Source organism: Cyprinus carpio, chromosome B3 (assembly GCF_018340385.1).
Source record: "Cyprinus carpio isolate SPL01 chromosome B3, ASM1834038v1, whole genome shotgun sequence".
Classification (NCBI taxonomy): domain Eukaryota; kingdom Metazoa; phylum Chordata; class Actinopteri; order Cypriniformes; family Cyprinidae; genus Cyprinus; species Cyprinus carpio.
In genome coordinates this window covers 14,254,195-14,398,373 of record NC_056599.1, presented here as the reverse complement: position 1 = coordinate 14,398,373, position 144,179 = coordinate 14,254,195, and the positions used below count along the sequence as shown (strand labels likewise).

The window sequence follows — 144,179 nt, the reverse complement described above, 5'->3', positions numbered from 1 at the left end:
TGGAATTTCTTTTGTATAGTTAAAAACAGTTGAAACATTCTTCAAAACATCCTTTGTGTTCCACAGAGGGGGATAAAAAATCATAAGATGTTTTGAAATGCCATGAGGGTGAGTAAAGGATGACAGAATTTTCATTTTTGGGTGAACCTTGCCTTTAACTTTACATCTTTCCACACAGAGTTATTGCACAAGAGTCATATAGATTATTTAATGGTACTTTTATAGTGTTTTTTTTTTTTTTTTTTTTTTTTTTTTATTTGTTTTTTTGTACTTTTTTATTTTGTTTTTTTTTATTTTTTTTTATATACTATTATAGTCTGTATAAATATTTCTAAATATAGCTTTTATTTTAATTTTAGTTTAGGGTTTGGTCATTTTTATGTGCTTTTCCCTTTTTAATTGTTATTTATATTTTATATGTAGCTTAAATTTATTTTATTTCAGTTTTGGTTTTAGCAATAGAAAAACTTCTCCTTTTTTTATTTATTTCTGTAAACAAATAAGATTTGTTAATAGTTCTAGTAAAAATAAATAAATACATAAATAAACGGAACTGGTCTTTCCATGGAAAACAGCAGCTTTAAGATTATTCAGAATGTCTCCTTTTGTATTACATGGAAAAAAATAAGAGGATTTTAGTTTCCAATGACATAAGGGTGAATAAACAATGACAGGTTTTCATTTTCATTTTTTCCTTCGTGTAAACACAGAAGGGCACAGTTAGCCAAAACAGAGAACGAGGTCCTCACACACTAAACAGAATCCGTTCTAGCAATCAGAAGTCAGAAATGTGGGCTGTTTTGAGGTACCCCGGGAATTATGAAACAAGATGAACTGTATATATGAACTGTTTACATATACATATGCTCTCTTATAGAAGCTCTGTTCTGCTCGTTGTCTCGTAAAAGACAGAACGAGAGGGAATAATAAGGGAAAACATCTGCAGGTGTCTCTGAGCTGTGGTTCGCTTGTCCTGACATGCACGTTGTTCTCGTTTAAGGAGGAGCTGTATCATTATCCTGAGAGACAGCGGCAGGCCAGCAGTGTGCCTGTATCGAAACAAGTACGGTCACAAACAGCTCTTAATCATGTGTTGTGAAACCAGTGTTAAACCACCTCTAGTCTCTCCTGTCTAACGGGTTTCTTAATCACACTTGAATATGACAGAGGAACAGAATATCACATTTCATGTGAAAAACTAGATTATTACATTAAGAAATACCAGTTGTTGCCAAAATATTAGTGTGTTTTGAGTGTTGTATCTGACCCAAGTCAAAAGAGCCAAAGTCTCTGATATTCTGGATGCTACATACTGTATTGCTACTTCACGCAAGTCTGAGCAATTTGTTATGCCCATTTTACCAACCACCAGGTGAAAAATTGTAAACTGATTAGAAATGAAAATGCACCTCCTCATAAAACCACAAAACAAGATTTTTTTAGTCATTATTGTTTGTTTCATAGATCGGTTGTTATTTTCACGCCTTGCTGAGGGTAAGAGGTTTGTTTAAATCTATAATTACACACAATTATCTTAGCAAGCTGCCTTTTCTTCAAAGGGCTGTATGTTAAAATATTACAGTTCTTCTTATTATAATCATGTTACAAATTCCATTTGATTTCTCAAACGATTAATCGTGATTAATCGCATCCAAAATAAAAGTTTGTAATATATGTGTGTGTACTGTGTATATTTATTATTTATATATAATCGTACACACATACATGTTTACATTTAAAAAAATATTTGCATGTTTTATATTTATATATAATTTATTTTATATATAATATTTTATTGGAGTGTCTATTTACAGTAAGTGCAAATAGCCTGCCTTGTTAGGAGAGGCTATTTACACTAACTCTGTCCACTAAAATGTGATTAGGGTAGTGAACACTACAAAAGACGACTGTCAGACATCAGCTTCAGTGGGGTAGACTAGAGGGTAAAGCTTTCAAACCTCATATTACATCGGTATGGCATTCATTTCCAATAAAAAAGTAAAGGAAATAATCGAAAAGTTGAAAATAAAGTATCAAGTAGGGTTAGGGTATAGGTGTAGGGTGGGATTTATTGTGCCAATAATGTGGCATCCATTTAATAATTTGAATTAAAATTACAATTTCAACTTAATACATTATTTTTGCATACTGTTTTAGAATGTAGGCCTACTACAATGTTGAGGTGCAGATAATTGCCACTATTTGCAAAAAGTAGTATAAATAGCAGAATATCCTTCTAATTTAAAATAGTGTAAATAGAATCCATTGCTATTTGCACTTAGTGTAAATAGCCGCTGCCATTATATATTTATATATATATATATATATATATATATATTTAATTTATTAAATCGGACTCCCAATCGAAGGGTTGTAAGTTCGAGTCTCGGGCCGGCAGGAATTGTGGGTGGGGGGAGTGCATGTACAGTTCTCTCTCCACCTTCAATACCCTGACTTAGGTGCCCTTGAGCAAGGCATCGAACCCCCAACTGCTCCCCGGGGCGCCGCAGCATAAAATGGCTGCCCACTGCTCCGGGTGTGTGTTGTTCACAGTGGGTGTGTGTGTTCACTGCTCTGTTGTGGTGTGCACTTCGGATGGGTTAAATGCAGAGCACGAATTCTGAGTATGGGTCACCATACTTGGCTGAATGTCACGTCACTTTCACTTTGTTTTTTTGTTTTTTTAATATATGCATGGATATGTGTGCATATATATATAATATATTATATAAGATATATATATATACAATACACATATTATGTTAATATCCTATGCCTATTTAATAATTGCACAGTGCGCGACACGTCCATCTTTCGTAAACTCTTCTTTAATTAATTGCGATTAATCGCGCATTATGTCATGCGTATTATCGCATTAACTCGGCACTATATTGCACAAAACTAATAATGCATTCAAAAGTAGTGTATTGTGCACTTTTTTTTTTTCATTTCAAAGTAGGCCTACTGCTTTATGAACAAAAGTGTAATAACATTTGGTATGCAAACACTTTAAACAAATAAGGTGCTTTTTACAGCAGTGTTCCTTTTACATAGTAGCAGTGAAAATATTTATATTATATTATATTTAAAATAAATATAGCGAGGGCGCTTCTCTGCTGCGTATTCGACTTTCCAACTTAAAGTCGAATACGAGCTCGTTGCATTCTTTTCTGTTAAAAATAACAGTGGACAGTGGTTTGTGAATGTTGATGCTTAGCCTAAATAATTTGATCCAGAGCATTCCCTCCTGTGACCCATGATTTGTCTGTATGTGTATTCAGAGCCAGTGAGCAACGCTTTTAACTTGACCAGCCCTAATATATATATATATATATATTATATTATATATATATAATATATATATGTATACTCACCTAAAGGATTATTAGGAACACCTGTTCAATTTTCTCATTAATGCAATTTATCTAATCAACCAATCACATGGCAGTTGCTTCAATGCATTTAGGGGTTGTGGTCCCCTGGTCAAGACAAACTCTCCTGAACTCCAAACTGAATGTCAGAATGGGAGACAAGAAAGGTGATTTAAGCAATTTTGAGCGTGTGGCATGGTTGTTGGTGCCAGTCTGAGTATTTCACAATCTGCTCAGTTACTGGGATTTTCACACGGGAACCATTTCTAGGGTTTACAAAGAATGGTGTGAAAAGGGGAAAAACATCCAGTATGCGGCAGTCCTGTGGCACGAAAATGCCTTGTTGATGCTAGAGGTCCGAGGGAGAATGGGCCGACTGATTCAAGCTGATAGAAGAGCAACTTTGACTGAAATAACCATTCGTTACAACCGAGGGAATGCAGCAAAGCATTTGTGTGAGCCACAACATCCACAACCTTGAGGCGGATGGGCTACAACAGCAGAAAGACCCCACCGGGTACCACTCATCTCCACACAAATAGGATAAAAAAAACGGCTACAATTTGCACGAAGCTCACCAAAATTGGACAGTTGAAGATTGGAAAAATGTTGCCTGGGCTGATGAGTCTCGATTTCTGTTGAGACATTCAGATGGTAGAGTCAGAATTTGGCGTAAACAGAAAGAGAACATGGATCCATCATGCCTTGTTACCACTGTGCAGGCAGGTGGTGGTGGGGGTGTAATGGGTGTGGGGGATGTTTTCTCCTTGGCACCACTTATGGCTCCTTAGTGCCAATTGGGGCATCGTTTAAATGCCACGGCCTACCTGAGCATTGTTTCTGACCATGTCCATCCCTTTATGACCACCATGTACCCATCCTCTGATGGCTACTTCCAGCAGGATAATGCACCATGTCACAAAGCTTGAATCATTTCAAATTGGTTTCTTGAACATTACAATGAGTTCACTGTACTAAAATGGCCCCCACAGGTCACCAGATCTCAACCCAATATAGAGATTCGTTGGGATGCTGGTGGAACGGGAGCTTCGTGCCCTGGATGTGCATCCCACAAATCTACCTAAAACTGCAAGATGCTATCCTATCAATATGGGCCAACATTTCTAAAGAATGCTTTCAGCACCTTGTTGAATCAATGCCACGTAGAATTAAGGCAGTTCTAAAGGTGAAAGGGGGTCAAACACAGTTTTAGTATGGTGTTCCTAATCCTTTAGGTGAGTGTGTATATTATCTATATATCCTATATATATATATATATATATATATTTATATATCTATATATATATATATCTATATATTAGGGCTGGTTAAAAATGAAAAATGTGTTAAACTAGCAGTAAATTAGTAAAGTGTTTACAAGCATGTATTAAGCAAATACTAGTAGTCTCTGATTTTTGGACCCCACAGTATGTTTGCCCTGCATAAATAAATAAATAAAATTCTATTTCTATTCTATTCTACACAAACAAGCCTACTTGAAACCAACGATTTCGTGATTAATATGCCATAACTTTTCACATTTTCTCAATGAACAAATAAGACAATTTAATCAGCCAGATTGCGGTGTCTGGAGCTCTTTTGCGCATGCGTCCTGTGCCGGTCAGCTGGCGGTGACGCGCAGAGGAATCCGAGCGGAGCCGCTCATTGAACTCTTGAGGAGCGCTCCTCCAGTGGAGTAAAGCGCTGCTGCTGTCTGCGCATGCGCGCTCTTCAAAGCTCAGCGAGCGGCTCGGCTCGGATTCCTCAGCTCTTCACCGCCGTCTTCACTCGAGGAGAGCGCTACAGCTCAGAGCTCAGCATGGAGTGAGCGAGCCAACGCGCGTCTCGGACTTTCGCCATTAGTTGCGCTTCTTGAGTAAATTACAGGCTAGAAAGTGAAACGATACTGAAGAAAAACACCATGTAGTGAAGAAAATACGGACGCTGGACTGTTTTATTCCATACCTGCAAAGCAGAGCTGTATAGTATCGCGCTGGGGGAGAAATAGACAGCGGTGGGACAAACATGCTCTCGCCGTTCTTGGCGTATTTGCTGTCGGTTGTGCTTCTGTGTCGGACCGCACGCTCCCAGTACTCAAGCGACCAGTGCAGCTGGAGGGGCAGGTGAGACACGCTCCAAACATCCAGATTATCCAAGTATTACTCGTTTATTAATGGAACTTAAATGTACCTTAGTGAATTGTATTTAGAGATTTAATTCTGGTTTAATTCTGGATGTTGTAAGTTAAAACATAAACGTTTTGATACTAAAATAAGTATGATAATAACAATAAACAATATTTTATATTATTAGTAGGCTACTGTTTATGAGTTGTGTAGTAGTAGTATTTAGTATTAGTGTAAGGCCCAGTTTTTTTATTTATTTATTTTTTGGTTGCCTGTTAGGAGTGCTTGTAGCACCTGTCTCCATTAATTAACACAAAATTTTATTATTATAATCTTTTATTTATTTATTATTCTCTTGGTGTTAATAGTATGTGTGTATGCACTTCTTTTCTTACTCAGATATATTGTCTTAATTACTGCTGGCATAACCTGAAAGCAGAAACAATCTGAGCAGTGATTTCATTTCTGCTCACTGGTTGGACCAAACCCATATTAATCCCTCATGTGTAACATAAAATCACTCTATTGTTTGTTTAAAGGCGTTTTAACTTTACCTGAGTTAATAAGCTATTACACATAAGTTTGCACTGCATTCTTCTAGAAGCTTTTAGTTTCTATAATAATAATAATGTGTCAAGATGGCTTTTAAATTCTTCAAGCTCAGTGTGCAGCTAGAGGTGAAAGACGTTTTGAACTTATCTGGGTTGGTGATAAATTTTTCACTAATGAGGAGATTAGTTCACGCTACAGATTTCCCCACCACATAACTTCATCTCATAACAACATTTGTTAATATTCCTCAACAATAGCTCCCTTCCTTACTTCCTTCAAAAAAAAAAAAAAAAAAATCATTCAACATTACATATTAAGGCTTTCTGTGTGGTCTTTTCACAATACTACGGCTAAATGCACTGTACTCTGACTGTGCAGCCATAATCTGGTGTTGATTTGCCAGGCCCGAGTTCAGCCTCTCATTACGGCAGAGCTGAATTTCAAATGCTCTTAATTAAAGAGGAGCCCTTATAAATGTGGACACGGCAGCTTGTGAGTCTGCTCCGCACATGTGTCACCCCAGTCCTCACCTCTCATTTTGGGTGGGTTTTTTATGTGGTGTTTTGGAGGGGGTATATTTTTATCTGTTTTTGGAACTGCTGGAGGCTTCAGAAGCAGATGGCTCATTTTCTGCCCAACTGAGGCACAGAACCGCAGATGATGTCTAAAAGTAGCGGAGAGAGTCATTTGTGCGGCCGGTGGACAGGGGCAGGACTGCTGCCCGGACATGCAGCTCCTCGTCTTTTTGAGGAGTTGAAAGCGACGGGAGGTTTGCTGCGTGACCTGCATTTGTACTTGCATGCTCCGGGTTCGGCTACTGTCTCTGCACTTGTCTGCAGTGAGGCCTGTGTGTCCAAGGAACCATTGACTTGTGTTTCAAAAATCCTACCCACGGCAGGATGCCAGTGCTGGATCTTGCCAAAACGTTGGAAAGGAGAGAAGAAAAATGAGAGACGGTTAATGTGTATGTGTGTGCGCATGCTTGCACGTGACGGGTCATGCAGCAAGCCTCGCGCGTGGGTCTTAACACCTTGTGTGAAAAGACATTAACTTCATTCTTCCTGCTCTGAGAAAAGCTTTTCTTTCATATGAGCTTCAGCTTTGGACTCGACTCTGGCACAGACTGTTCAGAACAATCACCCTAATGTTTGAAGTTTCCTTTGCTGTGTTGCACGTAAAAGGCCACTAAACTAAAGCTGATTGAAGGTCCAAGCATCATTATTTGGGGGATTACCCCGTCATTTGCTTCAAAACAGTTTGGTTTTGCTTTGTTTAATCTTAAGGCTTGTAAGTGGTTATTTGTGAAAGTTAACCAGCTATAACTGGATGTCAGAATTTGGTGAGCAATACATCACCGTGTTTGATGTTTGACGACCGCCTACTATTTGCCTTCTAGTGTTTTAAGGCATCATACGATTGCTTCCAGACAGTAGCCAGCAAAATTATGCTGCCTTTTGAAATGGTTTGTTTTGGCCGAGTTCACGGATAAGCCAATCCCAGAATGATTGCGCTTAGTGAACAAAACTCCTCCAGGATGGAAGACGGAAGTCAAGAGAAACATTATAACTATATTTCATCCAGTCCTGAAGTCTGTAGAAAAAAAGACACTAATCTGATTAAAAATAGACCGTTTAACCAGTGTTAGATTGATATAATGGCCCATATTTTCAACCATTTTTTGAGATAATCTTCTGCTCTAGGGGTTGAACAATATATACATATCTCTCATATGTTTGGCCAGTAAGTGTCATAATTGGGACTTTTATTGACAGTGTTGAGAACTCAATGTTATATTTGTTATAAATCAAAGTTTGATGTTGAATCAAACTCAGGTTGCTGGAGGCGTAGTTGTGCTACATGTCAATGCACAAACCACAAGGCCATCAGTGCCAACTTTTTTCATGGTTTTAAAGTTGTGATGAAACATATTTGGCCCTAGATCATCTTCTGTATTCTGATGTATATCAGAGTGTAACGAATTAGAGAAAAAGAAAAGGCTAATGTAGGGCAGGGACTTGTTACTATCCGTCGGTTGATGATTAGATGTTGAGATGTGGGATTCACAAAAAGATAAGTTGTATAGTGTTTTTATTAAGTAGTGGTTGGTGGTTTTTTTTTGATTGCTGGCTTGTTTTTAGAGATACAATTTTCTTTTCTTTTGAACACACAGAAGAACTTGCTATTTTAAGTATAAATCTTTATTTTACAGATTTTCCAAGTTGATTCATTTCAAGATTGTTTATTTCAAGTTATTTTAGTAAATATTATATAAAGTAAATATCACAAGCATAGCATAATTCTTTACACATTTCATGCTGTATACAAAGTATTTTTCATTAAGTTTAATTAATGTAGTTTACCTGTTTAGCTAATGTAGTAAACTAATGTTAACAAATAAAATCGTATTGTAAAATGTTATAAAATTGTGTTTTGTCATGTATATTGCCCATCATCTAGAAAAAAAAAAAAAAAAAAAAAAAACAACGCTGCCTATGTAGAGTTGTTTCAGTTTATTTTCAGTTTTTTTACTTAAGAGGTTCAGTTTCAGTAGAATTCTGCCATATAAAGTAGGGTTGGTTCTGGAAACCGAGCTTAAATCATCTTTCTCCTTTCTTGTAGTGGGCTGACCCATGAGGGACACACTCGGGATGTGGAACAGGTGTATCTCCGCTGCGCCCAGGGGTTTCTGGAGTGGCTTTACCCCACAGGGGCCATCATCGTCAACCTGCGGCCAAACACGCTGTCCCCAGCGGCGTCTCTTCTCTCCGTCTGCATCAAGCCCTCTAAAGAGTCCAGCGGGACACACATCTACCTGGACCGGCTGGGCAAACTGCGATTGCTCCTCAGTGAGGAAGATCAGGCCGAGGGGAGAGTGCACTGTTTCAGCATCCAGGATGGGGCGCTCTTCATCGAGGCAGTGCCTCAAAGGGACATCAGCCGAAAAATCACAGCCTTCCAGTACGAGCTGGTCAACCACAGACCAGCAGCAGATCCACAGTCATTATCTGGTATGAGGTTCTCTTGATCTTTAAAGACTTGCTTGACAAGCACAGTTTTCTTTCATGTGATGTATTTCCTGAAATGGAAATGTGCATGTTGTTTGCCAAATTTAAGGAGTAGAGTAGAATTTGGTAATATGTAAAACAGAAAACAGGTTCAAAGCTTTCAGACATAGACTAAAAATCCAAATATTATTATTATAAATCCAAGTATTTTTTTTTCTTTTTATGTTTTTGAAAGAAGCTCACCAAGGTTGTGGGCATTTATTTGATCAAATATACAGTAAAACAGTAATACTGTGAAATTATTACAATTTTCTGTTTTTTAATGTCATTACTCCAGTCTTCAGTGTCTCATGATCCTTCAGAAATCATTTTAATATGCTGATTTACTGCTCAAGAAACATTTCTTATCATCATTTTTGAAAACCATGATACATTTTTTGATGAGAAACATTTGTTTGAAATAGAAATCTTTAATAACATAAAAAATGTCCTTACTGTCACTTTAATCAATTGAATCTTGCTGAATAAAAGTATTAATTTCTTTTAAAAAAAAAACTTATAAAAATAAAAATAATATTTTTTTTCGTTTTTAGGTGTACCCTCCCTTTCTATTGAATTCCAACAATAATTGCTTCTTTCAGCAAAAAGCTTTATTAAATTTCTATGACTCCAGGGTTTTTGGGTACACGGTTATTAATGCATGCAATACCGAGGGTTTGTTTATTTTAAAAAGTATGCGATCTGAAGCCAATGTTTTCATGCCCAGCAACAGATGATATCTTTACCTCAGGAAACGTCCTCCCCTCTGTGATGCTGAGATGGTGGATCTGTGCTAAGTGTTTGTTATCAGATGGTGTTGATGAGCGATACTGTTTTTTTCCTTGTTTTAAGTTGCGATTGATATTTTTTGGGTTTTTTGGGGTATGTGTGCGTATGTGACATCACAAGTGCCCCGTTGCAATTTACACCGGCAAAACGTGAAACATCCAGCCTCCTTTCAGAAATTACATTTCAAGCAGTGCACCTGCCAAAACCGGAGAGCTGAATGGCCTGAAGCAGTGTAGATACATCATATAACAAGTCAGTTTTCCTCTCCAAAAAAACTAAATTATTGTTCAGTGTGTTTCCCCCCTCAGGGGGGTATGAATTCATAACTGCCATGTAAAACTGGCTCTGATAAACAGCTGTATTTTGCAGGCATGGATACAGTATAAAGCAGAGAAACTTTAAACAGTTTCTGTGTTTTTAGGACTGTGTGGCATTAACCCGTGGTTTGATGTGTCACGTGATGTCAATGTCCCTCAGAGAGCTTGTGTGTTGGTCGTTTGTGATTTCAGCGATCTGAGCGGGCAGATCTGTAAGGTGACCTGTTTTCCTTTTTCCGAGCTTTTGGCTTTTTTCGCATTCACCTCATGAATGTTGACCTGCTGTGCTGGAATTGAGTTGCTTTCCATCACTGTGGAATGTGTTTTATTCCAGCTGTTGGGAGGACAAATTATCTCCATCTTTTTTCCCTACTCCCTTCCTCTTCCTCTTTTCCCCTGTCTCTCTGGCTTCTCCTCCCTCACTTTTTCCTTCATTACTTTTCGTTCCGCCTCTCTGAAGTGGTTGGGATGCAGGCAAAGTGGCATATGAATCTTTTCTCCATTAGCATGGAATGCAGAGGGACCAGATGTAGCAGGGACACTATCTTCCCCCTATTGCCCAGCCAGTGTGTGAAGTGGTTGCGATCCCAGCAGCGATGCATTAATTCGGGGCAGCGAGGGCTGCTGACTCAGATGTCAGCCCATTCCTGCGGTTCTGTTTTAACTTTTGCATGTGATCTGCCACAAAGCTTTTAAGCGCAGCTTTAGCGTTCAGGATGTGGCAGCAGTTAACGCCAGGCCTAGCGTTCTGAACGATCACCCGCCTTGAAGCTTTGGCGTTTGCCAGCTGTTGCGAAGCTGATTCCTGGATGACCTTTGGCCCCGTTGGTGGTGCGATGTTTCTTGTGTTGCAACACGGCCGACCTCTGGTCCGCTCTCCTCCACCCACAGTTTCCTCAACAGACAAGACCTTCTGTGCTCATATGTGAAGGGTCAGGTTCAGCAGATCGGGTTTTGATACAGATCAGTTATTTTGCCCACTTTCCATGGTAACGCCCAATCTACAGTGATGCTAGTAAATCTAGATTGCTATTATTTAAACAGTCTATCAGCCTACACTGTAAACAGCCAAGCAGTGCATACATTTATAATGGGAGTGATTTAGTTTTGTTATGGTTAATAACATGACTTATATTTATTGTTTTAAAATAAAGTAATACATGTTCAGCAAGGACACCTTAAATTGTTCAAAAGTGACATTAATGAACTTTATACTCTTTCAAACATTCTTTTCATCAAAGAAAAAAAGGTGGATTCATAAAAAAGGAAAAATTGGTGAACACTTTATTCACAGTGTCCTTATTACACATCTTTAATGTATTTACTATAGTAAAAACAGCAACACTTAAGTATAAGGACCAATTCTCATTGTTACCTAGTTAACATTATTAGCATATTGGCTGTTTATTAGTACTTATAAAGCACATATTCTACATATTTTACATCCCTAATCATACCCAATACCTAAACTTAACAACTACCTTACTAACTATTAATAAGCAGCAAATTAGGAGTTTGAGGCAAAAGTCTTCTTAATGGGGAGAATTGTACCTTAAAATAAAGTGTGACCCTAATAACAGTAAATGATGCATATTATGCATTATATATTATATGGTACATAATAGTATTTACACACTGTTGCCTCTTTACGTCCTGTACACACATAATACTTTGTATTTGTGTAATTACACTGTAATAACCACATCTTAAACTAAAGTATGAAAATGTATTACTGTTTCTGAAAAAAGCAGTACAACTGTTTGCAAAATTGATACTAATAAGAACTGCTTTGTGCGCAGCAAATCAGCATATTAGATTGATTTCTGAAAGATCGTGTGACACTGAAGACTGGAGCAATGAGGCTGAAAATTTTGCTTTACATCACAGGAATAAATTACATTTACATATATTATAATAGAGAACACTTCTTTTAAATTGTCACCATTTTTCACAATATTACTGTGTTTATTTTTATTTTTTCCTGGATTTGTCTACACTGTCAGGCACCATACAACACTCACTTTACAACAATGTTGTTGTATTTTAAACGTATGAACCAGAATATCATTTGACAATTGCATCACAATGCACTAAAAACCAAAATACTTTAGCAACCACATTGCAGTTTGTTGTTCCCACCCATAACAGTCTTAATGCGAGTTTTGGACTGCCAGCCAACACTCACATTTCTGTAGTTGTTACAGTTTTGGAAAACTTTTTAAAGCTCCTCAATCCACTTGCACTAATAGACAGCAAAATTTTTGCCTGTCACACACACCTGCCCTGAACCACAGACCACTACCCATAAACCCATAAAATACCCATAAACCCCTCCACCCAGCCACCTGAAACAACCAGTTGCTCGCTCCACCCTGCACGCCTGAGAGGGTTGAGACCCTCCAAACAAATCTACTGGATTGTGGGGGCTGTAATGACCCCAGAGCCACAAAACTGTGGCCTGATTTATTTGTATATAGAAATGTGCTGATCAAAGCCGACACGGTGCTGCCAGTGTTTAGGTTACACTGATTGCTTTACAGCAGTCACAGGACTCTGCGGCCACCTAAAAGCAAAGGAGTGTTTGTCTCTTGTCATGTGTCGCTATGGGACTCACTCTAGGTTGTTGGCACAGGTGAAACGTTCGTTTTTTTGTTTTGGACCCAGAGCTACTAGTCGTTGGAGTCTCTGCTCCTTGTTGGAGTTCTTCTCAGCTGGATCTCATTTGCGTTGGGGTGTGAGGAGGACGCGGTGTGTGTTTGTCAGTGTTTTTCTAGAGGGGGAAGGGTCGAGATGTTTCCCTCCTCTCCACCAATTTATTTTTTTGTGAGGAGCCTTTTCTCGCAGGCCACCCCGCATTTCTGTTTGGTTAGAAGCCGACAAACCGTGACGACAAGGCTGGCTTCTTCACGCTCAATAAATAACCATCTGCAGCAGAAATTAATTATGTCTTTGAAAGTCCACGTGGTGGGTGTAGATAGATCAGTGTGCTGTTTTTTGTTAGAAAGATTTCTAAAAACAACATGCTACATAATGCACGTTAATGTTCTTACTGTTGCTTTACCATCAACCGATGGCTGTTTGGTCTGATTTTGTTGTTCTGTATCTCTCCACAGCACCCTGCCAACCCTGTACAGATGCGGAGACCCTGCTGGCCGTTTGCACCAGTGACTTTGGTAAGACAAGTCACATCTTTAAATGTTTCACTCAAAGTGAATTAGGAATTGAATTTCAGTTATAATTTGGAACCAGTCAGAAAGCATCCTTCCCATCAGGCAACTGTTTGGGTTACATGAATACTTTGATAGGATCAAATATGATTCTTCAAAGAATCAAATAAGGTCCTAGTGAATAAACTGGAATTCCTGCAGGATTTGGTTCTTAAGAATACTACAGACCGATAAATGGACCACAGTCACACCAGACAGTTAATAGGCCAATATTTGGGCCTGTTAGCTCCATACTTTACTGGCAGCCTTTTTTATGGATTTAATCCCATTTTTATCATTTAGTATTTTAAGAATAAACATTCACACAGAACAGATATTTGTGTTTACAAATGTGAGATATAGGGCAGTGGAATAATAACTAAAAAAATGCTTGGTCTAGAGATGTTCAAATTAATCTTACTTAATACTTAATACAATCTTACTTACACTTTTCCTAAAATGGATGATCAAAGCTCCAAAAAAATGACTTAAATTAACAAAATGTTTATGAGTCAAGGCTCTTCAAAATCCATCTCAAATCAAACTATTTTAGATTAGACTAGGCTTTCTCAAGCCAACATCAAAGTTAACTTACAAACTTTACTCATTTTGTTAATACAATTTGATCATTGCTAATAAGAAATTATTAATATAAATATATCCGCATCATATCAGCACTCCAGTATTAGTAGTAGCATATCACTGAAAAGAGTTATTTTAGAAATTGTAATATTGATCTAAACTCTACCTCTACTGTCCTACTTAAAACTCTGATTACTTTCTTATAGGTGCGTAGTCCTATTGGTTACATGTTATTAAAGATATACTTTGTGTTTTATGTTGGAATCAAAAATGAGTCGTAATAAGAAATGGTCACACTTTAGTTTGGGGATCAATTCTCACTATTAACTAACTGTTAACTACAACTTCTGTCTCAATAAACTCCTAATTTGCTGCTCATTAATAGTAAGGTAGTTGTTAAGTTTGGGTGTGGGATAGGATTAAGGAATCTAAAATATGGTTATGCAGAATAAGTACTATATAAGTACTAATAACCAGCCAATATGCTAGTAACATTGCTCATAAGCAACAGGCTAACTGTGAGAATTGGTCTTTAAAATAAAGTGCTTCCTAAGAAATTATGTCAAGAGCAAATTACCATTAAGATTGTTGGCCCATTGTGGTATACATTAAAATGGGAATCCCACATACATTCTTTGAGGATTGTTTGACCAGGCATAATGCAGACAGTATGGAGAGAGAAAACAACTTTGTTTTTCTTACACTCTTACATTACATTTTATTTTTTCTCTCTACAGTGGCGCGGGGCAGTATTCTTGGTGTGGCGGAGGAGGAGGACCAGACCTTTGTCACCGTGTCCCTAAGTCGCCTTTACAGACAGAAGACACAAGTGTTTGTGTCAGGGGGCGGCCGGGCTAAAAGCTGGACAGGCTTTGTGAAGATGCCCAGGCAGTGTGGGGTTAAACCAGGGGAGGGTGAGTTCCTCTTCACTGGGACTGTGCGATTCGGAGAGGCCTGGCTCAGCTGCGCTCCACGGTACAAGGACTTCCTTAGGGTGTATCAGGACGCACAGCAGCAAGGGACCAACCCATGTCATTTGGACACAGACTGAATTCTTTCCAGGAAACCACACGGTCCGCCCCGTCGCGAGGAACTGTGACCTGCGAACAGCTGTCTGTCTCTGTTTGTGTCTGCAGAGAGAGATTGGATTTAAATAGACTGCAATACTGATGCAGAAACCTGCTGTCCCAGCATTGCCTGAGACATGACTCGTGTTCTTAAAACATCCCGCAAAGACAACCGAAGTTGGACTTGAATTAACTAAGCCAATGCCGATTTCTCCCATTATGTCTTAAGACTGATATTCCAGAATTTTTTTTTTTTTTTTTTTTTTTTGCGGTTACAATGTAGCAGATCTAGCTGATGAATGTGTAAAAATGTGAAAAGAACATTCTAAAATGGAAGTCCCAAATGCTTTGTAAAAAGCTTGATGTACAGTTTTGCAGTTGTTTCTATGACAGAAATATATTGATGAAAAAGCCTGCTTTTTAATTTTTATTTTTTAAGAAAATTTGAAGTGCAATTCCTGCCTGTGTTTTGTCTTCAGGCTGTTCAGTTGCAAATGTGTCTTTCTGAGGATTAAATCTATTTTTTTTTTCTCTTTGGAATCAAATCATGTGCCTGTTTTTTATGTAAATTAGGTCATGGTGTAGTCCACTTCCATCTATTGTAATATACTTAATTTATGAGCTATTACTTCTATATAGTCACTGTTTACTGGGGTTTAAACACACAAGAGCTCATCCCCAAGTATGAATGATATTCTGATCTCTAGATATGGCTTGAGTCATTATTCAGTGTAACTGTGTGAGGTGTTATCATCCACCAGGTGAAAACTGTAAGGCAGATTACCTAGAAAAGTAATATCACACCTCTCCTCTACAAACCATACACTTTTAGGGTAGCATTCATGTCCATAACACAAGCAGTGCTGAATACGGTATATGCTTAAAGGGAGAGTTCACAAAAAAAGAAAAGAAAACAGCAACAACATCCCGTTAAAGTGTTACAGATCGAAAACTTGGTTAATAACTGGTTTATAATGTTTAGTTATATTTTGTTCCAATAATTTTCTATGAAACCAAAGAGTTTTCCACTGTGCACTTTCAGAGTCCAAAAACATTTTACTAATCACTGGTTTGTTCAAATCCCTGAGCAATAGTAATAGTGATGCTTGATGATTTGAGGTATTCGTTTCAAGTACAGTTGGTCATAAACTTATACAGTTTGCAGAATCTACAAAATGTTACAATAAGAAGAAAAATAAGAAGAATCATTTGTTTTTCATTTAGTACTACCCTGCAAAATCATTTTAAATTTTACATAACAGATGTTTATACATAATCCACAAGACAAAATAATAGCTGGATTTATGACAATTACTGTACTTCATTCAAAAATGTATACACTCCCCTTCAAAAGTATTGGGACAGTGAGGCCAATTCCTTAATTTTTGGTGTAGACTAAAAATATTTGGTGTTTGACATCAATAGATGAGTATGAGACAAGAGATCAACATTTCAGCTTTTATTTCCAGGTATTCACATCTGGATCTGATTAGAAGATAGCCCCTTTTGTTTGAACCCACCTGTTGGTCATGTGACCAAAAGTATTGGAACAGATTGACTTAAACTAGATTAAAGTGAATAAGACTTAATTTCTAGTTGCAAATCCTTTGCTTGCAATAACTGCATCAAACTTGTGACCCATTGACATCACCAAACTTTTGCATTCTTCTTTTGTGATGCTTTTCCAGGCGTTTACCGCAGCCTCTTTCAGTTTTGGGGGGTTACTCCTTACTTGGGGGGTCTCTTCTTTAGCAGGTTAAATGCATGCTCTATAGGGTTCAAGTCTGGAGACTGACTTGGGCAGCCTAAAACTTTCCACTTCTTGCAACTCCTTTGTTGCTTTGGCACCATGTTTTGGGTCATTAACTTGCTGCATGATGAAGGATCTCCCAATCAGTTTGATCGCATCTTTCTGTAAATTGGCAGACAAAATGTTTCTGTAGTTCATTTTGCTGCTGCCGTCATGTGTTACAGTACATCATCAATTAGGATTAATGAGCCCGTCCCAGAAAAAGCGATGCAAGCCTAAGCCATGACATAACCTCCATTTTGTTTCAGATGAGCTTGTACGTTTGGGATCATGAGCAGATCCTTTGTTTTCTCCAAACTTTAGCCTTTCCATCACTTTGGTGAAGGTTAGTCTTTGTCTCATCAGTCCATAAAACTTTGTCCAGAATTTTTGAGGCTTGTCTCCTATTCATGAGTGGTTTGCATCTTCTGGTGTAGCCTCTGTACTTTTGTTCATGAAGTCTTCTGAGAATAGTAGATTGCAATACCTTCACTCCTGCGCTCTGGTGGTTGTTGCTGCTGATGTCACTAACAGTTGTTTTGGGGTCTTTCTTTACAGCTGTCACAATGTTTCTGTCGTCAACTGCTGATGTATTCCTTGGTCTACCTGTTCGAGGTCTGTTACTTAGTACACCAGTGGTTTCTTTCTTCCTTGGGACATCCCAAATGGTTGTACTGGCTAGGGCCAATGTTTGTGCAATGGCTCTGATTGATTCTCCATCTTCTCTCAACTTCACAATTGCTTGTTTTTCACCCAATAGACAGCTCACTGGTTTACATGTTGGTTACATGTCTAGCTATAAATGCTCTGCACAGGCAAAATCCAAATCTGAAACTGAGCACAGACATTCTGTGCTATTTATTGTTTGAATAAACAATATAATAGGACACACCAGGGCAACAAAACACACTTGTCAGTCACATGTTCCAATACTTTTGCTCACATGAGCAATGGGTGGGTTCAAACAAAATGTGCTATCCTATAATTTGTGTTTATCAGATCCAGATGTGAATACCTGGAAATAAAAGCTGAAATGCTGATCTCTTGTCTCATATTCATCTTTTGATGTTAACCCCAAATGTTTTCAGTCAACAGCAAAAATAAAGGAATTTGCCTCACTGTTCCAATACTTTGGGAGGGGAGTGTACTTGGTTAATACATAATACTGTTGTTTTTGGATAGCTGTTCGTGTGTCTTTTGTTTGTTTTTTCCTGAGGAGTTAAAATTGCCCACTGTTCTTCAGAGAAATCCTTAAGGTCCTGCACATTCTTTGGTTTTCCAGCATCTTTTCCAACACCCATTTTCAACAATGACTATGTTTTTGAGATTTTTTTTTACAATGAGGACAACTGAGGGACTCATACACAACTATTGCAAAAGCAGCAAACATTCACTAATGCATGAAGTAAACATGGTGCATTAAGGGTGGGGGGTGAAAACTTTTGAACAGGATGATTCGGGAAACTCCTTTTTTTTTTTTTTTTTTTTTTTAGTACTGCCCTTCAGAAGCTACATAAGATATTTGCAAATGCCCAGAAGACAAAATAAGTACAATTTATACCAATAATCCTGCAAAATGGACCTATTTTGTTGTCATAGTTGGGTAAACTTTCATAGTGGTGAACGTAAACTACAACAAATACAATTTTTGTGTTCCTGTTTGCTCCAAAAAATCCACAAAAGTGTTGCTATGACTTTCCAAAACTCACATCAAGGTGTAATTAATGTTCAAAACATTTTTAAAAAAATGAAAATATGAAAAAATATGCTTTTATATATTTAATAATTATGTTAATAACCCTGCAAATGCATCGTCACAGTTGGTGAAAATGGTCCATTATGGGTAGTACTAAATATTATTTAATAATAATAATAAAAAAAAAACTGTTTTATAAAATTATTGACGTCAACTGTAAATTAACATTTTTGAGCATTTCATAAATACTCCCTTCTCTAACGAAACACCTCTGTCATTGTAGCGGCCTCATGTTTGTGATTAACTAACCAACCAACCTCCTCTTCTCCCATTATTATTAAATCAAGAACATGATGCATAACAAGCCTTATCCATTGAGCATTGTGTGCGGATTCACTTCCGTCTGGACTCCCTCCGAGAAATATCTGGCTTTCACGCTGGTGTTGGTGGTTGGTCTATTGGTCCAGCTCCATATGAAATGCATTACTTCTGGTTTTCCAGCCATACAGGATAGTTATCATTCACTGGAAGCAGACTGTAGTGGATTCCTCTCCACGGGTTGCTGCGGTGCCCAGGGAGGCGCTCAGTCAAGGTCAGAGTGAAAGGGCTCTTTGTGTGAGCCGGGCCGGTCTGAGAGAGCTAGACGGCTTCAATAGAGTCCTGTGATGCCATACAAAATGGAGGAGCGGGCGAAGTGGACTATGAATCTGAGCATTCCTGATGCTCATTGCTCACTTTCAGATCATCTATTTCAACATACAGAAATGAGAGTATGCCATTTCAAAGAAGTTGTTGCAAAAACTTTTGGTTCTCGTTGGAGTTTTGCTTTGCTCCATCTCGTTCTGCTTTACATTTGACAGAAACACACCCATAATGTCTCTCAGTGAGTGGCCACAAATAGACAATTGCTTTTGCAGGCTGATCTCTGCTCAATGGAGAGTCTGAATTCCAGTCCAACGGCAGCAGCTCTGGAATCGCTCACTGGGAAATGCAAACAGTGTTCCCATGACAACGCTGCAGCGCAGCAAACCCTCGCTCCGAGCTCCTAAGAGGTGAAAGGGAAAAGAAAGGAAAAAAAGCATGGTTGTCCATTTGCACCGGCGCTTTGAGTGTCTCGCTGGCGACGTTCTGTCCAAGTGCATCCCGACCGCATTGTGAAGTATGTTTGGGGTTTATGGATAAGATATTCTCTCTGGAACTAGACGCTGACCTTGATGCCACATTGCTACTGTTTAGTTGTTGATGTAGACTTATATATAAACTGAGGAAGTGAACCTATGCCCCAGTCACAATGATAAAGTTGCTGTGTCTTGCAGAACGACCTTCCCCAAAACCAAGCTTATCTGTTTACTTGGAAATTTGAGGCATTAAATTAGAAATGGTTCACCCAAAATGTACAAGATTACCATTATTAACAGGGAGGTGCTCAGTCAGGAACACTTCAATTATCCCGCATGATTCATATGGATTACTTTTATGGTGTATTTTTGAAGTGTGGACAGTGACAGAGGCATTTTGTCAGCGAAGGAAATATTCATGACATTTTTTTGGCATAAACTGACAACTTTAAGACCAAGCAGAAACCTTTGCCAACTGGTTGTACTGTACAACCAATGTTTTTTAGATTGTTGGTTCAAATATGTTTATGTTTTATTAATACATATCTGCAAGTCCATTTCACCACAACTTTAACACTTCAAAAAGTTCATAAAGACATCATAAAGTAGGGTTGTGCGAGACTAATTAGTCGACTAATTGATTAACGAAAATGCTGCTGCTAGTCGACATTGGAAGTTTGGACAACATTATGATTGAAACGATCTTCAAAAAGCTTTTGTTGACATTTTTCATGTTATCTCCGAATAATGCCTAATAAAATAGAGTTAATATGCGCAGCGCTGCTTTGTTTACAAGGATAACTACGATAACCACTGTACAAAAGCGCCAACCTCTTGTCCACCTATAGAGAGTGTATCTGCATTTTCATTCACCCGGTCTCTTACATATGTTGCTGTCAGTGTTGTACATTTTAAAAATATAATGGAAAATAAGAACAAATCAGATAAGGTATATGGAATTATTTGACTGTTTGATTCATAGTTTAAGTATTCCAAATGGATTGGATATACACACACAATGTTTTGACTGTCTTTTGAGTGTTTGTTATATTTAGACTAATCGACTATAATCCATATGAATTGAGTGGTTTAATCAAAGTGCTCTGAAAAAACAATATTGCTCCTCCATAAATTTGACTGTTACCAGGTGTATAAAAACTATTAGCCTATAACTGTTCCTTAATTTTTTCTTAGAGATATATTTTTTTAAGAGCTTTATTTTGCTTGACCACTTTGTAAAGAAAATACTTGGAGAATGCTATCTGTTTGCATTCCCATGCAAATCAATGAAACTTGACTTCAGTTGTCTGGTGCAGGAACCCTCAGAAATACCATTTCCACAAAATAAGATATTTTAAAGTCTTTTTTGACTTTAAACAATAGAAGACAACACTGGTCCCTAGTAAGGTAAAAGGTTGCAGACAATGCAAAATATGTCAATTTCAAGCTTTCAAAAGTCCTTTGAAAATGTTTCACTGGTAAAACACATATACAGCTATAATGTAGGCTAATGAAATGCTAACCAGCCAAACCTTGATCCCTTGGCATAAACTGACGATTTCAAGGCCAAGCAGAAGCCTTTGGTTTTCAACCAATGTTTTCCAGACTTTTGGTCTATTAATACATATTTGTTTTGCATCAGAACAGTCAACACCAAGGAAAGTAAGTAAATATAGCTTCCAAGCTCAACAAATCCGAAGAAAAAAAGTGACATATAGTTAATATTCATGAGCAAAGCTGTATATTTTGCCATGTCAAACTGCGTACGCCCCTGACTATAGCTATTGTTGCTCACCCAGTTCACTCTAAGGTTGAGGTTAGTGCTGACAACAGAGACAGTTTCCTGGCACCTAAATGCTATAATCACAATTAATGGTTCTGGTCCAAGTAATGTTAAAATGTACATCCAACCATACGCATTATGTGAATACGGGAAACTATTCATTGAGGACATCCTTGGGGTGGATCATATAAACATCGAGCGGTCAAGATATTTGCAGTTACAGCAAATAGCGTGGCAACTTGGCAGAAAGAGGGCCAGAGTAGGAGCCGGGGGTCCCGAGGGAGAGAAGATGGGCAAGCGAACAAAGCATGGGATTGGTGCTCTGTAGGCCAGTGACATCTCTCCAACAGGGGAAGTGGAGGAATGCTGGGAATGTGTTGACTTCACACATGCGCGCCCCCCGCAGAAGCCTGGCCCTGATGAGGGCGAATCAATAGGAGCTCTGTGGCGTCTGCACGTGGCGTTTCCTCCAGTACAAACACCACGCCTCAGCCCAGAGGACACCCACTAGCTAGACCTTCGCACACAGACAAGAACAACATACATATTGATTATGAATGCCAAAGTGAATGTCCTTACAGCACCTCAGAACATACAGTGAGTATTTTTTAGCACTGAACGCTGAGCAAGTGTTTTGTCCAGTGAGCATTTCTAAACTTATATATAGGAACTGAAAATTCACTTCATACAAAAAAAAGTGGGAAGGATCGACAGTATGTTATTTATAACTAGCATTGTTAGAATGTTAGAATAGCATACTACCCTACTGTTTGGGCTATTTTACAGCACATAGTGTGTATTCTGTACAGCCTGTGTAAAAATCTTTTCACTCATGGATTGGAATAGCCAGATGAAAAAGAAGTACACTTAATAAATGTACTAATAGTGTACTTCAAATCTTAAAATTATGTATAAAGAAAAAAAAAAAGCACTTATTTATTTAAATAAAAGGCAACTTAAGTAATGACACACTTTTAAAAAGCGCATTCTGGTGCAGTGTCAAAATAAAAGTTTTACTTAAAAGTAGGCATCTTAAATCATTATGTCTTCATATATTTTGTAATGCTTTAAATAGGTGTACTTATTTTTATCACAGCTAAAGCACATGTAAAGTATTTGATTATAATTTTAACTGTAGTGTGTTATTTGATATTATATAGCTTAAATGTACTAAATTGAAACCTTGTCATTAATTACAAATATACACATAATATACAAGTTTCTATAGATATTTTAGTCTACCATAAATGCTTGTTTGTATATTTGGCAGTATACTTTAATTACATTTCAAAGACAATAGAATAAATTATGTAATTACATATAAAGATATACTGAAGTTATCACTCTAAAGCTAATTGCATTTAACTTAAAATTAAAATTTTATTTAATTGCAATTATATGTATATTATTTCCACAGCACACATTTTTTTTAAAGTGTAAGTGTGAAATCATAAGTAGTGTTAGCCACATAATCTTATTCATGATTCATTCTTGATCCAATGCAAAAACATTTTTATACATTTTTATCATACAGTGCCGAACTGAACAATATGTCGTGAATTTTAATGTTTAGAATTTAAAAATGCATGATGCATCTGCTTTAGATGCTAGTTATAAAAAAATAGTAGGCAGTATTCAGTGTACACTGCTCAGTATGCAGTAAGCAGTACACTAGTTTTCCATTCAAAATGTAGAGCCTCATTCATGAAACACTAGGGGAACGAATTGTTTCAATGAATAAATGCAACAATTTACATCACAATGGATTTACAAACCATTTATATACAAATTTGTTCTGCTTGTGTGCTCCATGAATGAGGCCTACAGGCCTATTGTATACACTTTATATAAAAGAAATATTATCTACAAAAGCATTAGCCAACAAGAGGATGAACCTCCAGAAGAGGTTCTGGAAAATACATTAAAGCCTTTTATCTAATAAAAATGACAATGTGGTAAAAATACGTTTTCAAAATAGAAGGCTTGGATTAAAATGACAGTGCAATATGATAAAATGTTCCATAATAATCTGAGAGGAGAAACCTGAGAGCCCTCGCTGTAAATCACACAAGACTTAAGTCCTACAGGTTTGAGAGGGAAAACTAATTCTTGTCTCTGACATAACCTCTTTGTAAATTACCTTTTGCTGTTTATTCTGTGCATATTTTTTTTTTTTTTTTTTTTTTTTTTACAGAAATACTATTGTGTGATGTATGCATACAAACTAAATAGCTTGTGGCAATAAGATTAAATACAGAGTCTGAAATAGCAATTGACTGTGAAAGGCCAAAACCCAGCATGGAACTGAACACTGAGGTGGTTAGTGTTTTATGATCTCCAAGTGCATGAAAGTCTGAGGAATTATGTGAAGAAATTCCACTATGCCCAAACTCAACCGCCCTTCAAAAAGTCAAGTTCTCTTTCCACTGTGAAAAAGAACTGCACTTAATTGTATTAAGTATGCACTTATAGTGTACTTCAAATCTTGCATTAAAAAAATTTTACTTGAAGATGATATATTAATGAATTAAAGGACACTTAAGTGTACCACTTTCATGACTATTTCTTAGCATGCTTCAACACACTTAAGTGCACTTTGTATTAATGTGAAATTGCATCTTAAATAAATGTTTCAATATTATTTTTTCATGCTTTATAGAAGTACAATTAATATGTTCTGCTCACTAACATACTAAAGCAGATGTAAAGTACTTGATTATAGTTTTAACTGTACTGTGGTATTTGAAATGGCAACTTTATCATCACAAATGTGTAATTAATTACAAATACATTTAAATACAGGACACATATGTTTCAATACAAATGACATTAAAATATGGTTTAGTTTATCACAAATGCTTGTCAGTACATTCAGCAGTTCTCTTTAACCATATTTCAAGGAACAATAAAAGTAATCATGAAATTGCATAAAAAGGTGTACTTAAGATACTTTAAGTGGGTCAAAAAAAAAAAAACAGTTCAAGTTCAAGTAACTGCATTTAATGTAAATTCAAAATATAATGCATTTTCTTTAATTGTAGTTAACATGCACTTAAAAGTATAACATTAAGTTTGCACTTAAGTACATTCTTTTAAAGTGTATATTTCTTTACAAGTACTATATGCTAAGTATGCAGAAGTGTGCATCTTTTTCACAAGGGTTAAAAGGTGAAATAGTTTAATGTGTGCAGTTGTATTTCCTGTGTTGACATATTCCCTGTTGAAACAGGAAGTTTGGGCTTCACGTATTATGGGTTTGTTACTTTTAAAGAGAGCCGATAGCATTAATCTTAGCTTATAGCTATTTGTGAATGAAAGCACTGCATACATTTTTAAAATGAATTTAAATTCCAGCTACTTTCACAGTTGGGAAAGGGAATAGAAACTTTAACAAGGCTGAAGACACACTGGCAAACCACAACTTGCTACTTGGTACATGCCACTCGGAGGCAGGTGCTTTGAAGTTTAGCAATAAAGGATGTTTATTTTCTAGAAGATTTGCATTGTGTACGACAAGCATTTACAGAAATAATGCACATTCAACAGTAAATGTGTATATCTGCTTGCTTATTGTTTATTTTGTCATTGTTTAAAGGATTAGTTCACTTCCATTAAAAAAAAATAAAAAATCCTGATAATTCACATACACCCATGTGATCCAAGATGTTCATATCTTTCTTTCTTCAGTCAAAAATAAATGAAAGTTTTTGAGAAAAACATTACAGGATTTTCTGCATATAGTGGACTTCAATGGGGATCAACGGGTTGAAGGTTCAAATAGCAGTTTCAGTGCAGCTTCAAAGAGCTCTGCACAATCCCAGCCAAGGAATAAGGGTCTTATCTAGCAAAACAGTTGTTAATTTTTTAAAACATAAAAAAATATATATATAATTTTTAACCACAAATGCTCGTCTTGCACTAGCTCTGCAATGCACATCTATGGTTTCAAAAGTAACATGTGGTTAGTTCTTTGTCTGTGTACTTCAGTTCAAAAAATAGGGTAGGGTGATAAACTCCATCTCATTTTCTCCTCCAACTTCAAAATCGTCCTACGTCGTTGGTTTGCCTTTTTTTGTAAAGGCTATTTGACTTTCTTTGCACATTCACTTTGTAAACACTGGGTCAGTACTTCTGCCTACGTCACGCGTGACCTTTCCAGTGTGACTACATAGTGTCTGAAGTCGAGCTGGTGCAAGACAAGCATTTAGTATATAAGTTTTTATTGTTTTAAGACAATGACTGAATGTTGCGCAAGATAAGACCCTTATTCCTCGGCTGGGATCATGTGGAGCCCCTTGAAGCTGCATTGAAACTGCAGTTTGGACTTTCAACCCCGTTGGCTCCCATTAGAGGTCCACTATATGGAGAAAATGTTTTCCTCAAAAACCTAAATTTCTTGACATGAACATCTTGGATCACATGGGGGTGAGTATTATCAGGGAATTTTTATCTGGAAGTGAACTTATCCTTTAAGGCTACACTTTTCTCAGGCTAACGGCTGTGGGAAGTTGCTGGTCCCCACTGACTTCCATAGTATGGAGAAGAAGAAAAAAAAACACTATAGAAGTCAGTCTCTTTAAAAATGCTGAATGTTGAATGTTGAAACTTACAAAGCATAATAAATCACCCGTAGGCTTATCAGTTCACATCTGCCATTTGCTCCAGGAAGTCTGCCAGTGCTGTTTTTATTGGGCCTTTTCTGATCTGAACTCAAATGACAAATACGTTTATGAGTATGTGAAATCAAACTGATAATCATGTCACACTGGATTTACAACCTTCCTCTTCTGCCATTGATTTGCACCCAGTCTTGCTGTGTGTTGAGCGTCTGTCACCTCACATGAGTGAATGGAGTCATATACGTGGGATCTGTAAGCAAACACACAGGGTATAGGGCCCTTGAGAACGGCCTCTCAGCACCCCCAAAATAAGCTGTGTCTAGATGAGAGAAGAGGAAGATGTTGGACAAACACACTACCAAAGGCAATTCTGTTTACTCTTCACCCTCCCCCAGTAGCCATTTGCTAAAAGTTGGCAGTGCCATTTCAGTGGCCCCATGGCAACAGGAGAATATGTCACTGGGGTAAGTACTTTCTCATGATGTCATGAATTCATTATCTTGGCACAATGAAATACTGCATTGTCTGGTGCGCTGATAACTTCAAATGATGCTCCTTTATATCAAAATGAATTGTCAGTTAATGAAATTATATTGTTTACTGTAGGTAAACAGAAATCCCCACACACCCTTGCATGAACAATAGTAGTTTGTTAGAATGTTATATATTATATCAAAGTTAGAGAACATGTCTTATAGAGATATTGTCATATTACTCTCATATTGTGTCAACTGTGTTTAACACTCTGGACAATTGCCTTCTGTTTTATTCAGTTTCCCACTAATTTTGAACAGAATCAAATGCAAATGAAGCAACAAAAATGTGTTGTTTGTAAGTTTTGACTGTTAAGTTTAATCTGAAAGTAGTTTAGTACTAATTTAAAACGTTTTACCCATTAAGAAATGAATACTTGTGCATGCACATGAAGGAAGAGTGCTCTCCTTCATAACAGTTTTCTAAGAAAAGTGTTTAATTATATATGGTGCAGTCAACGTGTATTTCACGTGTATTTCAAGAGCGAAAATTACATAATCAATGAAATATTATCGTGTTTAAGCAGCAGAGACGAATCAGTACATGTGCGTCTCGAGAAGCTGAAAGCTCTGAATGCAGAAGACAATAACAAGCATAAACATTGGTACGGAATAGCAACGCAAAAGAACAGGTAAGTTAATTATTGTGTAGGCTACACCATTTTTTGAAACTCACTAGTATCATTGACGTCGATAGATGGCAGTACCATCGGTAGTTAAAGCAGATGAAGAACAGCGGTGCTAACGCTAACTACAGGATAAACTTTTAAGATGTCTTATTATTCAGGTAGCTAGTTATTAGCGACTAGCTAACTAGTTCAACCAACCCCAGCAAGGTTGGAGTCCATTGACTAGAAGTGGCTGTGTTCATGGAAAGTTACTGAATAGAGTGTTTTGGGCATTAGCTAACTAGGTAAATAGCTAACTTGAGGAGCAAAGCTAACTTGCACTTAGAAGATGGCAGTGAGCAAAAGTAAGTAATAATTTATGAGAATGAGATGGATAGCAAGAAATAGATTTTATTTGTATTCAATGCCCTATTATTAACAACAGATTACATAACAAAATAACAATGCCATTTTTGTCAATGAAGCCCATTAAACGAGGACAGTGACATTGTTAGCAACTGTCCCATTTTAGAATGTCTGATCACAATAATTAGGATAGCGTTTTTGTTGTTGTTGTTGTTGTTTGTTTGTTTGTTTTTTAGAATAAATGTTGATTTGATTTTCAACCAAAAAAGAAACAGAAAAGAAAAAAAGAAAAGAAGAGTATGCTGTTCAAGAAAAGCACTATTATTGGAATGACAATTTGGGTTTGGAACAGCATGAGGGTGAGTAAGTGATGCCACAGTTGTCATTTTGATTGAGCTATTCCTTTAATCGAGTGGTCTGGTGTCAGTTTAGACTTGAGATTCTCCCAGATCTTAAATCTGATGAGCGTACAGACATTAGCATTTGTAGAGAAACTATGTCTCCATTAATTCAGAAGTAGGCATCTCTTCCACACTTATCAGCGTTTGAGTCTGTCTGCAAAGCCGTTTGTTTGTTCAGAGTAAAGAGCGTCTGTGGTGTTACGCGGCTCTAACGGAGTCCCTGGCAACCAGAGCGGCCCACCCTGACCCGGACCACTTCATAGAGGCTGTGAGTGGACCTGAACTAACCCAGGATAAATTCAGTCATTAGAATAAGGGCAGACGGGGTCGTAGCAGTGTCACACAGACAACAGCCATTGTGAGGTGACAATGTTGGTTTGGGCTCAGCAGGAAACAGCAGGCGGACGGGTCGTGATGATGGATGGGTCTCTCCAGGGCACAATGGACGAGGAGACTGATAGATGGGAAATGCAGAAGGAGGGCCACACAGAGGTGGATGTGAGCTGTTTGCTCCGGGACAAAGTGAGACTGATGGAAAGGTGGGGGTTGACAGAGACATAGATGTCATTCCACAGATGTGTGTGTGAGATTGTCGTAGAACGGGTATCCTCGTTTTGAAAAGATACATATTATCTTTGGTGTAGATATTGTGGATTAAAGTAAAGCAAAAGAAGGCTGTGATTACAGTGATTTTACCATGGTTATTAAAGGGTATAGTTGACATGACACAAAGCAGAGAGATAAAATACATTAAATAATTTAATGTTTATTAGAAAAACTAAATAAATTAAAAAGGGGAGAGAACTTTTTATTTATAAAAAATATAAATTATTTTATTTAATTTACTTTTTTATTTTTTATATTTAAAAGTTATAGATAATCCATTTATTATTTAAAACACACTCTACTGTTCAAAAGTGTGGGCTTTCTTTGAGACATGTCTTTTGCTCATTAACAAATGAGTAATATTTTTTTCTTGTTCTAACAAGTCTGAAATGTGTAGCAAATCCTGCAGCTTTGTCTCAGCTACTAGAAACAGACAACAATAGTGTCATCTCATACAGGAAACCAATCTCTCAGTGTCTCATCTCTCTGCCAGGAAAGACAACAAATTACTACTGTTAGTCATGTAGGCTGCAAGCCAAGCGCAAACAGGTTCATTGGCCTCTATATGCAATCACTGGATCACCTGATGGAATTCAGGCCTGTTTTTTCCAGCACAACAAAAGAGCTCTGTTTGCAGTAACTCTCCGTTCCGATACAACTTATGTAAGAAATGAGGGGGAGATGAACAGTAAGAGGTAACAAAATAAAGCTTTTGAAAAAATATATTTCTGATATGTGTTTAAAAAACAAAAAACAACAAAAGGTGGCCTTTTTTTGGTCTGTTTTGAAAACAGAGACCCATATGAATAAAATGTATATTATATAAATAATAATAATAAGCAAATTATTTAATTCACTCATATTTTTTTAAATTTATGTGTTTTGTTTTATTTGTTTTTTATTTAAAGTTAATAATAACTTTAAAAAAGTATTAAACAAACAAACATTACCCTTTGAAAGTTTGGGGTCAGTTAAATTTTTAATGTGTTTGTCTCTAATGTTCACCAAGGCTGCATTTGTTTGAAAAATAAAATAAAATAAACTGTTTGTTTGTTTGTTTGTTTGTTTGTTTGTTTGTTTGTTTGTTTGTTTGTTTGCAATTTAAAACGTTTTCTATTTGAGTATTTTTTGTCATGAAGTCTCTTATGTTCTTCAAGGCAGCATTAAAATAAATAAATAAATAAATAAATAAATAAATACCTGTAATATTGTAAAATATATAGTTTTCTGTTGGATTGCATTTTTTTTAAATGTGATTTATTTCCTGTGATGCAAAGCTGAATTTTCATTTATCATTATCAGTGTTGAAAACAACATTTTTGTGGAATTCTTTCCATTCAGGATTCTTTGATGAATAGAAAGTTCTAAAGAACAGCATTTATTTTAAATAGAAATTTTTTGTACAAAAGTATAAATGCCTTATTCTGTCCCTTTTGATCGGTTTAATGCATGATCAGTATTAATTTACAAACCCAAACTTTTGAACAATGTATAATTGTTGTATGTGGATAATAATTAACATTGATCGAATTTGTGTTCAGTCTTAAAAATAAAGGATCCAAAATAGAGTCACAGCCATATGAAAGTATCATATGAAAGTTCAGTGGGACGAATCATTTCTGAGGCTTCAAAAAAACCCATTAGGACTTCAGTTTTCCCCTGAGACCTAGAACCAGTCTGAAATCACTATTTAAAGCAAAAAAGATCTGCAAGAAGCTATTTAGAAACCTTTTAAAAGTGTAGTTACAACCAAGTGCAAAGCTCAAACCAACGCCTCCAGACAGGACATGAGTAATATCTGCTAGAAAGTGTCAGGTCAGAGGTTTGTCACAAAACAGCAACTTATCAGAAGTATTGAGCCATGGATATGATTAGATCACTATCATTACACGATCTATGGTGGGTCTAGGTGTGATGACAGCTCTATGAACAGAGACAAGTGTGTGTGACAGCTGTAGAAGGAATGGATGAGCAGAGGGAAAGTACATATTACAACATGCGCGCACACACACACACACACACTGTCAGCGGTAGTTGCTGCACATATGCACAATCCAGACATTTATATTCTTCATGAGAGCAGCAGTAACATCTCATCTTCCCTTGACTCTAGATAATGAGCTCAGGCAATGAGAATGACTAAAGGAAGCAAACAATGATGATTTCTAGGTGTTTAAATACAGCAAGTGGAAGAGTAAACGCAATAAGCAGTATATTATCAGCACGGGGTAAACAAAAGTGATGGGGCTGTAAATCATTGAGATTGTGATGATTGTTACGTGTGAATCTCATGAGAAGATATTGCATTTTGAACACTTTTTCTAGGAAATAAAAGCCTTTGTAAATTGTTTTCACAAGACAAACTTAGTGTAATGTTTTAGGAAACTTAATTGCATGTTAATTGTTAATATTATTGTTTAAATGTATGAAAAGCTTGTTTTGACAATTTGGTCCCATAACAAACTTTTTAAATACTATATATATATATATATATATATATATATATATATATATATATATATATATATATATATATATATATATATATATATATATAGATATATAGTATTTAAAAAGTTTGTTATGGGACCAAAACAATCAAACAATAACCAAAAATGCACTATATATATATATATATATATATATATATATATATATATATATATATATATATATATATATATATATATATATATATATATAGTGCATTTTTGGTTATTGTTTGATCAGTAGAAGTGTAAATTGTGGTTACATATGAATTTCATTGAAATGTATTTAAGAATATATACTGAATGAATGAGATGATAGTAAATGAAAAGCAGCCTACAAGATGTGTTGAGACTCTAGGAAAGCTCACTCTTTAAGAGCATGTAGCCAGTGTTTCTGGCCCTCTGTTTTGAATGGTGTTCTCAGATAAAGAGTCATTTGTGAGTATATTTCTGGCCGTGTTGTTGAGGGTCATGCTGTGCCACACTGAACACAGCCTCAGATATACGAGCAGACGTTCCTCTCACTGACTGACCGAATGCCTGACTGCTCAAACAGTTGTTGCTGTTTGCTGCCGTGAGCTCAGATTGATTATGGGTGGACAGACGTGCCTCTTAAACTGGAAAATGTGCTGACAAAAAATTCCCTCAACCTCTGCTGTCTATAACGCGTATGGATGCTCAGGAATGTCAGATGCCATGAATACACCACTTACAAAGATAATGTGAGCAAGTGGAAATGTTCTATAAGTAAACTCCAGGAGGATCCACTTTTGGTCCCATACACACATGCACATGCACACACACACACACACACACACACACACACACACATATATATATATAATAGATGTATTATGTATTATGTTTCTGTTTCTTTTTGTTTAAAGTAACCTATTTTATTCAGCGAGAATTTTAACTTGATCAAAATTTTTTTTTTTTTTTTATCATAAACATTTTTCATTCCCAGAATGTTGCACAGTTTATTTATTATTATTATTATTATTATTATTATTATTATTATTATTATTATTTATTTATTTATTTATTTATTTATTTTTTGAAAACTCTACACAACGTTTTTCAAATTCCAATAGTTGCTTTTCAGTCGTTTTTTTTTTTTTTTTTAAGACGCTAATGTGCCCAAAACATAGGAATATGACAAAATAGGCCATGCATTTTTCAAGTAATAAAATCACTGTACCACATGACCTGTCGTAACTTATTAGTTTACTAAATAAGTTTTTTTTTTTTATATATCTCTCTCTCTCTCACACACACATTTTAATCACAGCTTTTTTAAACTCTTGCATTCATGCCTGTTAAGCCACAGGATATTGCAACATTTTCAGGTATTAACCCAGGATTACTTTACGGGTCACATCTGAGATGATGGGATCAAATTATAATTTAGAATTGGGTTCTTACAATGTACAAATTTTGGGTTTTGTGAGAGGCGTATTCAAGTTCACTTTGATGTTCAGTGATTCACATTTTATGATCAAAACATCCAAGGTTCCAGGTACTGTGACGTTGCAGTTTCAGTTCTCAGAAGCAATTTCTGTATTCACATCCAGCCAGTTTTATATAGATCCACTGCGCCCTCTAGTGGCCCTAGGGGTCAGACGGCTCCGTTTCTAGCTCTGGAAATGAAAAAAAAAAAAGAAATAATAAAAATGTATACCAAGGTGGATTTTTGAAGGGAGCCTTCAAATATTTATAATCTTCAGAAAAAAGTTTCACACATATACACACAGAGAGTACATATTTCACGCCACAAAAAGGACATGGAGTTTCTCAAATTTTCGAGCATGACAAATGAAGGTTTATCATGTGGCCTTGACTAAAGCTAAGCATCACATAAAAGACACTCACTGCGCAGCTCCCATTTCAGTTCATAATTTCTATACAGTGGTGACCATTAATCAAAGATGCCCAAACTATTTATCTGCATGAAAAGTTTCGCACAGCATTTTCACTGAAGTATGATTTGGATTACAGTCTTTAATTTAGACAACAGCCTTTATATAATACATTTTCCGCTAGTTAAGAAAAATTTACTTCATTGCTTTATTTAATATTTCTGAATATTTTCAGTGTTCCAGTAAACCAGTTCCCTAAAAAAAAAAATCGTGTCATCTCACAAATAAAAAAAAATGTCACTTTGCATTTTGATTCCAGTTAAACAAGTCAAGATATAAAAATCATGGCTGATATCGCTTCAGATTCACTGGAAACTCATTCGAACTGTAAATGGTCAAGTTGATTTTGGCAGATGTAGTAGGTAGTCCAGAAACTGCATGCATACTGAAAAAGCATGCACACATTATTATACATACTGTACTAGTCTATTGCAGATACAGTGTAACAAGGTAGTATGCTTTTCTCGACATAACCCAGGGCTTCATGCTGTGTTTTGGAGCAGATCAGCAAGTGATGCTGCAGAGCACACAGTGTGACTAGAGGAAAGACGTAGTACATTACTAATAAATGCCCATTTCAAAAGCACACTAGTTTAAAAGGCCATTGCCAAATAGAGTGGAGCCACCTATGCATTTTTTGTCCAGTAAGAATAAGTTTGTTAACTAAATGATAGTATGTAACAAATCTATACATCAATGTCATGTGGATTATTGTGATGTTTTTATCAGCTGTTTGGACTCATTCTGACGGCACCCATTCACTGCAGAGTATTATTTGTTGGAAAAAATCTTTAACACAACCTCTCATGGCTTGCTTAATAAATACTATTAGTAATTTTGCTTCAGTTTCAAAATACAGTGCAAAAATAATTAAAAAGTCATTATTTAAACAATTTATTTTTTATTTTTCGCCACAAATAAAACAGTAATGAGTCATTTCACGATAGGAATCACTTCTACAGCAGAAGCATTACTTTAGCAGATTATACAGAGCAACCTCAGCTCTGGGTGCTGCTGATAAATTACAGGTCTGCGATAGGCTTGTGGGGCCAGTATGGATGCTTTGCCTTGTCCAGCTTGGTCTCTGGGAAGGTGTTGTTGAGATCTTCTATGGTCATCTGATCGAAAGGAATCATGTTCCTGAACTTCTCAAGCTGCCAAGGACAAACAATCAGATGGGAAAAATGATTAAAACGCTTCAAAATGTTGAATTTGATCAAATCCAATCAATTTATTTATTAGAATTATGGCTGAGTATTATGTGCGTTTCTTCAGTTGTTGTCAGCAGACTATTCAATATTAATTGGGCCAGCAAGCAATCATAACTTAATATAAATACATGACATGGGTTCATGTTCTGGTCCATCTGCACAAACATGAAATGGGTTGGCGCTTACATGCACTTTAGACTAATTTACTAAAATAGACTGGAATAAACTGCTAAATGACTATCAACACGATACAGTGCCACTGCAGGTTGAACTTACCGCCTTCTCATACTCAGCAATACGAGCTTTAGATGCTTCCAAGTAAGCAGCTGCAGTTTTGCTCTGAAATACATAAAAAAAAAAACATTATAATTTTATTGCGAATGACCTTATTAAAAAAATTAAAAATAAATAGACCATATATGTGTATATAGGTTTAGGTTTAAGTTTATTTCGAGCAAAAAAAATAAAATAATAAAATAACTATATATATGAAATATAAATTAAAATATATATATTTTGTGTTCATTTAATCAATAACAGTGTAGAAAGCATGCGCTTATTACAAAAATAGGTAAAAGTGCTTGTTGGGTCAATATGATTCAGAGCAAATACATGAATACTGAAAATCTTTAGCTGAAGTTTGAGGAGAGACTCACAGCTTCCTGCTCCTGGGCATCAATCTTTGCTGTTTGAGTGTCCACTGGCTCAGGGACCGTCAATGCAGCGAACTGTAGATTGAGAAACATAGAAGCCTATAAGACACATAGCAGAGCAAAACAGAGAAACAGAGAAACCACTGGATCTCACCTTCTTCTCAAACTCATCCACCATGCCTGCTTTGGCCACAACACTCCTGTAGTGACTCCAATCGATGGTGGCTGGTTTCTCCGGCAAGGATGCAAGTCTGCAAGTGAAAACAGTTGAATGCAAATAATTGACCTGTTTGAAATGAAATTTTAGTTTCTGTAATTTGCTAAATCTTTATCTGAATCCAAAAACTTGTGATTGTGCAACTCAGCATTTATTCACACTACTAGTCAAAAGTTGGGAATATTTGACAGCTTTTATTATCATCACCAATGCTAGGTTTATTTAATCAAATATACAGTAAATCAGTAATATTGTGAAATATTATTACAGTTTAAAACAACTTTTTTCTATGTGAATCTAATTTAAATATAATTTATTCCTGTGATGCAAAGCTGAATTTTCAGCATCATTACTCCAGTCTTTAGTGTCACATGATCCTTCAGAAAGCATTCTAATATGCTGATTTGCTGCTAAATTATTAAGAATGGCTCTTATGGTTATCAATTTTGACAGTTTTTGCTGCTGAATACTGTTTTTCAGGATTGTTTGATGAAAAGGTTCAAGGGAACAGCATAATTTGAAACAGAAATTGTAAATGTCTTTACTGTCACTTTTGATCAATTTAATGTGTCCTTAATGATTAAAAGCATTAATCCTGAACGGTAGTGTATCACAGTTTCCACAAAACGATTAAGCGTCACAAATAATCATATTTTTTGGAGCAGCATATTTGAAAATAAATTACATTTTTAAATACTTTCAAATAGAAAACTATTATTTCAAATTGCAATATATAACTAAATGTTGTAAACATCAAGACTGAATCGTGAAGCATCACAATATTGGAGCCACTCTGTGACGACGCATCAGAAAAGAACATTTTTGTCTAATAATAATAATAATAATAATAATAATAATAATAATATTGTCTGGACAACAGAACTGGCTCTGACTGGACTGAGACAAACTTTGAAACCAACCTTTGTAGAGAAATATTTGAAACAAGGTCCACAAGTACTGATTTAATATCTTCAGAAAGAACAATTGCTAAATAATTTTTTTTTTTTTTTTATCCCCCAACATACAGTATACACTTCTTACGGGACAGTCCATCGACCTGCACCTGACCTATGGTGTTTCGCTCAAGGGCACAATGATGATGGATTAAAACACAACACCAGCACAGCTTTGAAACCACTAGGGTAATAAACTGTGTGCTAGTAGAAACTGTGTAGTTGATGTCCTTCGTGTAGAGCAGCAGGCAGACTCACTTTGCTGCGATGGAATCACTGCGGGTCTTCAAGCTGTTGAACATGGCCCTCTGGTTCGGTGGGACCCTCTCCGCAAAAGCCACCCAATCAATGGCCTTCGTAGCTGCACGGCGACCTGCCATCTCTCTGCTCCTGTCAAAACATTTTATGTAGACATCTCATTAAGAATGACAAAGATCTTCCACAAGTTCAGCAAACTGGACCAACTGCATGCATAGCAAACTGTTGGGCCAACTGGTATAATAATAATTTTAATATTTTTATAATATTTAACAGTTTTATTTTGAAGCCAAGCACTTAATGTTATCCAGATTAGCATACTCAATATGTAACGTTACATCTAATCGGTCACAGAACACCAAACATACACTGAGAAAGACGCCAACGACTAACCTGGCATACTGAGAAAACAAAAACCTTTTCGCATTTAAATAGATTTCATAACAAAGTTAATTGTTTTCCGTTTTATCAGAAATTAGGTTAATAAGAACATCTGCAACGAAACTTAAAGTACAATACAGTAACGTTACCTTCTGTACACTAGTGAACAAGACAAGGTCAGCGTATGATTATACAAGATAAACACAAATATAACCACCCCAAAAGCGCCACATTTCTCATAAACAGGAAAGATAAAGCCTAATGTTTATTTTTTATTCAATTGAAAACAAACGGCTTTGTAATATTTGTCGAATGACTGAATCTTAACGCTTACTTACAGCTCGAGGATCAAGCCGCTGCAATGACAGAAGCGCGATGGCCGCCGGAGAGCGGAAGCGCGTTAAGACAGCCGCGCTCGCTACTGACACCCAGCGGACAGGAGAAACACCACACTGCGAGCACAGATTGTGTAGCTTTCAGGACGTTCAGCAAAACTGACAAAATGTCCTTTTAGCGGAACAAAATTAGTGTCAATAGCCAACTCTTTCAAGAAAAAAAGACGAAAATATTGCAGACTCCTCGGGCATGGTTTCTGTTCAGTTTTAATAGGAAATCTAGAGGTCTGCAGACTCTGCACACATTTAGTCTAAAATATTTTTTTACAAAAATAGTTCATTAGGCTATATTATTAAACAATTTTAGCTACCTTTATGGCAACCGTGGTGTTGCTGCTATTTTAAAATCTTAATAATTTTTTTTTTTTTTTTTTAATAATTATTTACATATTTACACTAAACCATTTCAATCTTCAGCTGCCCCATGGCATGTTGTGTTGGCTAATTTCACCTTGTTTACTATTTTAAGGCATGGCCATTTTAACCTGTGCTGGTCTTAAATTTCACCTGTGGCCTTATGCCTGTCTGTGACTTTTATTAATTGTCTGGAGTATTCTAGGAAGTAGTGAAACAGGTCCCATTTCCATTTTGAAAAGGTGATTTTCATAGTAAATTTCTGTATGATTTTTGAATTAAGATAAAATTATGTCTTCAGAAAAGTAACAGGGTTGGCAGCTGTATATATCTACATATCTACCTCATTTTTTTTTTTTTTTTTTTTTTTTTTTTTTTTTTACAAAATAATGGCACATTTTTAAGATCATCCCCTACTGACATAATTAATAAAACACAAGATAATCTGATTATCTGAAAAAAAAGTTAAATTTGCTTGTCTCTGTTGAGTTTCTCCTAAAAGTATAATGCCATTTTGACAGTTTCGAGTTTGTACACATAAGGCACTGTGACCCTTCTGCTTGTCTTAAAGCGATGCTTAAATGTCTTGTGACTTCTTTTTCTGCACTTATATATATATATAATTTTTTAAGTGCAGAAAAAGAAGTCAGACATTTAAGCATTGCCTTAAGACACAAAATAAAAAATATATATATATATATATATATATATATATATATATATATATATATACTATTAATGCTGTCAAACGATTCATCGCGATTAATTGCATCCAAAATAAACATTTTTGTGTACATAATATATATGTGTGTATGTGCTGTGTATATTTAGTATATATGAATACACACACATGCATGTCTATATTTAAGACAAATATGTTAAGTTTATACATTAAACATATTTATATATGATATAAATTATATGACTATATATATTTTTAAAATATATGCTGTGTGTATCTATATATACATGAATATACACAACACACATATATTATGTAAACAAAAACTGTGTGTGTGTGTGTGTGTGTGTGTGTGTTTGGAAATATGCAGGTGCAGTAATCCACAAGCAAGATGAAGAGAACACCTGTTTAAAAGGTTTATCTGACATCCATCAAATGCTACAGCACTTAATGCTCACCTCCAGAAACACTTAGCACCACAAACTGTATAAAACACAATCTTCTATTTCATTCTGTATTAATATTTGAATATTGAAAACTATAGTGTACTTTTACGTTTTGTTACTTTAACCCCATAATAGTGGTCACCGGGAGTAGAATCTTGGTTATAACTACCAAACATCATCAAAAAATAGGGTATGAAAAAGTAAAACCCATACAGTGTCTTATCCTGATGGGATGCTCTGCGCATTGACGTGGATGCGACTGGCCACACTGTCATTTTATCAAGTCAGAGTCCGACAGCGACAGGGGCAGTGATTAAGAAATCATAACGTGGTTGATCAAGTACAGTCACGAGTTGTGTCTGATCCCGTCTCTCTCTCAGTCCCGCGGGCCACGGGGCAGGGGCGGGCGTGCGGTCAACAGCAGCTCACACGAGGACCACTCAGCTTCAAGTACAGATGTCAGCTACCTCCTAAAGGTGAGGGGGGTATATTGGTGTTTATTCGGTCGCATTCAGCCGGACATAATAACCTGCTGGCTGCTTTATTGGAGTTCATGCTGAGCTACAGATGACTGAACGTTAATGAAGCAGGCGTGGTGTCTTCATCTTTGACCTCAGCTTTATTTTCGTTATAAGGATTTGCGGTATAAAGGTGAGATATCTGATGATCTATATACTTTATATCACGAATCAAGGCACTTTTAATTGTGTTATGATAAAATGAATTAGGCTGCTCGCGCCTGTGGCAATATGAAACAACGGATCGCCTGCGGCGCGTTCAAGTTCTGGCTTGTCAAGCCGCTCTCATGGAGACAGGTGAACAAAACATGAAGCGCATGAACGAATAAAAATCATTTTCGGTCGTCGAGACTGTTACTCCAAACGCGTAACGGTGCGTGCAGATATCCGGTGCTTTTCAGGAACTGATTGCGTTTTCTGCGCGTGATGCTGCCGCCGGTGAACGTTGGTTTATTATTATTAAAATGAAGCAGAAAAGAAAAATGAAGAATTATAAACCTTTCTCATAAAGCTAGGCTACTGTCAAACTTATGCTACGTCAATACAAGTCAAAATAATTCGTCATCCTTCTTGAACAATTGCAGAAAGGTTATTTTGTCCTGGTGTATCATAAATCGACATAGGTGCGATAAAGTAGCCTATATGGTAAATATGATCAAACGCAGTGTAATATGAAGTAGGCCTATGAATAAAATGTTAAGTAGGCTAATATAAAAAAAAAAAAAAAAAAAAAATCTGTTTCAAAGAAGGGGAAGTGAATATGAATTTAAAAATGGACAGTCAGAATAATAATAATAATAATAATAATAATAATAATAATAATAATAAAAACTATACAGCTGATGACTTTGAAACCAATTTATGGTCAAGTTTTCACTTATGCATTTCAAAAATGTAAATACAAAAATCAAAAACCTTAAAATCAGTAATGCATTGTTTATAATCCTAACCTTAAATCCAAGTCAAAATTATATATTTGCATACTTACACAGCCAAAATATAGCATATAATATAATATAATATAATATAATATAATATAATGTAATATAATATAATATAATATAATATAATATAATATAATATAATATAATATTAATAAAAACATGCATCAACCTAAAAAAATATTGTATTTATTCATCTCTCTCTCTCTCTCTCTCTCTCTCTCTCTCTCTCTCTCTCTCTCTCTCTCTCTATATCTATATATATATATATATATATATATATATATATATATTAGATTCAACACTATTGTCATTGCACATGTAAGGTGCATATATATATTATTTATTTTTTATCATTTATTTATTTTCTTTGTCACAGGACAATATGGCTTTCAGTGTTTGACACAAACACTGATCTAAAAGATATCAAGTTACTCAGCACTCACAAAACACACACAGAGTTGTGTGGCCGAGTATTCGTGGCAGTTTACATGAATTTAAAAGCAGAGAAGTCGCTGTTTGGAATTAAATAAGTAAATACTGAATCTAGGATTGGATCATTATCACAGTGATTAATATGTTTCTGGCATGTTGTATGTTCTGCAACAATTCAAATCCTTTAACCCTATTGATGTAGAGTGTAGCTTTTATTTCTCACACAGTCGTGTCAGAAGACATACCCATGTACATATTCTAGAATGACAATGTCAAGATTCATTAGACCCAAATTGTGAAATAGTGGTTCAGCGATCATGATCAATCATTTTCACACATAAACTGGTCACCACAAAGTCCTGACCTTAACCCTTTTGAAAGTCTTTAGGATGTGATGCATTTGACTTTAAAGAAGTTTGACTCTCCCTTTGACAATACAAGATTGTTATTTTTATTTATGTAATCCAAAATCATCCAAAATATAAACCCATATTTAACCCATATTTAGATAGTACTGTAATAGATGATAATGTTATTGTCTCTTCCCTATAGACGCTTGAGTGAGGAGACATAATGACGGAGGGTGTGGAGGTTCATCAGGCCCAGGCAAACAGCGCAGATGCTGCCACAACCGCTGTAACGCGGAGCAGGACGTCCTCTCTGCAGGCCGTAGAAACAGATCCTGGGTCTGAGGAGCCGGACCAACAGGAAGAGGACTCCTCCAGTTTTCACTCCACTGGAGGAGCGGAGGACAGCAGCGGTGGCCCGGTGGCGCCTGATGGTGGCTGGGGCTGGGTGGTTGTTGCGGCTACCGTTCTGGTCTTAGCGATGACCCTGGCTTTTCCTTCTTGCATCGGGATATTTTACACAGACTTGCAGAATGACTTCCAGGCCAGCAACACTGAAACGTCATGGGTGCCAGCCATCATGATGGCAGTGCTGCATGCATGCGGTAGGGAGGATCTCTAATACTACTGATTCATGTGTTTGATGCATTAGTTCATCCATGCTTTGTGACGCATTCACCCGCACCACAGGGTCATGTGTACAGTCTCTGAAAAACACTTCTATCAAGTTACTGTACTTAATTGGTTGTGCAACACTGATCTGTTTTATAACATGAAACATAAACACACAAAGAGCTGAGAGGATGGCAGCGGGAGTTTTGGCCTTCTTAAGTGAGATTCTAAATTGTAAGGAGTGTGCATTGACATATCACTTCACAGGGAAATTCATCCTGTTATTTCACCATGGTAAAAAAGGATTTGGGGGGCCAGCATTTTTATTCAGCTTAATGCAGCTCATTCATCGTTACTAGGCAGCTGTGCTTGAGGACAAAGTACACTAGATATGCAACCATTACAATCCATTGCCATTGTTATATAACAGAAAAGGCACAAATCATAAATACTGTATTTGATTTAAATACATTTATCGTCATATGAAAAAAAATCACATTTATTTAGTAATTGATTTTGAGCATATTTAATATTATAATTATTTAGTAATTGATTTATCAGTTTACCACAATTAATTTATGACTTAATACAGGATTTCTGAGTATGAAAGATTATGCACTATATACAATACATACACTTCCCTTCTCAAGTTTGGGGTCTGTATGACTTTTTAGTGTTTTCGTGTTTTTAATCAAATATGCAATAAAAACAATAATATTTTGACATTTTATTACAATTTAAAATATCTGATTTCTATTGAATAAATCGTAAAATGTAATTTATTCCTGTGATGCAAAGCTGAATTTTCAGCATTATTACTCCAGTCTTCAGTGTCACATGATCCTTCAGAAATCATTCTAATATGCTGATTTGGTGCTCAAGAAACATTTCTCATTATTATCAATGAAAAAAAAAAAAAACTTAATATTTTTTGTGGGAATAATATTTTTTTTTTCAGGATTTTTTATTTATTTATTTATTTATTTTTTGATGAATAGAAAGTTCAAAATAACAGCATTTATTCAAAACAGAAATCTTTTGTAATATTATGAATATATTTACTGTCACTTTTGATCAGTTTAATGTGTCCCTGCTGAAACCCCAAACTTATGAAAGATAATTTATATTGTACTGAACATCTACAAATATCGCCTTAACTGTATTTTAATAGTCCACTTTAGATAATCTACTGATTATAGGTAACATGTAAGTTCATGTCAACTTATTCTACAAACCCTAAACCTAACCCTTACCTAACAGTATACTAATGAGAGTTAGTTGATGTAGTTGCGAAGTTGTAGAATGTTTCAAGTGGACTATCGAAATAAAGTGTAACCTAGTGCACGCTTTATAGGAACCAGTAAACTGAAATGCTTATGCTCAGCCAGACAGCTCTGAATCAGGTGGGAGGTTGTTATTATATTCCTGGACTGGCTCTGGATAAACCAAGATACCATTGTTTTTCTTTGAGAAAGGTTTATTTGTCTTTCCAGCCCTCTCTCTTTGCTGTTAGCTGGGCAAGTTAGTGCCAAAGACAATGTTAAGGAGATCTTATGAGTTTGTTTTCATGCAGTGCCGTGACGCCGAAAGTATTAATTTAAGCAGGGCAAATGTTCAATCTCCCTTGATGTTTTAAAGAGCTTGAAGTAATTTGCACTGTACTAACTGCTGTGCTCAGTGGGTGCAAAGTGTCACATCAAATCAGGTTTCTCATTTAACACAAAAAAACAGGCCATAAAGTGATGATGATATTCTTTGACACTCGTTTTTACTCTTTGTGTCTTGAGATATGATACCTTCCCAGACTCTAATTGATAAAATTACTTTTTAAAGATGTGTATCCAATCCCCCCCCCCCCCCCCCATCCCCCCTCTCTCCCACCCAGGCTAATGGGCAAAGAGAATCATAAATAATCCTAATAGGCTGATTTCCTGAAAAGTATAAACAACTTCAGAACATTGCTCAGTTTGTTTGAGTTTTTAGACACCAGCCAATGGAGTGTAAAGTAAATCTGCTTTAAAAAGAATAACATGTTCAAAACAGCCAGCATGTGCACACATTTAGAGACAAATTCATAGTCTTAATGCGGTAAAACTGTGCGTCTTTACACGTTCTAAAAAAAAAAAAAAAAAAAAAAAAAACCTGAAAAAAAACCTAATGCTTTTATGTGTTATCATGGACAAATAGTGTGTGTTGACGTGGTCAAATTTCATGCATTCCGTTTAAAGGATTTTGGCTCCATCGGCCTTCCATATTAAGAGCACTTACCTGATTTACATGCACATGTTAAGAGGAGTGTAGAGCAAAATCATGACGGATTGCAAATCCTAGTGTTTTAGAAGGCTGAAAAAAAAAAACCTAATATTTTAAACTGGGTAGATATGAAACTTCTAGTATGCCTTCGTTGAAAGTAACATCAAGGACATTTGATTTTTTTTTTTTTTTTACATTTCATAACCCCTTATTACTGTTTTATTACCAAAATTTAAACAGTGACATAAGTATATCAGTTGAGTGCATATAATCCAACAGACAACACTAAGAAGGTTTAGTTCACCCAAAAATAAAAATGTTGTCATCAGTTACTCACCCTCATATCTTTCTGACCCCGTAATTTTATTCTGCTGTAAAACACAAAATGGACATCTTAGACAGAATTTTGAAGCTTCTGCTTTCATTGAAAATGAGAGCTCTGGCAAAAAGATCTACTTTAATGGTTTTCTTTGTCCTTTTTCAGACATTGTGCTGACACACCTCATTTTGTGTTTCAATGATGAATGAAATTCATACAAAATTGGAATGACTATATTCATCACGTCATGTAAATAATGAAAAAATGTTATGTTTGGGTGAACTGTTTCTTTAGAGCAGGGTTGGGCAACTCTGATGCTGTTTTCGAAGACAGAGTTGCCAACCTATACTTCAGAAACAAAATTATGCATTTATATGGAGCCCGCACAGAAAAAAAATAAAAAAATAAAAAAAAATTAAAAAAATTAAATAAACATATTGTGGCCATTTCACACATAATTCACTACCTTTTAGTAAATCTTGGGTAAATTGTACTAATCTATTACATTGTTTTAACAAAATCAAAACTAGGGAACAAATTAGCACAAAAAGGCCACCATTTACTAAAAAGCAGGTCCAAATAAATAAGTCATGAGAAAAAAAAAAATCTTAATTTGTGTTGTTTTTTCCCTGCATGTCATTGTAAGTTTCCATACATGTGAGTGATTTGTGTAAATCTAGTCCATGTTTATGTGAGCAGCATCATATTACTACATGGAAATGGCTGCCCTGATCCCATAATCAAATTCAGGCCTTTCTATCAGAGCTTATCAAATGCGGTGACCAAACTTTAATTTGCAGTTTCAATACCAAATAGCTACCATTGTATGTCATCATCTGCATATGTGTGCAGACATTAAACGGGATCATCTGTAAGTCAGATGCAGCTAATGTGTGCACACCGTGACCAACCGTGTTCATCATTGTTCACATTACAATGCCTTTGTCTTTCCGTAGGCCCCATATGTAGTGTTCTCGTGGAGTGCCTCGGTTGCCGTGCGACGATAATTATTGGCGGGATCCTGAGTGGACTGGGAATGGCAGCCAGCTCATTTGCACAGACATTAGTAGAGCTGTATATCACTGCTGGCATTATCACAGGTACGTAGGCCTGTATATTACCTTCTCACAAACAGCGGTGTGAAAACAATTGCTCAGTAGGCCGCATGGACTGAATTATCACCTCTCCTTCTCAGGAATGGGATTCTCTTTGTCTTTCCAGCCATCGATCACAATGGTGGGCCACTACTTTGTGCGGCGGAGGGCGTTCGCCAACGCCTTGTCTTCCACTGGCACCGCACTCGGGCTGAGCACCCTACCATTGCTAGCCAACTATCTGCTCAGCAGCTTTGGCTGGCGGGGCAGCTTTCTGGTGCTCGGAGGGGTCCTGCTGAACTGCTGCGTTTGTGGAGCCGTAATGCGCCCCCTTGGGGCCAAACCAAAGATGGAAGCCAGAACCGGACAGACGAACAATCGCCAACTCAAAACCAATTGCCTTTCCATTACTCAGGAACGAGAGGGTCTGAAAGGCCGTCTGCGGGCCACTCTCTCCACCGTCATGCCTTTCCTGCGCAGGCACATGGCTTTCGACCTACTGTGCAGTAACCCGTACTTCTGTGCCTATGCTCTTGGGGTGTCCTGGATGATGCTGGGCTTCGTGGTGCCCCTCGTTTACCTGGTTCCCTATGCCACCGCTTACGGCATGGAGCAAGACCAAGCCGCTCTGCTGATGGCCATCCTGGGGTTGATCAACATCACTGTTCGGCCCGCGACAGCGATGGTTTTTGGGCTGCCTCGCTTCCGTGGAAGCCATAACTTCGCCTACCTGTTTGCCGCGGCGGTGCTGATCAACGGATTAAGCAACTGCATCTGCGGGATGGCGACGAGTTTCCCAGTGCTGCTGGCGTATGTTATAGTGTTTGGGTTTTCTATGAGCCTGATCGGCTCCTTGTTGTTCACCGTACTGATGGACACGGTCGAGATGAGCCGCTTCCCATCCGCCCTGGGCCTCATCAGCATTATGGAGAGCATCATGTTTCTGCTTGGGCCACCGTTAGCAGGTGATGTAATGCTTTTTTTCTAAAGTTTGCATTTGCTTTAGTACTGCATTAGTAGGTTAAAACAACATGCTTGCTTGTATGTCAAGGACAAAAAATGTCACCTTCATGTGATTTTATTTTGTGTAAGTGCATAGACTGTATTCTTTTCCATACAACAGTGAAGTGGCTCTCAAACTCCAAAACAAACAAACAAAAAAAGCACCATAAAAGTAGTTCATTTGAAGTAGATACTCATATGTAGTTGGAACAAACCTTTTAAAAATCAGTGTAGGTTACTTTTTTATTTATATTTAATTTATAATTAAATAATAAATGTTAAAATATAAATGTTTTTAATAATAATGAAATGTTAAATATTAATTAAATAAAAGTAATTAAATTAATAATTAAAGATAAATGTATTTACTGTTATTTTCTCTTGAATATATATATATATATATATATATATATATATATATATATAATATATATATATATATATAGATATATATATATATATATATATATATATATATATTCTAATTACAGTAGGTTGTCGGTGGTTTCAAAATTTGTTGTGGGTTTGTGGCGTGGTGTGCATGAGCATTAAGACTCCTGGCCTGAAAGTTTGGAATATAGAGCAATAGTTGTATGGACTGCTTTTTGGAGCTTGACAATTAGTTTAGGGTGTGTGTGTGCGATTTTGTGAGGGTCATGTGATGTCATTGGTAGCAGGTCAGTCATAATCCTATGTTAGTCGATGAGATTGTGATTTAATTTACAGGCCGGTGTCCAGAAAGGCTCGTATGTGAGCAGAACATCAAGCACTAGGGTTCCTCTCCAGTTACCATTACCAAGGAAACTTAAATGTCAAGGCAGACGGCAATGAGGTGCTGATCAATCTATGATAGGAGCTCTTCACTGCACTACAGCAGGCTCCCAGAAATATCCCATTCATTTTCTTCACAGAGAGATTGATGTTTAGCAATAACAAAACATTTCAAGAAAGATCTATAATTGGTTAAATAAATATATACACACACTGTATCAGCCTGTCATCATTTACTCGCCCTTATATGTGACCCTGGAGCACAAAACTTAAGTCTTAGGTCATTGGGGTATATTTGTAGCAATAGCCAACTATACATAATGGGTCAAAATAATTGATTTTTTTATGGCAAAAAAAAACATTAAGATATTAAGTAAAGTTCATGTTCCATGAAGATATTTTGTACATTTCCTATTGTAAATATATCAAAACATAATTTTTGATTAGTAATATGCATTGCAAAGAACTTCATTTGGACAACTTTAAAGGCAATTTTCTCAATATTTTTATTTTTTGCACTCTCAGATTCCAGATTTTCAAATAGTTTTATCTCTGCCGAATATGGTCCTACCATAACATACCATACATCAGTGGAAAGCTTATTTCTTCAGCTTTCCTAAGATTTTTAAACCTCAATTAAAAAAATAAAATGACCCTCATGACTGGTTTTGTGGTCCAGGGTCACAAATATATATTTAAATAAAAAAAATATATATATATTTTGAAATGTAGCAATATTTCACAACATTATTGTTTTTAATATATTTTTGATGACGTAAATAAATGCAGCCTTGGTGAGCACTTGGTGACTTTTCAAAAACATTTAAAAATCATACTTACCCCAAAATTTTAAATGGTGGTCTAATTGAATATTTGGCAATTCTTATTAAATTACAAAAGCAATTAAATGGTAAGCCACACACAATACTGTAGTTACAACATCTACCAGCAGGGGCCAGACTTTGCTGCTCATTTGATTAAGTCAATGATTTCATGGTTTGGAGTAGATCGCGTCATAAAAGTACCTAAAAGCACTGTTTTTCAAACTTGAAATACAGTCGCTTTAAGGGTTTTCATCCATGCATTTTCATTTCTGAAATGCACATAGAGAAAATTAATGTCAAACACAATTTTGGAAACAAAAGCTGCTGAGAAGTGAGGGTCGCCGTTTCTCTCTATCATGTGACTTTTGAGAGTTTTTCTTTTTTTTTTTTTTTCAGGAATCCTGGTTGACAGCACTAGCCAATACACCTATGTGTTCTTCGCCTGCAGCATAAACGGCTCCACCGCTGGTCTCTTCATCATGCTGTCCTTCTACTGGCTGGACAGACAGAAGTGCAGAGAGGTCAAGAGCTCCTTCACTCACAAAGACATTAACTCACTGAAGCCCAGCACTAAGATGACCATAGACTGTGATTACAGTCCAGTGCCTTTACATGGTAACACTATCAGAGACACAGAGACTGATGTTTGATATGTGACCAGTGTATTTCATTCAATGCACAGCTAGACTTTTCTTATCTTTATCTTGTTTGTGGACAATCAGATGTATTTGTCATAGCTTACATACACAGATATAGTGCAGAAAGGTTCTTGGACTGCTGTAAAAATAGACTGGACCAGAATTGCTGGTTTGACTTTTCATAGTCTTTTTCTATTACATGGTGCCACATGGGAACTTTAATCACTTCAGATCATCTCTCAAAACATCTCGAAAGCTTAATTTCAGTTATTACTTTAGCCTCCTCCTTCAGAATTGCTAACAAAGGCCAGTTGTAATTGACATTCACATTACTGTAATTTAGATTCTTTTGGGAACAAATGACTGTAGACAACAGAGAATGTGAGATTGTGCAATGGATGATTTTTTATGGATTTCTAGATGCCTTAAATTATAAATGTTATTTGTTGCAAATGATTTTTTTTTTTTTTTTTAGTTTTTTTTTTTTAGTTTTTTTTTTTTAGTTTTGTGTAGATACTGCTTTTTAAAATCAGTAACTTTTTTATATATATTTGTATGTATTAAAGAAAATTGTTGCTTTGTGTGCTGTCTGTCTTTCATTGTCTCTGCGTTGTGTTTGGTCTCTATGGTAAATAGTTGACTGTGCTGTGTAAAGTGTAAATTAGCGATGCTTGAGGACCAATAAAAAAAATAAACATAATAATAATAAAAAAAACCTTGTGAATTAAAACTTTAAATAAGGTGTCATTCGTTAACATTCATTAATATATTAATAAACATGAATGAACAAATACTACATTACACTCTTTATTAATGTTAAAAATGCAGTCGTTCATTGTTTATTTTCACAGTGCATTAACTAATTTTAACAAACAAAACTTGTGATTTAAATAATGCATTAGTAAATGCTGAAATTAAAGGGATACTCCACCCCAAAAAGAATTTTTTTCATTAATCACTTACCCCCATGTCGTTTCAAACCCGTAAAAGCTTCGTTTGTCTTTGGAACACAATTTAAGATATTTTGGATTATGAAAGTCGTCGTCAGAATACTCCATCTGCCATCAGACGTGGAATCTGGGTTATATGAAGCGACGGGAACACTTTTTGTAAGCGAAGAAAACAAAAAGAACGACTTTATTCAACAATTCCTCTGTCAAGTATGGAGTATTCTGATGACGACTTTCATACCTTTTATGGACCTTGACACTTATTTATTTGGAACTCTATGGGACAATCACAGGCCTCACAGTTTTCATCCCGAATATCTTAAATTGTGTTCCAAAGACAAACAAAGCTTTTATGGGTTTGGAACGACATGGGGGTAAGTGATTAATGACTAAATTTTCATTTTGGGGTGGAGTATCCCTTTAATATTAAGATTAATACATGCTGTAGAACTATTGTTCATTCTTAGTTCATGTTAACTAATGAACCTTATTGTTAAGGGTTACAAAACTTCTATTGCTCTTTTAAGTCACAATAAATTTATTGTAAATACTGTATTAAAGAACTTAACCCTAAACATATACAGTTATAAATACATTTCTCTCTTTAAAAAAAAAAAACAACAAAAAAAACCCTCTTTTGTCAGTAAAGCACAATCTAAAATGAGTTTCATGACCATTGTTGAGAAAAAAAAAGAAAATAAAAAAAAGGTAACTCCATGCCCATTTTTTCGCTTTATTTATTTGCACATCTCAAACAACCAATTTTACATCTTGATATATGTTTTTAAACCAATGCACAGTATGTAAAATTCACTCATTGTGTCAAAACATGCCATAAAGACTCTCAAATAAATTAAACATCAGCCCTATTTAAGTATCTACAGACTGGGCATAACTGCTATGTTTACAAATCTATATACATGAGATATAACAAAACGGCCAACAAAGTGCATGATAACTGAAATCAAAGACTCAAAAGGAAGAGGGAAATTAACACTAACAAGTGCTCCTATACTTGATGTTAAAGTTTGGCATAAATCAACTGAACATAAACACTGTGATAAACAAAAGTTGGCTTCAAGTTCCACAAGTGAAATAAATTAAGTGAATACCGAACTCACCAGCAGAGGCACATGGGATAGAAATGAGGTTCATACAACCACTGACAATTTCTGTGAGGAAGGTCACACCGCACAGAGACTGATTTACAGTCAAAGCAGCTACACGAGTGAAACTAGACACAGTAAACATCACTGAACTGTGGGATTTTGAAGTGCAGTTTCAGAAACATACAAACCTTTTAAAGCCCTAAAATAGTGGTTGCATCATGCAAACTGGTGACCAGTCAGCTGATGTAACTGGGTTAATAATTCAATAGAGCGCTTTTAAAGGTAGCCGAAGTTTCCATGCTACTGAACACGTTTTCTTGGCATTCATTCCAGTAAAAACATCTGCGGACCTCCACATTTAGACCCTTTACTGAAGCTGAAAACAGTGAGCGTGTAAATCAACGCATTTGCATCAAGCATACAGTGACGTTCACCTCAAAAGAAAATCCCTTGAACGTCCTTTAAATCGCGCGACACACTGAAACACTCACACAGAAGCTGTGGCCTGACTCAGACCTTTGTCGTTTTGCTGGCTTTAGGTGAGACCTCGTGAGAAGAACAGAGGTCAACTGAAGCTCGCCCTCACAGGAACGGACCCTCACGTCTGACATGTATCTGTCAGTCATCTCAGTCTCTCTCAAACACACACACACACACACACACACACACAATCTCTGGAGTGTCCTCTCTGTTTCCACATTGTGTCCGAGCTTGTGTGGAGGTCGCTAGGAAAGTCTCTCACACGCTGAGAGGGAGCAAGCCAGGAGGAGACATGGTCCGCGGGGAAGCCATGGCCGTCAGGGCACCGGGACTCAGGCCATTCATATTCCTGTGAGGAATCAACAGACTGAATTATGTGCATGTATGCAAGTATAAATCTTCAGTTAAACTGCTAGAGGGTTGGGTGATCAATTTTTATGTGATATGTGTATCTCTATAGAGAATTTTTTTATACTGTGAAAAAAATCTCGTTTTTTATTATATCAACATAGAGAATTTTTAACCTGAATTAATTCTATAACTACTCCACGTATCTCCAAGCTTACCTGGATACACAGTATGTGAAACTTCTTGAGTACAGAATACTCATGTAAAGCAATATATACTATATAGCTAATCTTCTGTCGCAAAATGTAAACTGTATTATCTCACAGCTCATAAAATTGTATATTATATCTAGCTTTATCTACATACATAAAGTACACTCATGTAAAGTGATACCTACTACATTACAAATCTTTCATCACAAGGCTCTTCATATAAGGTTGATATAAGTGTGTCCAACTTTATCTGCATACATACAGATACTTATCTCTTAGAGTCATAATATATAGATTGTATATTGTTGCAAAATGTAATCCGTGTTATCGCTCAGATGTAATTTGCTTAATGAAATCACATGGTATGAAGATATTGAAGGCATACTCCACTCCAAAATGTTATTAATCACTTACCCTCATTGTGTTGAACAAAAATAATGTGATCAGAGTTGACAGTACTTATTAGAAATGGTTATTGTTAGTTCAAAACAATCTAACAGGACAAATATTTAATAAGCTTTAATATTAATAACACCACTGATTGTCTAGAATAATTAACATCTATTAAATACTTCATTACTTTAATAAAGAAATGTTCAAATCTCCACAGAAAGCTGTGAAAGCAGGTGTGTGGGCCTGGTGAGCGGACAGAATAGAAAGTGAAGGACTTACGTCTTGTCAAAATACGTAGTGTGGAGCGAATGAGAGAACTTGGTTGCGTTGCTGTTGAAGAGGTTTCCATTTTCTGTGGCGTAATTTTTCCTTGCTGCCTGGTCCTTGGCAAAGTTCCTACAGGCAGCTAGTTTAGACTCAAGAGCCTGCATAAAAACAGACATCCCATGTTTTTCCATTAGCATGTGCATCTTATTTTAGTTCGTGTGTTAAAGTGAAACGCATGTAGGGCCATTCGGGAATTTACCCCAACTTTCCGCAGAAGATCACCAACAATGTTAAGAGCAGAGATCCGTGCAGACGGTGTGAGGGGGGAGCTTCCACAGCCGTTGGTCAACGCTTTGAAGGAGAAAAAAATTTAATAAAAAAATTTAATTATTGTAACTGCTGGCAGTCAGACTGTTAAAAAGTGTGAGTAAAAAATATTGCATTGACTTTCAATGGCAAGTGTGGTTATAATAATTAGAGAACAAGGTATATAATACACATGATACTCAAAATTGCTTAAATTTATTGAGTATTTAAATTTACACTATTAAAATATTACAAAAAAAAAAAAAAAAAGGCAAATAACACCACCAACCTTTAGAAGCAATGAAAGGATGCTCCATGTTCTTCCCTACAGGTGTAGCAGGGAGGGACAGGGAGGCCTGCACTGCCGAGTCTGTCTTATCAGTGTCAAGGGTGGGAGAGCTGGGGGCCGACATCCTGACAACATCTGAAGTCCTCTCTCGAACTGCCAACTCTTGCCTCAGGTCTACAGGAACATGCATATTTAGCACTGATAAACCTGCACAAACTTAATGTCCTGTGTTCAGTTCTTAAACTTGACAGCATCTGCAGTATGCTTATTACATTAACAATTCATTTAGAGTTTTTTTGACATTTCAGTTTCACTTTCCGTCCAGAATAGAGTGCTGCAGGGATGCATGTATTTGTTAGGCCAATACCTAGGAATGAGTTTAACATTTGGGCATTTTTAGCACTTCCAGTACCATCCCCATGAAGTCAAAGTTTTTTTGTTTTTGTTTTTTTTTATGGGTTTTTGGTTAATGCCTAAAACAAAGTCTGTGGTTCACACAAACTCAAGATATTATCATGTTATCATTATCCAAAATTTGTAATAGCCCACTCTTTGTGTGTGTGTGTGTGTGTGTGTGTGTGTGTGTGTGTGTGTGTGTGTGTGTGTGTGTGTGTGTGTCTGTGTCTTGAAAAAGGGTGCCTGCTTATAAGTGGCTAAATGGGACTAGAGGTTATCAAGACATTAAACATCATCATGTAAACTTTTATTTATAATCATGCTCTTGGAAACCTTTCTAACTCAAAAGGTTCAGTAAAAATGTTTTGTTTTTTTTAATAAAGAGTGAAAGCTTTCTGAAGCTGAATCTTGGTGAAGTTAAAGTCATGTGACCAAGGTGTAGTTTTGCTTATAGCCTATATTTAGCCATTTTTATGAAGGCTTCAAAATTCTTAAATATTTTGATCTGTTGTAAAGACTGTGGTTCTTTACAAAACATGTAAGACTCATAAGCTTTTGTTGGTTACAGAGCTTATTTTCTGCAATAATCCAAAATAAAAATCCTGTTGGGTTTTTGTTGAGAGAACCAGTGTGATGCAAACTAAAAAATGCTTGACTTCCATTATAAGTATGTTAGTGTACACACACACACACACACACCAACTTTTTAAAAAGTTTTTATAGTCACTATGAAATCAGAAAGGACATCATTATTTTTTATGGAATATTGTAGGGTTTCTTATAAATGATTTATCTGTGCACATCACTTTTTTTGCGCTCATGTACTGTCCAAAAGCTAGACTCCCCTTCAGTAACATGTCCCACATTAAACAATCAACCATTTAGTTTGAAGTGGCCACTTCTACACTGCAATCAATTCCCAACGGACAAATAGAAGTCATGCCATACATTTTTTCGGCCTCATTCAATAAACCATTTCACGCCATAATCTCTGCTTCATGTCACATTTAAAAAAAAACTGAGGGAATGTCAGCTATATTGCTGTGAAATGAAATGAACTTTACCCCTAGCTTCATCTTTCAGCCTCTGCACAGACACCAGCAGAGACTCCTTCTCGTCCAGTTCGCTCTCCAGGAAGGCGTTCCTCTCTATCGCCTGGTTTAGCCTCTGTTCAAAGTCCTCCAGGGATGTGATGGTGGCCCTGCTCAACCCAGGTTATCGTTTTAAACATGTTGAACTCTTTAGCATGACATTTGCACCGTGTATTTTGGTCTGCGTTTGTTGGCCATTGGTGACACGTAGGCTAGTCTTGACAAAAAGTAGTCTAGAAATTTAAGAACTCAGGGCCAAGTTAGTTTAGAATGGAAATATGATCCTGTCTCGTACCTCTTAGCTCTCTCCAGGTCGTCGTTGGCCTGCTCCAGCTCCCTGACATATTTGTGCAGCTGCTCCTTGATGCCGCGTGTTTGGACCAAGTCGTCCTCCAGCATGGAGATCTGCTTATAGCTCTGAGCGTACTGCTGCTCCAGTTTCTCCTGCAGTCAGGGACACAGGGCAGACGCAGTCTGAGTCACCATCAGAAACAACCTGAACTTTCTGCCAAAATTTATCAGCTATAAATACATATGTCTGTACTGAGGATTGCACAGTCCTATTCAGAAAGTTCCTGTACCAAACATGTAAAAACTTAAAGTCAAAACCATAACAAGACCACATGCAGACATCCCCACATTAATAACTACAGAGAGCCCAATCATATCCAAATTGGAGACCTTTTGGGTCAAGCTCAAAGCTTGGAAAACCAATTCCATCCGAACACTTACAGTGGCACAATATAGTGACAAGTTGGTTTCAGTTTCTTAAGGGGAAGAAAAGCCTGCATTTGACTTCATTTTTGTTTGAACTCCCCCTTTAATGAGGCGCAAGAAAAGGAGGAAGACCAGTACACATGGCAACCCTCCAGATAAAACTTCTTGTTGGTAACCTACTTTATCCACCTCATTTCTTTTCTTGTAAAAAAAAAAAAAAAAAAAAAAGTTTTTTTGGGCCTTGGCAAAATAATGAGTGTCCCCTATTCTCCAAAACATATGCAGGGTCAGTGGGCAAAGGCTACTAGTCTTGCTAGTCTTTCTGAGAATGCGATCATTTAATGATCATGCTTTCTGGGACAGCAATGAGATCAGATTTAATATGTGTGAGGAGACCTTGCACAAATATAAGTCACAGTCTCTTTGCCGGGTCTAGCTAAAAACCCAAGCCATTAAAAATATATTTCTGTAAGAGTCTAAGAGGGACAACTGTGCTATAAGTGAACTTTTCTGCTTGAGCCATTAGGCTTCTATATTCTTCCTCTTCATCCTGACATCCAATTACAGCACACTTGGGATCAACAGAGACCCTTGACAGCTCTCACACTGGGCTACACTGCTGATGCTTCACAGATAAATCAGCAGATTAAAGGTGTGTGGAGGTACCGCTGCTATTAGGTGCTATTGTACCTATTTGATATTAGGTGCTAAACTGTACACATTTGTAGCATTTTATTTCCCTGCAGTCCACTACATATTCTTCATGCTCATCAGGTAACTAGTGCCTAAAACATGACCTTTGACCCCATGTACCTGTAAAGATTCAGAAACCACCAGTTTGGATCAGTAAGATCTAATTTGTTGATGAAAATCAGAAAAATCTGTAATATTGTGAAACATCATTACAATTTGAAATACCTGTTTCCTATTATGTATATCAGTGTTGAAAATAGTTTGTGGAAACAGCAATACTTTCAAAAGTATGGCATTCATTTGAAATAGATTTCTTTTGTAACACTGTAAATGTCCACTTTTGGTCAATTTAATGTATCCTTGCTGAATAAAAGTATTAATTTGATTTGACTTTTGAACAGTAGTGTTTATTTGAAACAAAGACGATCCCAAATAGACTTTATTTTAAGAAAATGACTCTTTTTATATTGGAATGAAAAATTATGTGCTTGAGAGATATTGTGAGATTCACATTTTAAATGCTGATTTCTAAATGACTCATTTTCAGAGTTTTAATTTCCATAAATGGTCTGGGTGGACTGAGAGTAAAGAGCAAAAGATCAAAGACATTTCAGCTCTCGTCTAACCTTGAGTGTGTCCATCTCGCACTTCAGCCTCTGGTTCTCTGAATGCAGGTCTCGGATGCGGTGCTCGGCCTGCCCCAGCTGAGCCTCCAGCTCGGCCTCCAGCTCTCGACTGCCCTCCTGGAACTCCTGCAGCTCGTCCTGGGCGTCATGATAACTGCAGATACACAAACAGATCAAAAATCACACGTCACCAGCCATCTGGAGCAGCGGCGGCAGATTCATCACATTAACTATGCAATGCAAATTGACACCCAGACTGCAACAAAAGAGCTGACATGCTCCAAGCATTTAGACCTTGACAGCTGGTGCTACAGCAGATGATGAATTACAGTCACTCAGGGCTGTGGCCACTCTAGAGGTCCCAAGACCAATTTAAAATGGGACACCTTGTTACCTAACCATGTCCAACAATAACACACAGCAGAATTCAGCACTTCCTGAATATCATCACGGCCAGAAATTATGACGTTATGGAAAAAGATCAGCCAGATGTTTACTTTGAGCCCTTGAAGGTCAGGGGTCAGGGGTCACAGGCTGGCTTGAGATGAATAGTGAGGTCTGGCGGCAGGAAATGAGCTCAACAGACTGAATGCATGGTCTTGGTTGTTTTTAGACAGTGTTTCCGAAGCTCCAGTAGACAGGACACGTCCCTTTAACCTTGGTCACTTCCCCCAGCCTCATTCTGGAACCTTAAATCTGTCACTTCATTCCTCCTTCCCCGAAATACCAGACATGTGCAGACCTGCCTCCTCAGCACAAACCACTAAAACACTCACTCGACAACAGGAAGCTGCTCAAAAGCACATTTACAGTCCTTAATGAGATACAGCACCATTCAAAATTTGGGGTCAGTACAATTTAAAGAAATTGATAAATAATACCTTATATTAAAGGAAGCATTAAATTGATCAAAAGTGACCATAAAGACATTTATAATGATACAAAGATGGCTATATTTCAAATAAATGCTGTACAATGACAACCCTATTTATTGAAAGATCCTCTATTCAACAAATCAGCATATTAGAATGATTTCTGAAGGATCATGTGACACTGAAGACTGGAGTGATGATGCTGAAAATTCAGCTTTGCATCACAGAAATGAATGAAAATGTAAAACATCTTACAACAGAAAACAGCTATTTTAAATTGTAATAGTATTTCACAATATTCCTGTTTTTTTTTTTACTGTATTTTCGATCAAGTAAATGCAGCCTTAGTGAACACAAGAGGCCTTTCACAACAAAACAAAATCTTACCGACTCCAAATTTTTGAATGGCAAAGCATCTACGTGGAAACTATGTTGTGACCTTTTCCTAATGTAAATGTGAGAGGTTGCTTCATGTTCTGTCAAGTGAGTTAAAGGGGCTCATCTGTGTGCCTGTTTCAAGGAAAGCATGTTTTGCTCCTTCCTCAGCAGGAAATTCCTGGGATTTGAGATCTTCCTGTGCTCCACCAAAGCTCTGGGGCAGTAAAACCACAGCTCAGGAGGAGCATGTGCATGTGCAGAAACTGTGTAGGAGTTCAGAGCGGCACAGACAGAGACCACCAGCAGACACATGGTCAGCATCAGCGCCAGCACCAACTGTGAGCTCTGTTTTAGATCAGAGACACTCTCAGGCCACTTCTGGTCGAGTCAAAAACACGGCCTGAGCTTTAGAATAGAGAAGGTTACGCAGACTGAGCATTCTGGGTAACTACACAAAATAATCACATAAACCAACGGAAACTTTAAAAAGACATCAAGCCTACCTACAATGTAACCAGCAGCACAACATAAGGGTTCAAACATGACATATTTTAATAAAAGAGACTGCACTAAACACAACAGCTGCTGGAGCTATGGAGTATCTTCTCAGGTTAACAGAGGGTCTCTTTTGTCAAGGGCAGTGAAAGGTTCTCTGTGTGTTGTGGCATTTTCTCCATTTTTCCACAACACAAAAAGTGCTGCAGTCATATTTACAGCCTTTCGTCAGCCACGGGGCTTGTGATTGTAGGTATGAACGCAGACACAACCATTATTGTCTCAGCTAGCCGCAGTTTAACTAAAATACCGCGGCCAAGTTTTTAAAAGCCAATCATCTGAACATAAACGGTTGACTCCCCGTAGCTTTTATATGAAGATAAACTGCACACTGTTGTTAAAAGCTCAGCTGGTTGCTGTATTTAGTAGATAATGGCTTCGGCCTACCTCTTCTTGTATTTGAGAGACAAGCACTTCCAGTAATTGATTTCCTCGTCTTTCGAGGAGAATTTCGGCATCATCATCTCTGTGTCCATGGTGGAGACCTGTGGAAGCAGATGGGAATTAGAGCAGTCCTGAGAGACACCCAGAGCTTGTTCATTTGCACCTCCTACTGCAGTTTTTTCCCAGTACAACCCCACAAACAGAGGGCCCATGGTGTGTGTGTCCTCATTTGACACACATCCAATAACACTTTTTGTTCACTTGGCTTTCTATCAGGCTCACATGACTTACTTCATCCTTTACAAGCTCACGGTTTTACAGGTTGCAGCATTCACTTTTGCTTTTGGGGGGATTTTTACACGAGACTAATTTCATTCTAGTCCTATGAGGAAAGAGCATTAAAGAATAGTCTTCATGTTGTTCCAAACCTGTATGACTTCTATTCCACTTAGAAACATATTTTTAACAAAGCCTGATAGATTTCTGTCCCTATCCTGAAAGCCCATTCCACCAAAACTTGGAGGCTTAAAATTTTTTAAAAAGATTTTGCAAAAACAAGCAGTTTAAACTAAGTCTTCAGAAAAGACACAATCGCTTTATAAGACAAACAAATTAAATTTAACTTGTCTCTCTCCAGAATCTTTGAATTAACTGCTGGATTTATGTGGATTACATTTGATGCTTCTAAATTTTGCATCCGTGGATGTTGGTGGGACAGAAATACTTTGGGTTGCATTAATAATGTCTTTTATATTTGTGTTTTGAAGATTAATGAAAGTCTAGCGGCTTTGGAAATTGGAACGACATGAGGGTAAGTAAAGGAATAATTATAATTTCGGGATGAACTGTGCCTTCCATAACATGACGTGTTAAAGAAACAGTTCCCCCAAAAATGAAAACGTCAGTCATTTTATGGTTAAATCAAATGGTTTCACAGAAGAAAGAACACATTTTGGAATAAGGACAACATTTTCAGTTTATATAGATTATAAGCCTTTTAGAGATCAAACGTGAAGCCATTTATCACAAAAGGACAACAGAGTAGTCCTCCCATACATAAAAGCTTGCTCAGAATAAGATTAATGGCCACAGATATTGTCCTTTTAAAACATTATGCACACTTGGACATTTGTGCCTCTGTAACATATGCACGTGTGACTGATAATGACCTCTCATTAACATTCTTCATCCTTGTCTTGTGTTGGGACATCATTTGTTTGCAGCAGACGAACCTGTTCGGTTTCTAAAACAGTCCGGAATATTCCAGACATCTCTGCAATTCTCCTGAATCATTTCTGGATTCTCAGGAGCGTCACATGTTGTGACCCAGCACTCCTAGATTCCCGCTTTAAACAACTCTGGGGGATTTCCAAACCAAAAGAACAGAAAATAAAACTAAAACACCTATAGCACCCTCATTACTCACAGTTTGCTTGTCATATTTCCATATTTATGTCCGGCCTGAAACGTTTTAATTTTGAAGATTTTTCATAATTATTAATGTATAGGAGAAATATTTTGAAGTCATTTATTTGATTTGAATGTCACAATATTAAACTTTCTTTTTATTGGTCAAGTCTGTTTGTTTAAAATGTCATTTGTTTAATTGAGAATAAGTGTAATACATAAGTACAGAGCCAAATCATTATAAAAGGGAAAAGATAAACGAAACATGTTTTGAATTGTGTAATAGGTGCCATTCTTAACAGATTAAGCAGGAGATTAAAACTACTGATTTGAACGAAAAATGAACCAAAATGACTACAGATCGCTCTCTGATGTAAAGAAACAACATGTGCTAAAGAAATACATAAAATCAGACGTGTACATAATAATAAAGCCATCAAACACAGAAGCAGCAGTGGTTTTCTACTCTGAAGCAGAATGGGGCTCCAGTGGGATTTGTTCTCCTGTGGACTGTCAAAACTGATGTCACTTCAATTGTGGTCATTTATAACGTCTTAAGCCACCACGCAGAGATCCTCGCCCCTCCCAAACTGCCTCCTGACGGTGAGGCCATCTGTCCGGCCACAGAGCGCCTGTCCCTCACCACAGGACAGTGGGATGGTTCCTGTCTAACGCAATGCTTTCCGCAGCCTACACTCTTTGCCAGTAATATGCACAGTCAGGGGTTCAGAGGAAAAGCCAGATTTTTGTTTCCAAGGATGACATTATTTCCAAAATCACAATCCAGCACACAACGTCCTGCTGAGTAATATACTATAAACATATGACATACCCTCAAAGATTAGGGGACGAGATCTGTGCTACCATTGAGTTATCTGACCTGCAAGTAGTGTCCACATATTTACAATCAGCTTCATGCCCAGAAGTGTTTTATTTATAATATGTTTTGGTATGACAAGACATAAATGGCATCGGACGACAATCTAATGTCACAAAATGTAAACAGAACACTTAGTTGCTGTCATTCATTTAACTTACAATTTATTTCTGTATATATGTGCTAGACATCACGTTAGTAGTTATCATTAATGTTATAGCTGTATATAACAGATGAAAGAACGTAATCACATAAAGTAAACAGTGCATAATACAAACAGGCTGTCCATGCACTTATAATAAATATCTATGTAGAGATGTACCTGACTTAGCAAACAAATGCTAAGATGACAAAACCAGAAGACGACTGGCGGTCATCATTCAATTAAAAAATAATAAATAAATAAATCATGAGGATGAAATTTGATACTTAACATTAGCAAAACAGTTCACTGAAAGCGAGAGCAAAACGATTCGTTATGTGAATATGTCAGATTGTCGTTTCTCCAGGGAGGCCAGCGGATGTCACAAACACTTAACGTTACAAATTAAAGTCAATATCGAGTCTATATCATTTAAATAATTACCAGCAAAACTCAAGCACCTGCGGTTAGGCGTTTTTGGCTGTACGCCAGAAGAAACCGGCACATGAAAAATCAGCATCCCGCAATTGTTGGTCTTCACTGGCCAGAAAATGACAGCTTAAGATAACGATCTGTTTAAATGATAAAGCCTTGAATTTCATCCCCGTCCCATCGAACACGCTGTTTATAATTATCACGGATTAAATAAAAAAAAATGTCATGAAATGTTCACCTTATCATGTCCTGCTCCTGGAGTCTGTGAACAGCTCGGTGTCTCCCGCGCTCGAGCGTCAGCTGAGAGAAATGCCAACGCGACTCCACTGATTTCCCCTTCAGCTTCCGGTAAGAGGACGACACCGCGTCATTGCGTCATGTTAACGTCAGTGGAACGCATGCAAAACACGTTCTTATTTATGATTAAAAGTAATGGTTCTCTTAATCTGTCACGATACGCGGATACTGGTGTATAATAAAGCGGGGAATAATCGGTGATTCATGTTTCATTTTACAACTGACCGAATATCACACCACTAGGTGGCGCGTTAGGACTCCTGTAGCCTATAGATGTAATAATAATAATAATAATAATAATAATAATAATAATAAATGTAATATTCAGACAGTCAAACCAAAAATTATTCACACACCTTCAACATGTATCGCACTATCACAGTTTACTTGCTATAGTTTAGAAAATGCTAACAGAATATGACAAGAACTCAGAACTCAGAGTCAGACTCGGAATAAGTGTCAAATCCAATTTTTGGTCCCAAATTCTTATCAGTTTTACTGGCAGTCCACTGTAGAAATTTTTGGATAGAACATGTCACAGTTTACTTTATTTTGCTGTCCTCACTTACATAAATGAACCGGTCCTGCACCCACTAGAAAAATATAAAAATTATATATATATATATATATATAAATATTATTTTTTTTCTGTATTTTTGATCAAATAAATGCAGGCTTGATGAGCAGAAGAAACTTCTTTCAAAAACATTAAAAATAGTAATGTTTCCAAACTTTTGGAATATATATATATATATATATATATATATATATATATATATATATATATATATATATATATATATATATATATATATCAAAAATTATATCTGGTGTCTGAATAATGTTTGGTTTGAATTTATTTTTATTTTTTTTCAGACAGGTCTTTGTATGACTATTATTGTTTTTTTGTTTGTTTGTTTTTTGCATTTATTCTATTTTAATTGTTTTCATTTCTCTCTATAAATGTTTCCTATATACTACTACTACTATAATAATAATAATAATTGAAAATATTTAGTAAAACAATGAAATGTTAATTTTTGTATGCGTTTCATTTTCATTTCTCTTTATAAATATTTATATACTACTACTAGGCTACTACTACTACTAATTATTATTTTCTCTATAAATATTTCCATACAATTTCCATATATTTTCATGTAATAATAATAATAATGTATTCACATTACTGTTGTAATAATAAGTAAAGTTATTATTATTGTTAATAATTAAAAAATCTATAAATGAATGTATAAATAAATGTATAATAATAATAATAATTATTATTATTACTATAACAGTCTACATCTAAATGTTAACTAGGCTCATGTGTAAAAAATAAATAAATAAATAAATAAATAAATAAATAAATAAATAAATAAATAGAACAAAAATAGAACACCTAACAACCGACGCTAAATACTTAAACTGCACTGTTTACATTGAACTGGTTCTCGTTTCTTTGTCCTTCTTCTAGTTAACAGCAGATCTAGTTTATCAACATTCCTGGCGTGACAGCGGCTGTGTCGTCACGGTGTCCGCGTGTTATCTGACGGGAGTATCAGTTACCTGCGCCAGTGTGCGAGCGTGCGTGTTCCCGCGGGCTGCTGTGTACCAGCCGAGAGGATCCAGGTGGAGTTTTAAAACCGGAGAGACATGGATGAGGAGGCTCAGGACAGCGAGTGTCCGGTATGTTTCGAGAGTCTTTCGGACAGCACGAGGACGCTCAGCTGCGGGCATCACTTCTGCCATGACTGCTTAGTACGAACTCTGCTGCACACCAGCCTGAAGGGATCCATTAAACGGGATAATATCCTCTGCCCGGTCTGCAGACACCTGACATTCATCACAAAGCTCCACGGATTCACAGTCTCAACGGTTGAAGCCAAAAAGATCGGAAAGACACTGGAAGTACCCTCTTCTGTGTTCCCTCTTGGCTGTATCTGCAGGTGTCTGAGGAGTATTTCATGTGGACTATGTAGTCGAAGACTCGTCTGTCCTAAAGACACCTCAGAAGTGTTCATCATCAGTGAGCTGGGTCGACCCATGACAGAGGGTGATGTTACTGACAACGGGACAACTTCAGCCATGCAGCAGGGCTACAGCAGCCATGGACGGAGGCTTTGCACCATCTCCTGCTGCCTTCTGATCCTAATGATCACTTTCACCTTACTGGCTCTGGTGGCTGCCACACTTCCATGGGTTTTGCTGGCTTGAAGTGTCCAGAACTGCTTGTATGTGGTACCTCATGTAAGATAAATCACTTTAAGAGCAGTAAATAACATTATTAAGCCATGTGTTCCTGAAAACGAGATGGTTTCAACAAGACACAGTGAATGTTTCATAAAGAACAGACGGTTATTATGAGATCTTCTCCAAGGCTTGTTCTGGCATGTCTTGTGAATGTCTTGAGGGGAGGCATAAGGAGGTGGTTTCCTTACAAAACAGTCAAATATGTTACTCAACAGATAAACAAAGGATGAGCTAGTTCTGGATCTGAATGTGCTCTAAAGCGGTTGGTAAAACGTCACTGTGTTGAGTTACTGTGAGGAGACTGGGTCATTTAAAGGTGAAGAAGAAAAGATGAGCTGGTCGTCACTTGATCTTGTAGAAACAAGGTGGGATTCAGTTTCAAATACCATGGACACAGCAAGTTTGAGAATGGAGGATGGGGAAGGGTGGGATGAGGCTTGCATACCTGAAAGGAATGAAGCAAACCCTCACCTGTCCAGAAATTCTTGTCACACGGGCTAGCAAACGTCTTTAACTAGTTCCAGCCCTGAAATGACTAATGCATCACATTCTTCACAAGTTGACAGTCATTACTTGACTGGAGGGTGTTTCTGTGACGTACCTGCACAGCAATGCTATCACAATGCACTTCAGTATCGGATGTGTACGTGTTAGTTCACCCCGCTGACCCATGTGTCTTCTCCCGGAGGCCAGTTATATTGCTCAAGTGATTGCTCAGTTTGAAGTATCAGTTTGTCCCAAATGTTTTTTCTTTAAAGTCTTTCAGTCAAATACACGCCAATGAGACGTAGCCAACTGTAAAGATGCAGGCAGGGTGTACAGTATTCAGTCTTTTGCTGACATACAATATAACACTTTACAATAAATGTGGATAATTTTCCTATAGTCAACATAATTTGAAAAGTTTGAGTTTATATTGAGATAATCACCAGACTTCAGTTTCAAACATCTATTTTTTTTTTTTTTTTTAATAAATGATGATCAATATCCTGTCTCCCCTTAAATCATTTCAGGATGTAGACACTGTTATTACAGCAGTTTGAGGTGAACAGTAATACACAAGAAAACAAAGCACTTAGACCGAAAGTATTACAAATGTAGAGTTTAATATATATCTATGTATTTCTGACATTCTGATAAGGACTGCGGCAGGCTTCACAGTACAGACTGTGTTCTTCCACTGATATGCTAAGCTGAGAAGGGTGATTTACAGGCAGATTTGTACATTGGTTCGGTAAGCGGGGGGTGAAGAGAGCTGTACATTGTTGGACAATGTGCACTAATCAACTTATCACCTTTGAATCACCTGTTCACACATCCCTGGTTCATCGTATCCTCCCTTTATTATCTGGTATTGTTTTAATGAACACACATGTGATTATCTAAAGGGAATAATTAAATGCATGCTCTGTCACTCCAAATTGCTGGTTTTCACAGGATGATGTAAATGGGTCATATAGTATCCTAAATGTTCAAAACATATGATTGAGAAAAAGCTGAGAAATCTTCAGTTCAGTTTGTCACTGTTATAACTTTGTGGATTCTTTGTATCATTAGTTCTTTTTGAACATATCATTTCATGTTGAAACCATCAGATAAATTAAGAAATAAATGTATCAGTACAAATTGTGTCCTTGTAATAGGTGCATTAGATGACTGTTTTATTTTACAAATCCCATTTTGAAAAGAACATCTGTACTATGATTGCATCGATTTCTTGATTCAAGCAAGTGAAATGAGAAATTTTGAAATCAAATCTGTTTGACTCATTAGTAGATGAATCTTTGCCTGCAAATATCTTTGCAGATTTCTGCCCTTTACATGTTGGTTGAACAAATTTTGACTTGTATGATATGCTTACAGTGCTCAATAGGAATTTAACACATTTCCTATTTAGATTCTGTACTGATTTCCCATGACTTCAGTGCATAAAATGCAATGAAAAGCATCACAACAGGTCCAGGTCAAGGCATTTCCCTCCAAAATCAAAAGAAAAAAATAAATAAAATAAAAATTACAATATTTATGATATCGAGATTTTTTTTTTTTTTTTTTTTTTTTTGCATTTTGGCATTACATTAAAAATTACTGTTATACAAATATTTAATTTATTTTTTTAACATACAACACACTATTATGATAGTACAAGGATAATTTAAATGTATCAGATTTATTTATTTTTTATTTTTTTAATTGTATTAATGAGATTTGGGAATGCTATTGTGCTTAATCATCATGAAAAATTTTGATTTACTAATTTAAACTAATACAAGCTTCTTGTTCTTTAAATTAAGTATAATTTCTTAATTGTTTCTTCTGATTTTGGGGTGAAATGTGACCTGTGCAGATTCTGTGTGGGTCAAATTATCAGTTAAAATTACGTATGTACAGTTCATCAGGTTTTAAAAGTTGTTTTGAAAAATTTTTTTAACATACTGGATATAAATGTTAAATGTTGTCACGTGTCAATTAAGACGTGAATCACATTAAGATAACATATACCAGTGCCTTTTCACCTAAGAAAAGCGTGTGATAAGAGATGCAGTATTGAACCGGAATGAAAATGCATGTACATACTGTATAAAACCCTCCCATGTCTTCATTAACAACAACATAAGCATTCATTATGAGCGCTAACAGAGAGAGATGAGCATAAAGAAAATAAACCATGCGTCTATTGCAGCTGCTATAAGGCCTTTACTTTAGTGCACTTCCAAGTAAAGGCGAAATCACATTCAGTCAGCACACCCGAACAGACACGACTGCCTCCTCACAGAACACCGCGGGAAACGGCACAGACAGAACCTCACGTACGCACGAAACTCGCCGTTAGCTTCAGGTTATAAATACTGAATGTGAGGGCACTTGCAATTATCATTGTGTAATCACTACAACTATAACTCAGTCACCAATAATCATTAGACTATATTTCATCAAGAACACACACTGAGGCATATCACAGATTTCAGCAAAAAAAAAAAAAAAAAAAAAAGTCCTTTTGTCCCTGACGTACACTAATGCTTATTCAAAGAGAGAAATACAAGCCATGGCTATCCATCGTTGGAAGTACAGTCCTTCGTATGAGAACGGAGACGGTTTGTTGTGCCCATTCCTTCCACGGGACAGAAGTGAGCTAATGTTTGGTTGACCTTAATAAAGTCCTGCGCTTTTTGTATAAGTTCAGACAAGAGAAACTGCAGCATCCAGTTAGTATCATAGTGTTGTATACCCATGAAACAAATGTACCATCTCAGTGTGGCATCAGATTACATGTCTGGGGAAAAGCAATGAGACTCTGAAGGATCTTTAGGGCCTGATATCTTTGAGATGACATTTCGAAATGATCCCTGCCAAATTATAAAATCTGGATTTTTCCATTGATTTTATGGCGAGATATGCTATACAGTGGCCCTAAAAAGTACAGTATGTGGACACATAGTTGATGTTGATGTTTACTAGTTGGTTAGTTAGAAAAGATCTAATATCATTATTTTGCAAATTCCACACATTCCATGACTTTTTAGGGCCATTGTATTTTCATTGATATAATCGAGCAGTTTTTCTACAATAGTATAACTGAACCGATGTTATACAACTATTGAAATCTGTCGACATCATATATTTTCTAATAGTAGCTATACAGTTGATTTATGCTATTGATTAAGGCTGTTATTGATGAGGTCGGTTTAGGGATAAAATCTCTCTCGGGAGTAACTCTACCTAAACTTCTGCCACATCTGCATTCATATTTCTATATCTAGTTCATGGCTTACAAAAGTGCAAAAAACTCACTTGCGATGTGAACCTGACAAAAAGTGTTCAGGGACAAAATAATACTTAGAACATTATTTCTATACAAGATAAATATGGCATGTCACATTTATGAATATATAATTCATATTTGCCTTTACATTTGTCCTCTCGTTGACACTTATCTACACATCTTTATATACAGTATTGGTATATACAGAAGGGAAAGTGTGGCACTGCGTTTGAAGCACTTTGGAGGGCATATGAGTGCGGAAAGACAACAGAAAATGCAAGGCAGTGCATTGGAACCGATCTCAGTAGTGGCTGCCAAAAGTATTTTATGAAACGTGCAGGAAAGTGTTTGCAGTGACCAATTTTAGCACACAAGCAATGTTTCTGTTTTGCAGGTAAAGGGTAAGGAATTGAGATTTCCAGGGTTCCCACACTTTCTGACCGATGAATTTCCATGAATAGATTTCCGGGAAAAGGATTTTGAAATATCATTATCATTATATAGAGATCACAAACTCTCACAAAAAAAGAAATACTTCAGAACAGAAAAAAAACAGATACAGACTTTTAAAAATTCCATGATTTTTAGAGGGATATTAAAAATTTCCATGACGCTATTAAAATACCCTGATAGTTTCCGTGACTGTGGGAACCCTGGATTTCCTACCTTGCTTCCATGTACTGCATTATATTGTATTGGCTCTTTAAGAAAATACACTTTACTGCTGAAGTTGTCGCTGTTTTACTGAATTACGTGCGTTTCAGAAAGTTCTGATAATGTTCTGCCACAGATAAACGCACATATCAATCAAAATGTAACAGAAATTGATTGACTCCCTGCTAAGCCCCGCCCCCTCATTTTCTGTTGCTGAGTCAAGAAAAACTTGACTGAATCCACAGCAGGACATTTCAGTTTACCATTCTACATGTTCAGAACACATTATTCAGTTCACCTCATGTGATTCCCAACTTCTAAGATTTGGAAAAGGGGGTTAATTTGATCTCTGTTTTGTGAGGCAATATTTACTTTTATATTTATGAATTTAAGTGACACCTTTATCCAAAGCAACTTGGATTTAGCCCAGTAGGCACAGGATGTCAATATAACGTCAGATTGACGGTGCATTTTGGTTAAAAATAAAAATCAGGCTGACGTCAGTATTTGACGCCAACTTGACGTTGACTTAATGTTGGATTTTGGTTACACAACCTAAAACAACAAATATCAACATCAGCTGACGTCAGTATTGGAAATTAAATTAACATTGGTATTAGACGTCGAATTGACATTGCAACCGAAATTTAACCAAATATGTGCCTGCTGGGAATGCACATATTTTCATTTTATCAATTCTTGCTCTCCCTGGGAATCGAACCCATCACCTTGGCATTGCTAGAGCTGTGCTCTACTGTTTGATCCATAGGCAACAAGAGTTTAATGTATTCTCTTAAATTATTTAAACACACAATCTGATAATATAATGGGCAGCAACAGTTGCTAAGGCCAGATTGGTCAGTAGCACTTTAAGGCGGGACTTAGCAAAAGGTCAAATTAATTGGATTGCTAAAGCAGTGATTAGTATAGATTTAGAGAGATTGAGAAAGAAAGAAAGAAAGAAAGAAAGAACGAAAGAAAGAAAGAAAGAAAGAAAGAAAGAAAGAAAGAAAGAAAGAAAGAAAGAAAGAAAGAAAGAAGACCTCAGCATTGCAAAATTAGACTTAAACATGCTATATGCCACCAAGTCCTCTAAAAAGAGCATAGCATGGACCCTGTAGGGAAAACAAAGACGGCCTACTCTCATACCATGAGGGTGCGTCTCAGTTCAAAGCCGCCAGCAGGACAAAGTGTATGAGGTTCCTTTAAAGTCAGCAGACCGCTCCCTATGTGCATTGTATTGTAATTGCAGCTCTGATAAGGCAGAAACAAAAACATCCCAATCAAACGAAACCAACAACACAACAACAAAATGAAACAGACAGAATCGTTCAGAGAGAAACAGGAATCGGAACACAACACTCCAGGTTCCTCCAGTGGCAATTTGAACGAAATCCATTCTGTTGCTTTTTTTATGGCACCTGTTGTGTGGATGGCGTCTTATCGAGTCTCTCATGTAGTATCCGTGACTGAGGGTTTGGCCGAGGTGGGGTTCCAGTTGGGCCTCAGCAGGAGTGGACAGGTTCTGGGCGAAGCTGGCATGCTGCTGGGTGGGCTCAGGGGTCATAGTGTGGTGCTTTGGCCCTCCTCCTCGGACACGGACTCCCCCTCCGGAGAGCTGACCGCAGCATAGGAGCTCCGACATGGGACCACCCTGAACTCGTCCAACAGGCTGTCCAGATTGACGTTGATGGAGGGAATTTCCAAACTGAAGAAATCTGCTATAGGATCGTGCAAATGAGAGCGATGGCCACAAAAGTGAAGTGACAAGACAAGTTTAAAGTACAGAGAGAAACGATGGAAATTGTGATGATGAGGATGTTGAAAACGACACAAGGGGAGAGAGAGCAAAAAGCAAATTCAGTTCCCAGAACACTGTTAGAGGCAAAGTCAGCGAAGAGTGTTGAATGTGTGTTGCAGCAGGAGAGGGGCACATCAGACTGTTTCCTGGCATTCTGCACAGGGTTTCTGTTACACTGAGCCATTGGGGAGGAAGGTGAAATATCTGTTTCATTTGAAGTGAAACCTGTCCTGCCTCAGTGCAAAATCTCTGCTATGCTCATATAAAATATAAAGTACTACATACAGCTTTTTGCAGTTTTTCAGAAAGTAACAACAATAGAATCAACAGTTCACCACAATCAGTGCTGGGGAATGTTACTTTAAATAATAACGTGTTACATGTACTAGTATAATTCGATTACACTGTTACCTTATTATGATATTTTTTTGTGTTATTTTGTCCAGGCGGCAATTAGCTAAGGCTCTCTGTCTTCTAGAATGGTGGTTTCCTGCTTGGCTTGTAAACATTTTTAGGTAATTTTGCTGTGAAAAGTATTTGTCCCGACATGATTTGTCCACACCAACAAATGTAGAATGAAACCCCATTTATGATTGTTTAAATGTCATACAAAGACTGCATAAGTGTTTTTACACAGGAGTTACAATTTCTGGAAACAATGCATTATACTGTACATGTGTCTGTTTGTAACATGCTTGTTACAGATTTTAAGGTGGCTTTAGTATGCTATTTATCCGCAACAAGTTAACCAACTTGTAATTGAATATTTCCAATTGTATCAGATAATTAACAGAAAAGTAACATTACGTATTAGTAATAATATGATACTTATGTGCCATTACCATTACAGGTTACTTATGTGCTTTTACCATTGTGTTACCTGTGCTCTGTTAATGTTACATGTTACTTATGTGCTGTTACCATTGTGTTATGTATGCTCTGTTAACATTACTTGTTACTTATGTGCTGTTACCATTGTGTTACTTATGCTCTGTTAACGTTACATGTTACTTATGTACTGTTACCATTGTGTTACTTATGCGCTGTTACCATTGTATTACTTATGCGCTGTTACCATTGTATTACTTATGCGCTGTTACCATTGTGTTACTTGTACTCTGTTAATGTTACGTGTTACTTATGCGCTGTTACCATTGTGTTACTTGTGCTCTGTTAACGTTAAGTGTTACTTATGCACTGTTACCATTGTGTTACTTGTGCGCTGTTACCATTGTATTACTTATGCGCTGCTACCATTGTGTTACTTGTGCTCTGTTAATATTACGTGTTACTTATGCGCTGTTACCATTGTGTTACCTGTGCTCTGTTAACATTACGTGTTACTTATGCACTGTTACCATTTTGTTACTTGTGCTCTGTTAATGTTACGTGTTACTTATGCACTGTTACCATTATGTGTTACTTATGCGCTGTTACCATTACGTGTTTACGTACAAAACTAAACCTGTTCCATATTTGAAAAAGTACTGCAGCATAAATGTTAAAAGTAACACGTTACTTTACTTGATACTCGACAAGAAATATGCACACATAATGTTATGTTACTTGTAACACGTTACCCCCAACACTGACCACAATGAACAAAATACTCCACACATAGACAACAAGATGGGTGCAAATTGAAGATGTGGTAACATTAAGAAACTTGTCAGTGGACTATGTGGATTGGTGGACTGTATCTGATTGTGATGACCTCCCCTGTGTAAGAATGAGATGGACGCGAGATGGTGTAGTCACAACTGTGGGGGGCGGAGAGTTGTACTGTCATTGTGCGATGGACTCGACTCAAAGAGAGTTTGGTTAGGGTTTACCTGGGCCCACCTATGTGGTGGTGGGGATATTGGGAGGGAGAATGGATCACGATGTGAGGTCAGGGCCGGAGGCGTTGAGATGTACTTCATAAGTGACAACGTTGGCAAATGTGTGATGTTGCTCGGAAAAGTAAGGCCATAAGCCATGCATAGACCAGTCTCACACCATGCACAGACTACACTGACAGAATGAAGAAGCCAAGGACAGCCCCGCGACTGGGAGAGAATGACAGAGCTGGAGAAGGAAGTGTTACGGTATGAGACAGAGAGCAAGGCTGCGGTAGAGGCCCCAGATTCAGCCACAGCACCAGGCCAGACGGTGTGAGATGAGGCTATGGCACGGGCACAGCAGGTTCTGGCTTACCCTAAATGTCCCCCTCACACTCAGCCCACACTCAGTCCCTGGCCTCACACAGCTGCAAGGTGCACAATGATGACAGGGGATAAAAGAGTCATACATCAATCAGTGCTCAGGAGAATGACTGACAGACACGCCTCACACGAGAGAACATACAATCAGTGCCATACAGCGGGCCACTAGAATGATACAAAGACCACAGAACCTTACTTTAGAGAAACAGTCTCACACTAAAGCTGAGAAAATAACTATAGGGCTCATACTGAACTTCAAAGATGAAGTGTGTAATTCTTTGCATATTAAACTGCTTCTTTCTAGGTCAGCAGGGGCGTCAGACTGGGGGTAAAACCAGTACTGATTACCAGGGCCCCAAAGGAAGAGAGGGCCCTTGAAAAGTCTGGAATATATTTTATTTCACCTGGATATTTTCAGGGGGGGGGGGGGGGGCATGTGGGATATTTTTGTGTGACTGTGTGTTTGGGACGGGATCTTTTGCTGTGCGTATGTTGTTTTTTTTTGTGTGTCTGAACTTTCAACTTGCAGCATAGAGTCTGGTCAAAATAGCAGTTTGTAACGTGACCACCTGAAGTTCAGTTTGTTTGTATTTTGTTGTTTACAGGCAACTTTATGAGAAAACCTGGTGGTAAATGTGACTGCACCGTCAGTCCTGAAATGATTTTTAGCTAGCACTTGCCAATTTTTTCAGTGTGACAAATTTGTATTTCTTATGAAATCTGTGTGGGAAAATCTTTCACCTGAAAGAAATTCTAGAAATGTGAATACACATACTCCTGAAAGTTGAAAGCAAAGCTACCCATAAATTTGAAGTTGACGATTTTCAGCAAGTGCTTGACATTTTTCTTTTTTTTTTTTTCATGTGACCAATTTAAACCCTTTGCGAAATCTGCATCTGGATATCTCTAGCCTGGTTATTCCCGATTCCTATTGAAACGACTGAACCCGTGAAAATTCGCTGAACAATGGTAAATGTGACTGCACCTGTACTCCTAAAAGTTGAACGTAAAGCTAATCAATCAATCAACTTGGAGTTGATTTTCAGCAAGTTCAAATTCTTTCCATGCAACCAATTTGTGTTTCCTATTAAATTTGTGCATGGGGAAACAGTTCACCCTCACGTGTGATTCCTGATCACTTGGATTCTTGTTGAAATTACTGGATTTCACCTGTGAAAATTCACTAAACAATGGCAAATATGACCGCACCACAACCTTTCAATCCCTGAAAGTTGAATGTAAAGCTATTATAAGATTTTCCGCAAGTACTTGCCAATTTTTACTCTTTTTTCACCCCAAAGAATGTAAACTCAGTGTGCTTTTAAAACACTGCTTGCTTGCTTTGAGCGGTCCAATGTCCAACAACTTCTGGCTCAAGCAATAGCATGAAATTGGTACAAGACTACCTGCTTGTGGTGGAGCAGAAGAGTCTGTGCAAACTCTGTATGGAAAGTCATTATTTTTTCACTGGTGATGCAAGAATTACACACTTCACTTTGTAGTAAAATATATACAGTATGTCCTTGAGCTTAAAGTGAATTCCCTTTGTTTCCATTTTATCTTAAAATCCTTGAGCTAAAATATAATCCTAGGGGTTCAAAAATAATTATCATACTATATATCTCAAAGGCAACTGAATCTATGGGCACTCCATATTTAAGACAAATGTCTTCACATTTCATAAGGGGATCTGGCTCCTTAAAGTCCATCGCCTGCGTAGGACGGAGAGACAGACAGTTTGAGAGAGGGACGCTGGACTCCCACTTGTGATGTTGCCACTGAGGCATGTTTACCTGTGGACATGCTCTCCCCGGGGGACAATCCGTCAAGTAGACCCTGCTCCAGGGGCTGGGGGGCCGTAGGGGGGACGGTGGGTGGCTGGGGAGGGGGTAGACTGGGTCTCTGTCTGGGCTTTGGGGTGGGTCGGGACTTTGTGAGCGTACCAGTCAGAGAGGGCAGTGAGGACAACGTATGGGATCCCCCTAATGGGGTCTGGCCAGGGGAAGAGGTGGGCGCGTGTCCAGGGGGACAGCCCAAACCGTATGGGGAGGGGGTACTTGGGGGAGTGGGGGACAGGCTGACCGGAGACGGCTGACCTGTGGATTGGTCTGACATCCCCCCCGACTGGCCGTATGGAACCTTGGGCGGCACAGGGGCCAGTTTCTTAGAGGCTGTAAGGAGAGAGAGAGATAAGACAAAATCAAATATGCATTCAAGTAACCTTTACTCTGCGATCCTGTTTACACCTGGTATTAACATTTATTTTGGGTGATCAGATCACAGATTCAAAGTGCATCAAGGTGAAAACTGGGCACAATGGATCTTTAATAATTTTATGATTCCAAAGTAAAAATACATGTAATAATATTTTCCTTACACCTTGAAAGCATGAGTGTACACATCTTAATCATTAATTATTATTATTATTAATATTTTTAAATATACCCTTCAAAAGTAAGAAATATTTTTTTTAAATATTAAATAAATTATTACTTTATGAATATCATTAAGTTTTGGGGTAGTTGCATCAAAAGACATTTTACAACCTGAACACTGCAATCAATCAATCAATCAATGTGACTTTCGATTTTAAGTATTATTTTCTGAAAAATATTTTAAAAGCAACTGAGCTCATACATACAACAAGAAAAATATCTGTCATCGGGTTAAGAAAAATAAACTTGTTTTCTCTTTGAATTAAGTTTCAAAATTTATTTTTCTTAACCCACTGACAGGTATTTATTTTTGTTTTAAGCATGAATTTACTAAATGTTGATACATTTTTCAGAAATCAAGACTCAATATCTTAAATCGTTTTTCTTAATGTAAACAATAAACATAAAATATTCTTGTTCTAAGAAATACGATCTTTCCAAACTAGTAAGGTTTTCTTTTCAAGAACTGCATTATTGTAGTCTTTTTTCCTCATTATATCAAGACAGTTACATCATTTTGACATTTTCTTTTTAATTTATGTCCCCTAAACCATATCTAATGAATTTTAATTCAGGAATTATGTTCTATTCAAGTCACTGTACCTATATCTCTTTTCAAATGCAGCTGCATATCAACATAACACTATCACTGCAGCAAAACAAGCATTTAACTTACTAAAATACCCATTCCACTGTAAAATGTGCAAAAACTTCACAGTACAATACAAAGCAAATTCTGATGTAGTAAGTGATGTATGTCATCACAAAATCACCTTAATCAGAAACGTGTTATTACCAGATGCATACAGTGATCTGATGGCCCAAGGCTGACATTATACCAGATTTAAAGATTTTATCTGTAGATTGAATTAAAGAGGAAACTCAGTGGGACGAACCATTACGTAAGGTGTGGGGGCTGTGCTCGGCAGAGTGGGGAGACTGGCTGTTGCTCTGCTGACCGCTGACAGGGGGCACTGTTACTCCTGATGCCTGCATAGCTTTGTGGCCAATCACAGGAGAGAGCTCCTTGCTCTTCAGAGTGCTGGAGAGAGAGACAAACATGACTGCCTGCCATCAGTCTTCACCCACTGTATCATTAATGACTAACAGCGTGCAAGGACCCCTCACGTCCCCATCATCGAAACTAAAAACAGCAACTTAAGTGCTAAACAACATCCTGCTGGTTTGGATCGTGTCTGAATGCACCTTGACATAACATTATTGACATAACTGACGTGGGAATCAAACCCATGGCCATCGTGTTGCTGGCGTCATGCTTTACCAGATGAGCTACAAAAAGGTATAAAATTGTGACAAAATAGATGTTACATTTTCGTTGTTGCTTGAACATCTACAACTAGAATCTGCTTTCATGTGGGTGTGATGTGATTTTTTTTCAAAGACATGTGAAGGTGGATTTACACCGAGTGTTTCTCATGCACGTCAGCAGGAGGGGGGATTGAGTGTCCTTGCCCAGCAAACACACACACTCGCACACACGACATGTATCTTTAATATAACTGAGCATGTGGAGCCTGTTTTTCACTCTGACAGCTCTATTCAGGCTCCTCTCTGCTAAACTCTGGGGATGATAAATCTATGTGCACACATGGACACATGAGTCCTCTACATCTATATCCGTGCAGACAATGCTGCAATATCTGCATCTATGTGACTACATTTGGAATGAATCCACCACATCTATGACTCAATCTCTGCAGTTCCCTGCAATGTTTGAATGAATGGTCTTGAGGGTAGATGGGGAGGGGAACCTGTGTCATTGCAATACACAGTCAACACCATTAGAAAAATGGCTAATATTGACTCTACTAATGCTAAGCTCTCTAATAAAGATCTTGGATAGATCTTTATTGCCTTGATGGTGTCAAGCGATGGGAATTCATGTAATTCCACTGACATTCCTGCAACCTTTCAAACAACCCGGGAGATTGATGGTCCAAAAAAAGAGCATCCGTATACACAATTCCCACCTCAATTAAATTTATGGCCTACATTGCTGTGAAAGGTCTGAATTCTAATTTGATTTTTGTAATTGTTTCAGCCTTATGATGATTTACCAGTGCATTTGGCTTAAGAGTTCTCCAATTCAGATGGTTATTAAGTAGTAACACTTTAATCTTGGTCAAATGATTACATTTTGTGTGGCCCTGCTGTGTTTCAAAATCTAGTGAGCTGCCTTGTCCTTCTTGTTAGCAGCTACCTAATTGTAACTGAAATTAATATCTTAAATGAGCTTTTTCACTTCTGATGATAGTATTTAGGCTTTACAACTCCTTAGTGAAGATTATCCTGTAAGAATCATAAGAATCTTTTGTTGATCACAGAGATAATTTTCTGCAATAACCCCAAAAGGGGTTTTTCTTTGGCTTCTGTATTTTGTCGAGGGAACCAGGGTGATGCTAACATACTAGTTGGCCTTCAAAAATATGTCATCACTGCAGCGCTCTATATTGTCAGACATTATCAAAATGAATGCATTTTAATTAGGTGGAATTTACATGAGTAAATGTAAAGTGGCAATCAGATTATATTATTGCAAAGATTTTGGGAAGTCCTTAATTTTCTTTTTCCAAAGCTATCTCATAAGGCCAGAATAAATTGGTTTCCTATTGTTTGGAGGAGTCTTTGTGTTGGGACAGTGCCTATGATGACTAAAATAGATGCCTAGGTGGGCAGCTCATTAGGTTTTGGAACAGAGCTGGTGTTAATTTTCATGCACATCAAACACAAATCTTGACTCAGTTTCACAATCAATACATTCTTAAGCATAATACATTGATGTCACCATATGTAGCTCCATCAATGTATTAATTTCTACCTAAAACTGAAAATAAAACCTTAAAAAAGAAGAAGAAAAAAAAAATCATTAATTGAAACAAAATCAATGTTAACTGAAATATATATATATATATATATATATATATATATATATATATATATATATATATATATATATATATATATATATATATATACATATATATATGTGTGTGTGTGTGTGTGTGTGTGTGTGTGTGTGTGTGTGTGTGTGTGTGTGCTGGTCATATAACTAGAATATCATCAAAAAGTTGATTTATTTCACTAATTCCATTCAAAAAGTGAAACTTATATATTATATTCATTCATTACACACAGACTGATATATTTCAAATGTTTATTTATTTTAATTTTGATGATTATAACTGAAAACTAAGGAAAATCCCAAGTTCAGTATCTCAGAAAATTAGAATATTACTTAAGACCAATACAAAGAAAGGATTTTTAGAAATCTTGGCCAACTGAAAAGTATGAACATGAAAAGTATGAGCATGTACAGCACTCAATACTTAGTTGGGGCTCCTTTTGCTTGAATTACTGCAGCAATGCGGCGTGGCATGGAGTCGATCAGTCTGTGGCACTGCTCAGGTGTTATGAGAGCCCAGGTTGCTCTGATAGTGGCCTTCAGCTCTTCTGCATTCTTGGGTCTGGCATATCTCATCTTCCTTTTCACAATACCCCATAGATTTCCTATGGGGTTAAGGTCAGGCGAGTTTGCTGGCCAATTAAGAACAGGGATACCATGGTCCTTGAACCAGGTACTGGTAGCTTTGGCACTGTGTGCAGGTGCCAAGTCCTGTTGGAAAATGAAATCTGCATCTCCATAAAATTGGTCAGCAGCAGAAAGCATGAAGTGCTATAAAACTTCCTGGTATACGGCTGCGTTGACCTTGGACCTCAGAAAACACAGTGGACCAACACCAGCAGATGACATGGCACCCTAAACCATCACTGACTGTGGAAACTTTACACTGGACCTCAAGCAGCGTGGACTGTGTGCCTCTCCTCTCTTCGTCCAGACTCTGGGACCCTGATTTCCAAAGGAAATGTAAAATTTACTTTAATCAGAGAACATAACTTTGGACCACTCAGCAGCAGTCCAGTCCTTTTTGTCTTTAGCCCAGGCGAGATGCTTCTGACGCTGTCTGTTGTTCAAGAGTGGCTTGACACAAGGAATGCGAAGCTGAAACCCATGTCTTGCATACGTCTGTGCGTAGTGGTTCTTGAAGCACTGACTCCAGCTGCAGTCCACTCTTTGTGAATCTCCCCCACATTTTTGAATGGGTTTTGTTTCACAATCCTCTCCAGGGTGCGGTTATCCCTATTCCTTTTACACTTTTTTTCTGCCACATCTTTTCCTTCCCTTCGCCTCTCTATTAATGTGCTTGGACACAGAGCTCTGTGAACAGCCTGCCTCTTTTGCAATGACCTTTTGTGTCTTGCCCTCCTTGTGCAAGGTGTCAATGGTCGTCTTTTGGACAACTGTCAAGTCAGCAGTCTTCCCCATGATTGTGTAGCCTATAGAATTAGATTGAGAGACCATTTAAAGGCCTTTGCAGGTGTTTTGAGTTAATTATTAGAGTGTGGCACCAGGTGTCTTCAATATTGAAACTTTTCACAATATTTTAATTTTCTGAGATACTGAATTTGGGATTTTCCTTAGTTGTCAGTTATAATCATCAAAATTAAAAGAAATAAACATTTGAAATATCAGTCTGTGTGTAATGAATGAATATAATATACAAGTTTCACTTTTTGAATGGAATTAGTGAAATAAATCAACTTTTTGATGATATTCTAATTATATGAGCTATATAATTTTCAATTTTTGATTTTTGTTTGTGATTTGTGTAATATTTTTGATTTTTGATGATATACTGATTTTTTTTCAGCTAGCTGCCAAAGCAATATTTTAATTCAGTTTAACTTGATGTGCTAAAAGAGGTATAACTGAAATAAAAATACATAAACATATTAACTAAAAACACAAGAAAATTACAAAAATGCTAACTAAAATCAAAATAAAAGCAGAAAATAAGAACTGATTCAAAATATTAATAAAAGCTATCAATGACAGCACTGATTTCTAGGTGAAGGATCCACTTTCACTAAACGCCAGTAACATCCTCAGTTGCTAGGCAACCTCAGACTTTCCTAGACAATGAGAATGTTACGGAATCTGCGTGATGGGACTGAAAAAGCAATAACATTACAAAGCAAGTTCCAAAAACAAGATGGAAAGTGGGAGCCAGTATGGAGTGAACTGAGGTAAGCGCTCAGACAGTGTGGGGAGCCCTGATGGCCGTCACAGTGTGTTTTGAGAAGGCGGGGTGGCCGCAGGCAGGTGGTATTTACCTAGTCAGCCTGGGGGGTCCTCTCTCGCGGGCACATGGACAGGCGGCCCACGGCGGGGGGGCGGAGGAGGGGAGGCTAGGGGGGTTTCCGAGGGACAAGTCGTGGCGGGTCAGCACAAGAGGGGTTTTAAAGTAGGGGGGCGAGGCATTGGGGTCAGGCGGAGCAGCATGCGGCGCGTCACACACGGGGCCGTGTTTGGGAAAGTGCAGGCAGCTAGGCTTGGGGTTGGAGTTGATATCGAGTGAGGAGGAGGAGGAAGAAGACGGGGGTGGTTGGGGTAGGGGAAGTGGTGGGCCGAAGCCTGTCCAGCGCAGGGGCGGGGAGCTGGGTGGCTGGGACTCAGGACCGGGGGCGACCGGCCGAGTGCAGGGAGGGGGCTTGGGGTAGAAGTGGTGAGGGCCGGGATGGGAGGACGAGGAAGGGTACGGAGGGGGTGGCCGCTCCTCCGCGTGGGACGAATAGACATGTGAGGAATCCGGCCGATTGGGCGACACGTCGTCTGAGCTGCAGATATTGAAAACAATAAAGAGCAAACACAGGAGAGAGAGCTCTGGTCAACTGCACACGCATGACAGCGCAACAGGAAAGTGGATGTTTAGTTCCAGCTGTGGCTCACTAGCGTTATACAACATTGATAATACTCTCAGGATCCTTTGGTCTGCATGTGTGTCTCAAGCTGGTATGAGCATAGCCAGTTTAGCGCACGGCAATGAGCAAGAGGTTTAGCAAACAGCAAGCTTAGCAACGCAAAAAACAGGCATCATCTGACTCCACTGGGAGGAAAAGCACAGCGATGCATTGAAATAAAAACAAATAAAATAGAAAATTACACTGAAAATGACCTTGTGTCTGCGCACTGCACCAAGGCAAGAAAAAAAAATCTCTTTGATTAACCAAACGCCAGAGAGAGTTTGGTGAATAGCGCTGAAACCAAGGTCTCTAAATACGGTGAAAACCCAGAGCAGTTAAACACAGACACAAAAACCCTTTCATGGCCTGAAAGAGTGTTTGGGGGGGGGTGGGGAGTAAGCCAGTCAAATCATCAGCCATTGCAAACCCTAAATACAATGACTGAACCATGGCGTGACCTTCACTTCATTAATGTATGTTTTGCATATGGCCTTATGGGTTTATTATTAGTGAAACTGAATGAATGGGAAGCCACAGCAAGAATGTCTTACATTTCATGAGACCAATCCTACCAAACTGTGATGGTTTAACAACACTAAATGATCATATAGGCCTGTACACACTGCAAAAATGACAACTGTGTTCAAATCCAGAAGTTAATCCTCTAAATTTTCGTTTTGGGTGTGAACAGAATACAGGAGTCACTCCTGAAATGGCAAATTAGAAACATGCCAAAGAAACATACTGTAAGCGCTCTGTGTTTCAGCAATGATTTAGGAGTTTATGACACGTTTATTCAATAACTTTTTTATTTCCTATTTGCGTTTATGTATATGCTTTATTTTTTAAGATTAAAGGTCCTTGAACACTGAGTCCGAGATTTTTTATCCGTTTTTCGCATTCGTCATCCTAAAAATTCATCATGCACAGAAACCTTGCACAATGAAGGTCCTTGCACACCTTGTCCAAAAATTTTGTTTTTTTCGTATTCGTCATCTTTTCCTATCAAAATGTGAAAACTGAGAAAATCGAACCTGATCCATTTTTGTTTTGTGCCGGATTGTTTTACGTGGATGAAAGTTTTGGAGGCAGTTGTAAACGTGATTTACACAACGTGAGGTCGTATTTATTTTTTAACGTGTGAAAATTTCGGACTCAGTGTGCAAGAACCTTAACTGTTTGTTTTTTTTTCTTTCCAAGGCACTGTTAGGTGCCAGTGTTTTTTTTCGGAGCTATGCATAGATTTTGATATTAAAACAGTATTATAGCTATTAAACTATTTCTTGTTATGATGTAAATCTGCATTTAAGGTTTACCCTGCCTGCTTAAAATGTTTGAAAATGAGTCATAGTTGAAAACAGCAGTAAGAAATTCAGAAAGTTAATCAAAAAGTTATCAAATGTAATCAGTTTCACTGTTTTAATTAAGTAATTGAAATAGTTATACTACTTATTACATTTTAAATAGGGTAATCTGTAATCTATTACATTTCCAAAGTAACCTCCACAACACTGCTAATATGCTGCTCATTTCTTAAAACCATCAATCTTGAAACAGCAGTGGCGCTTAACATTTTTGGTTCAAACTATGATACATTTTTTTTTTCAAGATTCTTTGATCAAAGTTCAAAAGAACAGAAATTAAAAAGTTTTACTAACCCCAAACATTCAAACGGTAGTGTACCTCTTTCTCTGAGATCTTCTTGCCTCACATCAGAAGAAGAGAGACTCGCATGGGTTTTTAATTACATTACAAGAACTAGTCATTGAGTTTGGTTTTGTCTGATGTATATGCGGTAAATTTGGTTGCAGAATGCGGATGTCACACAACTGAAGTCTGTGTGTTGTGTACACATCCAATACAGGATGAAGAACTAAAAAGAAGACTGACAATTGTATTTAGCTGCAGTGTACACGGCCATACTGACTGCACTACTGTATGTAAAAAAAAATAAATAAAAAAGCATTCTATTTATAGATAAAGAAAAAAAAACATTAGGTAGAACAAGGAAAGCATGAAAGAGCAGAGGAAATGATGTCATTAATACACAAATGCAGGGAAAGCAAGAGTTAATTGCTGAATGGAAAACAATGAGGTTACAAGTTAGTTGATGCAACAAGTTCTACTGTGAAATGTGTATATAGTACATTGAAATGACAATGGAAAACATGTAGAGGATGATGGGAATCGTGTGTTGTTTTTACCTGCCCCTGTCTCCAGGAGGGGGAGTGGGGATTGGAGATGTGGCCAGCTCACCGGGCTGCTCAGTGATCAGGGTGTCCGCAGGAGAGCCGGGCGGCTGTGCGCTGGGAGGCGTGGATGAGGCTTTGCGGGCCAGTGTAGAGGAACTTTTGCCCTTCACCCACGATGTGTCCATGACTCTGACACCCACACTGCCCACATAAAGACCCACAAACCATCAATCACAACCACTGCAGAAAACACAACAACTAGCTGTACTTTACAGAAACGTTAACCCTCTGATGCATGATGCCAACTAGCCACCTTGAGTGATTATCTTTAATCATTACCCATAATTTTATATGACTGTTCTCTACATCTTAAGTGTTATTTATTTATTTATTTATTTTTATGATGAAATATTGCAATTTCAAAAAGACTGACAAAGTGGTGAAAGTCATTATTTTGTTAGAGGCCAGGTGTGTAACTCTCTAAATTATGATTATATTCTTATAATTATTTTCTTTATAAATATAAAATGTTTTTGTCATTTTATAATTCATGCGTCAGAGGGTTAAAAAAAGACTTTATAGTAACTTGCATCATTACAATTAACATTAATTATTGTAATTGTTACAAGATATAATTAGACAATAGAATATGATTTTCATTCAAATTTTTAAATAATACACAATACTGTTCAAAAGTTTAGGGTTTGTAAGTTCTTTTTTTATGTCTATAAAAGAAGTCTCTTATGTTCACTAAGACTGCACTATTTGATCAAAAATAAAGTACAAACAGTAATTTTGTGAAACATTACTAGAATTTAAAATGACCAAAAACAAAGCCACAGTATAACAGAAAAGGTGAACGGTACCTTTGAATTTTCCTAATGCTGCATTAAGTGTGGATAGAATAATGCGTTAAGAGAAAACACAGTGAGTTTACATTTAATGGTCATGTCTGTAGAGTAAGTAAAAGTGAATGACATGGGGACGGGAGGACAGCTAAATGAGAACTGTGTGGCGAGAGCGTGCAGTGGGGGAGATGTAGTTTGACACTGTTTGGAGGATCAGGGCTGTCCAGAGGTGAGAATGTGTCAGCCTAAATGAGCAGCTGGCTCTCTTGCCTGCTGCGACACCATTAAGCCTCATTTACTCTAAATGCTTTTACCCCGAGAGCTGTGGACATAAACAATCAGACACTTAGCCTCCCCTTTAACAAAACACATCAGTCCTAAAATACAGTGGATCACAGTCTCTAACTGTTATGTAATTTATAAAACTTGTCTGTGCGTTTGAAATGACAGCAGACATCAGGAGCATTTTAACACGAGGAATGTGAGGGAAATATTCATATAGGATTAAATATGAATGCTTGAAAGCTAAAGCTTCAAGAAAAAAGTTAGTAACTCCGGAAATGGCATAAAAATTTTAAGATAAAAAAAAAAAAAAAAAAAAACGGGATAAATAAATTAAAAAGGTGAAAAACATAGAATTGCGAGAAAGTAACTAAGAATTTTGACTTTTTTATTGCAACTGTGAGTTTATGTCTCAACTCTAAGTTTATATCTCACACTTCTCAAGTTTTTTCCTTTTCTCTTACAATTGTAGTTTTTGTTTACACCACAGAATAAAACATAAAAAAGGCAATTGTGACTTTTAAATCTTAACTATTCAGGGTATTTTTCTAATAATTGTGTTTATATCTCACAATTCTGATTTAAAAAATTTTTTTTCTGATTTTAAATCTTAAAGAATTTTGAGTTTACATCTTGCAATTCTGTTTTTTTTTCCATAAAAAAAAAACATTCAGTTTACATCTCGCAATTCTTAGTTTTTATCTTACAATTCTGACTATATATCTCACAATTTTGACTTTATATTTCACAATTCTATATCTCAAAATTCTCCGACACAATTCTGAGAACAAAATACAGAATTGTGAGACATAAATTCAGAATTGCAGGGGGAAAAAAAAAATGCGAAAAAAAAAAACATATTCACATTTTTTTTAACTCCGTGGTGGAAACAAGCTTCTATAATTTTCTGACTTTGACTTTTCTCTGCAATGTAGCCAAGCAAAATTAACCTCCCAAATACTGTACACTGTACAAATGTTTTTTATCAAAAATATTATCAAAAAAGTCAAAAATATTACTTAACATCACTGATATTACTTAATATCTCTAAATCAACCTAAATACAAAATGCAGGTCACCATTTTTTTTTTTACACAGTGTAGGGGAGTGAAATTAACAACGTCTAAAAGTAGTGTGGACATGTTCCCTCCAGTTATAATGGCTGCTATTCTCCTTTCATTAATCATTTAATTAAAGCACTTGCAAAAATGATTCTACACAGCCTTGTAATTTATCAGTATTGTTTGCCAGAATGCAATATTTGTCATAAGCTAGTCTGGAGTGGGACTCTATCTTACAGAAGTCTGCATCTCCTCCTCCATATGCGATATTTTTCCACCTGCTGGAAGTACCATTGCAGGTGGCATGAGTCAGAGGCTGGCACATCTGCCACGTGTCTCTGTCGATAGCAGCAGAAATCCAGCCCCCTCAGTGAATGATAAGCGAGCCGCGGCCCTCCTTCAACACTCCTTCCATGTTACCATAGAGACCGTGGCAGCCCATCAGCCCGAGAGCAGCTCTATTCAAATGAGGGCAGGTTGTGGGAGTCGCTGAGATCTTCCCAGAGCTCAATTCCAATTGAGAACAAATGACACTGAAAGGTTACTGGATAACGACGTGACTGACGTCCCAGTCTAAGTGAATTAGTCACTGAACACATTAGCTATCCGCTGCTGCTAACTGGTTTAAGTGGCACTATCGAACCCTGTCAGTAATAGGCTGTTACTGCAATGATGTTTCATTTAAAAGGATAGTTCACAGGAATGTGAACATTTCTATATGTTGATCCAAATCCATGACTTTCTTTCTTCTATGGAACATTAAAGATTAATATACTACCCTAGAGAAAATAAATACTTGAAATATATTTATTTCAAGCTAAGTATACTACAAATACATTTACAGTAAATGGTCTAAATAAATGTGCAATATAAATGTAATTTTTTGAAATCTTCAGATTTGTTGTGCTTGTTTAAAGGGGTTGCACAATTTGGCCAAAACTGTTGTGATTACATATAAGTATGACAAAAAAAAAGAAAAAAGAAAAGATAAAAAATACACACACACACACACACACACGCACACACGCACACTACATATACAGTACATATGAAAATACTACTACTATAAAATACAACTACTACTACTATTAATAAAAAATATTATATTGGTATTATTAATAAATATAAATATTAAAATAAGAAACATTAATATTGTAATATTTTACTGTAAAATAAAAATAAATAAATGATCAATTTAAGTAAAATAATATAAAAGTCCAGTACTCCTGTTAAACTGCAAAACTAATATTTATGGCTGTCTTAAATTTTCAAACGTTAAACCATCAACATTTTATTTCAGCAAAAAAGCCTCGTCAAAAAGCATCTCTTTTATTGACAAAAATATGACGCATGTTGTGTTCCCAAATGCACATTTTAAGCGACTCAAACTGAGAGCAGATGCATTTACGGTGAACCAAGCTGCTTTGAGAAACCAAAAACACTGGATCATGAGCTGCTTCACTCTGAAACCCACAGCACATACATGTATTTAATTAACTTTTGCAGCCTTTTTTATTTGATATTCACACTAAGCCATACTGCGAGGATTCCCAGGATATTCTTCAAAAATGTTCCTTTTGTTTCATGGAAAAAAGAAAGTCATACAGGTTTGGAACGAGTGAGTAAATTATGACATTTGTGTGTGAACTGTCCCTTTATGATTAGGGATGGTATGAGAAGCTAAAGGAAGAGTGTGGGAGGGAAAAGGAAAAGAGGAGAGAAGGAGGAGGCAGACAGAGCCAAGAGTGCAGAACAACCTACCCATCCTTCTTGTAGAATTCCAGCATCATGTTGTCAGTAGCAACACTGAGTGGGCGTCGGCTCTGGTCATGCTGCTGCTTGCGCTCTGATTGGTCCATATCGGGTGAGGGCATGGAGCTGTAGTTGGAGTTGTGGTTGGTGTGGACCGGGCTGCCGTAGCTGCCTGTCAGATTGAACTCAATATCTAAGAATAGCAAAGACAAATGAGTCCAAATCTCGCAGGAGAACACGCTCGTGTGTATGTGTGAATATGTTTTCACGACTCTTTCTATCGAACCTCCAGGGAAGAACCAGTCAGCGTGCTGGATGATCGGCTCAATGATGCCGACGATTTGCAGGGACATGGTGGTCATCATTTCCGTCATGTTCCTGTGAAGATCAATGACCCATTTGTTCTACACATTACAAATGTCAACATATACAACTACTAGATACAGAATACAGAAACAGACAACATCTGTAGAGCTCCAAAAACATTAAATAGCAGTCTTCGCATGACTTCAAATGACTTGAAATATAGTGCAAAATCTGTGTGAACTTTTTATAGTGTGTTTTTATCATTCTTAAAGCTTGACAGACAAGGTCACTATTAACTTCTGTATTATGAATTCTTCAAACATGCTTATGTTTGCATTATTTATATATTATTATACTAGTCATTATTATTTTGAATTAGCTTTTATTTGTACATTTTTAGATTTAATTAAGCTTAATTTTAGCACTTCTTGAACTTCTAGTTTTATCATATATTATCTTATTGTACTTTTATTTCAAGAAAAAGATTTTTATTAGTTTTAGTTTACAGTAACAACACTGTGCTCCACAGAAGAAAAATAAGTCATATGTACAGTACGTAATAACAGAATTTTCATTTTTGCAGTGAACTGTCCCTTTGAATTGCTTTGTGAATTTACTGCTGTCCACATAAATATAAGAAATAATCAAAACGGAAGACAAGCACTCACCCTTCTGAATGTGTCCACAGCAGGTTGGGTCCAAGAACTATTGCAATATTACCTGGCGTCATTTTATTAGCGTCTTGATGCTCCGTGAGTTTGGCTAAGAATTTGATTAAATATCTGTTTTGGAAAAACAAAACAAAAAAACTCAGTTTTACCAAAGGGTTTAGCCCTGCCCTGGCATTCACTCTTACATTTGCTATTCCTGTCGCTGTATATTATTAATATTTCAGTAGGTTTGACAGAGGGCAGGTGCAGTCAAACATCCAAGACCCACAGCATATATCTGGAAACCTTGGCTAGAAGTAAAGACGTGCCAAATGCATAATCCATATAAAAAGGCATCTTTATTTTCTTAAATGGAAGCTTTGTTTGAGCTTAATCCTGGATTAATGATGTATTATTTATTGTGTAGCTCTTCAGTCAAGGCGAAACAAACGGCTGAATTTGTCTTTGCCAGAGACAGCGTCCGTATATTTGGCACACTAAACAGGTTGGACTGAAGGACATTTCCGAACTCAAAAATATTCTCTGTAGGACTAATGAACTCTGATTATTTCAGAAACATGCCCACTTCCTGTCAGTGAAGGAACTGCTGCACCGCTCACGATATGACAGAGATTTGACACCCCTCTCCTCTAATGAGCTCTCGCATTCATGACTCATTCAAACACAAAAGCCTAGAGAGAAATAACAAATAATAAGTAAATAACAAGCGCCACACACCTGAGATTGTTTAGACTGTCTGCTGGTAGTTTCTCACATGTACACAAAAGGGCTTGGAGTCTTTTATCCATATCTTGAATACTAGAGAAAAGACACAGGGAGAGATGCATCAGGTACAGTATACAGAATATGAATAAACTTGATCTTTTTTTTCTCCACAGTGCTATTAACAAACACAGAAAAAGATGGAAATTTAGTGTTAAGTTCACTTGCATACAATTCAGTATAAACCATGGTTTTACTTAAAAAAAAGTACATTGTTACTAAAAAGCATAGTTTAACCATGGTAGTTGTAGTAAAACCAAAAAGCCATGGTTACTAAACTTTTACTATAATAAAACCATGGCCAATTTTCCTTAAGGTGATTCCAACTGAGTTTAGCATTAGCACATGTTGCTAAGCTAACATAATACTCTAATAAGCATACAAGCAAGCACAAATATTAGGATAAGGTATTTTAATTAAATGATCTGTAAAGCATACAGGTACATGATATTGTAAGAAGGTATCTCAGAAAGCAGCGTACTTTTAATTTTCAGCATCTTAAATGCTACCCACCTCATGTTTCCCGTAAGTGCATTTGTAAATTTAATGTGCCTGGCTTCTGGTGTCATTCACTTCCAGCTATTTTTAGCTGTACAAAACGGTTCATTTTGCTGCTTGATATCGCAAACTGGTGTGTCTTACCATGTTATTTTAATGTATTATCTTAATTATGAACACACTGGTTTGTAGTGCAAACAGTTTTACTGTTTACTGCACTTTTGTTATTCTTCTCGTTATTTCCCTACAGAGGCTAATGAACCAAAAGACTCACACAATCACAGAAACGGCTTACATCCACGTTGAAAAATAAGGTGGATAGGTAGACGGGTCACTACATAGAGAGCACAAGTACATCTCCAAGGTTTCAGTTACAGAGGGCTTCATCTGCAAAACATCTGTTGTGTACAGCTGATATACAACTTTAAAAAAGCAGTTTTACATATATTCTAACTCATAAACATCTTTTCTAGATGTCTACAGCTGGTCATAACTGGTTCAGCAGGCTAGTTTTAGAAAGGTTTTGACCACCTGAGACCATTTTTTTCCAGATGAAACATCAAATAGATGTTTCTGGAATGTATATTTACTGTCAGGGTGTGTTTTGGAATTGAGCAAAGGTGAAATCTGAAAATGGCAAATGGTAGTGGGTAATGGAGTGTGTGTTGGGGTAGACTATTGATACTTACTTTGAAGCTTGAATCCATTCATCATAGAGTTCAAAGGTCATTAGAGGTTCAGGAAGTTCACGAAGATAAGACTTCAAGGCTCCTGAGGGAAGCAGATGAGGAAGGAAAGAGGTCAGAGGGAAGGAGAGAGGCGGGGGCATGGTGAAAGAGGGAAGCACAGCACATGTGATAGGATGTGACTGGAGGTGTGATATTCTCTGCTTGAAACACTAAAGGGAAGCCTGACAAATGAGCTGTCAAAAGCCACAATCAGCGTGTAGCGCTTGTCAGCTGTGGCCCCCTACCTGATGGCTACTAGGTCATGCTTCAAGCCCAGAGTAATGAGATCAAATTAACCTGGGACAGATTTTAATGCCAACTGCCGTGGGGTCTGAAATTTTGTAGCTGCGATCCACTAAAAGTACACTGAGGGTAGATCACTGGACATTTTAAAAGCTAAGAGGAGAGAGGCAGATGCTCACCTGCGATGGCATGTGGGTCGGCCGAGTACTCCTGCACATCCAGGACCCCGCAGTCCAGTGATGCCTTCAGTTTCTTCAGCTTGGAGGCCGAGGGGGCCACCCGAAATAAACCCTGAAGTGACAGGAAGAATGAAGTTAGACCTTTTTGGTCATAAATTCCCAAGCCCTGTTCCAAATGGCAACCTTGGCCCTCATTGTTTACTTTCTTTGTTTTTTGCAATAGACCTGTGGTTCTTAACCTGGAGTCCGGGGCTCACTATGGGGTCTCAGCAAATTTCCAAGAGTGCCTCAAGATAGCTAAAAAATATTTTAAATAATAAATACTCAGTAATTCATTTTTTAAGTGAACTTCAAGTATATTGTCCAAGTATGTTTTATGTAGTAAGTACACTATCAATGCACTATACTTATAGTATATATTTTGATTTTCAAAGATTTATTATAAAAACTGATAATTTTTTCCCAAAATGCAATAAATTCATTGAATCAATATAAAAGTTATTTTTCATATTTAAATACACAACAAAGTAAGTTGATACACATATGACAGCCTCTGAACTTGGTTAATACTAATCTTTTTAATAGCTTACATTTCTTCCCCACTGCAGAATCCACCACAGGTTCATCAGTGCCTTCAAAATTATATTTTTTTAGGGCTGCACGATAAATCACATGCGATAGTCATGCGCATCTCATCAGTAAAGCCGGTTCTGTGATTAGTAGTAAATCTCCATCACATGATTTCAGATGGAGCGGCAGAGCCATAGATCACTGACAAGCTATCGTGTTCATAATCGAAGGCGATTCATCTGTTGTAGCTTGTCAGTTACTGTTTACAATGCGTGGATGGTGCGCTGTGATTGGTTGAGCAGATGTATCGCATTCTGCAGAGAAGGGAGACTGGTGTTTGTCGCGGTTCGGAAAGAAAGGGAGAAAACATGATAGAATCACACGGCGGATATCACATTTTGTGTAAAATTAAAAATGGACTTTTCAATACCGACCAGATACAATATTGATTTTGGCGGGAACTCAATATTTTTTTTAAAATGGCGTTTATCGTGTTTTGGAACCAACCTCTTCATATACAGTAGCTTATATACATACACCCTCTTAATTAGCTAAATTATTACTCCTATATCAAAATAATCAAACCCTAAACCTAAATTAGATAACTGAATAAGATACCTTTAATTGATTTCTTATAAAATATGTATTATTATAAATTATTATAATAATATCATGTTACATAAAAATAATAAAAATATTAATATTTATTTTACTAATTTACTATTGTTTTATTTGGAGAACACAGAGTTCTTAATTTCTGAGAAAAAAAAAAAAAACTAACAAAAAAACAAATTGTGAGTAATTTAATAACTTTGTATAGTTAATTCAGACTTCATGAATAACATGCAAAGCAGCCAATAATGATTAGTTTTTTTATATGTAATTTATGGGAATTTAAATAACTAAACAATTAACAAAACTTTAATAAATACTTAATTAAAGTTTAATAAAATAAATAATTGAAGTTAAATAAATAAATAAACTATTTGATCAGTGAATGGACTTCAGGTGGTCCGTGGACTATAAAAAACTTGGTCAATGCTACTATAATTGTACTTGATCATCACAGGGATCTTTCCAGGGATCTATCTACAGCACAATGTCTTTGAACGGCATCTGTGACACGCTGTTGATTACCACAGACAATAATCTCCACTCATCCCTCAGTTTGTAGAAACAAACTGCATTTCCAGATATAAATAAGCCATGCTGTGTTATTTCTCAGCAGTCTCGCACCTCTTCCTCCATGCCACATTCGAGCAGCATGGTGACACACGCCTCGATAGGAAACGCAATCTCCCTGCCACTGATGGCTAGATGTTCCTCTAGGGCCTTTCCATACGATGGCTTCTCTATCCAGGCCTCTGAAACACACCATGGTGGACATTAAAATGCAGTCTCCAAAAAGCAACAGAAAGAAATTTACTGACAGACCCACACACACTTGAAAGCCACCACTTAACCAAACTTGTACGCTCAGACGTGAAAGTGGAAGTGGAGAGTCTCACCCTGGTGAGCTTTGATCTGTGGCAGCACACTCTGCAGAATCTCCAAAGACTTCCTGTGATACTCCGCCTGAACTTCTATGAGCTACAGCAAGACCAATAAGAGGACACACACATGTTGTAAGCCAATCCAACTAAAATTACACACTTCACCTTCAGAGCCCAGAGGTACTTGCCGTTTGAAAGTAGTTTGCATAGTCTATTTCTTTGGCCACAAAGTTGTACATATCCGCTGATAACTGGTCCTACAGAGAGGAAGACATGTAGGTCTACATTATCACACATATTTCAATTTTCTCATTAAAAAAGGAAGAACATTTTAAGTTAGAGATTATTAGGTAAGAGTAACATACTAATTTTGCCTCACATTTGTTTAAGTTTTTAATTAAATGCGGAAGAAACAGTGAGAGGAATCGTCACCCTGCAGATCTCCATCCGATTGGCCGTCTCTTCCATTTCCTCTCTCAAGGAATCCGCCTTAGCTCCGCCCTGCTGCACATTACTGGGGTGACCTGACGATTTGTATGACTGTTGCCACCTAGAGGTCAGGAGGACCAATGATGCTGTCAGAGCACAATGTGGGAAATGCAGAAGAATCAAGGAGAGACAACAACAGTAATATTGCTCATAGTTCCTACCGTGTCCTCGCAGAATCCATGTCCAAGACAAGTTTGGCTAAATGTTTTCGCTGTTTCTGAATGTTCGGAATTTCCACCTAAACAGCAAATCATATCCATATGAGAAGAATTAAGCAATACAACCTTTATACATAAAAATTGTAAGCATTTAGTGATAAGCTTCTAACCTTATAAAGTTCACTGTATCATATTTAATATACATATTTGATACAGAAAGGCCTCTAAATTATCAACATGAAACATTGAAATAGTTACACTACTTATTTCATTTTAAATAGGGGAACTTGTAATCTGTAACCTGTTACATTTCCAAAGTAACCTTCACAATGCTGTCTGTTATACTGTTACCAAGAGCTCACTGATTTATACTGCTTTCATCTTTCCTTTTGGCCATATAAATATCAGCAGCTGCACCAAAATGCATTTCATTTATTTATTTATTTATTTATTTATTATAGCAACTGAATAAAACAGGTGTTTTTTCCTCAATTTAAAGCTCCATATTCTTCGGTATCATACTACACCATTGAAGCCTGATTCAAAAAATAAAAAATAGCTTATTCTCACTATTATTTCATATGTCAGGTAGGCCTACTAAATGGTTAGATGCAGATGAAAAAGGAGGCAATATGTGTATTACAGTGTAACTTTGACAGGAAAAACACGCTCATCACCTCAGCCAGCACATACAGAGGCTCCACAACATCTCTTTCAATCTGAAGCTCAAAGACGAGCAGCTCTTGGGCCAACTTCTCCTCTGTCTCACCACAGAGCTTCAGCATCTTACTGCAGATGGAGACCACAGGTGAGTCAATGAAGTCAACCAAACCAGGGCTGCATACTAATCTCAAGCTTCTCAGTGAATGTCACGAAAGATCTCAAGAGCTTAAATATGACCAATAACTACCCATATATTTTGATGTTGATGTCGAAGGGTGTGTACCTAATCAAACTCTATATTTTTGGTGTTACTTCATCTGTCCCTTGGTAGAAACTATCCAAATGAATTTGGTGCAAACCAATGCAGGTTGCATGGCAAGAGACATTTAGAAATCAAACACTGACCACAAGAAGTTTGAAAAGGGTTTATCAGGTTAACACAATCCCAACAGCCCCTCCTGGTAACTACACCACCTGGCTGAAAAAAAAGCGGTTAAGCTAGAAGGGATACAGTTATGGCCAGAAGTGATGGAAAATCTTGCTGGATGGACAGGAAGACAGTGAAAGAAAACAATTAAATTGACAGTAAAGAAGACAACTAACGAAGTAATCAGCCTACGTTGTGGAAATAAATAGGAAAAAATTAAACAGACAGTGAAGAAGACAACTAGCGAATTAGATTTTTCAAGACTTGCAGTTCTGGCCGTAGTTGTATCCCTTTCTAGCCATCACCAAAAAAAATAAAATAAATAATAATAATAATAAAAAAATAAATTCTGCGTTTAGTAAAACAACTCAAGTAGATGCATATTGCCACTTATTGTGCTGGATGACAACTGAGTCTAGGTTTTTAAGGGTGATTTGTTATATACTATAATTTCACTGTTTCAAATAACTTTAACAACATTTTATAATTTTACCTGCTTCTGGTGATTTTGTGGAATATTTTGTATTTTATGTAGATATTGTCCAGTCTGAAAGTGGTCTTATTGTTAACTAAAATTACAACTAAAAAATTAAAATAAAGCTGAAATAAAAGTAATAATATAAATCTAATAAATATAAGATGAACAGATTTATGTAATCAAATTAAAAAATGAATGTTGCAACAACCACTTGTTTTTATAAAATAAAATAATTTTAAAATAAAAAAAGCTAAATAGAAATGTTAAAAATACAAATAGCAAAAGCACAAAATTCCATTAACAAAAATTAAAATGAAAAATGAAATATAAAAATAAAAGGAAATTTTATATATATATATATATATATATATATATATATATATATATATATATATATAATATCTTTATATATATATATACACACACACACACACACACACATATATTGCAAGCTCGAATTACATGCTTTCATTCTGATTTTTCTTTGTGTAATTGCTAAATTTGTCTTGCCTAATCTAAGTGATTGATTCACGCTTTGTCTGCCTTTTCTGTCTGAATTCTGTATTACAATACAATTCAGTATTTTTGCTAAAATATTACATCAGTATGTGTGAAATGAATGCAGTGATATCACTGAATCTGAATATATCACAGCTTTTTTGGCATCACTTCCTCAGCTCAACCTGGAGCCATTTGTATTGCCATTTTTCTTAGTGTACACTGACGTCCCATCTGTTAATTTCCCACATTTTCCCTTTTTAAATTTTAAGACATTTACTTGAGAAGCAAAATCACATTCTGGAAGACAAGAAAAAATATCTGCCAAAGGGGAAAAAAGTAAAGTTTTTAGAAAAATGATGTAAGTCATAAGTCTTGTGTTCCGAAGAAATTGTCAAAATGAAATTTACGCTTAAAACAAGAAAAAGCATTTGTGGTGTAGGCTAAGAAAATAAACTTAATTCAAAGTGAAAACAACTTCTAGCAAACCCCCCCCCCCCCCCCCCCCCCCCAGGTTTAGAAGCATAATTCTCCATTGATGCCCATTCGATTGTAAATTATGATGCAGCCCAAGGGAAACAGCTTGAAAAATCTGTTTAGACATTGAAATACAAAGACAAACTCACCCAAGAAGAGAGTCGTCTCCTAACACAGCCGCTCCCTCCACCATACACTGAGCAAGTATCGTCAGGGGCAACTTTTTCTGTTTAGGGAAAACCACAATCAAGCTGTTATGAGTGTAATTAATTTAAGTGCAGAAAACAGGAGTGTGTGGTGTGAGAGCTGATGTACCGAGGGAGATTTGACTGATCTCTTGTCTAAATCGGCGCCTTGTTGTCCCTGCAGACAGGCGGTCAGCTTCTTATGTGTGCTATGAGAGACCTGCTTTACCAGATCTAAACGCTTCTCCACCTGAATGCAAAATAAACACATGTGAGGAATATGAGCAGTGCAGTAGAATTGAGAGTAGATTAGAGCAGTAGGTAAATATATCCAGCTTGTGTTCACACTGATCTGATTTCATCTCACCTGCAGCAGGTCTTCACTCAGTACCTCTGTTTTTTCTGCCCTGTGATCAGAGAGAAGAGGCATTTAAGTGTTGCGCTAACAAGAGGCTGGATAGTTTTGCTGAACACACTTTATGAGAGCACCTTTACCAGGGGAATGTCTATAAATCCCTTACGTAATTAATTAAACACAAGTTATATAAGACACTTATATGCAAAAACACATGCTTCGCAGATTTTTGAATGGATTTGTAAAGCAACCTCATAAATTGTGATAATTTGGATTGCAGAGTCAGTTAAAAATAAAATAAAACAGTTGTATTGTAAGTTAAATGACATTATACTATACTACATGTCAGGGTCAGTATATCTTTTTCTGAGAAATTAATAATATTATTCAGCAAGGATGCATTAAACTGATCAAAAGTGACAGTTTAAAGACATTTATAATGTTACAAAAAAATTATATTCCAATTATCATAAATATTAAGCATCACAACTGTTTTCAACACTGAAAATAATAGTAATAAATGTTTCTTGACCATCAAATTTTCATATTAAAATGATTTCTGAAGGATCGTGTGACACTGAAGACTGGAGTGATGATGCTGAAAATTCAGCTTTGAAGAAATAACACAGAAATAAATTACATTTTGAAACATATTAAAATAGAAAACAGCTATTTTAATTTGCAATAATATTACAACAATATTGCTGTTTTATTTTATTTTTGATCAAATGAAAAAAATGCATTCTTGGTAAACATAAAAGACTCAAAAACAATAAACGATAGAGTATGTATAAATTTTCTTCGTCCAATGGACTCATACTGGACTCATCAGGAAATACTTAATCATCATCTGAGCACCTTTACGTTGCTCAAAACACAAACAACTTTTGACACAAATTTCAGCAAAACTTCAATTTAGATAGATAGATAGATAGATAGATAGATAGATAGATAGATAGATAGATAGATAGATAGATAGATAGATAGATAGATAGATAGATAGATAGATAGATAGATAGATAGCTTAGTAACTTAACCCATTTAATCCCATTTTTTTCCCAGACATGAAAATATCCAAATGATATGTCATTAGTAACCCTTTGAAATAATCAATAACATATATATATATATATATATATATATATATATATATATATATATATATTTTTTTTTTTTTTTTTTTTTGTGTGTGTGAAAAATACACTTGCAGTAATAAATATTGTTACATTTGTTATTTAACTTAGCCCAGCTATTTTAAACTGTTTGATCACATTCTAGGGTCACTATTATGCATTAAAAAAATAAATAAATAAAAAATAAAAACCTTGAGTATTGAGATAAAAGACAAAAAATACAACCATCAACGCATTTCAAAATTTGTACTTTTTTGTAAAGTATATCATCACATTTTTATATTAGTGCTACCAGTATTACAACATCAATATTGTAATTTATTTGTAACATTTGAATTTTTAATTTAGTGCAATATTTTGTCATTGCACCATTTAAGTGTAATTTTTACTAACAACTGCAATTAGATTTATATTGTTTACCTAAATTCACTGTTTCCCACCAGTCACTATATTGTGACCATCAAGGTGTTCCCTCGTTCTATGACCACACTCAACAAAACTGAATATATGTGAATTCATATATTAATACTAGACACCTTAAAGATAATGTGTACCAAAAATCTTTGTAATATATTTGTTAATATACTTTACTAGCCTTTCGTTTTGGAGCTTTGATGCAGCCATCATCTTCTCATGGTGATAAATAAACTGATTTGGTCATGTGACAATTTTCACAAATAATGTGAATCTGCACATATTTAATTGAGATCCTTTATTTTTTTCCATATTTGCAGGAAGTGCACCAAACATAAGTGAGTGAGGTTTTTAGAGCTTTATCAATGAAAACCTTTTTTTTATTCTTTTTATTTTTTTTTTTTTTTACGGTCAATCCCGGTGGGATTAAATGCTTTACTACTACTCATCTAGCTACTGGGGTGCCTCAGGGCTCAGTTCTTGAACCACTTCTCTTCTCTGTCTACATGGCATCACTAGGTTCTGTCATTCAGAAACATGGCTTTTCATATCACTGCTATGCTGATGACACTCAACTCTACCTCTCATTCCATCCTGATGATCCGACAATAGCTGCATCTCAGCTTGTCTAACAGATGTTTCTTTTTGAATGCACCATGCTACTAAAACAATATTATAACTGGTTCTTCCTTTTAATAACATTCTGTCATTTGATACTAGATCATTAAATTAATCTTGCCTGAATACTGAGAATATCATAAGAATAACAACTCAACAGTTCCTATATAACTAGCTGACTGAGAGTCTCTACTTTGAGCAATTCAAACTGTGGAGGAACTTTTCACGAATGAGTGGAGGGTCGACGCCACCTCCTCCAGCTCACATACATTCATGAGCTATGAAAATCAATAAAAAACGACTTTCACAATCCCCTATGAATGCGCCATATTGAACTCTGGCCATTACATATTCATAATGAATCACAGCAAGGATGCAGAGCAGGTTCTGTTTCTGCTGAGCCTCAGATAAGCAGCATGACCCATATGGTGCTCACATACATACAGAAGAGCAGGTTGCTATGGCAGCAAATGCCAAATACGAATGAAAATAGACACCAGCACATCTCCTTCCCATCCACGATAACTGTGACTTTTTAAAGTGTAAAAGAGGGTCTTGATGTAGAAAGAGGTGCATTTTATATCTAAGACAGAGACAGCAGCGTGCATTATTTATTATTTAAAAGAGACAATTTTTGAACAATGATGTAATTTGCAAGAGTTTAGAATGTGAAAACATTTAATATTTTAAATAGAAAAGTTGTGGAAAAGCACTTCAGTAGCATCATGGACATGCATAAACATGTACGCCTTCAATATAGTGTATATTTTTAAAGAATAAGGCATCTGTCAAATGCTTAAATGTAAATCTGACATAAAATACCTAAAAATGTATGTGTCATTATCTTTAATGATGAAATATGCGGACATATTTACCCACAAACATGATAATCATAATAGAAATGTACGCATATTACACAACACAACATTTTGCAGGCATTTTCATGACCCCAAACAAGAAAAAGTCACGAAAAGCATCATAGGTTAACCCATATTTTCAACAACACAAAAACCAAAATGTGTCAAACTGACCCTCAACATAATCTTATATTTCTGCAACAGTGAGAAAAATCATATTTACAGAAGTTCATTTTATTTGGCCATTCATCAAATATATATTGGGAAGACAGCTAAATTTGATCCAAAATTAATTAAATCAACATTTTAAATGAGATATTTATCATTTAATACTTAATATAACATGTATTTAATATTTAACTAAATTACATTTTAATTAATTAAATAGATAAACTGCTGTAGGTTTAAGCCATATTTAGAAGATTTCATTCTTTCTTTCTTTTATCTTTCCATTCAGCTTCACTGCATAGGGTCTCTGAAGGTTAAAAAAGGTAATGCGTGACTTCTGAAAGTCTAAAGCCTTGAAATATTCCACTCACTCCCATTTTGCACATTTTAGCAGCACTTAATTATTAAAAGACTATCATCCAAACAACAGTTTTCGATTTCATTTTTGCCCTTAATAAAATCAGTATGCTGGTTTTCCTTCTGTTGGTGACTCATCTCTCAGTCTGTTCACTTTTAAGACGACATGAAACAGACCCTATTGACTTGCCACAGAAATGTCCCTAGTCTTATTGTGTATGACTCATCAGTTCACATTATTATATAGACAAAAAGTGTTTGATTTCATAATCTTTCATTAAAAGTCTCTGCAGAGTCTGTTTCTTCTACTGACGTAACCATGATTGTGCAAGAAAAATAATAAATATATAATGTACAGTTCCAACTCTATTGTGATTAGCCATTTAAACTAGCCAATGTGTGAGCAGACATACTGCATTAATGAGACAAGATGCTACACAGCATACCAATCATAAACAGTCTACAGTTATCTCACTATTTATTAAACAGCAGTGTTTTGTTGCCATAAAATTACTTTAATGCACATACTATAAAACAAATTCAGTGTTATGAAATTCTCCCTCTCCTGTTTTTGAGCAGCAGTATCCTCCTGTTTCAGGTCGATTGATTAAAAAAAAAAAAAAACCCAGGCTGCCTACAACAGATGCTTCGAGCTGAACTGCTCTCCTACACTGCAAATTTCCCAAGGCAAAGACAAAAACAAACAAGCGGCCTGGCAGAGGAGAACAGATGATGCATGTGAATGACCTAGTGCTCAGTGAGACAGGCCTGCTGGGGCCGGGCCAGAGATGAGGCACTGACCGGGGACTTCAGAGCCCAGAGACTCGGCCCGTCGGGAGACTCACCAAAGCTCTCCTCCAGTCACTCTTCAACATGACTCACGGGCAGCAGGACAACTCTCAAAGATGGCAATTAGTCTGCAAACATCTTGAAGAGATGTTTCTTTTTATTACGGTGGTAATCTTTCATTAGCTTTACAAGATGTTTGGCATTCATAGGTCTTTGCCAGCGCAAACCCTCATTTGGTGTAAAAAAATATTGTCAGGATTTACTAAAGACATGCAATGGGAAATTAGCACTGAAAAGGTGTGGACACTGTTATTTTTGTGACTCACATTATTGAATATGCATTTGTAGGAGTTTCCCTTTTGATCAGTAAATTTATTGGAGGAGAGTATTTAAATGAATCACGCAACATGATTTACTAAGATTTGCGCTCGTCAATTCACTGGTATTTTTGACATTATTTAATGCCCAAAAAAGCATGTCTAAAAGCAGGTGGTAATTTGCTCTGTGCTTAGTAGATTGCACTGGTCATTATGGAAATGATCTGACTGCATCTGTTCTTTAATGTGTGCATTGTCAGTAAATCACCCGCAGAATTTTGCCCTCCCATTGGCGCTTTTATGGAATTGCGCTCTAGCGCTAATTTGCCCTGTTTAGTAAATCTGGTCCATAATTTCTTCACACATTCCCAGAGGGACGGTGCTGATTTGCTGAAGTCATCACAAGAAAGCAAAGGGGAATTTTTGAAAAGCTTTCATTGGAACTAGATGCTTTTTGCTTCCAAAAAGTGTAGCTGTCACCAACTGCCCATGATAACCAGTCAAACCCTGAACCCTTTACTGACACTAGAGGTCTTCACAGTCCCGTATACTTGAATCTGAAACCCAAGGTCTGCCTGAGACCCATGCAGACTCATATCCAGAACACTGACAAGTGTCTCAGCCCTGGGTTGAAAACAACACAATCTTATGGAAACTGTGGTTGATGTGTATGAATATTTTTGATTCCATTTGTACATTTTCATACGACCTGCTTAAGCCCCACTGATAGAGATGCTTAATTTTCATGCTTTTTTCTTAATCTTTGTACAAATCACATTATATGAATTTACGAGATAATGCCATAAAATAGTTCTGTATTCTCGTGAGATCAGGTTGGTTGAGATTGATATTAAAAGCCTTTGGTAAATAACACATTTTCATTACTCTTTTAAGGCATATAAACAATATTTTATTAAAGCAAATGCATATTTAGCAATGCTATGACAATGTTACTATATCCCTGCCTCTCTGTTCTCAAATTTCATATAAATCGTGGAAAGCTGTATGTGAATTACTCGATTAATTGTATTATCAATTAAATACTTGACAGATTAATTTGATCAATTACTAAACTTATTGTTACTCTAATTGCAGCCCTAACTGTTGCCATAAATCAATTATCCTAAACATATATAATTATATATCAAATATCCTGAGCAACAGGTTTATTGGATATAAAAATCTGTTTTTTATATCCAATTTATTTACTAATCAATTAAATGTTTGGCAGATTAACTGAATCAGTTACACTAATTGTTGCCATATATCTATTATAAAAAAAAAAAAAAAACACCTAAATCCAGCTGATGTAAAACTAGCTCAACTAAATCAAATGAAAACAAATGAAGTATATTTTCATGTTGTTTTCTCTCAAAAGAAACAATTTGCAAATATCCCCAAAAATATATTTAAAAAAATATTCTCCAACATTTTCGATATACACAAACAACACATAATCTGTCAACATGCATTAACAAAACATAGATAACAAGCGGTGTTAAGAAGACGAATCAGAGAATGTAGGTAGAAGAATTAGCATACTTTTAAATCTACACCTGCTGTGGTGTTTCTTATTTGTCATCTCTATTTTTGATCTGTGTAATACTGAAAAAGATACTGTTCACCACAGGCTGTGAAGACAGTGCTGCCTTTTACAATCTTTAAAAAAAAAAAAGAATTTATGCATGACATGTTAAGGCAAGAAGGGTACAGATTTTAGGAGCTGAGGAGTCCTCTAAATGTGTCCTATGACCATCTTTCATACACGTCCCTCTAATACCTGGAAAACCGAATAAATGAAATCTCTGCCATTCAGGTCTATTATGAGCACTGTCCGAGCCCAGCAAAAGAATTCCAAACTCGGTCTGTGCACACGGCACTTCCTGTGTGAGTGGACTGTGCCTGACACCGAGGGGACCACAGGAACAATGTGTGTGCGGACGGCCCTGATCACAGACCTCAGAACAGTCAAGACAAAAGCCGCACAGTCTCACGCCCTTTCTCCTACCCACTTCCTGTCCTGTCTGCAAAACCTCTTCCTGCAATTGTGACTTGAGCAGAGCCACACCACTGCCGGGCCGATCCGCATAATAGCCATTCTACTGCTTTTATTTAAAGATGGAATGAGACTTTATCACTGCAGAGAAGAATAGTGCTGCTATATGGGCTCTTATCTGATGCCAACAGCCCTGTGGTGGAGGGATTGTTTTCACCATCTGTTCCTTGGCTCCAGTTCTTCCTCCATCTTATTTCAAGCCCTTCGTCAGGCCTACAACAGTTGGCACTTTCCAAGAATAGGGTACAAAATAGGGCCTGAAACGCTTAAAAAATTAGGAGCTTTTTTCAGCTGGTCAGTGAAGAGAGTTGCTCAAACTACATATTATGAGCTGCTCTTTTCTATTATTTTATATGAGGTTTGCATTTTTTTCAACTCTGCTTTAAACAGTATGTGTAAAGACACCTGAATGCCATTTCAGAACTGCTTCTCTGCCATCTTTGCTGTGTAATTCTTTGAAATGTACCAATAAAAAAATTTTGACTAATAACAATAACCGATAATTCTTTATAATTAAAAACCGATAACCGATATGTTGGCCGATATATATTGTGCATTCCTAGACAATTTGGCATAAGACTAAATGCTGGTTTGTACTAGTTATTAATAAATAATATTGCCCTAATTTCAGTGTAATAATGGTAGAAACAATCACAATAAATTGAGGTTCTACATAATATGTTGGATATACATCATTTAATGCACACAACATGGATAAACTACAGCAGGTTATCATATCAGCTGAGTGGATGCACTTCCCTGTGGTGCTAGAATAGTTTGTTTGGCTACTGTGCTAACTGTACTAGCCAAATTACCTAAATTTAATTACCAAATATGTATTTTTGGTTTCAGTTTTTGACTAAATGAATGATGATTTCTGTTTCTAAAAAAAATCATTTAGGTGCATCTCTAATATTAAGGTGAACTTAATAATAAATAACAGTCCATCAAACATATCTAAAGGGATACTCCACCCCAAAATGAAAATACGAGAATACTTTTTGTATACGAAGAAAACAAAAATAACGACTTTATTCAACAATTTGTCTCCTCTGTCTCTCCCCACATTACCGTAGCACCATTTTGAAGAATATGAGCTGAACGCAAGCAGCCTACGCTCTTCTGTGTCAGCCGCGCTGCATGGATGTGCTGTTTCTGTTCAAATCAAAGTGTAAATACATGTAGAAACGGCTGAATCACTGATGGTAGATGGACCATTCTGTCGATGTCTTTCGTACTTTTCTGGACCTTGACGGTGTAATTTACTTGGCAGTTAATGGGAAAGTAACAAGCCTCCCGGTTTTCATCTAAAATATCTTAAATTGTGTTCCAAAGACAAACAAAGCTTTTACAGGTTTGGAACAACATGGGGGTAAGTGATTAATGACAACATTTTCATTTTGGGGTTAAGTTACCCTTTAATAACTATAACAATAACAAGAAGTTTAAAATGCTGGATTGATTAATGCTTCAAAATGAAGTATGCTGTAAATGATGTAGCAAGTGCTCTGCATTTGTGGAAAGCACTAGTTTTTCCTGAAGCTTTAGGCATCCTTTTAAAGAGCAGCAAAAGGACAATATAGTAATAATGTACTTAGGCAAGATAGAAAGGTTACATTTGTGTGTTTATGACTAAATATTATATCCAAGCAGTCTCTAAAAGTCTCATATAGTGGGATATGAGGACAGTTATCTGGGGCATCACACACAGAAGTGGACCACCTCTTTCTTAAGGATATTCTACATGCAGCAAAAGAATATAATATGGAGAGATTGTGAGCAAAAAAAAGAAGTAATTTTATTTTCTTGGCAAAGGATCAAAATACCAAATATGGAAATTGACCCTTTGCAAAGACCTGACCCCCTTAGTTACCGTTACTACGTGCGACAAGCCATTGCGCTCTCACACCACACATTATGTTCTCACACAGTGAAAAATACATCGCAGAGCAAAGAGGAAACTGACAACATGCCGACAGACAAGACACAGCAGGTTACTTCTGGTACGAAACAAAATCTCACCTTTCAAATTTAGTCATTTTTTAAGAAATTCAAACAATAAATACAGTTTTGTGGTGGTTTAATGTGTTGTGACAGATCACTGCAGTGCCCTTAGTTCAAGCAGAATGTGAACTGATCATCTTTTCATATTTATTAGTTATAGCACAAAATAAACTTGAATGAACATCAGAAGGTATCTTGTTTCAAACACTGAAAGACATCAATATACACCATTTTTAAAGTTCAAGTCCACTGAAGTAAATCTACTCTCCTGTCTGGCTTGTTTGTTGGACAAAGTAGCAGATTCTGCATTATTATTGGTCAGATAAACTGTCAATCAAACTCCCAGCAAAGGGTTACGAATGCTACAAAGTACGAACACAAACAAACAAACAAATTTCTGTTTACTGGTATTCTACATCATTATTTTTCTTCATCCCAATATATCCTCCGCAGATCTACACACAACATAATACAGAGAGCAGAGCAGCTGTGGGTCTGTCATCCTGCATATGTGCAAACAGCTCTTAGCAGTGAGGCAGAGTAAGGATGTAAATATACTAGAGAAAGCTATGCTGGAGCCTAAAAAAAAATCAGCCCCAACATCAAAATCACCTAATATAGTGTTTGTCCCACTCGTGTTGCCATGTTGATGTGTCGAGGCATGGACTACACAAGACCTCTGAATTTGTCTTGTGGTATCTAGCACCAAGATCCTTTAAGTTAGGAGGTGGGGCCTCCATGGATAGGATTAGATAGATCAATTGTTGCCCATAGGTGCTCAATTGGATTAAGATCTGGGGAGGCCAAAGCAACACCTTGAACTCTTTGTCATGTTCCTCAAACCATTCCTGAACTATTTTGCAATATTTTGGCAGAATTTTACCATGTTTGCCATGAAGGGGTGAACTTGGTCTGCAACTATCTTTAGGTAGGTGGTACATGTCAAAATAACATGCACATGAAGGCCAGGACTCAAGGTTTTCCAGCACAACATTGTTCAGAGCATAACACTGCCTCCACCAGCCTACCTTCTTCCCATAGTGCATCCTGCTACCATCTCTTCCTTATGAAAACAATGCACACCCACCGGGCCACTGACCAGATCTAAAAGAAAACGTGATTCATCAGACCTGGCGATCTTCTTCCATTGCTCTGTGGTCCAGTTCTGATACTCACATGCCTATTGTAGGCACTTTTGGTGGTAGACAGGGGTCATCATGGGCACTCTGACTGCAGGCCATATGCAGCTAAATGTATGTTTTAACTCCTTCTATCATGGCAAGTATTACGTTTTTCAGCAATCTGAGCTACAGTAGCTCTTTCTGTGTGACTGGACAAGAAGGGTTAGCCTTCACTCTCCACACACATCAATGAGCATTGGTTGTCCTTCCATGCATCATTTTTGGTAGGTACCAACCAATGCATACTGGGACACCCAACAAGACTTGCCGTTTTGAAGATGCTCTGATCCAGTCATCTAGCCTCAGTCTCTTTCCAGTAACCCATTTTCCTCTTTACAACATGTGAAATTCAAGGACTGACTGTTCACTTGCTGCCTATTATATCCCAGCCCTTGACAGATGCCATTATAATGATATAATCAATGTTGTTGACTTCACCTGTCAGTGGATTTTATAATATGGCTGATCAGTGTAAAAACAGTACTGTTCTCCAGCATAGATGAATCATGAACATGCATTAAGAAATTATATAGGGTGCGTTTTCATTCATATTTAACTTTGAATTAGAGTTTTCTCATGCTTTTGGTTATATGACGAACACTTGCATTCTTCCTCTGCATCTTGAAACCAAAGGTGTGTAGATGCCCTAAGGTTGCAAGAGACTGATACCCGGAGGAGTCCAGCAGGCAGACATATCCATCCAAGCGAAGCCATCCTACACACTGGGTGGCTACACTTGTCTACGGACTCTGCTTCAAAGAGCCATTTGAGCCCGACAGGTAGTCATTCCCCTGCTGCCATGTCTCGGACAGAAGATGAGCCCCAGAGAGCCAGCAAGATGACAGGAGCATATGTTTAAGAGGACACTTGAGTGTCTCCCACAGCCTGTAACACAGGAGGCCAGAGGGGACTGTTACCAGAAACAAGATCAAAGCCGGGGGTATCAGCATGGATCTTTACAGAGACAGAATTTAAACTGTTTATTTTCAGAGGGAGGAGTTTCCCCCTGGGATATCTGACATGCATTTGGTCTGCGTATCACGTCAAGTGCCAAAAGCCAATTGCATTCTGGACAGGACATGATATAAACCCAAACACTGTGGTCTTATTGACTTCAAAGGTAGACAGGATATGGAAGGAAGGACGTAGTTTGTATGTGTGAGTATATGTGACTTGTATACTCTGTATGATGTGGCCTACATATCAACTTTATTAGAAGTTGATAAATAGAAGGGTCTGTGCTCATAATCGCGTGGGTAGTGTCACGTAAAAGCAGTTTGAGACGGCCATCTGTCACCATCTCTCTGTACATTAATTACAGAATTGAGATGCCTGAACCTTAAGCCTTAAAGGACAGTTCACACAAAAGGAAAATTGCATAATTTGCTCATCTGTGTTATTTCAAATAGTGTTGTCAAAAGTATAGACTTTGGTACTGAAATTTTAAAGACATCCATTTCCCGCTAATATTTGAGTGCTGTTGAGCAGATTCTTAAACACTGCTGATTGGCCAGTGTGTTCACACGTTCAACAGATAATGTCTGTGATTGGCTACAATGCTCATTGCTTCACACTCTTAACCAAGCGCTCACTCAGAATCACACAGGAACGTTTAAAAGCCATGTATATCAGCGGATCCCTAATATATCTGCACATATATGGATCTGCTGACAGATGCCTGCTTTCAAATGCTCCCATGTGCTTCTGTGTGAGCGCTCGGTGAAGAGCATGAAGCCATGATCATTGTAGCCAATCACAGACATATCTGTTGAGTTAACTGTTTTTGATTATATGCATGCAGCCTATACTGTGTAATGATTAAAAAATAGATAAAAAAAAAAAAAAAACATCCTAGCTAGCCTGAATCATTTTAAATGCGTCCTATGTTTGGTTTAGTGGTGGGTATTTTGATTCCCCCGAGAGACTAGTTTCAATCATTTCACTTAAAAAGCTTTTTTTGCATTCATTCACTGATTTATTTAGTGGCTGAACGAAGCTTACATCAGTACACCTGAGGCAGGGTGTTTCCTCGGAGAAGGCAAAAGGAGGCTGTGATTCCTCAAAATGAGAAAGTATGTCTAAGAACATTAAAATTTGAGCACTATAACAGAATTTAAGATCAAATAGTGTGTAAAGCACTCAGTTTTCTAAAGTAATACTGTTTAACTGTGACAAAAGGTAGATCTCTTTTCACTGAGCTCCTAGAGCATGGTGTTTAATGTGAGTGGAAATGACAAGATACAGATAAAAAGTCGACATATAAAAAGAGGCATTGCCTCCACATTGTTGTGATTGGCTCATTACCCTGTCAACGTGATAATGCTGATGAAACTGATGTAAATGGACACACTACAAGGTCATTCTCATTGTATGTATTGATTGAAAAGAAGGTGAGTATTAGTGATAACAGTCAAACAAAACCACCAAAGCATTTGCAATCCCATCAAAAGAGAGAGATGAAACATTGCATGCAAGTGAACTAGGACGATTTATTCACTTCTTAAAATATTTGCTAAAAGAAACACTGATTGTAACCAAAACACGAGTAGTTTGCTGAAATATTGGGACACAACAGCACTATTCTTTACATCTCATAAATCAAATTTATGAGCAGATACAACTGAAGACTTTTCTACACTACGTCACATTCTATATTCCCATTATGTTAGGTTTCTTGCACCACCAGTCTCTCTCTGACCCTTTGAAATAAATCGCATGTTGTTGTTCATGTAGCTTTAAGACTTCTATGTAAATGACCTCTATTATGATTGGCTAATCTCTGCTTAGTGACATCGTTCATTCTGTTGTTCATCAAGCCAGGCCAAGTTCTGAATACTGAATAGGCACTGATATGTGAACGTGGGCATGTGAACGTGGCAGAATACTGTATGTTCACACACTCATAGTTGTCAAGGCAATACTATCCCGTTTTTTTAGTTTTTGTGCCTATTTTCCATAAAAGATGTGTGTGGAGTGGGAAAGAAGCTTTGCATTTTGAATGCCAGCGTATGTCTACATAGTACATCAAACTCATACATTTCAAAAGAGCAAAGAAAATCCTATTTTCCATGATGTGTCCCCTTTAACAAGCTCCTGCCTTTAACCCCAGGAGTGATTTTAAGACTTTGGCCTTAAGCCGGCTCAGCTTCATAACTGAATATGAGATGATGTGGCTCAGAGGAATATTTCTTGCTAGAGGTCACACTTGCAATTTGTCTGAATTCGACCAGGCTGACATTTTACCTTCCAGCACAGTGTGGTTATGAAGCGGATATTTATCAGAATTAATGGTTCCACGAAGAACCTTTAGCATCTGTGGAATCTTTCCATTACACAAAAGGTTCTTTATAATGGAAAAAGGTTCTTTAGATTATTAAAAATGGTTCTTTTGAGAACTGTTCAACGAAAGGTTCTTTGAGGAACCCAAAAATGGTTCCTTTGCGGCATGGCTGCGAAAACCCCCTTTATTTTTAAGTGTGTAAGAAAAATGGTGCAGAGGAAACTGGCAGCTCAAATTCTTCCTCCTCCTCGCTCTGCACCTAAGATGAGTATATCTGATCTAGAGAGAGTAATACACTCCTATCCCACTGTGCCGCCCACTCTCCCTCTCACACAAGAGATGCTACATTTTAATAACTGGGAAACGGAGAGAAAGAGAGTGTGAGAGAAAGAGGAGCAGGAGGAGGCCTGGAGCGTTGGCGGTGAACTGCATTTCATGCGAGACCTGCTTTAAGAGGATCTCTACAGAGTATATTAATGAAAATTTCTACATCGAAATGCAGCGAGAGACATAAACGCGATCCGAAGATGAAGATAAGACTGAAGGACGGGGAATGACACAAGACCATTAAAACAGAGAAACCCACTTACTAGGGCTGTGTGGTGAACTAGGTCACCACTCTGTTAAATATGCAAGAATAACTGCAAGGAACACACACACACACACACACACACACACACACACACACACACACACACACACACACACACACACACACACATTCTGAAACATCATTCATTCAGGGAGTGTAAAATCTGATTTATAAAAATAGCAATAAACGTTCCTTCCCTGCAGCACAGCATATGACCAGATGTCTGACCTAAAGGTACAACGTCAACTGAAGCACAGATTTTATGTTGCTTTTTCACAGCACAGGATATGTAATGGAGTTCTTAGTTATGATTTAAGCAGCATCATAATCTTCGATGTTTCTCTTAAAACTCTTTAGGAGAAAAAAATTGACACAAATAACAATATTATAGAGATACAGAGCTATAAAATGAATGTGAACTGCATAACTCAGATGATTTAAATTTAGAAGAATCTTATTTGAGGTTATATTGAAATCATAATGTATTTGGGCAAATTTGAGCATCATTTAAGAAGTTATGAGAGCTCTTCTGACATTGCAAATAAAACAAACACAAATTCCATTCACCATTGACTTTGACTTCCATAGTATGGAAAAAAAATACTATGGAAGCCAATGGGTACCGTCAACCGTTTACCAACTTTGTATAAAATATTTTCTTTTGTGGAACCTGAGGGTAAGTAAACGATGAAAGAATATTCTTTTTGGGTAAACTATCCCTTTAAAGGGCATCTGTTATGCAAAATGCACTTTTTTTTTTTACACAACCACCCTATAACGATAGAAATCCACCCGCTCCTTTTATTAATCCTCATAAATCATAAGAAATGTTTTAGAACAAACCATCTGCAGAATCCATAAAAATATGTGATGCCACTTTGCACAGGCCCCGCCCACAATTGTTGACGGACACTGCCATATTTGCAGAGACCTCGCCCTGAGTGAGCCACAAACAATCCACGCTAGAGTTTATCTTCACGCTAGAGCATTTAAAAGCAGAAATGTCTTCTTATTAGATCTACAGAAATGTTTAATTCTAGAGCAGTAAGTGATTTTCTGTTATAATTTTATTAAGTCATATTAATAACGTAGTTATCGGTAGGTACTGTTTATTAGTCTGTTGTCATTTGTTGGGAAACGTCCCTTTTTTTATTGTTTTTCTTTTATAGCTGGTTTTAGTTTTCATAGATATAACCGACTGTGTTTTTGTAACTTTTGTGTTATATTTAACATAAACTTGTTTGTATTTGAAGATAGTACTCACATGCTGTGAGACAGCCGCTTTCTGTGCGAGTGCTTCGGATGTGTGCACTCAGAAAACCTATATATTAAAGTTTAAACTGATATGGCATTAAAACACATGACTTCAGTGAAATAGACATGATAATCAAAACTAAACAGTTGTTTTTGTTTCGCAGAGTATCTGAAGTACTAGCTTTAAAGGCACAGCCTTATTCTGAAAAAAGGGGCGGGGATCAACAGCTAATTTGAATTTAAAGAGACATCCACAAAAACAGTGCGTTTCTGCTTCCTCTCACAGGCATTTTCAAAATGATATAATAAATGATCTGTAGGGTATTTTGAGCTGAAACTTCACAGACACATTCTGGGGACACCTAAGACTTATATTACATATTGTAAAAAAGGGGCATAATAGGTGCTCTTTACACAAATGGAATGATCAAAGAACATCACCTGAGAGAAGTCTGTAACTGGTAGATCAAGTTATGACATGCCGATTAAACATTACAAAGTCTTTTTTTTTTTTAATTAAACATATGCATGAATGAATATTCACAAAAACAGCGGTTCTCAATTCCAGTCCTTGCACCCCCCAGCTCTGCACATTTTCCATGTCTCTCTTTGTTAACACACCTGATTCAGATAACCAGCTCATTAAAACTGAGCTCCGTGCATGAACTGTGTTCCCATTGACATGGTCCCTACACAGTGTTCATTGCTCCCTACTCCTTGAGCAGGGGAAATCTGTTGAAGTTTACCTCACTTCGGAACATTCATTCACTGAATTGCGCTGCGCAACGTCTCGATACACAGACAAGTGTTACATCATATACCTCTGTAAATAAATACACTTTAAATGCACATCTCGCACACTTCAATGCAATTTGAATGGAACATATTCGCTTCGAACTGGAATCATGGCGGAATATCCTGTGATGTCCACTTCTTAGGGCACTTACAAAATGTGAAGAGCAGGGAGGCGTGAGGACTGGAATTGAGAACCGCTGCACTAAAAGATCAATAATATGTTTTTATAAATAGATTTGAATTTTCATGCCAACTTTAAAGTGCAAGAAAACAATTGAGACATTAAAAACATCTTTTCTTTCCTGTGGGTAACACAGTTCTTAAAGTTGATTATAAGTCTATGCAGAACATTACACAAATTAAGTCCCCTCACAAATAATATGCAGCCATTTAATTACCGCATATTTCTGTAGGGTGCATTTGGACCGCGAATGGTAGAAGCACAGGGCTCTGCTTTGTCTTTTCACCTTCCTGAAATAACAGGATGTAATTACCAATATCAAGTAGGCAGCATGCTGTAGATGAGCAGGCTTTAAAAACCGAGATGCATGGTTACTAGGCAACCAAATGTGAGATTCCTATATCATTAACAGCCAAGATAAAGTTTTCAAAAAAATGGATGGTGACAGTGAGATGAATACAGATCTGGAGATGGGAATCTGGCCCGAGGAACAAACTAAATGGAGCTTTAATTCAAGAAAGATTAACCAGATCCATAGCAGTTAACAAGCCAGGAGGAAACAGACTAATTTATTGCTGAATTATAACTGATCCGGTAAACCTCTATTTCAAGTAAAATTAAAAAAAGAACTGTTGAAAAAGTAAATATTGTAGAGATATGGAGCATTTAAAATGAGTGTGGAATTTTAGTAATTTAGTAAGTTATGTGCTGTTGTCTCTTCTTTTGCATTTCTGTTTAGCTAATTTATTTCTGTTTATTTTTTATCATAGTAAATTTAGCCTACTACTTCAACTTAAACTAACGTTATTTCAGTGAAATACCAAGGCAATATTTCAGTATAATAATCATTCCTTTTTTCTTTTTTTCTTTTTTTTAGCTTCATTTACAAAAATAATAATAATAAAAAAAGCTTCAATTACCAAACGCAACTTTTAATTCTTTAGATTTAGTAGGCTATAACAACACTGACCCCGATATCTTGAAAATTAATCAAGCATTAAACACAACAAAAGCAGCTGAAAAATGGCCTGGATCAACTCATGATTCCTATAAATTTATTTCTAATTACATTTAGGATTCTGACCGTGATGGTATATGACTTCAGATGCAGACTATGCTTGATATCTGGCCAAACTGTGAAGAAGCCTGCAATATTTTACGACTCAATTTCAACTGCTGCCTACTTGGTTAAATGTTAGTAATTGCAAGATGGTAAAATCTTTTGTATTGCCAGCCAGCACTAATCAGTCAACAGCTGTACAAATGAACATTTCAATTTCAGTAAGTGTATAATGTTCAGAAGCAGCTACGCTGATGGCCACTGTAACTTTCTGCCACTCAGCAATCTATCTTTTATTAGAAACTCCTGCAAAGACCAGCAAAAAGAACACTTATATCAAGCCTTCACATCTATGAGTAGGTAATGCCTCTCCTCTCCAGTATGCAAAGTTTCTTTTTTGCCTCTCTTCTTGGTTTCACCATTGCTAGTGCTCATTGAAATATCACCATGTTTTATGCATATAAGAACTTTAATAATTTAAAAAGGCATCTTAAAAACCATTCACGGTCACTTCAGGGAGCCAAGGTGTTGCCAAATGCTTGTGCATGTTTAAAAATACAAAGAAATTGTGCACAGAACAAGTCGTGCTTTTGGTTTTAAAAATGCTATTCTCTTTTTCCCTGTCTTAATTTCTTGTGATGCAAATAAATCTGCAATTTGTGCACACGCAACTTAAGGCATGCAAACTGTACTAAGGTTAATGGATGATGTTCAACCTTCTGAACAGTTTTATCACCAACAAAAATGCCCCTGTTGTTGCCTGCATGATCCTGAAGCCCTCAGGAACAGTTAGCTATCGGAGGAGGGCAATTTAGCAGTTATACAAATCATATGCTCTGTAAGTGCTCTGAATGAGCGAATGAGAAATGTATGAGTCAGTCTAATAATGAGCGCTGCCTAGTGCAGGTAAGAAAAGTCCTGCAGAGCAGTCTCCCTGATTCAACCAAACATCCAATCATGCAAGAACTCCTGACTGAGAAAGCCTTGAAAGATCTCACCTCTGCTGTTTCTGACCAGCTCATCACCGCTAGAAACAATGAATCATGCTCAAAGCTGATTCACAGATTTGAACAAAGTTCTTGTGCATGGCCATGAAAACAACAGAAGTGCTGCTTATTGTCAAGACAAAAGTTTCAGGTGACTCTGATGTGGCACTTTGGATAAAAGCAACACTGCATTCAAATCAGTTCTCTGGGAATCAAACCGATTTACTTGCCATTGCTAGTCTCATGCTTTATTCTACATCTTTACAATATGGAGGTGGCACTGATGCACCTTAAGCTGGCAAACCAAAGCCGGTATAACACTCCAGATCAAATTGGATGCATCCACCTTGAGCTTAAGGAACAACATCCTGTTGTTGGAGCTGTCAAACCAGAAAAGCTCTGAGCATGTGAATTACTAGGTATACTGCATGTCTAACTGCAAAAGCTTTGCATTGCTGTGCTGTTGATGTTACACTGAATCATTGCATAATCTATAATCGCATTGTGATTCACAGCATAAAAATGAAATCAGCTTGGCTGGTAATGCTGGACAACAAGCGTAGTCTCTCTGGTAATGCTGGTCGTCCAAAGTAGTGTTGGATTTCGGAGAGTCTCGGAATAGCAAGCTAGCTTTGAAAGCATAAGATCCCACCCTCCCTGCATAATCACTCTCCAAAGCCATGCATACTCCAAAATACAAAAACACACAGGAAAACAGAAGCTAACTAGTGACATGATGAGAGACAGCGTTGGTCGAAGATTGAATGCAATGCTGTCACATTACCTCATGTCTCATTCAAAGAGAAAACATTACAGTATAATATAAGCGCATAATATTACAATAATAACACTTCCATTCTCACTCAATCTGTAATAGTGTAATGTAATGCGCTGATGACGTATCATGTCTGCACGAACAGGGTGCGCAGAGGTATGCAAATACATATATTAACAGACAGGTAGGACAGCCTATCAAATTCCTTGGACAGAGGGATATGATTGGACAAACATTTTATGGTGCTACCCCATCCACAGACGAAATACATATAAATACATTTAGACCTCTTAACTTATTGAGACTTTCAACCAACATAACAAAAAATGTTTTAAACCTAATCATCTACCCTGCCTTTTTGCCAGGGCTCATACTGGGGACCAACATTGAAAAAACACAACATACTGTACATCGGCATGCACCGCGGAAGTTTGGAAGTGAAATTGCTGGTAAGTGGCACTGAAAGTTAATGCTACGTTGTTTTTTGATAGTGTTAATAAAAAGGAAAAGTGACATAAAAATGCATTTGCTGCATCAACTGTGCCATTTTGGCTTGCTTCTACAAGTGTTTCTTCTCTTTAATCACTGAAGCTTCACAAGTACACTGCTGTACCAGGTGAGCTACGGAGCAAGTTTACGTCAGAAAAGCCAAACATATGGAGAGCTGGTTATGTGACACAAATGTCAAAATGTACAAGTAAAAAAAAAAAAAACATGCACTATGGTAAAATTGTTTTAAGGTCATAAGATGGTGTTGTGCAAGGAAGAGCATGAAAATAACTTTTTATTAATTCATAATCTGCCCCTGTAGATATCATAATTTGTGTGAAAAAGAATAAAAGTTGTTGCTGTTTTATTGCCGCTAGTTCTCATAGTGGAAAGTTCAAATTCAACATTATTACAGTTTAATTCTGCTTTGTAGTCAACGGTTGGAAATCAATTAATTAATCTTCCTTTCTTACAACTTGTGTATTTAGTGTTGCACTTTTTCCCAATCATCTTTCATACAAGTGCTACATCCATTCTTCATTACACTGTCTCTAGTTTTACCTTGTTTCACAGGGCATGCATTCTGACACACAGCCTTGAGAATTCTCACACATCCCAAATGACGGAAAGCAACAGACTCTGCTCGGTAACCCTAGTCAATCTGGGTTCAATTTGTGACTGTAAATGCTTGCTTGTGGTCAGAAGGACGTCATGAGAAGCCCGTGTGCGTCTATTTGGTTTCAATTGTCAATTTGAGTTGCATGTCTGACTTTAAATGCTTTGTTTGCCCCTCCTACAGGCCATGGCGTGGCCCAAAAAAAAAATCCCTTTTAGTTATTATTTTACTATTAAATGTTCAAACTGTAACTTAAAGTAAATAAAATAAAAAGAATGGGGAAAATGCATAATTTTGGTTGCTCATGGCACGTTACTAGGCTTCGTCATGGTGAATGCTTATTGGTCGCCGAGTAAACTTGTTACATTTGATTTGCAGGCGCGCGCGCAAAATCCATTTCAAGTTGAAGAACAGTTTGTCCGTCTATATTATAGACAGTTTGTTAGCAGCTAATTAAAAAAAAAAAAAAAAAAAAAAAACAGGTGAATTGTTGATGAATGTTTGTGGGTTCTAACTGCATTTGTGTTTTTATACTTGGCTGTCTGTAAAGATATACGGGCTTATGTCATTTCTGCTTGGGTGCGTGCATAAACTGTTGGGAGGTGTGTAACCCAGGTTAAAAAACCAAGTATTAGCATAAAGTAATAGCAGAAAATACATTTATTTTTGTCCTTTATTTATTTTGTTTAGAAAATGAGTCCTTTAGAGTATTTAAAGTCCTTGAAACCCTAAGAAAAAAACGGCGTTTAAAGAAATTATTTTATTTGTTGAAGCACACTTTGTATTTTCTGTATTTTATTTTTTCCATTTCCTGTATTTTTATTTTCTTTTTCTTTTATCTATTTCTCAAGTTCTACAGAATTTGCATTCTACGCAAATCAAAAAAAACTACAAAATCAGTTAAACCTTATAACCTGTGTGAGTGGCTCATTATTGTTGTGACATCCTTATTCTCTGCAGGCGAATTTAGTCTTCTGTTGGTCCATACGCAGACTTTTTGTGTGATGATGTCCAACTCGTTTTTATTAAGAAAAAAAGCCTTAAGTTTTCAGAAACATCTATACGAAAACACTTTGTCTGATGGGGACATTTTTTTTTTTTGCCGGTTTTTTTCAAAGCTTCAAACTGATTCAGTGTTTTATTTTTGTCGTCGTAATTTGTAAATTATTTAAGTATAAAAAAATATATAGCTATTCATGGTAGGCCTATTTTATGTTTTTTTATTTAGCCTATATTATATTTATATTATTATTTTCTGTCCTGTTTCTGTTGTTTAGGCTATCTGTTCTGGGCCGGGTTTCCCTCGATGTAGCCTAGCCTATCTTAGCTCTTAAAAGCGCTCTCTACGTGCAAGGTTATAAACGTTAGCCGCAATTCCTCGCGCGTTTCCCAAAAATGTACATTTTCCCAAAAATGTAGGCTACTGAACTCATAGAACGCGAGAATTAGTCGCTGTCCAATTCGCTGACGTGCTGAACTAGGCTATACTAACCTTATATTGAATCGTATTCTGAACGTTTAACCTAACAATCGTCATCTGTTGTGTATTAGGAATCAAGACAGGTATAAAAAAAAAAAAAAAAAAAAATTATTATAAATGACATTCTATATAGATAGATCATTGGAGCTAACATTATAGGGTAGAATGTCATTCTATATAGATCATTGGAACCGTATCCGGTCGGCAAACAGCAAATTTCAGCGCTGTCTTCTGTTCCTCTTTTAGATAAAACCCCAAGTCTAAAGGCCCGTTCACACCAAGGACGATAACTATAAAGATAACGATAAAGATATAGTTCTAAAAATCGTTTTCAGTATTAAAGAACAGCAGCGTCCACACCACAACTATAACGATAAAGACAAAGAAAAACGATATCGTTGGAATCACTTTCAAAACGATTTTTTTTTCCAGCTGATGAATGGATAAAAAATTGACAGCCAATCAGAATCCATCCTGTTGTAACGCGCTCGAGAATTTAAAGCGCCAGACGAGCGTGCGCTTAGAATAAACAGAAGATATCGTTCGCTGGTGTGGACGCTAATATCGTTATCTTTATAGTCATCGTTCTTTGTGTGAACGGGCCTTAAATCTTTCATTGTCATTCTATATAGATCTTTCAGATTTAGGTCTGGATTTCCATGCTACTATGATGTTGCCAATGCGTCAAAAAAATATTTATCAAACGACAGTGCCCCCCCGCCGATGATCCAATGCCCCTCCAGTAGATCTGCTCTGACGCCGACTCTGCCCGTGTGGTAGATCAGCGGTAATGTATTCCGGCTTGAGAGTGTGTGTTTTCTGAGCCAGACAGAGGGGCGAGACAGATCGACAGAGACAATGAGTGCGAAAGAGGACTGTCCATTCCAAACAGTGGATTCGTTTGGGTAATTGGACCGTGCATTATAAAGGGGCCTCCTGCCCTTAATTGCTCTACAGACATCTATTACTGCACAGCCACGAGTATTATTTCAAAAGGCCTGGGCTTTGGAATAAGAGCAGGAAGTGAGAAGGAGAAAGGGGGAAGAGGGAGAAAGACATAAGTGGAAAGTGTGCTGGTGGCTACACGGATCTGACGCTAGAGGTCTCAGCTAATACGTTCTGTTCTGGAATGTTCTGTAATCTATAAAAAGAATCATGATGTGCTATATTAATCAATTACACTTCAAAGTTGCTTTTTGGTGTCATCAAAGGTTTCATATGGAAGATCTGCTTTAAAAAGACTGAAGAACTATTTATTGAAGGGAAAGGCCTTTAATATAATGTAATTCATAATGCTTCATGAAAAGCTCATTCCCCAATAAAATAGGCACACAATAGTATACTTTTTTTTTTCTCCTAATGCTTGCTTTTAATCAAATGTTCTAATGCTACACTATTATTCCATCATTCATCTTGGAGCAAGTTCAAATTAAAGGTCTAGAACTCTTTATTGTATTTTTTGAACAAAAAAAATGACAGGAAAAATGATTTCCAGAAGATCAAAAGTAAGGCCACTTAAAATGTAGGTGGTCACTGCTGCGCTTGATTGCCAGTGAAAAACTCCTATCAGTCATCCACTCTCTCTCACTGCAGGGACTGATCACCACTAACCAGTGAACACACACCAGCATGAGTTTAGTCTTAGAGCTGCTGACATTGCACACCTGCGCACCCCCAGAGACACTGGGGTGGAGGCTGGAGAAGAGAAGAGAAGGAAGGAGGACCTCTTTATAGAAGCGTTTCCCAGCTAATTAAAAACTAGGCCACTGCAGATAAATAGACGAAGAGACGCCATGATGTCTGAAAAAAGACACTGTCCCTGTGACTTACATCAAATATAGGCTAGGCTAATGATAGAGCTACAGTAGCAGGGCTAAAGGCTCGGCTTCTGAGACCAGGCTGGCACACTCTGACCCTGTCTGTGTTTTAGAACTGGAAAAATGATCTGAAATTGGAGGCGTCACATTGTCTTCAAGGAAAAGAATGATGACATCAGAGAACAATACATAAACTCGACTACTGGACTGTAGGAATGAGAAATATTTTGAAAATAGACTATACTGATATAGCCAATACCAGAAGAAGATAATGGTCCATTCTAGTGAGCTGCCTTGTTGTCTACTGCCTACATAGACAGCTATCTTCTAGAAATGATCCATGAAATCATAATACTATCTACACAGGCAGCCACGCTAACAGCTCAACACTCTTAGCATGTTATAAGCTGACACCAATTATAAACACATATATTGCATGGATGAAACAATCACTTTTCAATTAAATGGACCATTCTTATTGTCACTTATCTGAATGAATTAACTTATTTTTGAACATTAGTTTCTCAAGTTCACCCACATTTTTTTCACTGAGGTCGACACAATGCATTCTGTGATGCTGGCTTAGAATTTGGCCAAAATAAGGTAATAAAGATGGCATAAATTTGCCCCCCTTATGATGCCTAAAATGGATAGTTTACCCAAAAAAAAACACATGTTCAGTTATCTACGTGTCAAACTTCTGATTACTATGCTGTAATTTTCTTTTGCTTTTTTGGAGATTTTTGGAGTATGTTTTGTGAGAAAATACAGTAATTGGCAAAAATGTGCCTCTACCTACATTTTCGTAAAACTTTACTAAAATGTACCTTTACAAATAATTCACTGCACATTTTCTTTGAAACGGACACTATAGTGGCAGTTAAACACCATAGACTTTCAATGTTTTTCACAGAAATTATAATTACACTGGCAGATGAAGCGGATTAACCTTTTATCGTCACTCACCGTACCTTTCATTTTCAATCTGCCTCAAAACACAACTCATATTCAGGTTCATCCGTTTCAGACTCAACCGAGTAATTTAAATCAAGTCCACTTTGTGCACAAATTCATTTTAGCTTCAATGAAAAAGATAAATCTGCAAAATCAAGAAGCTAATGAGAAATTCAGCATGTGTAATGAGTCTCAATCTGATCATAAGAAACTGGTTTGCTTTTCTGTATGCTATAGGGAAGCCCTGTTTGATTGCTTGGCTTAAACTCCTCTTTATGTCCAAACTGCAGTATCTTTAAATTATCAACAAAAGTAGCACCATTAGTACTAGTGACAGCTGTTTACCACAAGTTAATAACTCTGAAGGAATCCACAGTTCAAATGAACTATACTTCAGACCAGGTGTGGTTTCATATCAACTAAGAGTATGACGGTTTTACATGAAAACGATGTACTAAAACAGAAACATTTTTCCTTTGCCTTTTTACAGACAACAATGTTGTCAAAACAAACTCTGTTTACACAAATTACTAAAAAAAAAACTAATTGCCACTTGGTGAACATATAAAACACATTTGCAAGAAATCAACATTTTCACAAATTCGTTTTTTGTAGTTTACAAGCAGACGCTAACAGTATAGTTTTCAAAAACTTGCACTTTGAAACATGTGGACCCATTGTTGTGTGCATGAACAGCCTAAGATATAAAACCCCTTAAATAGAAGTGTTTGGTGTATATATATAAGAAAGGATTCCCTGCAACATGTGGGCACTCTCTAGTTGTGCGAGCACGTTTGTAACGCAGGGCCATTAATCAACACACTGTTCCCAAGCTCTCTGCTGACGGTGAAAAACACACACAACTCCATAAGCACTTACAACATACTGGTCCCAGTAACAACAAGCTGGCAGTTCTGAAGGAAGAGGGAGGCTGCCATACTTCCTGAGAGAGAAAACACTACAGGCAGTGCACAACCCCACAAAAAACCCTTACGAACACTCACTGCCACAAAAACATGAATGAGAGAGGACTATAAATATAGTCACAATGAGAACACAAATACTGGCCCCTGAGCCAAATAAACACGAATACACATACACACAGAGCAGGGGGTAGTCGTTTTATCACAGTGGGCAAGAGGAAATGTGATTTACAAATGATGAGAAATGAAAACAGCAGGGAGGATTGGGGGGGACAAAGCTATAAAAGCATCTGGACAAATGTCAAATACATAAATACAAATGCATTCACTAGGACTGTGCAGTATTGCAGTACATACAGTGTGATTATAGAAATGTTTGTTAGATACAACATGAAGAGGAGTTTAGTTGTTTACGGTTGCTATACATTTATATGGATTATCAACTATATTGTGTATTCGCTATTTTACAATGGCTTCAAACATGGCTTGTCGAACAGAATCTATTTCGAATAACAATCTCATTTAAGTTTGGGGTCAGTATTTAGTAATGCTTTGGAAAGCAAGGTTGCATTGAATATATTTTAAAATGTAATTTATTCCTGTGATGCTAAGCTGAATTATCAGCAAAATTTCGCCAGTCTTCAGTGTCATATGATCCTTCAGAAATCATTCGAACATGTTTGTTATATTTGCTGCTCATTTCTTTTAATATAGAATATAGAGTTGAGCTGCTTAGTTTATTTTGTCGAAACTTTGAATTTTTGGATGCTTTGATTAACATAAAGTTATAAAATAGCATTTATTTTAAATAGAAAATTTGTTTGTAACATTATTTACTACTATTTTTAGTCTCATTTAATGTTTAATTGCTGATTAAAAGTACTAATTTCTTTGTTTTGTAAATATTATATAAAGACTTTTCATTCATGTTAATAAACACTTTTAGTGCTTTTGAAGTTTTTGTTTATGAAGTTCCGAAAATAATCAGAAAATAACAAACAGAAAATAATCAAATAACTGAAAATGCATCATAATATGAAAAGAACAACCATTGTAACTTCTGATTCATGCCAACCTTAAAGTGAAAAGCGAGCATTGAATACTGAAATGAAGGCAAATTTGTATGCGATTGGCTTGACAAAAGTCAAGTGATGTAACAAGAGTCATGGATCATCTCTTGCCCTGCAATAGCTCTGCATGAGTCTGTCAAGGTCATAAACACAGTGTCTAAGTGCAACTCTTAGCTGACATTGGGAGATGTCACTCTGTAATTTTAATACATGACAGGAACATGCGAATCTATTTTCCAAAGCAAACATCAGTCCAGTGTGCCCTCCCAGACCCTGGAACATATTATTAATGAGTCAGGACACTGTGTTGTTTAGGAAACATGTTGTTTCTCATTACCGCACAGCTACAGACAGAATGCCACAGTGGGCCGCTGCCACAGTTCCCTGGACATTACCAGGGAAAGGTAGAGCATACTAATGCAGGGCTTACTCACAAACACACACACAATCTCATTCCCTGAGCAATGCTGGAACTGGGTTGGAGGAGCTCGGCTTGCCATTTTCCACTGGCCTGCTGATGCCAGCCAGAGGCGGTTAAAGAGAAGCTTCTCTTCGACCCACCCATTGAGAATGGATTTGAAATGATGACCCACAACACTGGGGCATAATCACCCAGCAAGGAGCCGCCTGATAGCGACACACACCTTCTGGCCTTTCACAACATCCCATGCATGACAAGAAGAGAGGTGGGTGAGCGAAGAACATAAAGAACAATCCAAACACGTGAAAGGTCAAGCATCACACACCCACTCCAGAATAAACAAGATAAATGGGGTAAGCAAGAAAGAAAAAAAACGACAGCAACTTTTTCGCAATCTGCACTATAATGCGCTGGATTTGGAAATTCGAAGCCATGCTTTCTGAAGCAATGATGACCTTCTCCATCACTGACAGATCTTGCTGATGTACTGCACCCAACTCCTCCTTTTTTTTTTTTTTTCAGAGATCAGTGTGCAATGAAAACATTGCGCCTTTGCCATTTTCCTCTCATCCGCATCCATCCGCATCAGCTGGCACTAGAGACACGTCATTCTCACACATCTCATCCAAATCAATGTGAGCTGATACAGCAGTGCTACATTAAGCTGCATTTGATGGAAATGCATCCTGGAGGCTTGTGCAGGGGGTGTAGTGTCAGTGCCATAGGGAACCTCCGAGAAGCATTTTGCTGGAAGAAATACCTCTGCATTGAACCCGTTACGCACAGCACGGATGCATGCACAACCTCCAATCATACCTTTATAATAATGATGCCTAATATTGCATAGGTGTGATAATGCATAAACCTATTTTAAGATGCATTGCGCAATAGCTAGACGCTATTAGTAGTAATGTCTACTAAAAATGTTTAAATATGCATTTATAGGCTATATTTAGAAAATAACGAAAGTTTGAATAGGAAAATATATGTGAGTTATGGATTCTTTTCTGCAAATGAATATACTAAGTAAATAAATAATAAATAAACTTCGTCGTGGTGTAAAACGATCGTATTTAAAATCATAGCGCTCACCTGCCAACAGTCTGGTTGGCGAGCTGTCGCATCCGATTGAATTGCTTCTTCATTTTTGTATATATATATATTTTTTTTCTCTGAGTTAACACCTCAAGCGCAAAACAATCCGCATTTCTCTCAAAATAAAGGGACGTAATCCGGTGCGAACATCCCCGTTATTCCCATCACACGCCCTCATGGCAAACCGAAAGAGGGTGGAAATGTCCTAAGATGCGTATTTCAGTGCATTTTTGCGCTGCTGCTCGGCTGAGATGCTGCTGGGCGATTCTCGCATCGGCAAAGTGACAGCAGCGGAACGACGCGAGCGCGGTGCAGCATGGGAAGTGTAGTCTTATTACACATGATCCATGTGCCGAGCGCTTTTCATTTAGTTCGGTCGACAGACAGGTATGCATTATGCTGTGGTGGCGTTTAGTTATTTTTTTCTTTTCACTTTTTTTCTTTTTTTTTTTTATGGAATATTCGTTGTGCACACACACTAACCACACTTTGGATAGCCTACTGGAACGGCATAGACTAGTTCTAACCATTTATTTACTAAGGTGGCTGCTATTATGTGGATCCTGGATTTGTCCAATCAGTTACGTTGACCTTATAGGCTAAATATGAAAATAAAAGCTTTTTTTCTTTTCTTTTTTTTTTCTAACGATTTAGCTAATTAATTACTTACACAAGATAACGTTTGAGCCAACATTAAACCATATTATATTCTCTAAAACTTATATTCCCCACTCAAAATTTGACCAAAGTAGTAACCAAGTTAGAAGATGTACGAGAGCCAGTAAAATAAATAAATAAATAAATAAATCAAAATAATAATAAAAAAAAACCGAACACATGGCTATATCAGTTTGGCGAAGGTTATTTCCACAGGGAAATGAACAAACATGAGCCATAGCTTTGCGAATGTTAGCTATTTATTTCCACTGGGAACTGAACACGAGCGGAATTCTGGGGCTTTGTGAGGATGACTCTGCCATCTTGTGGCTGCTTTCATGTTTGACCTGTACTCAAAGGACTTCCACCCCCTCCTGACAGCCAGCAATTTCATTACTGTTAACTTGAAGAGACAACATATTATATGATATCTTAGGTCAGTTTCAGTAAGATTTTTAAAGCTTGGTATGATTTATATTCATCTTTTGGCAACCTTGTTGTAACTGAACATCAGTGCTTTTTCAAACATTACAATAAAAAGATGCTGTGAAACAAAAACCAACAAAAACACATTTGTTATAAGAATAAGAATTTTGAATTTGTAAGTAGTGCTTTAATCTTTTGAATTGTGACTAAAAACATCATCGTGAACTGTTTATCTCAGTTTGTCCTTCCAAAAATACTTACATACTTTTGACTCTTGAATAAAGATGAATTCAAAGATTCTTTACAATATATAAGAAAACAATTAAATTGTTCATGAGCTGTGTAACTCAATATGTATAAGATGGGGACGATGAGAAATCAAACTTGTTAGATGTAGATATGAGAATTAGAAACATCCTGAGACAATTAGTATAAAAATAGAGGCGTTGAAATGGTGCTGACAGGCAACCATATGGTGTCATTTTAACAATGTTACAAAGGCTAAGATGATTGTGATTCACTCACACATCTGACAAAACAGCATATTGTTCATTATTTGACAAATGCAGTGATCCAATACCATGTACAGCAGCCTAAAGTTGACAAAACTGAAATGGTTTGACAATTTTATTTCATGCTGTCTATAGAAATAGAAAGCTGGTGCAGCACACAACTGCATTTTTGTGAAATAGACCATAATAATAAAAATCAAATCAGCCAAATCCATATTTCACTATTTTGCAGGGAAGGTCTATCCAGCATTCCTCTTAATCAGAGTTGCTTGGCTCTCATCACCACTGTGTAATTAAGTTCTAAAATGCATTTTTCATTTTGCCACATTGTCATGGACTTCACTATCAAGTTAAAATGCTAAGTTTATTATTATTATTAACCTTTTAATATTAATCTTAAATTGCAAATGTGTTGTCACAAGTCAACAAAGGTATGTATCATCTGGCAGTGTGATATGGCAACAGCAAATGGCTCTGTTGCTGGACATTTTTGTGTTGACACTTGTATGTGTAACTCACTGAAATGCAAATATATCCAGTTACAGGTGACAATCACTGTCAAGTGTCAATCATTTAGCCTGCAAAAAATAATTTTAATACAAAAATATATACAAATTACAATGCTATGATGCAAAAAATACTATGCCAAAACAAACTGTCATATTACTGAAGATGACATGTTAGAAAATTAAATAAATCAAATAATTCTTGGACTGCAGGTGCTCCTAGAAATATTATTCATTATTTTAAAATATATTATACAATATTGTAAAATTGTCTCTTCAGTTTTAAATAGACAGCAACAGCCTATATATTTAACCATGTCTGGCAACTTGACCAAAAAAATTAAATAGATCTATAAGCATTTCACAGATGTCTTTACATTATACAATTAAATTGTTGCCATTGTTCTACAAACGAGTTCCTCAGAGACATTAGGTGATTAAATGCGCGCTTTAGACTTGGATCTTTTAATCTTTTTAGTCTTTTTATTGTGCTCCCAGCAGTGGAATTCCAAAGTAAAAGTATGTGACTTAATGTGCTGAGGACACTTGCACTGGCACTTGAATGGTTTCTAAACACTGACGGTCAAGTGAACTTTAATCGTGAAGCTTCACCCAGTGTGTTTTTTTTTTCAGTAGTTCCTCACGGTGCAGTGGATGCATTTCTCAGGACGGACTTGACGTTTCTGCGCTATGTTGTGCCTCGGATGCTAGCATATCTGGTCAGAAACAGCTATTTACTGGCTGCAGGCACGAACTGGCACAAAGACACAAAATTATAAATAGTCCAAATTCCCTTTCATTATACCATGAACCAGTTACAAAGTAATGCAAAGCGCCATGTGTATTTTCATAGGGCTATATTGTGTGTCTTCCCTAACATTTGTATAACCTGTGTTGCAAAACCATGCTTAATTTGTGGTTCCCTTTTCACTTCAATGCTGCAATGGCGTCATCGCTATGGGAACGCCTCCAAATGTCTGAAGCCCTTATACCATCACGCCAATTCATTGGCTAATAGCGCTTAAATTTGTGGTTACCATGGTTTCACTATAGTAACCAAGATTTTTTGGTTAATTTGTAGTAGCTAAAACCATGATTTTAAAGAAATTCTATATGTAAATGTGCGTAGGAATCAACATTAAATTTAATACAGGCTTTATAGACGTATTTTCCATTACTAGTTTATGTTAATTAATGTAGTTCTAATGTTAACAAATGGAACCTTATTGTAAAGTGTTACCATTCTGGACAATGAAAGCCACAAAACTGCAAATCTGGCTTACAGTTCTTGTTCAAACACATAATTGTGATATGTTACTCTTTAGTTTATGGGACAATTCTTTTAGAATTATTATACATTATACATGACCTCTCAAAATTAGAAACAATATTTGTACTTTTAATAATTCATTGGTCACACTGCAGGATTACTTGAGTGAGCTCTAAAACAACTAAAAGATTATTAAAACTGTGAAAACCATATTAAACATATAGTCAAAGGGGTCATATGATGCGATTTCAATTTGTCCTTTATCTTTGGAGTGTTAAAAGCTCTTGGTGCATAAAGATCAAGTTGCAAAGACTAAAATGCAGAGCATTTTATGGAGGAAGAGGACTGTTTTCTGAGAGAGTAGCCTACAATGCCTGTGTCTGTTTCTATAAAGTGGGGCAATAACAACTTTGCAAGGACAGTCTGGCACTTCTGACTCACAGTCTGTAAGTACGTTTACATATGTAAAGGATTTGCCACTGACGATTCAAACATGAGTTTTGAGCAGTGTAGAGTAGCGCTTGTTGTCGTTTTATGGCGTTATTTTTTAGTCAGAAGTTATGAGCGTGTAAGACATGCTCACGAGCACATTATGTTATTTCACACGCGCAAAAATGAACCTTCAGCTGGCATGATAAAAGTACTCGCGCACAAATTCAACAACCGAGAGGTGTACATGTAGCTGCGAGCGAGCGCCTGGCATACTCTCATAGGTTAACTCTGCTTGTACTGCTCAAGCGCAGCGTGCTTCTGCTCGCGGAGTGCTGTTTTGTTCGCGCAGTGGATTTCTGCTCCCTCGAGTCTACATGACTTTTGACAATTTGGGGGCGGAAACCAAGGAGGGCACTGACCCTCTTATGATTGGTCACTTTCACACAGGGACATCCTTGTACCTTGATTGACAGCTCTCATTACAGGAAGCACGGAGTTGGGTTAAGTTACCACCGAAGAAGAGTGGGAATGAATTAGAATGAGTTTTCTAATATACATAAAATGTCTCTGCACGTATAAAATGCTGTGCAGATCATAGTTAAATCAATTACCATCGATGTATATATTTGCGAACGATGAAGCCTACGTTTTGTTAAGTAGGTGTCGCCGCCATTACGTCCACTGTGTGTTTTGCGTGAATTATATTTGAGACTAATCTGCTTCCATAACTGTGCAGTGTTAACTGAATGACTGAACTCCGTCAGATACTTTGACTCCGTGCTTCCTGTAATGAGAGCTGTCAATCAAGGTACAAGGATGTCCCTGTGTGAAAGTGACCAATCATAGGAGGGTCAGTGCCCTCCTTGGTTTCCGCCCCCAAATTGTCACAAGTCATGTAGACTCGAGGGAGCAGAAATCAGCTGAGGGAGCAGAAATCCACTGCGCGAGTAAAACAGCACTCCACGAGCTGAAGCCCGCTGCGCGCGAGCAGGATTCCACTGTACAAGCAGAGTTAACCTATGAGAGTATGCCAGGCGCTCGCTCGCAGCTACATGTACACCTCTCGGTTGTTGAATTTGTGCGCGAGTACTTTTATCATGCCAACTGAAGGTTAATTTTTGTGCGTGTGAAATAACATAATGTGCTCGTGTTGTTGAATAACTTTTGACTAAAAAATAACGCCATATCGTTTCTCCGATCACAAATGCATACACAAATGCAACAGCGCAATACACAACACAATGCGTAAAAAGACAGTATAAGTCATTATAATCAATAATTATGTCTACACTAGATGCAGCAAATGCCTTCTTTATAATGGGTTTTACTGGTTTTCTCTTGTTGTGCAGGGAGAGGGCATCACAGTATGGCAAGGGGCATAACATTTCCGTCACATGCTTGAGGTATTCGGCCAATCACAATGCACTGGACAGCTGGCCAATCAGAGCAAACCTCGCTTTTCAGAATGGTGAGCTTTGTAAAAATCGATGCATTTCAGAAAGGATAATGTACATTATGGGGAAAATAATGTGTTTTTGAACCTTAAACCGCATAAACACAATGCGTTACACCAAACACACAAAATAATGTTCTTTTTAGCAACATCATATGATCCCTTTAAAGCCCCTGAAAATACACTTTCCGAACACAACTCACTTACATTTTAACCTAAAATCTCGTTGTTGAAGAAGGTTCATGAACATTTGTCAAGTTATTTGTCAACTACAAATAGAACAATCAAAGCTTTTCAAAGAAGCTACAAAACTAACTCACCCTTGTGTCACCCCTCCCCTGTAACCTGGCGGTTGTGCAGTCCATTAGTAGTTAATGGGGCAACAGGTGGGCAGTGTACTGAGGCCTAAGGGTTCAGAGGCCTCACTGAGTAAGTGATACTGAAAAATAGCCACTCGCTGCTCCTACCACAGGGGCCCCATTAATCTGGATGGCTGGAAACTGAGAGGACATCCTATGAGCCTTGATCTCAACCCTTTGACCCCAACTCTGTCATTTGTTTTTATTAGTCTGGAGTCAAATGTTAATCACATCTGAGCACTGACGAATCTTTTAGTGCTGCCAGACCTGTGCAGGAACCATGCACCAGCAAACAAGCATTTTGGATGATCTCTTGACTGTCTTAAATCAAAATGAAAGGGACTCCCAAGCATGTACATTACCCCAAAAAAGACCCCTGCCTCTGAATTTCCATCCGAAGCTCACTTCATCATCTCTTGTCATACTGAAAAGAGACAGGAATGTAAGAGGGGAAGAGGTCAAAGGGGAAAAGGCATAGTGAAGATATTACTGGAAACATGAAGCTCACAAAAACAACACAATTATAATTTAATCAGTGCAAGGATGGTGCTGTGTGTTTACTTTATGATTTACAAATAAATCCATGAAAAATACTAACCTCAAAATCCAGTTATTGTTGTGTCTTCCTTTGACTTTGCTCTCTGGTGACTAGCGATTGTCTCAAAGTACAGCTGTTATTAAACTAATAAAGCTGTTTCCTCAAAGTTCACGACCTTTAGTACCCCTGACCTGCTGCTGGTCGTACTAAAATGTTCTGCTTTTCATGTAGGATATTTCTGCTTTATATTGCCGACTTCTGACCACAAAAGTGTCCCTGACTTTAAGAAGATGATGTAACTAGCAAGTCTGCATTTCTACTTTAGTTGATTAATACAGTATGTTTATTTATTTATTTATTTTTTAACATACCTGTTTTCACTGTCATGTAGATTTTTTTTTTTTCCTTATTGATGGATTTTATTTGATTAATATTAACAATAGCCGTTGTAGCATTTGCTATGTACAATACTGAACCTTGTGGAAAAGAATTACACTCTAGCACACTTTTAAACTTATTACAGAAATAATAAAAAAGTTAAAATATATTAAAATATATATCAAATGCAATAACTTCAGAGTACTTTACTGACTCACCTAAATAGGATTTAAGTACATCTTTCATGTAATTTAATAATTACATTGAAATATACTTTAAAGTAAAACTCTTTAGTTGGCATTATTACAAAGTGCAATTTTTTTAAAGTGTAATTAAGGGTGTCATGAAAGTTTCCAAGTACAGTTGAAGTGCCATACAAATGGACCATCAATACAGTTAAGCACAAGTGGGGGTAAAGATCCTAAATTTGAAAGTCTTTAATCCTTGTATTTACACCATAAATCACCACTTCCCTTTATGATGTGGCTTTTTGAAATGTAAATGTTGTTATCTGATACCCTTTTCATTCTGTTAGCACTGATTAAGAACAAAGCTAACCTGGGCTAACAGGCACAGTTGATGTTAGAGGTATCAAGTCCAGGTTGTGACCTGTAGCTGGACCCTCCCACCGTCTGCAGTTGAAGTTCATACCCAACATGTGTAATCAGACTTCTTCACAAAGAGTGTCATTTTACCATCTATTGTTGGAGTTGGGTTTGAAGCTGCACCTCTTACCGCTAATTAAGATCTTCATTAAGAGTGTGTTGCCTCCCAAAGCATCTAATGTTAGAGGCTAAAAGCACTGTTATTACTAACCTGTCTGTGCATGGCACATGCCTTTAAACAAGAGTACTAGAAATTAAAATGCTCTTCCAGACTGGAGAAGTGCAGAGACTAATCTTTAAAGGGTGCTGGAGTCATGACTATCCCCCTCACACCTTGGCTAATGAAAATGCTCTGAAATTAGAAGCGTTAAGAATTTGCAAGGTTATTTCTAGACAGACTGGGTGACAGAAAATGATGGCTATCTCCACAGCTTTGAGACGCTAAACACAGGGCAGGACGATGGACCTAATAAGCCAATGGCGATAAGCTGGCGTCTCTCTAGACGTATATTTATCTGCCTTTTCTGCTTGTAATGAGCATACAATATTTCAGGAGGGGAATATGCAAATTTCGGCAACAAAAAGTTCTGGACTTTTGGATTGGAAATTCAAAATATGAGAATGAAAATTGTGTCCAAGAGCTGCAGCAGATTATAGGAAGAGTTATAGGATACTCATGCTGCTCGTTGCAACTAGTTTTTAATCTACTGATTTGATAATTAGGTCTTTGAATAATTCATAAACAGATATAAAATGGTCAACTGTTGTCCAAATTAAAGGCTGTGAAAATATAGCACATGTACTGTATCTGTTTAAAAATATATTATGTGCAAAGGAAGGGGCTAAAATATAAACATGCATGTACACTATATAATAAAGAAAAACAAAAGCACATACTTGTTTGCCCATCTGGATATTACATTTATACCCCAATAATGCCTGCACAGTTATTGCTCTCATAAAAATGCAATTACTTGTGTTACATGTAGCATTTTAACCCCTTATTTAACGTCCAACAAAAAGTATTTTTAAAATTATTGCACCACTCTTCTTGTGCACTCGTTAAGTGCAATCTGTAAAGACTCGATTGCTGTCATTTTGCAGAATGGAAATACTACTGTGGCTCTACATTTGCATATAAGGACATAACATTAAAATGTAAATTATGCACTGACAACTCAGTCTCACAGGAAATTGTAACTGTTTTATAATAGGGCAATAGGGCAAGTTGCATTAAATTATATGTTAATACGTTTGTTTGTTTGAAGCTCTTAATATAAAGCATTCACATGTACAGGACAACTTAGGTGCTGGTGCACTTTTCTTGCAGCAGTTCATTCTTTGTTCCTCGCTATTTTCCACATGTGTTCTGTCCTTAGATATGCACTGTTTTCCATGTACAGCATGCAGCAGATGCGATTAATCGATTATTATATTCATTTGATTCTTTTATGTAGCCATTGCAGTATCTTATTGTTCTTTTGGAGCTTGGAATTAAAAATGTACATCCACTTTAAATGTATAGAAAAGTGCAGCTGGGACATTCTTCAAAATATCTTGTTTCATGTTCATCGAAAGAAAGACAATCATATAGGTTGGAGAGTAGGTAAAACTATTTTTATTTTTGGGTAATCTATCTTTAAGGGTCAGATCAGGAAGAAAAAGCTCCATATGCTTACAGCTTATGGCACAAAGTGTTTACCAAAATACTATTGCATGCCTGCAGGCAAATGAATCACTGAACTTGAATTCTCAGACAAACAGAGATATTATCTTAACGTCTATATTTATCTATTTCAGACATTTAACACTGTTGTCACTTGGGCCTCCTGAGAAGCAATTTAAAACAATCCAAAGTCAGTCTGTAGGTGACAGACATATCCTCAGGCAAGGCCCACCCATGCAGCTTAACATCTTCTTGAATTTGCAGCGTCTAGTGCACACCTTAACACACACCTGAAGAGGAATGACCGAAGGTGTATGGCAGTGTGTGTGCGGTTTGTAAGAGTAAAACAGTGACATAGAGTAGATGCTCAGGAGAAAACATTACCGTGATGTTGACACAGAGGAGAGCAAATGAAAACCAAAGTAAAGACCTCTTTGTTTGGTTGTTTAATGACAACATTAACTGAGGCTATTCATTAAACTACATAAGACAGTTTGAGACCAGATTGACCACAGTACCAATGATGGGTGCCAGACATCTGCTCTGCTTTTGACCTGACAGATTAAAGAGGTGTTCAGATCATGCTTGATTAGATGAATGAAAGATGGATGAAGTGATTCAGTAGGTTTTCCAGTGTATGTAGATCTTTCTTAGATCTGTATATTAATGGTATGGTCCTAAAAAATGATAATTCACTTACCCTCACAATTGTTTTTTCTTCTATGGTAGACAAAAGATGGATTTTTGAAGCATATCCTGGCCACACTTTTCAGTGAAGATGGATAGGTACTGCCTATGAAGACATTTTAAAAAAAGATTTAGACAGCTATTTTTCATAAAATAAAGGCCTACATTCACCAGTGCCTGTCAAGCTCCAAAAGGACAAAAAGTCAGCGAAAGATTTGTAAAAGTATATGTGCTATTATTAAGTCTTTTTAATTTTTTTTTTTTTTTTTTTTTTCTGTATCCATGTTAACAGATTAGAGCAGGACAGTGTTGCCAGGTCTTCAAACAAAACTAGCCCTGTAGCCAATCAAAACAAGAGACACTATGTCAAAACTCAATATATACCACTTCCATATTTAAAAAGATTAATAAATAAATACAATTTTTACAGTCATTGTTAATCGTAATACATAATTTCACCAGTCACTAAAAAAGTCACTATATCGATGTAATGATAAGCACAGTCTGTATATATAAAGGAGCTGACAGGAGCTCAAAGTCTTCCTCCCAAAGAAAAAGTATCTAATCTAGCACAGTTTTATCATTGGTAGAACATAAAATGAGTAAATATTTGAATATACTGTAGGCCTACGCATTTAGATTAAATACAATTTATGTAATTTGTCAAAACTTTAACCCACAGAAAAAAAAAATAAAAATAAAAATCAACCCGTGGCAGCAGTTTGAAAGTAGCCCAATTTTCAGGAGACTTGGCAACCCCAGAGTGTTTGTTAAAAGTTAACAATTAATTAAAACATAGAAATGTCCAAACCATGTGTGACAATGTATACATTTTACAGTATATCATCAAAGAAAAATGTGCATTTTAGAGACCTCTGTTTGTTTCTCTTTTCTAATATTCTGTTTACGGTTAAAAAGGTCATTGTTGACTCCAGGTGATGTTTGGACTGAATCCTTCAGCTCTACAGTATTCCTGAAATATTACTAACCACAATAACTCAGCTCTGCTTTACCTACTCAAAGCGTCTTTTAAAAACCTCAAGATGAAAGCTCTCCTGCTGGAAGGCTCTTGAATGTTAGTAATAATCTGGCTTTATTCGTACTAAAATTTGTCATGAAGAATGCATGCTGCAGCTTTAATTGTGTTGCTTTAATGGATGACCTTGTTTCCCTCAGCCTCTGGTTGAACTCCAATTAGATGAGACTGCAGTCTGTAATTTAAGGAAGCCTCTTATCATTTCTCTGTCTTTCCAGCCTGAGGGGACATACGGTTCACCGACGGTCACAAACTTCTGGGTATGATATGTCAGCAGGGGTAAATGCTAAAGAGAACACGGCAAACTGAGTCTAATATCATGTTTGCAATGGAAATCGATGACAGATGTCTTTAAACAGATGTCTATATTTGATGGTCCTGGGTGAAGAGAGGTTTTATGTATCTGTATATGTCCCTCAGCCCCCCTTTCACCATGTTTTGACTGGGGACAGCTGAGTGCTTTGGGTGAGGGACCTCACAGGTTTCTCTTCTCGGTCCAGATCAAAGAGAACAATAGTCTTGGCCTCTGATGAAGTTTAAGGTTATATGGCCTCTTAAATTAAGTTTTTTTCATGGTTTATTAAGGATAGTGTATTTCTAGGTGTATCTGACTTTCATCTTTCAGATGAATACAATCAGAGTTATATTAAAAATTGTCCTCTTCCAAGCTTTATAATGGCAGTGAATGGGCGTTGAGATTTTGAAGCCCCCAAAAAAGTGCATCCCTCCATCAATCATTAAAAACTACTCCACACAGCTCCACACATTTAAAACGTTATAAACCATAATCTCTATCTTTTTTTGTAAGTCATATACACCTGGCTTGAGGGTGAGTTTTGGGTGAACTATACCTTTAAAGGTGGTCTTTAGTTTGAAAAAATCTTCCACCACAAAAACTGCAAGAAGATTGACTATAGAAAAGAAAATCATATGCAGAAAAAAGGGTTGAAACATGGCTTCATGAATTAATTTCAGTTTACCAAACAAGCATAACATCATATACCTGACTTGCAGTAGAGAATCCTGAAAGAGTTTGAATAATTAATGCAATCAGCCATAATCATCGGAATTGGAATTGTACTGTGATTCTGATGCCAGACTTCAACCCTTATTATTTTGGAACAATATTATTCTGCTCTAATGATTGCTGTTTGTGAGACACGACTGTGAGGGAAATCAGCGGAAACACTTCGCGCTATAATTTTGAACCTTTCACAAGTTCTCTATAGGTATGAAAAGCTTGCATAATGGGGGCCATTAAGGGCCCCCTTCCCCCAACCCCTTCACCCTGGCCCCTCAGAATCTTTCATCCAGATGCCTGATTTCCTGACAGGGAGTGTCTTCTGCAGACGGGCTGTTCAACGTCAAAATTATGCTCTACAACCAGATCAGTTTCCTGGAGCAGTTTGGCACAACTAACTTTTGCAGAGCTATAGCTCAACAACATTTCCAAAACGGTCAAACTCATCTCAGGATTCATCACAGTCTCAGCAAACAGAGAACAGTTGTAAAACAACCAATGAAAACTAGAAAAGTAAGGTGTGCCAAGAGTTTTGAAAACACCTCAAAGTTTGAAGTATATTTAGGGCTTTGTTTGAATACTGTAAGATCTGTACAGCATTAAGAGCTGGATGAGCTCACTGATCAGTTTCTGTGTTTTAAACTACACCATTTCAATGGCATTCTCTGTATAGAGGAACTGGTCATTAACCCTCATTATTAAAGCAAATGGCATTTTATTTCAAGGGAGCTTTACAGAAATAATGTTTTTAATATGATCCCCACAGTCGGATACTATGTTAATTTTTCCCTTATTTGGGAAAAATATGATGTTAAAAAAATATTATCAAGCTATCAAGACGTTCTTTAAATATACATGGTTTGATAAAATAATGTTTACTTGCAACCCTAAAGTGCATAAAAATATCAGTTTTGAGACGCCTTTGGGTTCTGTATTTAGCCTCAGTTGCTAAATCAACCCTGTCACATGAAGTAGATGAATTACATCTGGACTTCTTCACAGCAGTTATTGAGACTATAAAAAAATCCTATTAATTATTCATTTCTGCTGCAGATTGTGTTTTGACAATTCAATTATTTAAATCAATTAAATTATCTGTCTGTCTGTCTGTCTATCGATCAAGCTATCTATCTGTCTGTGTGTGTGTCTGTCTGTCTGTCTCTATCTATCTATCTATCTATCTATCTATCTATCTATCTATCTATCTATCTATCTATCTATCTATCTATCTATCTATCTATCTCTCTGTGTGTGTGTGTGTGTGTGTCTGTCCATCTATCTGTTTGTCTGTCTATCTGTGTGTGTGTCTTTCTGTCTATCTATCTGTCTGTCAGTCAGTCTTTCTGTCTGTATCTATCTTTCTGTCTGTATCAGTCTATATTTCTGTCTGTCTGTGGTATTACAGTTTTTCTCAGTTGCTTTGGTACAGTTTTCTAATCATCCTTGACATTTGCAAAACAGTAAGTGCATTTCTCAAAACAGCTTGTACAAATAGCAAAACACCATGGATTACCTGCAAAAGCCAGTTTCTCGCTCAAAATCCTTATTTCATCTCTCAAAAATAAATGTATGTGTCAATGAACATGTCAGTGCCATCAGAATGACAAGTCCTTGTGTACGGATAAGACAGTCAAATTGCTTACTCATGCTGTCAAAATAACAGCATACTCTGGAGGGATGTTCTGATGTAAACTATGGCTACAGTTTTGATGGCAATTATTGTAAATTGTAGGTTACATGTTCGTGTATGTGGGAGTTTGATTGCAAGAGACTGGACAAGATTCACATTTACGCTTTTACTGTTTGTACTATAATTTGTTGTCAGACCATGTCATTGAGATACAGAAAGGAAAAGACAGCACTGCATAGCACAAAGAAAAAACAAAACAAAAAGTAGAAATGTGAACTTAGGACAATCTGAACTGTAAAACTGTACATGCAGTGCTGTAGGAATTACATTGCAGTCTTCCTACACCTCCTGACGTTCCGGTCTGTTGGGCAACAAATTCTCATCCACATCACAATGAATGTCTTCTCTTGCGATGCAGCATGGAAAGAATCTTTTAGAGTGTCTTATCCAGCCTCTGCAGGCATCTGCTGTGATGTCACCACACGCTGCATTCATGGCAGCCAGAAGGGTCATCTGTGTATGTGGCTGGCGATCATATACTTTCCATTCCTTAACCCCATTGAGGAAGTTTTCTCAGCATGGAGATGGAGAGTAGGGTGAGAGGAACTCCATCAGCATCTTGTTGTGGGCTGCAAACCATTGCCTGATGATGTTGGAGCGATGGAAACTGACATTGCCCCAAATGATCACGTACTTTGGCAGGTCATCTCCAATCTGACTCCTCTCTTGTTCAGGGATGAGATCCCTGTAGAGAGTGTCTAAAAAGGTGAGAAGACACTCTGTATTGTATGTCCCAATAATGGGAATATGCGTTAGCACACCATTCTCAGAGATAGCAGCACCCATGGTTATGTTCCCACCCCATTGGCCTGGCACATCAACTGTAGCTCTGTGGTCGATGATATTTCGACCACGCCTTCTGAGTTTCGTTAGGTTGAAACCAGCCTCATCCATGTAAATGAAGCTGTGCGGTGGTTCACTTGCAACCAGTTCCATTATACACTATATCCAGAAGACACAAAATGAGTTTTATGAATTACATGCATTTTCATTTTGGTCGATACAGTTACATGAAATGTATACAGCACATATTGCATCTTTTCTACAGCCATAGCAAATGTGTAAAGGTCACACTTACTGTACATCACTACACGATGTTGTACTGTTTACTGTGAGGTACAGTTGCTGCATGCACATACATGTTTTACCTGTACATACTGGTAGCACAGCTCCTTCACTCTTTCACCATTTCTTTCAAACCATTTCTTTTATTTCAAATGGAACAGTGTACAGCTGCTTCATATTCATTTGGTGTCTTTTCATCACCCTGTCAATGGTTGAGATGCTCCCTTTTGGAGGTTTTCAAAGATGTTGTTGTCCTCTATAATGGCACTCTTTATCTCCCTTAGTCTTATGGCATTGTTTTCTACAACCATGGTGCAAATACTGTAGCCTCCTCCTGTTCAGGTGTGAAAAGGGGCCCACTGCCACCCCTGTGAAGTTGTCTTGCAGTCCTATGTGGAAAAAATATAGTAATGTAAAACACAAAAAGGAGTAAGATAAAATGTCACTGTTTAAAAGTATACTTACTGTATATTGTAAAATGCAAGCGGAATACTGTAATATTGTATGAAGCATTACAGAAAATATACAGTATTACAGTACAGTGCCTATTGTTCGATTACATACCTGTTCTGTCGACGAGTGATTGAGGACACAGTTGTTCTCCCAACATTTGGCTGCACCCTTCGACCAGCCTCAGCCATTGTAAGCCCATGATTGAGAACATGGTCTACAAGTGTGGCTCTTATCTCATCAGGAACACGTGTCCTCAGCCTCTTCTGCCTCTTCCTCTGTTTTGCCTCCCAACTCCTCCGCCACGCAGCCTCACTCCTCTACTTCTTCTCTCTGGCTGTTGACCCTGTCCAATTCCTTGTCCTTCCATTGTCAGACATTGAAACATTGTGTTGTGCTCCGGCTATATTTGCAAGTTGATGGTTCATGGGATGCTCCTTCGTTAGAGAAAATCAAGATTCACCTGGGAGCAATTTACCAATTCAGGACAGATTTAGAAAAAAAAAGTCTAATGGAAATGTATAGAAATATGCTTGACATATTATGACAACTTGTTCAACTATTTTGTATGTAAAGACTTATGCTATGAACTAATGCCTAAATGTTGTGGGGGGTGAGACTCTTCAACAGAGACCCATTATAATACATTTTGATCAACATGACATATGCAATTGATAATGCAGAAACAGCAGACAATTGTACATAATAATTTGCATGGATGTACCAAAGCATTTGCAACTTGTTCAAAGAAATTAGAAACTGCTTTTTTGATGTGCACAAGTGAGACAATGATGACAATGATGTGAAGATTGAACAGGTAGTTTTGAGAATTTCAATTCTGATCTGAGAAATGTACCAAAGCGACTGAGAAAAACTGTATTGTTTTGCATTATAGAGTTCATGAAGATGTGGATCAACTGGGCTGATAAAGTCGTCGTAGAGTCTCTGAGAAAGAGAACCAGGGCAGAAGTCAGAGGTCAGAGACACTGAACACACAATCCTGCTGAAGAGCCTCTAAGCTCAAATGATTAAGTGGCCTTTTGCTTTATAACATTTGCCAGTGGAAACAAAAGGACAGAATAGCTGGATAAAGCTGTCTCTAAAGGATAATGCCCTGAAATCCAAGCGGACTTGGACCTCAGAGAAGAAGATAAGACAGAAGTTCAGCAAGCCGGTGGGAATTTATAGACATTTAAAACAGTCTTAGCCTAAGCAAATTACTCTGGGGCATGACTTAAGGACCCTGAGCAGTGCGTTGATCTGCTTTTCTGCATAGGCAATGAGCCTGTCATTAGCGTCACTGGAATCTGCTCTTCCTGTTGTGCTGTTTGTGCTCCTGCTGAAGATGGCAGCTAATGAGGGCACAGACTGCTTTGCTGTCATCTGTTATCTGAGTCACTCATAATGCTGTAAGAACTTACTGATATAAATGGGTAAATTAAACATGCAAAATGCCTCAGATGTCGTCAGAGACACAATATGATAATGAAGGAAAATTATCAAGACGGGTCATGAGAAAGCTATACCTGTAGATCAAATATCAAAGAATATCATTAAAAAGTAAGGCAATAAGCAAATGACTGTAAAGGCAATGGAATGACAATGAAAAAAATCATGGAAATTCAATGGTCAAAAAGGATGGGAACACTTAAGTACACTGTTTTCATGCAAGGCTTATCCGGCAGTTAGACAATGTTATGGATGCAGTGTTTTGGCCATAAATAATAGAAGAGTATTGCAAATGGTGTAGAAATGGTTTTAGTATGTGATTTAATGACAGATCAGAGGAGCACATGTTAACACGGTACAGTTACAGATATTCCATTGAGGGAGATGAACAAGACCACGAGTCCTTTGATGTGTCAACTGAACAGCTCCTAAATCTCTCTGAAAACACACAGGCGGCTGGTGTGTGTATGTGTGTCTATGCATCATGAAGCATAACAGACCGAACTGATCTGCCCATATGCTCTCCCGGATGCTGGAGCAGTATGGTCTAGATCTCTGCACTCCCACCCCTCAGGTGTCTTTTGTTCCCACCACGGTGTCTCTCCCTTCTAGTCACAGAGTCACTTTGAAGTGCCAATCAAATCACAAAGAACAAACCGCTAGCACAGAATATATGACTTTCTTCCTTTGTCTCTCACTCTGTCCTTTTGTGCATTTTTTTTTTTCACTTTTTCAAACTCTTGAACACATGATGGAATTATTAGCATATTAAAAAAAGTAACGATATGGCATAGCAGGGTCGTGGACAGCAGGGAACAACAATGCAAAATGTGAAAGTAAAATTAAACTAGCATGTGTTCCAGCATAGTTTTAATAGCAAAATAAAAAGGCTTAACTTTTAAAATGATGAAGAAAACATTTCCAATATATTTTATTACGACATGTCCGATCAAACTTGGGGTATTAAGGCACTTGGTAGAATCAAGACATCAGTCTTGACCTTGAACATCTTTTCTAGAAATGATCGCTGTCATTCGATCGACCTCACAGTCCTCACTTCACTGTAAATGTAACACAAAAAAACTGGTGTATAAACAATTTTCACTTAAAAACTGCTAGTAAATTTCATGATTAATTGCAAAGAAACAGCAAGTATGAAAGGTATTTCAGTTTTGTATCTGTTATGCTTATGTTTATGATAAATGTAAGTATTTGTTTTGTCACTTTTTATTTGTGGAGGGTTTTTCCTGACAGGAAGCAAATGTGTTTCGCAGACACCAGTGCATGCAGGAAGTGCAGATACAGTCATCTCACACACATACACACCGTGTGGTAGATGAGATAAAGGGATTAGTGGACTGCGGTTGTGTGCTTCTGCTCAAACTCTGACTGACATGGCAGCTCTGCATAATCCTGATAATCCTGAAGAATGCTACAGGTGCTGGAGGTCCAAGGCCTCTGACCTGAGGCCAAACTCACACACACACACACACACACACACACACACACACACACACACACACACACACACACACACACACACACACACACACACACACACACACACACACACACACACACACACACACACACACAAGCAGTCAGATCTCAAGTTCAACAGTTCCTTAAACTTTACTTCCCTATTCTAGAATAACATCATCTATACCCTACATCTCTTTTCATGCTAAGTGTTTGGAGCCACTGTGACATATTTATAGCCAAGAGCGAGAGACGAGCAGCGGGAGACGTACAAACATCTGCTGGAATCGTGCCTAAACAATTCTGCATCGGGAATCCTCCGTGAAACGACTGTCATTTCTCTCACAGCGCTTAAACAAGCAAACAGAACTGTTGTTCAGTTTTATTGCACAGCTCATTGCATGAAGAATCGGTTTATGCTTCTTTAAGTCATTCATCATGAAGAGACTTGTGCAAAGCCTGGTATTCTGCTTTTTATAAGCACATTTGCCAGTGTAATTGTCAAAGCAATTAAGACCAAAATTACATGTTCGTGTTTACATCCTTGTAACATTTTCTTGAGGACAGAGAAAGATAAGTCTGGGCTCATATTTCTTATTGTTCTTAAAGCTATTGTTAATTTCATTTTCATTAATCTAATGTAGTCATGATGATTCAGTCACAATAAAGAATATTGTAACTTATTGAGTATAAAACTAGTGAAATAAGTTTAATTATAATGCTTGGCTATACCCGACAACCCATTTTCTACAGTGTGCAGCACATGTATTATTTGTTAGAAATGAAATAACATTGTTTAAATGTAGCATACATGAATTTGCATAAGGGAGACCAGGGCTAGTTGTCACAGGGATACAGTAATGATTCAGTAAGGATGCATTAAATTGATCAAAAGTGTTTTGTGTGTGTGTGTGTGTGTGTGTGTGTGTGTGTGTGTGTGTGTATGTGTGTGTGTGTGTGTGTGTGTGTGTGTGTGTGTGTGTGTGTGTGTGTGTGTTTTTGTTTTGTTTTTTGTTTGTTAAATTTTTTAATGATTTTTTATTGGTTTTTGTGTTTTTGTTTTGTGTTTCGTAAAGTGTTTCAAAAGTGTTTCTTGGTTTTTATTTTTTATAAATTGGTTTACATATGTTGTTTTAAAAGTGACTGTAAAGACATTTCTACTTCAAATGAAAGCTGCTATTTTGAACTTTCTATTCTTAAAAAAAAAGAAAAAAAAGAAAAGAAAACATAAAATAAAAATAAATAAATAAATAGGTAAGTAAGTAAATAAATAAATAAATGCTGATGCTGAAAATTCAGCTTTGAATCTATCTCAGGAATAAATTTAATTTTAAAAGTTATTCAAATAGAAAACAACTATTTTAAATCGTAATAATATTTCACAAAATTACAGTTTTTTAATCTATTTTTGATATATGCAGCCTTGGTGAACATAAGAGGCTTCTTTCAAAAACATAAAAAAAGAAACTCACCGACCCCAAACTTTTGAACAATTTTGTAGTTTAAATTACGATAATTTTTCTTTAAAGCAAGCTGTGATATTTTTATTGGGATAAGTTGTCACATACTTGTTCATGAAATAAACTATTATGTGGCAGGTTCCCGTTTCCTGTTTATTAAAGTAGGAGTGGCAGTTGTTTTCCAAATTAAATCTAAATAATAATAAACAAGGATTAAATAAAACGCTTAAGCCTTAAGAGCTTGGGCATGAGTTCCGATTGGCCAATCCCGCTGCCAATCACACGCCCCTCTTCTTTAAATAGCGTACACGGCCCGTCGTTCACTCAGATGTAAAGAACCAGTGAGGCGGTGGTGGAGTGATGCGCAAAGCCGCGCTCGTGCCAGTGTAAAAACTGTGGCTTCCTACATCTCCGCTAGACTGCAAAATGAAATGAATTCAACATCTGCCGGGGACTCATGCTCCTGTTCTTCCTCTCCCGCGGAGATGTCTGCATGTTACAGGGACCTATGCGGAGGAGCAAGTAACTTTGCCAATATGCCCTATTGGACATTGCCATTACACACAGGAGAGTCCTATGGAATATAGTCCGCACTGTCACTCCACTCAGCCGGTGAAAAACAAACTTTTCGTGTTCTGCATCATGCTGTCACTGTGGGTGTACATGCTGTACTGCTGCGTGGGCTACTGCTCCACCACACCGAGTTTCATGATGGAAGAAAGGAGCAGCAGGAATCCACTCAAACACCTCCAGAAACAAGACCTGGAGATGTTCCTCAAAAGCCAGTCCGGGGACTTACTAAACAACGAGAGTGATGCTGACAGCAAAGGAGACGGCTGGGAGGAAAATAAGGGCGATGCTGCTTATGACGAGGACTCGGGAGTAGCAGGTGCCCTGAACGGGTCCGAGACCAAAAAGTTGCCCCAAGCGATTATAATAGGGGTGAAGAAGGGCGGGACGCGCGCGCTGCTCGAGTTTCTGCGCCTCCATCCTGATATCCGCGCGGTGGGAGCTGAGCCGCACTTTTTTGATCGCAACTACGAGAAAGGACTCGAGTGGTACAGGTACGGTTTTTTTTTTACACACTGGTATTTATATGTAGGCTACGTTTATCATATCGTCAGGATAAAAGCGGATTAATACCGCGGAATTATGTGGCTCATATTCATCCCAGTAGTGACACATAAACCTGTCAGTAATTGTCATATTGTGAACTAGCCTATAGGGGGCTTGAGGGGCTCTTACTTTCGAAGGTTTTCAAGGAATGAAAAAACAAACAAAAGATTGACGATTCTCAACGTTTTAGTTTTTTACATACCCTGTAGGCTACTTGCACATATAGGTCTACATTTCATGGGGTTTTCGGAAAATCAAAAGAGCAAATTCTAAAATAGAATTACATTAATATTAACATTAATAATTAATGACCTCAAAAAACGAAGACCTATAAATACATTTCCATGACCTTTGTGTTTTTTTTTTTTTTTTAATAATTTTGTGTAATCGATCATTGGCTATTACATTTTACATAGGCTATCACAAACATAACTAATGCTGGGAATTATAAGCATATGCTACATTAAAAGAAATCAAGGGAGAGA

The 144,179-nt window shown here is 37.1% G+C and overlaps 7 protein-coding genes across 19 annotated transcripts in view; 4 read left to right on the top strand and 3 right to left on the bottom strand.

Annotated features, from left to right (window-relative positions):
* The first annotated feature begins 5,073 nt into the window (after window positions 1-5,073).
* metrnla (meteorin like, glial cell differentiation regulator a) lies at window positions 5,074-15,937 on the top strand. The gene is made up of 4 exons (XM_019083029.2): window positions 5,074-5,494; window positions 8,669-9,057; window positions 13,313-13,372; window positions 14,725-15,937. The coding sequence occupies exons 1-4, from the start codon at window positions 5,397-5,399 to the stop codon at window positions 15,036-15,038; spliced, it is 861 nt and encodes a 286-aa protein (XP_018938574.1). The 5' UTR covers window positions 5,074-5,396; the 3' UTR covers window positions 15,039-15,937.
* A 17,928-nt stretch (window positions 15,938-33,865) lies between these two features.
* LOC109048145 (ATP synthase subunit d, mitochondrial-like) lies at window positions 33,866-37,146 on the bottom strand. The gene is made up of 6 exons (XM_019065831.2): window positions 36,993-37,146; window positions 36,274-36,405; window positions 35,000-35,096; window positions 34,849-34,920; window positions 34,469-34,531; window positions 33,866-34,135 (listed from the first exon to the last, which is right to left on the bottom strand). Exons 2-6 carry the CDS (start codon window positions 36,393-36,395, stop codon window positions 34,004-34,006), a joined length of 486 nt encoding a protein of 161 aa, XP_018921376.1. The 5' UTR covers window positions 36,396-36,405; window positions 36,993-37,146; the 3' UTR covers window positions 33,866-34,003.
* A 1,703-nt stretch (window positions 37,147-38,849) lies between these two features.
* Window positions 38,850-48,754, top strand: LOC109048146 (monocarboxylate transporter 6-like). 2 transcript variants are annotated; one of them, XM_019065833.2, is made up of 5 exons: window positions 38,850-39,007; window positions 40,978-41,377; window positions 44,913-45,056; window positions 45,152-46,015; window positions 48,044-48,754. In XM_019065833.2, exons 2-5 carry the CDS (start codon window positions 40,999-41,001, stop codon window positions 48,295-48,297), a joined length of 1,641 nt encoding a protein of 546 aa, XP_018921378.1. In that variant the 5' UTR covers window positions 38,850-39,007; window positions 40,978-40,998; the 3' UTR covers window positions 48,298-48,754. The 2 variants fall into 2 exon arrangements, with proteins under 2 accessions (XP_018921378.1, XP_018921377.1); XM_019065832.2 differs by lacking the exon at window positions 38,850-39,007 and adding an exon at window positions 39,017-39,182.
* A 1,200-nt stretch (window positions 48,755-49,954) lies between these two features.
* LOC109048147 (nuclear distribution protein nudE-like 1-B) lies at window positions 49,955-61,606 on the bottom strand. Its single transcript, XM_042719835.1, has 9 exons — window positions 61,451-61,606; window positions 58,355-58,452; window positions 56,163-56,316; window positions 54,422-54,570; window positions 54,100-54,236; window positions 52,640-52,813; window positions 52,304-52,395; window positions 52,057-52,202; window positions 49,955-51,173 (listed from the first exon to the last, which is right to left on the bottom strand). The coding sequence occupies exons 2-9, from the start codon at window positions 58,441-58,443 to the stop codon at window positions 51,083-51,085; spliced, it is 1,032 nt and encodes a 343-aa protein (XP_042575769.1). The 5' UTR covers window positions 58,444-58,452; window positions 61,451-61,606; the 3' UTR covers window positions 49,955-51,082.
* A 1,362-nt stretch (window positions 61,607-62,968) lies between these two features.
* LOC109048432 (RING finger protein 222-like) lies at window positions 62,969-64,657 on the top strand. Its single transcript, XM_019066106.2, has one exon. It carries the CDS (start codon window positions 63,166-63,168, stop codon window positions 63,724-63,726), a length of 561 nt encoding a protein of 186 aa, XP_018921651.2. The 5' UTR covers window positions 62,969-63,165; the 3' UTR covers window positions 63,727-64,657.
* A 192-nt stretch (window positions 64,658-64,849) lies between these two features.
* On the bottom strand, window positions 64,850-123,870 carry LOC109048148 (rho GTPase-activating protein 44-like). 12 transcript variants are annotated; one of them, XM_042719828.1, is made up of 23 exons: window positions 123,437-123,868; window positions 95,770-95,809; window positions 95,533-95,652; window positions 95,367-95,443; window positions 93,352-93,463; window positions 92,678-92,754; window positions 92,460-92,577; window positions 92,216-92,284; window positions 92,043-92,124; window positions 91,771-91,898; window positions 89,965-90,076; window positions 89,504-89,585; window positions 88,272-88,352; window positions 87,552-87,665; window positions 86,864-86,955; window positions 86,587-86,770; window positions 83,501-83,518; window positions 82,647-82,835; window positions 79,813-80,316; window positions 75,516-75,661; window positions 73,978-74,355; window positions 72,177-72,228; window positions 69,760-69,897 (listed from the first exon to the last, which is right to left on the bottom strand). In XM_042719828.1, exons 1-22 carry the CDS (start codon window positions 123,487-123,489, stop codon window positions 72,221-72,223), a joined length of 2,784 nt encoding a protein of 927 aa, XP_042575762.1. In that variant the 5' UTR covers window positions 123,490-123,868; the 3' UTR covers window positions 69,760-69,897; window positions 72,177-72,220. The 12 variants fall into 12 exon arrangements, with proteins under 12 accessions (XP_042575758.1, XP_042575757.1, XP_042575764.1 ...); XM_042719833.1 differs by having other exon boundaries at window positions 74,281-74,355; window positions 123,437-123,822; XM_042719826.1 differs by having other exon boundaries at window positions 69,763-69,900.
* Window positions 123,871-142,904: 19,034 nt separating this feature from the next.
* Window positions 142,905-144,179, top strand: part of LOC109048433 (heparan sulfate glucosamine 3-O-sulfotransferase 3B1-like) — a 12,009-nt gene continuing 10,734 nt past the window's right edge. Inside the window, exon 1 of the mRNA XM_019066107.2 lies at window positions 142,905-143,642. Within this exon, the coding sequence (XP_018921652.2) occupies window positions 143,155-143,642 (488 nt within the window). The 5' untranslated portion in view covers window positions 142,905-143,154. The remainder of the gene's footprint in view (window positions 143,643-144,179) is intronic.

Bases quoted from the DNA above. Each gene is read 5' to 3' on its own strand.
- LOC109048432 (XM_019066106.2), top strand. From the start codon at position 63,166: ATGGATGAGGAGGCTCAGGACAGCGAGTGTCCGGTATGTTTCGAGAGT.
- LOC109048148 (XM_042719823.1), bottom strand. From the start codon at position 123,489: ATGAAGAAGCAATTCAATCGGATGCGACAGCTCGCCAACCAGACTGTT. The intron at 95,653-95,769 runs GTGAGATGAAAT...TTTTGCATTCAG, and splicing joins TGAGTGAAGACCTGCTGCAG to GTGGAGAAGCGTTTAGATCT. The intron at 69,901-73,977 runs GTAAACATGCCT...ACGATCCTATAG, and splicing joins CGGGGAGAGCATGTCCACAG to CAGATTTCTTCAGTTTGGAA.
- metrnla (XM_019083029.2), top strand. From the start codon at position 5,397: ATGCTCTCGCCGTTCTTGGCGTATTTGCTGTCGGTTGTGCTTCTGTGT. The intron at 5,495-8,668 runs GTGAGACACGCT...CCTTTCTTGTAG, and splicing joins CAGTGCAGCTGGAGGGGCAG to TGGGCTGACCCATGAGGGAC. The intron at 13,373-14,724 runs GTAAGACAAGTC...TTCTCTCTACAG, and splicing joins CGTTTGCACCAGTGACTTTG to TGGCGCGGGGCAGTATTCTT.
- LOC109048147 (XM_042719835.1), bottom strand. From the start codon at position 58,443: ATGGACACAGAGATGATGATGCCGAAATTCTCCTCGAAAGACGAGGAA. The intron at 56,317-58,354 runs GTAGGCCGAAGC...GTGTATCTGCAG, and splicing joins TCTCTCAAATACAAGAAGAG to TTATCATGACGCCCAGGACG. The intron at 52,203-52,303 runs GTAAATTCCCGA...GTTTTTATGCAG, and splicing joins ATCTTCTGCGGAAAGTTGGG to GCTCTTGAGTCTAAACTAGC.
- LOC109048146 (XM_019065833.2), top strand. From the start codon at position 40,999: ATGACGGAGGGTGTGGAGGTTCATCAGGCCCAGGCAAACAGCGCAGAT. The intron at 41,378-44,912 runs GTAGGGAGGATC...GTCTTTCCGTAG, and splicing joins GGCAGTGCTGCATGCATGCG to GCCCCATATGTAGTGTTCTC. The intron at 45,057-45,151 runs GTACGTAGGCCT...TCTCCTTCTCAG, and splicing joins CACTGCTGGCATTATCACAG to GAATGGGATTCTCTTTGTCT.
- LOC109048145 (XM_019065831.2), bottom strand. From the start codon at position 36,395: ATGGCAGGTCGCCGTGCAGCTACGAAGGCCATTGATTGGGTGGCTTTT. The intron at 34,921-34,999 runs GTGAGATCCAGT...CTCAATCTACAG, and splicing joins TGGATGAGTTTGAGAAGAAG to TTCGCTGCATTGACGGTCCC. The intron at 34,136-34,468 runs GTAAGTTCAACC...TGTCCTTGGCAG, and splicing joins TTGCTGAGTATGAGAAGGCG to CTTGAGAAGTTCAGGAACAT.